The following is a 117,146-nucleotide window of genomic DNA, read 5'->3' as shown; positions in this document are numbered from 1 at the left end:
TCTCCTAAACAAGCATTTCTCAAGCATAATGGTTTTAAAGTTATTAAAATACAATTTTACCCTCATTAATCATTGAGAGTTTACTATATAATCACAATAATATTTTTGACCTAACCCTAAAGAATAACCTACATTAGAGAAAAAGTCTGGCAGCAAATCTCGTAACTTGAAAAGCAACTCTTTGATTTTTTTAAATCTTATAGCCAAATTTCTTGTGTATATTCATATATGATGCAAAAGTGCACGAAGATGTCTTGTTGTTTTTGTTGAAGATGATGGTTTTCATTATTTCTCAGTTGATATCATGCTTATAAGATGATTAAATTTGTTTTTCAAAATAAATATTTTAAATTATTTCATTAGCAACAAATTCTATATTTTTATATTTAATAATGTCTAATTTTGTAATTTTTACGTCTAAATGCTAACAACCGTACCAATCACATATCTATATTAACATTTTTGAAGTACATTTTGTGTTATGCCATTTTAGTTTTGTTTATTTAAAAAGTTATTTACAACATTAACTCCAAAATTTTTTCCAAAACTAACATTACTCCAGATTTTATTTCCTAAATATTTTACACTTCATTCCAATTAAAAAAATAACAGCAACCAATATGGAAATACAAACTATCATATATTTAACCATACATTATGTTGTGTTTTGAAGATATTCTATATCTGAATCCTTCGTATGCAAAGAAAACAACAATTTGATTCTCATTTTGTTTTCCAAAACCTGTAAGATTTGATTCTTAACTTAAGAAAAACTTCGATTGACATTTATTTAAATATTATAATTAACATATATAAACTTAATAAAAAATTTAATTATTACGAATATGTAAAATAAAAAAGTCTAAAATACTATATAATGTGGTTATATAGTAGATGAGTTATAAAAAAGACATGTTACAATTAATAAAATATTATTAAATTTTTGTTAATACGAGTTAAATCCTCATTTAATTATTTATCAACACTAATAATATTAGAATATTTGACATAAAATCAAGTTGATTTTACTAAGATTTTATAAAATAATTAATTCATTAGGAAAAATGTGACTTAATCACAGTGTATAAATTACTGATTATGTATTTAGATCTCTTATCTTTTGTTGTAATAATTAAAAATCAAAATAGAATCTCAAACACTAAACAAAACAAACTAAATAACAAACAAATGGTCATGAAGTGTATTGCAGGTTAAAAATAATATAAATATTTAGCCGCACAACAACCGGAAAATTTAGTTATTCCTATATTTACAAAACATTCAATATTTAACAAATAGATAAAATATAAAATATAAATTATAATAAAAATTATATGCCTACGGTATACCGCGAGTTAAAATCTAGTCATTATGTTAATATATAATAGCATATAGCTTATGCAGCATACTGCTCATGCTACATAATGCTAATGCTCTACTTAAAGTTGTTCCAATGAAGACCTAAAAAGTGTACATAATCAAACTTCTCATAATTCATTGCTAAATGCACATTTAGTAACTAATTCTGATTTGAAAAAAAACAAATTAAATAAGGTGACTCAAATCTCGGAAAATTTTCCAAAACCAAGTCATTCAAATCATACGAAAGGATGGAGATATCTCAAATTTATTCATATCGATTACAAAAGGTGGTAAATTTAATTTTAGTATCACCGCAAATATTTGTAATAACCCATGTTTTAACAATTAAATAGACAACCACAGTTTTTGGATTTGACTTAAATATGATAATAAAGATGTTTTTTTATTTAAAAGCAGTTATCTCGATTCATTATGACTTTTCATTTAATAATTTTTTACTAGAAATGAACCTTTTTACCATATTATTTTTTTTATTATAAGTTTTTATTTTTATGGTTGTGTTTTTTTAACTCACAATTATATCTCTATTATATTATTTAAGCAATTCTTTAAACAAATAATCCTACTTCATGCGGTATATTACATAAAATGCCGCTATATTTTAATACAAAATATACTAACAGAATCTAAAAAATTGTATAGTTGTAACCAAAAAATACTAACCCACTTAAATAACGCTTAAACAGAAAAAAAAACAAAACATTTTTATTAAATTAAAAATATATATACATTTGAACCGTATATAGATGTCGTAAAATAATAGTAGATATGTATCTGTGCTACCCCCTAACTATAATTTATAACTTCTACAAATTGGCATTGTTGGAGCAGTGACATTTCTCCCATATATATACGATTTATTTGACAAATATACATATATATATATATATATATATATATTTTCTATCATGTGACATTTCTTTGGAGATTATAAAACTTAACAGTCCAATGATATATTGACGCAGTGACATTTCTCTCATGTATAATTTTTCCATTGGAACTATTATTTCTAATCCAATTTTTAAAAACAAACGAAAACAAATATAATTTTTCACCTGTTCGTTTGACCATTATCCCACCAAATTCGTATGTCCAACGATTAATTCAAAATTTTAAAATGATTTTGCATCTTTTAAACATATCTTCAACAATCATACTAACTTCCTTAAAAGTAACTAACCTTGATTTTAGCAAATAGCTATTATTGAGATGCACAATTAAACGAGAAAATATTTTAGACCTGAATTATAAGCAAATGAATAAAGCACAGAATCTTCATAAAATCTTTCATATTTCTATCACAATAAATAAAAACTGCAATGCGCAACTAACAAAATTAAGAATTTATACAGGAAAACATACAAAATACATTGATTAAATGATTTTCAAATCATTTCTACACGAATATTCATTCTTAAAGTTCAGTATATTGTAATATTCCATATTATCTATGTCGGATGTTCTAACCTAAACCCACGACTATAGAGCGTATAGATATATATTCTCTCCCAGTGCCAACCCAAAAATTCATCTCACCTCATACTCATCTTACAAGCAAATAATATTTGATCTTTTGTTTCACTTTAAAGTTCAAAAAAAAAATGATTAGTGCGATGGCTCGACTTACCTTGCTGATGTAAAGTCATTCAAAAGCAGCTAGCGTGTTCATTGTTTAAGTCCTCAATACTTGAAAGCAATATACTACTCAATCTGGGGAGACATTTAAGATGGTGTTAGCTGACGAGAGGGTAAGATTAATACACATCATTTACTTTATTCAGTTTTCCATGAAGGTATATATATATATATATATATTTAATCATTTGTTGGTATTTGGAATTTATGTGGATCATATGCAGGTGTGAATATGCAGATATGCCTAGAGCTGCTTCAATGGCGTGTGATATGGACATAGTGCGTGACTTACTAACCAGGTCAAATTTTTACCAAACTTGAACAATTATAGAATCCAATTTTTCAATCTCATCCATTGAAATTTACAGAATACTGATGTGATTTGCTAAACTGTTGCAGTTCGAAAAATGATCTTAATTTAACTATTGTATGAGAGAATATATGGGTAAAGTTAAACATATACTTTTTTTTTTTTTTTTTTTTTGAACTAAGGGTAAAGTTAAACATAAGTGCAATCTTTTGTTCTTACACAAAAGAAATGTGTAAATCTAGAAATCTCTCTTAGATATTTATTCTCATTATCTCTTTTATACCTTGCACGGTATATGTGACAAAGGTCGTAGTTATGCCTAGAGATGTCAAACGGGCATGCCCGCGCCCAAATGGACTGACCATGATGATTCCGTCTTTTTTGCGATCCGCCGCGGACAGGTCCGCCACGGGCGGCGGGCGACGTATTAGTGCCCATACCTGCTCCGTTTAGCTTTGCGCACTAACGGGCATCTTCTTCTTCTTCACCAAGCTCTATACGACCGTATCTATGTCGTGAACAACAAATATACAACTATGTAACAACTATGGATTTGAATAATGTGATGTCCCAGAACATTGAGACTCTCTCTGCGGATTAACATCAACATAGCAAAAAAAGTAGAATCATAAACAACAAATGAAGATGTTTAAACTGAAATTTGAAGACAACGAGCACAAAAAAAAAGAGCACACATGCAGAGAGAGAGAGAGTGTGTGTATTGTGAATGTGGATGTAAATGATCATCGTGTGTGTGTGTTGTGTAGCTATACATAATGATAAAGCATGTTTTATAGCAAGATTTTAACATAACACAACGAGCTATACAACTTAATAACAAAGGACTGTGAAAGAATCAAATTATCGCTGTGTGTTGAAATCAAAGCGAGACAATTAAACCCAGCTACATATTCTTGAAACCACTTTAATATATGGGAATACAAATAAAACAAAAATCAGAAAAAAAAAAACATAACTTTAAAACTCAAAGAATTTGAAGACTACATGAGAAGCTACAAGCTTAGAGTTTAGGAGACTGAAAACATATATTCAAATTGATGACAACTACTCTATTGGCTGGAGATGAGAGTTGCTCGCTAATGTAAGCCATGGACCTTACATGGGTTCAAGCAATGAAGCAGATTTAATCAAATATGTCTAAAAACAAAAGAGCATCTGCATGGCAAAAAATGAGGCTATATAGGACATTAAAGAATAACATCTCACAGTAGTAACCCTCTATCATATTGTGAGTCACACCACTTGTCCCTGAAAATGATACCACGAAAAAAAATCATAAACCAGTTTGCTTGAAGAAGCTTTAGAGGAGACCAAACACATAAGTTACACCGAAGTTTCAAAGCTCAGTTCTTAAACTGAAGATATTTGGATTCATAATTCTCACCAAGTTCACAAATTTACAAATCCCAGATAAATGATGAAGAAAGCTCTTAACTTTGAAGCTGATTCAATTGAAAGCTAAAACTTTTTAAGGCAAAAAGATTCAAAACTGTACCGAGATTGATATGTCGTGAACAATCATTATGCCAATACCATTCAAGTTTAACAGAAGTCGAGACGGAGCTCTCGTCACCACCGCTTGTGAACTGACATGGATCTCCTCTGTTCTCCGTGAATTTCCTCCTCTCTCAAAGGCTAGCCGAGAACTCTTAAAGTGGAAGAAGATTAGAGACTAGTGACTCAAGCTTGGAATCGTCGCAAAGACCGAGTCTCATTAGCATTTGATCGAGCATCCTCCAATTCACTGTCTGATTTGGAGAATAACGAAGACGAAGATGAAAAACCTTCTATCGCTCTTCGGGTCGCCCGCAAACCCGCGACGAACATGACCACCAAAACCACAGACCAGACGGATCGAGTCCGCAAGATCCGCTAACTTTTTGGCTTCAAATACAAGGTCCATACCTACCTCGCAATGTTACTTAACGGGCTATGCCCGCGGGCTTAATGCCCAATTGACACCTCTAGTTATGCCCCAAAAACTCTGAGGAAGCTTGCAAAAGTGCAACAATTAAAAAAACTACATAAGTACAAAAGTAAAACATTGTGTGATGATCACAAACATAAATCAGCATAAACATATTTATATATTTTAGATGCCTTAGAAATGGACTATATGCAATGTTTTTAAAACCGGACCGGACCGGCGGTCGAACCACGTTAATCCGCGAACCGACAACATATATGGGTTGGGTTAATATCAAAACCCAAAGAAAATTGAACCGGTAAAAAAACCATATCAACCCGCCAAAAAAACCAAAAACTGGTGAACTATTAAACCGGATAAAACCGGGTTCTACTTTTTTTTGTATAATTAATTTAATTAATTACCTTTTCTAGTTTTTTTCTTAGCAAATTAGCAATATTAGAGTTTCTAGTTAACATTCTTATTTTCTTATTGCTTTTAGATTTGAATTTCTAAAATATTTTACTAGTACGGGTTATACTTTGAGTTTGTTACACTTTGAATTTATTACTTTTTAAGGTTTTTTAAAAACATTATGATTATTGAATTATTTTATTTGGTATATCCAATTATATCATAGTTGTAATCATTGAAAAAAAAATAGAAGACATATCCATACCTATTATTTATAAAAATTTTATCAAAATCAATTGAACCCAGTTGACCTCGGTCGAACCATATTGATTCATGACCCACAAGCTTTCCCGATTTAGTTATCGGTCCGGTTTTAAAAACATTGACTATATGAAATTACCTGAGAACGAGAACACAAGCATGAGTACAAGGAAATAAGAACATGATAACCTGGCCATGATCAATATAATATTACAACTAAACGAAGTCACCACTGTTCTGTAAAACTAGAGAGGCGATACGGAAAAGTTTGTTTTGTATACTGGTTGTTCCCGGTTACCTTTTTCCTTGTGAAGTATCATCTAACTCCAAAGCATTTATAATAAATAACTTGTTAACTATTGCAAAAAAACAGTCAACAAATCTTTGACTAAGAAAAAGAAAAAGAAAAAAATCTATGAATCTCTTATTAATATAATATTATTATTTTTAAGTATTAGAATTTTAGTATTAGAATTTTTTTTATTTTTTATTTTATTTTAAATAGTAAAGACACTAAATTTCTTATCAGTATTAATAATTTAGTGCAATTTAATAAAATAACTGTATATATATTTTTAATAATATCAAACCATATATATAGATATATATAAATTTTCAAATCTCAAATTTTTACCAAATCAATTTCAAATTATTATATTAACTTAAATAATATTAACTTAGTATGATTATATTTTAATAAATATTTCTATAATTTTTAAATTTATGCATAATGAAATTTGTTAGATATATATAATTTTATTTTATGATCTCTATAAAAATAATGACAATATATAAACTGTATAATTATGATGTAGTGTAATATTTGGATAACATCCAAACATTTAATAATCACTTTTATTCTTTATTTTAAAATTTAGATAAGCCTATTTCCTTTGTTTTAGATATTTTAATATGAATGATTCGAAATAATTTAAAAAAAAACAAACTAAGATGATAGGACAATCATAATTTTAAATCTTGAAAAAAACTTTTAAATATTATTAATCATGGAACATTATATGGATATTTCTTATTTTATAATTAATGTTAAAATCTTTTAATTATGTTAGCTATATGAATATTAGAGAGAAATAATTGTAAAGTTGTTTTGATATGGATATAAGCAATAACGTAAATTGTAATTCTTTTGAAAATGAGAATTTATTTCAAACATATACTTCAAAAATACTAGTTATGACCCGCGGTACATCGCATGATAAGTTTTTCTAAATTTTTTTTATTAATGTACTAACACCAATACTAATTTTGCTAATATATTCTTTTGTTAGTTTTAGTGATTTAATATATAAACCGTGGTATATCGCACAATAATTTTTGTTTACTACAATCTTAATGAAATTAGTTTGATTCGACATATTTTATATTAGTGTTGTTAAAACATTAAAATAAGGATTTAACCCGTATTGAAATATCATATTACTGATAGTTTATTTTTTAGTATTATCAATTCAATCATATAATGTCATATAACCCGTCATGTAATATAACTCATTTGTGTAATTTTGAAAATTTAATATGTTTATTAAATATTTATAATTTTAAACTTTTTATTAAGTTTAGATATATCAGTTATAAATTATAAACTTCTTAAATTTTATAATTTACTATATATGTATGTTGAACACACACTTTTATATTAATTGAGTAATATGTGTTTGTTTTTAAAAAATCAAATCACAATATATGCAAGAAAAATACCCATTTTTTTATTAACTTTATGTATTATATGATGATTTACTATATTTAAATTTAAAAAAAAAATAAAAAGAGATGATAGGAGAATAATTTTTTTAATCTGGAATAAATCTTCTAAATAACTATATTAATTATAGAACATTATAAATATATATATATATATATATATCAATATTTAAAATATTTTTATTGTGTTTGGTTATAAGGATAGTAGAGAAAGTTAACTAAACTTGTTTGGCTATGAATATAAGCATTCAATGTAAAAGCTTTCCAAAAAACATTTTTGAGCAAAAACTGCTGCAAAAATACTAGTATAGACTAGATTAGAACCCGCGGTACACCGCGGAACAATTTATAACTTAAACATTTAAATTATATGTTTTATTTGTCGGTTAAATATGTTACAATTATATAATAATAAATAATTTTCTGGTTTAAAGTTTAAACCATATAATACTGCAATATAATTTATTAATCAATTTGATTAGATATGTCTATTCTCGAATACTGATAGTGTTAACAAAATAATGAAATGATGTTTTACCCGTTTAACACCAAATTAATGATATTTAAATTTATATAAATATCGACAAAACCCGTCCCGCTATATAACTTCGTCCCGAGATATTTTAACTCGCACTATATAATCTTAATTTTTTATTATAAATATTAGATTAAGTTGATATGTTATTTATTAAGGTTGTGACCATTTACATTTTATAAGACTGACGCTTCTTATAAAGTTTAAATATTTATAATACTTGGAATTCTAAAAACGGTTCGGTATTTCTCATATTTGAAGTTTCGTAAAAGTTTAAATATATTATTAATATTTTAAAGGTCTTCTAATTTTTTTTATAAGTTGAAGTATTTATAATATATAAAATTTGTATTTGAAACTTCATAAACGTTTAAATATTATTAATATTTTTAACATTTTATAAAGTTTAACTTTCAAAAAAAAAATATTTATAATATTTATACTTTTATAAAATATAAATATTTATAATATTTAAATTTTTAAAAGTTTTAAATATTTATAATATTTAACTTTTTAAAAATCTCTTTTATAGTATGACTCTGAACTATTGTCCAACTTTTTTAGGCAATGTGGGATATTGCACCCGTATTTTTTTATTAATCTATTGAGTAATACATGTCCGTTTTAAAAAATTTGTATTACATCATATGCAAGAAAAAATCACAATTTTTATTAACTAAATATATTATAGAATAATTCATGATAATTTAAATAAAAATTCAAATAAAAATGAAAGGGAATCATATATTTAGGTTTGAATGAGGTAGAAAGATTTCCTTATTTTTTAAAATCTTACCTAAAATTAATTTTGAAATTTTTGGTAACTAATATTAAAGTTAATGCATTAAATGTAAAAACTTTCCAAAAAAGTATTTTTAACCAAAAACTGCTGCAAAAATACTAGTATAGATGTGTTCCACATACAAAAAAATTCTTAAAAGATTCTTTCAATTTCTCAAATAATAGTCGATTCTCACCCGCTTTTTCTAAAAAATTCCAGAGTCTAATATAGATTGGAACTTGGAAGTATCTTGATGTAATCCTCTCGCGGCTTCTCTACCCATCTTTCCAAAACCATACTCCAATCATCATAGGTCCAACTTCCAGCATCCAACACAACTTGTAAATCATTGTTTAAAAAAAAATATATACTTATCAACTCCTCATCCTCTTTAAAGCACTAAACCAATCACACTTCCTTCTATTTTAATATCTATACTAGGAGATATCCCGTGCTTAAAGCACGGATCAACATTTTAAAAAAAAATTATAATATAATAAGAAAAATTATTGTTATACTTCTTTTAAAAAGTTATTTTGAAATAAAATAAAAAAAAGAAAGATGATAGTAAAATCATTATTTGAAATCTTAATAAAATCTTCGAAATCTAGTTATTAAAAATAATTTTATTGTCTACTGATATAAAATCTTAGTTGAAATTCTGATTGGTTTATATTTTTAAAAAAAATATTAGTAATTTTCGTCCATAATTTTATTAGAGAGAGAAAATAATTCTTTAACTAATAATTCTTTTTTTTCTAACTAAAAAAAACTTAGCTGTTAATTTTTTTAATTTTTTTCAAGTACAAATTAGTTTTGATATGAATAGAATTTTTCTACTTTTCTAGATTTTTATTATTTGATCTGTCAGCGTTTTTTATTTTTAATTAATTATATTTGTTTAATTAATTAATTAATCTTAATTAAACTTTCTAATGGCAACAGAATATAATTTTTTACACATTTTAAGGTTAGTTTCATATTTGTACTTCCCAATTAATATAGTAGGATTAATATAGTAGGATAATATTCAGATTTAGTTATCTATTATTACCATATTTAATGTTTCAAAATGACTATATGTTTAATGCTTTGATATTTTTTACACTTTAAATTTGAATAAAAAATCATTTATATATTAAAATAGACTAGTGGAGTTATTTGGGAATAGAATAATAAAATTAAACATTATAAGATTTAATTGTGCCATGCACGGTTCTTACCTAGTTTTAAAAAAATGGAAGACACATCTATACTAAATAAAAGTATAAGCTATAAGCTCCTAAAGCTGTCCACTTTGGATTTAAACAATCAATCAAGATTCGACATGTCACTAATTATTTTTTTTACATCTCATTAGTTAACAATTTTAAATTTAAATATTTTCTATATAAAGATATTAATAAAAATGAAAAAATTATATAGAAAAAGAGAAATGTAAAATTTTGAGAAACAATATATGAAACTTACATTTGTATTCTTATTGTTAATCTTCTTATTTTTTAAATAAAAAAAGAATATTAACAAAAATATATTTGATTAACCCTACATGTTTTGATATAAATAATAACCGGAGGTATACCATTCGATCATATTTTTTATTTGGATTTATTTTTATTTTCGGGTTTGAAAAAGAAGGATCGCCCTTGATTTGATGTTATTTGAGTTAATTTTTGGAGTTGAAAAAAGAAGGATCGATGACAATCACAAATGTTTATATGGGTGAAAGTATCAATAAATAATTAAGTGCATATGGTAGCTCTGCTGATTTTCATGAATTGCAAAAATCTTACTAGAAAAAAAGGCAAAGATTTTAGTTTTGGAGTTTGCTCGGAATGATTAATTGCATATCTTGAATGATTTTTCAGTGGAATAAAATGAGGAATCGGACGAGGAAGAGAAAAAAAAAAGAAAATTATAACAAAAAAAGTAGACTATAAAAGTCATATATATAAAAGTAAGGTTTTGGTCTCTCCTTATTGGTTGATTTTCATTTAATGTTTCTAATTTTTTTTTATTTGCTTTCTAATTGCTTTAAACAATATTTAAGACCCAATAAACACAATACATTTAACTCACACATTAAAATAAAATTATAACTGAAAATAAAATAAATTATACATTAATCATATTCTACCACTCAGTTTTATTCAAACACAATAAATTACTATTGTAACTCCATAATTCTAAATGTAACTTCCATCATTTCTTATCATATAAGTAAGCATTCTCTCAATCTCTCATTCTCTCATATTGGCATTTTTTTACTATCTCATTTTCACATTCTCTCATTCTCTTCTACAATACCTCAAATCTTTTTTCATTTTTAATTTCTTAATTATGTTGTATGGGTTGTAAAAACAAATGAAATATCATTGTAAATTTTTAATGCTAAATTTTAATTTTAGAGACTACATGATATATATTTTACATTGTTCTTATTTTAAAAGATTCATCTCCATTATCTAATTTAGATTATTATCTTATAAGTAATCATTCTCTCCTCCTCTCCCACCAATATCAAATGTTGTTATATCTCATATGTGTTGTAAGAGTTTGATTCTATATTTTAATTTAGAAAGTATTATATATATATATATATATATATATATATATATTTTACATTTTTCTATTTTTTAAAGATTCATCTTCATTATCTAATTTGGATTACCATCTCATATTAACCATTCTCTCCTCCTCTCCCACCAATATCAAATGTTGTTATATCTCATATGTGTTGTAACTTGTAAGAGTTTGATTCTATATTTTAATTTAGAAAGTATTATATATATTTAACATTGTTTTCAAATTTTATTTTATTTATATAAAAATAAAATATTTCGTTTATATTTCTTGCCTTTCTAATCTATTCATATTTATTTTTTAAATTTGCATAGTTAAATTTAAATTCACATATGTTGGTTTTAACAAAAAAATCAACTTTATTTGAGAATTAGATGTTCCTATTCATTTTTAAACGATCAATGTGTAATATAATATATATAAACATTTTGTCTTGCAATCACAAGTTCCATTTCCATTGCTTAACTTCATGGTTAAACTATAATATATGTTGTCCTATTTGTAGGAACAACAACATACTTATTTAATATATTTATAAGAGCAGATGATTAATTGAAATAAACATTTCTCCAAATTTTATAATTCAATCAGTGTGAGTGTACTTATTACTTTGAAAACCTTTACATTGAAGTTCATAAAATCATATAAGAAAACTAAAATACTCTATCACTTCAAATTTGGAAGGAAACACTTGGTATTCCGTTTTAAAAAAGTCAAGACACATATAAAAATTTATTAATATCTAACTCACTTTAAAGGCATAAAAGGTCATTTAACTCAAAAGTAACTTCTATCCAATAATTCCATACATTCCTCCCACAAATAAAATATATATATATATATATATATATATGTTCAAGATTATATTTAAATATTACAGAATTTTTTAGTTAGCTAAACTTATAGTCACATATATACAATATATATACATAAGAATTTATATTACTTATTAACACCATAATTCGGCCTATTATTTGCTTAACTCAAAATTGGTTTTAAAGCCAACTAAAGAAAAACAGAAACGATCTTATTGATATTAGACCAAAACATGGGCATACAAACATAATCACTTACACGGAAGATAATTATTTTTAAAAAATCTAAAATACAATAAATGTGTTGGGAACAAGTCAATGATAAGATTGGATCCTCAAAAGCAAGAAACAACATCCTCATAATTCATAAAAAATAAACGCCACAATTGTATACATCTAAACGAAATGGTATAAACATATAGTGTATAAATACAAGTGACTGCGAAGTCCGTATATACCTAATTAAAACGAAATAATACAAAAGAGAAAACGAAAAAGACCAAAAAAAAACAAGAAAGTGCCAACTACACCACAACCCACGCGTTGCGTGGGGAAGCACCTAGTAACAATGACAACTATCATACAAAATGACAATGAAATTGACGAGAACAAATATTAAAAATAATGTTCAATTGAATATGAGAAACAAGATTGATTCATGACTTTTTTGATTAGATATGATTCTATACACAATAAATTTTGAAATGGTGTATTTGAAAAAAAAAAGTAATAGTAATTTAAAATTTCTATAAAATAATATTGCATAAATATCATCAGTCGTAGAGTTACAGAGGTTTCTTAAATGTGCAATGTAATACACAATGTACGTAGATTAAGGGGTCACCAGAAGCCGAGAAGTTACAGAAGTCAAACCGCGAGCAAGAACTTAATAGGTTCCCGGTTTAATTTCCAAGAATGATGATTTGGTCCGGAGCTTGGGAACGCTTCTCTCGGACGTTCTCTTCAAAACGTAATTTGCTCTCAGCTATTGCGTTTATCTTTGATCGAAAATAAAACCTCAGACTACACAAGTTTAGTTTATCTGATTTGAGGTGGAATTGTTTAGTAATCATCTCTGTAGTCCTGATTGTATCAGACAAACAAATCACGCACGATTCAACTTATGCATGGAGAAGGAATTTTTTTTTGGAAACCTTTTAATAGAATTGGAAGGTTTGGCTTAGGTGGGATATTATTAATGATCGGATTTAAATAGTTTATTAACAGATTTAGGGTGTGTTATTGGATTATAATTTATAAAGAATTTTGAAGATTTCAACAAAATCATCAAAAGTGAACAAGTAAAAGATCTTTAAAGATTGCTAGAGATTATTCTATAGTTTTGTTGATTAATTTTCTATAGTCTTGTAAAGTGTTCCAAACAATCTCTATATTTTTGTGATATTTTTCATAACTTTATTTTGTGAAGAAAGTGTGTAAAATTATGAACTAATAACATAATAATTGAATTCATTAACAATCTTAGATTCTTTTATTTTAATTGAATAACACAAAAAAATTATTGACTTAATGTATAAAAGTCTGAATCAAATAACCCAAATTTGTTAAGATTTTAAATGACTTTTTACAAATCACAAACTAATAACACTAAATTTAAACAGAGTTTAACAAAATTTTGATCTAATGACAATAGATTCTACATAAAAAATTTCCGATTTCTAATAACAATAGATTCTACATAACATCGATTTCTGCTTTCTTGAACACTGTTAATCAATCTTTAATTAAATATTTGCAACTTGATAACTTAAAACATATTTTTCAAGTAATTAACTTTAATCTGGATCCATAACTAACGTTGTTTAGAATCCATTCAAATTGAATTGGTGTTTTCTTCATCATAATTATTATGATGAAACATCCACAAGAATTAGTCTTGAATAACTTTTTGTGAAAATGTATGTAGATACAAGAAAATTCAAAAAAGGCATTTTTCTATAAGATTTTTTCTTGAATTGATGATTGGCCTTAGGACCTCGCAATTCTGCTCTACCCCATAATTAAGCCGAGGATGTATAGATTCCGTGATTATTGGAAAGATGAACGAAACGTAAGTTTTCCTTGGTTTGAAAACATTGTCAAACTCTCTTACGAGACAAGATCGAAACGACAACCACTTTGGAAAATGCTTACAATTATGATGTATTAACGCACCAAAGCTAGAAACTCTTTCCCTCAAGGTACATTTTACTTGTTTTTGTTGTGACGTGCACATCTAGTATACTGCCTTATAATTGTATATATGGTTCCTCTCCAGGGCATGCAAGTATGCAACTATATCTGCTATGACGGTGTCTGCATCAATGAGAATGTAGTGAAGGTGCTAGAGATTTATGGCTATAGAGGAGATGGTAATGCTATGAGAAAACTCAACCGTTTCTTGTGCCAGATGGCTTGTCCTCAAGTGATCAAAGTGGAAATCGATGCTGCAATAGATGATGACGACAAGAAACTGCAAATCGCCAACGACCTTCTTGCTCTTCCCAAATGCCAAATACAGTTTTTGTGAGAATATTATTATCTATTAACCAAATCGGCTGATATACTAATTATAAGTGGCTAATTCTTGTAAATAAAGACAAGAAAACACATGAAATTAAGTAATATATAGGTCCTCTTTGGTTCTTTGTTTTTGTTTGGCAATAATGTGCCCCGAAAAAACCCATATTTTGCGTTATTATTTGGAAGTGCATGATGCGTCTTAACTCTTTTCAGTCACACGTTCTCTTCGCAGTTCGCACTGTCGCTCACTCACTCACTCCACACACATTTCCAAGGAGATATATTGCTAAAAAAGAAACAAACGCAATTATATATGTTGCAGAAAAAATCGCTTTAATAATCGTCCACACATGTCTCTACCAGTTTCTGGTATGATTTTAACTTTTTCTTCAAGATCCTTATAGACAACACATAACCTCGCTTTCCCTACCTAAAACCCTTTTTATATCCCCCTTTTTTTTACATTTTGAACCTTGTGTATATGAATTTTGCAATTGGTCCTATTTAAGCTAGTGGTTTTCACTTCTTCTGTCGATATCCAGATATCCATTTAGCCTTTGCATCATGATTAATACCACAAAATGGTACTCTTAAACGTGACACCAACATATATATGAGACTCCATCTTTTCGAAAGTCATACGTATACATCGAGTTCAAAATACTATTTAGAACAATAATGATCCTGTTTTTTTTTTGAAAATTATAATGATCCTGTTACATCCACATTAATCTTGAGGTCCCATTGAAAAGCCCTACATTGGAATCCCTTGATGGATGTGATTGGTGCAAATGATCTTTATTGAACAATAAAGGAGTATATTCTTACCTAACAAGTTGATGCCTCGTTTGATGCCAAACTCTTCCCATAGACTTGTCCGTATGTGGCTGAGATGAACACAAACCTTCACAAACCATAGAAGATAGAACCACGAAAAAAACTCACTTGAAAGTGAAAGCTCAAACTTTTACTCAAATGACAAAAAAAAAAAAACAAAACAAAACAAAACAAAACCTTCAACTTCAATCCCATTTGTTTTTCTAAACGAAAGCCTTATTCATAATATATACATAATACATACACCAACAACCAAAGACTTACCCATTGGCCATGCATTTATCTCTACTGAAACCATAAAACACAAACTAAGAACATAGCTACTTATAATAACCATGAAGGCATGAACTATACTAAACTAAATAACCCTATCTTACAAGCAATCAACAACAACAAGTGGGTGCAGCAAAATTACCCTTACATAATATAGTTGCACACTACAATCACATGAGAACACTTCTAAAGATGCTATTCATGAGCATTCTCCGACTTTCTCCATTAGAGCAACCTTGAGCTGATCTTGCGTAAAGAACTCATTCCCCATTTTCACAGTCGCTTGTTGGATCATAAGATCATTCACTACGGATAAACTCGCGTGATTCACTTCCAAATCAAGTTCCTTGAGTGCTTCCATGAACTTAGCACCAGGATGATTCCTCTTACTGCATTGAACTCTTATCATCGCATCCCAACCAATGATCTTCACATCAACCTCCATCTCAACCGACACACCCGGTTCTTGATTCCGTTCTTTAACCGAACTTTTCCCATTTCCCGCCTCTTTGCTCATCCCATCAATCTGCTTCTGCAACTCTTCTTTATCAGACTCAGCCTTCAGCAGCTTCGACTTAAGCTCATTGATATACGAAATAGCGTCTCCTAAGAGAGAAGCTTTATCCATCTTAGAGACATTAGGAACCACAGCTCTCAAAGAGTAGAATCTCTGATTCAGCTTCTCTCTTCTCTGTCTCTCTGCTTCAACATGGTTCAAAGGCTCTTCTCTTCCATTAGCCGGTTTCCTCCCTCGTTTCCTCGGTTTCTTCTCCGGTTCAACCACAGTTCTGTTACTCTCAGCTTCTTTAACCACCGAAGCTTCAAGATCAGAGTGGTTCGAGTCCCCTGATTTCGCAGGCCGTGGTAGAACAGAAACAGAGGTGAATGAAAGCATTCCTTCTTCGTTATTCGAAACCGGAGACCTCTTCTTGTTACAACTATCTTCTCCCATAAACCGGCTTTGACCAGAGGAGAAGCCATTCTCAACCCCATTCTTGAAACTCACCATCTCACCGGATTTAGTAACTTGAAGTTTAGGGTTTTCAACAGAGCTTCCACCATTGCAAAGCTTCGAAATTTGTTGAGAATCAGAGTTAGAAGTTGAGTTGTTACCAGTATTGATGATCACCGGAGCTACAAGACCCAACTCAACTCCAGGTTCACTAATCCACATACCCGGATCATTCTCTCCTTGATCTGGATTCAAATTAAACGCCCAAGAACCAGATTCACAACCACCACCACCGTTGTTAAAGTTGAAAAAGGTGTCAACTTTATCAACAAGATCTGAGCTTTGATGTATAACCTCCGACGAACCAAGCTCAACGACGCCGTTCTCACATGGTACACACACCATTGTCTGTAACCCATAAATCTGACCTTGACGAGCTCTCTCACAACTCGATCCAGCTAACGCGTTAGACCCAGATAGCCAAATCGTGTTCGAACTCGAGAAAGCTTGTCCAGGTAAACCAGTACCGTAGACAAAGCTCTGTGTCATCGAAACCAAGAAGAACCATTCAGTATCTGTAACTTCTTCATCTCCTGCTTCATCAGAGCCACCATTGTTAACTACTTCTCCTCCTCCTCCGGAGATCAAAGCGTTGAGCTCTCTAACCACTCTCTTACGATGCTCTTGCTCAGCTGCACTAGCTGGGTTCGTTTTCTTCTTCCTAGATTTCTCTTCTTCTCCTTTGTAATAACCATCTCCCCAACCTAACAACGCCGTGTTGTTGTTGTTGTTGGTTAGTCCTACTCCTCCTACTCCTCCTCCTTCGACGTCTTCTCCGGCGAAATCGTAAGATAATTGCCAGAACACAGCGTAGGCCCAGCTCTCGTTTGCTCCTTCGATTAAAGCTTGGAGTCGTTGTTGGAGAGTATCTTCGTTGACCTGAGATAGGGCTGGAGGAGCAAGAGGAGGAGGAGGAAGTGGAGGAAACAGAGAAGAATGATCAGAGCCGCCGATGAAAGCTTCCATCACTGACGCATCGTCTTCGGTTGACCAGAGATTTGTTGGACCGTCTGTTGATTGGTCGAGATGGTAGTCGGTTAACTGAACACTCGTCGGAGACATAACACTCCGATGGGTAGACAGAGAGACAGAGAGATAACAAAGTGGTTCCTTTAGTTTGGTTTGAAAAAGGAATCTGTATATATTTATAACTTCAAAAAGAAAAAGAAAACTGTAAATAATTTGGTTTTCACTAAATATTACTGATTTCTTGAGGTGGTACTATTTTCAATGAGGCTCTAAATGGTTATTCAAGATAACATAAATTAAAGTAATAAATTTGTCTATATAGTAAGAGATTTTTTTTTTTCAACTAAAGAATTGTTTTGCAAGTGGGGTAAGTAAATGCTTATTACAGTAAAAAAAGATGATTCTATTCAGTATTTTGGATTATATACATCACTTGATTCTTGACCAGTTTTTTTTGTGGTAAAAATATATAATTTGATTGAGAATAAAAGACATTTTCAAAAAAAATATTTATTTCTTTCTTTAAAAACAATGGCTAATATATGAAGAGAGAATCATATCACATTGTTGATCAACCTTGTCCTTTTTCTATATAATGGTGATAATTACGGACAATTAAAGAATGAAAATGATTTATCACTTATAATAATTATCTTGTCTCCCTCAGTTTTAGTGTTGGTGTCAATGTATGCTTTTTTTTCTTGTGTATCATTTAATTTTTGCAATCAAATACTTCATCCGTTCCAAAATATACGATGTTTTAGTGAAAACACACATATTAAAAAATAGTTACTTTTAAAAAGTTTAATCAATCATAAACAAATCTGCATAATATAAAATATAAATTTAATCTAAAAGTTGCATAGGAAGTTGGAAACATCATATATTATAAAACAAAAATATTTCTCTTAACATCTTAAATTGTGAAATGGAAGGAATATCATTTTAATTCCTTGGAGGTTTTAACAATTTATATATATATATATATATAAGAAGTGAGTTGTTAGATTATTTGGTTCTTGTAGGCAAAACAAATATATAAGAAAGGGATTAAGGGAACACCAAGTAGTTCAATACACTTTTAATACACAAAATCTATAAGATTTAAGTCCAGTATTACTACTTAAACATTTCTCTTCTGTTATTTTTTGATAAAAAACATAGTTTTCTTGGCATCGTTGTTGAACACAACTTTTATGAATGATGAACAACAAGAAAAGACATTGATGATTTCGATATATCAAAAGGTGAAAGAGACGCGAGAGCATAAAGGCAAAAGTTTCCTTATTAAAAAGATAATTAGATTTTTTTCCTATTATTATGAAAATTATACGACCTCACAAAATATCACATTATGTCGGGTGGGTCTCTTGTTTTTTTTTGTGTTAATTGGTCAGATTTCATATATGCTTTCTTTTGTCAGTATGAGAGCAAATGCCCAAAAATGTTGGTCTCTCTGTGCATATCGGACGAAGCTAAGCTATATTGTGTTCTGTCGTACAGTGGTGACACATTTTGGAATCGCATAAAACAATGTTAAAGCTGGGCTTTACTACTTATAATGTGATAAAACTGGGCCGCAGAGTTTCTGTTTTCTTTTTTTTTTTGGCAAACTAAGATTTCACATTTGCAGACATGTATTAAACAAAATGTAAGATTTTAACGGTTTTATAGTTTCAAAGTTGTTATGCATAAGTTAAGAAAAGACTACTCAAAAGTTGAAATCACAAAATATCAAGAGATTATTAAGAAATATTGTTGGTAGTGACAAAGACTTAATAATGTCAAGTAGTTTAAAATATAGCTTTGAAGTGGGTTTGATAGGGAATATATATATGATGCACAATAAACCCGCATATATTCGAGACGCATAAGAAATTCATTGGTGAAGATTTGTTTTATAGTTTATATATGCTATGGTTTGTTTAGATTTTTCAAGATGGACTTGTCGACCAATTTATAAGGGTTGATGGATGATTCTTGAATATAATCCATGCTACAACATGTAACAAAATATTTTATATAAATTTTAAATTCTTAAAATGACTAAAAATTATATTAATATAGACACTATAATACATGTGGATTATTTTTATGGAAATTTAACAAGAAAAAATAAACATAAACATATTTATTTTGTAACGGAAAACAAGTTTCATCCCGTCCCTTCCCTCACACTCCAACATATAATAATAGTAAGGATTAGAAATCAGTTTCTGGTTGCCACTAATCGAGACGCAAATAACCAAATATATTCAACTTTATATGGGATGGAACAACATGTGGAAAACACACAACTGACACAAGGTTGTGTAATCAACAAACTATAGTAATAGTATGCTTATTTTTATTTTATTTTGCATTTTGGAGATGGCATTGATTTTATTTTTGTCTTAAAATCAGCAAGATACAATTACACTCTTTAACAAAAAAAAAAGATACAATTACATTTTATATATCTTCACTTCATGATATCGTATTGCTATTTCAGTTTAGGCATTTAAAAGCAAAAAGCAAAAAGATGTTACGACTTACGAAAGTTGTACATATTCTCATTGTATTTTAAAAACTTATTAATTTACTAAACGATGTTAACTCAGAAAATCAAAGAAAAAACATTACTCAGATAATTAAAGAAAAAAACTGTGTATTACAAATTAGTAACTACTAGTATATGATAAATGTAAAATATAAAAATAAATTATGTTTTTCAAATAAAAAAGTGTTAGAAACAAATCTTTGAATTGAGGTTGAAGAAAAGGTGAAAATGATGAAGCTTTCATCAGTTTACCAACACCATCCATGTTGTGTTGCTTCGGAAACGGAATTACGAACTACGTGTCGTTTTCTTAAAATATGCCACTCTCGTAAATTTTTAGAGTTATCGAAGGGTACTATCGTCCCTTTAGTCAGATCAAATGTTTCCATCAATGTTACTGGGTGGTTTCTTTTTTTTCGATTGACAGAAGAAGAAAGAGGAAATAAACCTAACAAAAAAAATATTTCAAATAGAATTAAAAAAGAAATCTTCATTTCTTTCGAATTCATCATTCGAGGGGAGAGGTGATCCATAGTTTCACCTCTTCACATTTTTTATTCTTCGTTGTAAAAAAAAAAAAAACTTCCAAATTTTAATCTACAATGGCTTCCTCTGTTGACAATCTTACCGACAAAAACATTGTTTTCAGAAAACTCAAATCAAAATCTGAGAACAAGGTAAAAATAAATCTATTATGAATTTGATTGTGTTTGTATCTTAGATCTGGGTGTTGTTTGACTAGATCTTCAATTTTGGTTTTTGAATTTGGGCAAAAATTTAGGTCTGTTTCGATTGTAGTGCGAAGAATCCGACTTGGGCATCCGTTACATATGGGATTTTTCTCTGTATCGATTGTTCAGCTACTCATCGTAATCTCGGTGTTCATATCAGTTTCGTCAGGTAATATAATCTTAATCTGATTCGATTCTTCAGGCATTGTTCTATCTCAGAGTTGTTTGATTTTAGCTTTTTTTTTTTTTTTTTTTTTAAAAAAGGCATTATAGTTCTAATACGTTGACTCGAGTGTGGTTGAACACAGTTTACGATTATGTTGTAGATAAATCTTCTCGGGTTTTTTTTTTTGTGTAGATCAACGAATTTAGATTCATGGAGCCCTGAGCAGCTCAGGACGATGATGTTTGGTGGCAACAACCGTGCTCAGGTGTTCTTTAAGCAACATGGATGGACTGATGGTGGCAAAATTGAGGCTAAGTACACTTCGAGAGCTGCTGATTTGTATAGGCAGATTCTTGCTAAAGAAGTTGCTAAAGCCATTGCTGAAGAAACTAGTTCTGGCTTACCTTCATCTCCTGTTGCTGCTGCTACTTCTCAGCTACCGGGAGCATCTAATGGGGTTTCTTCTTATTCTGTCAAGGAAGAGTTGCCTCCTCCTAAACATGAAGCTGTCAGTGCCACCTCTTCTCCTAAAGCTTCTAATACTGTTGTGCCTAGTACGTTTAAGAAACCTATTGGTGCTAAAAGGACAGGAAAAACTGGTGGTCTTGGTGCAAGGAAGCTTACTACTAAGGTCTGTCTTGGGTTGTTTTTTTTTGGAGTTATGACTTTTTATTTTCTCTTGTTTTTACATAAAAAGATTGGATTTGTTTTTTTTGGTAAAATGTAGCCAAAGGACAATCTTTATGAGCAGAAACCGGAAGAAGTTGCACCGGTTATTTCTGCTGTGTCTATAACTAATAACGGGGAAAGCAAATCATCAGCTGGTTCATCGTTTGCATCTCGGTTTGAGTACAATGACGACTTCCAATCTGGAGGACAAAGCGGTGGTGGTGGTGGTACTCAAGTGCTTAACCATGTTGCTCCACCAAAGTCTTCAGGCTTCTTTTCGGATTTTGGAATGGACAGTTCTTTCCCCAAGAAATCAAGCTCCAACTCGTCAAAATCTCAAGTAAAGTTGTGGTTTTAAGAAAGAAAAAATAGTAAATTGGTATATTCTGGTCATATGCTAAGCCATTTTTTTTTTCTCACTAGGTTGAAGAATCGGATGAAGCAAGAAAGAAGTTCACAAACGCAAAGTCCATTTCTTCAGCTCAGTACTTTGGGGATCAGAACAAAAATGCTGATATGGAATCAAAAGCTACTCTTCAGAAGTTTGCAGTAAGTACTAAGAAAATTTCCCCACAATTTCATAGGAACATCATTCTCATCTTATTGATTCTAATGCGATTGTCGTAATTTACAGGGCTCAGCATCTATCTCAAGCGCTGATTTTTACGGTCACGACCAAGATGATTCCAATATTGATATAACTGCTAGCGATCTCATTAATCGGCTTTCTTTCCAGGTACGAGATCCATACATACTTCCAAAACCCTTGTTCTTCCTCATATGTTAACCTGCTGATGAATGTTCGATTTCAAATGTTTGATCAGGCGCAACAAGATATCTCGTCGCTGGTGAACATAGCAGGCGAAACAAAGAAGAAGCTTGGAACTTTAGCTTCTGGTATCTTCAGTGATATTCAAGACAGAATGCTGTGAGAAAGAACACAAGCTCTCACATGTTTTTGATAATACAGAGAAAGAAAAAGTAAGAGAAAAAAAGCTTTGTCAGAAACTTCCAATGAGGTTCACGTTTCTCTGTTTTTTTATAGAGCTTCTTTTTTTTTTTGGGAATATTGAGACGTGGCTCTTGTTGTTACTTGTTATCAATCTACAATATGGATCTTATATTATATACACTGGAATATGTTATAGACTTTAATCCTTTGTTTGTTTGCAGAAACAGTGAATTTAAAATCAAATTGAATTGTCATGATACAGTGTGTTTTGAAAATATTAGTAGAATACAATGGTCATGATTTTGCACATTTATTAAGTGAATGTGAAAAATATTTCTTATTACTTTTTTGGGGTATAAAAAGAGAAAAATATCTCTTATTACTTTTTTTTTTTTTTTTTTTTTCAAATTAGTAAGATTACTTTCCCGTTTGATTCTATTGTTCTTATTCATTCATAAACATTGTTTTCCCTTATAAGAAGTAGATATCATACCAAATAGTTATTCACAAAAATATTTTGAATTAACAAAAGTTGAATCAAAAACATTGGATTATATAGAAAAAAACCGAATATTTAGGAGAATTATTTATAATTTAGATTATTTTTTAAAAATAATTAACATTATAAATCACAATGTTGACCACCGACACTAAGGGAAAAAACAAATTTACCGTATCTGGAAGCATATCTGTATCTATCACATAAACACACTTTACAGTTTTACGCCTCACGATTTGTCTTTTTTTTTTCTTTTTTTTTTTTCTTTTTTTTTTTTTGCAGAGAGAGAGAGAGATTTATAAAACCCTAAAAATCATGGCGATTCGATTTTCCCTCCCAATTCAAATCATCTCCTAGTCTCCTTCCTTCTTCCTCCGATCTTTCTCTAATCAAAGTTTGATAGTGTTGCACCGGAATTTCGACTTTTCATCTCCCAATTTCACGAAACCCTAATTTTTGGTAGAAATCGAACCCTTGAAGACGATGTTGGTGGCTAATTCCGACGTTTCTTCTTCGATTCTCTCTCGTACTCCGTTAATCCCCAACTCGATCGAAATCCCGTCGATTGATGCTGATGTTGTTAATGTTCAGTCATTAGCTCTTACGTCTCCCGATCGAGACCGTGATTCGCCTCCGACCTTCGATGAGTACACCTCTTCGTCTTCTTCCGACGAAACCCAATTCGTTCCTTCTCCGATCAATTTCGATTACGGTGAGTTCGGCAACGGGACTCAACGCATGCTAGAGTCTCAGGTTCGGATTGGGAGTAACTCGCAAACTCTTGACGATTTGGACGATGTTATCTGGGACGGGTCCTCGTCTGATGATCCCAGGGAGAATAGCCAACCTTGGACGCCTAATGTCTCTCCTGGCTTTGGAAGTGATGATGATGACAACTCTAAGAAGGAATGTAACGAGCCCTTGTTGTCTGGGTTCATGCAAAGACCTTTGAAGATCGATGAGCCCGTTACTGGTGTTGTATGTTCTTATTTTTTTTTATTTTTTTTCAATTGCTGCATTTGTTTTCAATTTTGATCTCTGATTACGAATTTGACATTTTGTTTAGGGTGCTGGGCTTTGGAACTTAGGCAACACTTGTTTCCTTAATTCGGTTTTGCAGTGTTTCACTCACACTGTGCCACTTATCGAGGGCCTTCGTTCATACAAATATCAAGATCCCTGTAACTGTAAGACGTAGTAGCTTTTTTATTTGTTTATGTTGCCTTTGTAATGAATAATGATCTTTTTGAATTTTTGTAGGTGGTAATGAGTTCTTCTGTGTTATAAGTGTTCTTCGAGCTCACATTGATTGTGCACTGAGGCCTGAGAGAATTCCAATGGCTCCGGATTATTTTCTTCACCATCTTAATTGTATCCTTTTTATTGAAATTGTTTCATTTCCGTCATTCACTTTATCAATTGTTTCTTTGGATGGCATAGTTTTCTTTTGGGATTCTCTGATTTTGTTTCTGAGATGCATTGATTTGTATCCTTAGCTGCCACAGATTTTTCGCCTGACTTCCAGCGTTATCAACAAGAAGATGCTCATGAGTTTCTGCAAGCATTTTTGGATAAGTTGGAGAGATGTTGTTTGGATCGAACAAGTTATCGCAGCTATGTCTCTTCTCAAGATGCTAACTTTGTTGACCAGGTCTTTGGCGGTCGTCTCATTAGTGGGGTAAGAAGTTCACTCAAACTATACATTTGGTCAAGTGTCAAAAGCTATTTTCAGTATTAGTTTCGGTTTATTTTCGGTAAACATGTGCGAATCTCTGGTCTCAGCTCCGTTGCTGCAACTGCAACTCCATCTCTGATACATTTGAAAAGTCTGTTGGGTTGAGTTTGGAAATTGAAGATATGGATACCCTGGAGAGTGCACTACAATCCTTTACCCGTGTGGAAAAACTTGACGAGCAATTGACATGTGAGAACTGTAATGAAAAAGTCTCAAAGGAGAAGCAACTCTTGCTTGATAAGCTTCCTCTAGTTGTCACATTTCATCTGAAGAGATTCAAGAATAATGGATTTTATATGGAGAAGATCTTCAAGCATGTCAAGATCCCATTGGAGTTAGACTTACAGCCATATATGAGGGATAACGAGGAAAACGATGTACGTGGAACTTGCAGTAAAATATCTTTTATCTCCCCTTTCATTTACTCAAAGTTTTTTGTATATGTCTGCACACTTTGAAACACACTTCCTTTATTTCTTCTTCTTCAGGTTCCTACAAAATACCATCTTTATGCTCTTGTGGAGCATCTCGGGTATTCAGTAACCTATGGACATTACTTGTCCTATGTGAGGTCTGCTCCCAAGATATGGCATCAATTTGATGACGTGAAGGTGATATTTTAAGTAAATCCCAGTTGATTTGGGTGGTTTAATGGATAGTTTCCATAAATGAACTTTTCCTTTTTGACAAACTTCGGCAGGTTACCAGAATCGATGAAGATAGTGTGCTGTCACAGGATTCATACATTCTTTTTTATGCACGAGAAGGAACTCCATGGTTTTCTAGCATCGCTGAACAGATGCAGCCATTGCTTCCATTGCTTGAAGCTAGTTTACCGAATTCTTCGCCAAAGTCTGTGCTTGATTCTTCTAACGGGGAGTGTTTATCAGAGATCAGTTATGAGAATGTCGATAAATCCAGCAAACCCTGCGACTCAGCGGGAGTGTCTAACCAACATGGCAAGGCAGAAGAAGATTTTGTATCCCTCTCTAACGAGCTAAACGAAGATGTGTTTCTATCAGCAGAGTCTTCTAGTGACGAGGATTCTTCTATGCCAGAGCTTATGGACCCGCTTGAGACTGATGATCCTTACGTTCCATGGAGTGACAAAGAACCCAATACTTGTTTAGCCATTGAAAGAGCTACCACTGGTGATGATTTTTTCCCTCTGCTGATGGTTGAAGATCAGGACTCATCCCAAAAACAGCAAGGTACTATTCTTTTATTACAGGAAGATATGTTTTCTTCGTATCAATGTTAACTTGGGGAGTCTACTACTTACTTGGTGTATGTGTATGTGTGTGTGTTTTGAGATTCTGCAGAAGGAACTTTTCGAATGCAGCTCAAGCGAATGGAAGAAACCGCAGAGAACCAAAAAAAGCCTTGGAAGCAGCCATTATTAATAAGTGACGTTGCAGTTTCCAAGGAAGAAGAATTTGTTAATGTAGACCCCATGAAGAAACCTTCACCTCGGGCTAGAGATTTGTTGGATCAAGCGGTTTCTACAACAACTGGTTCTCCACCCAAGAAATTAAAAACATCATGAGAGGGAGAGAGGTATCTTGTTGACTTTTCTTGATCGCTTATTAGCTTCTAGGTGTTCTAAAGATGGGGTAATGACTTTTGATTAGAGACTTAAATCAGGCTTAATTCGTTTTCGGTTTTGTGCATACTGCATAGTAGTAGTTATGCTACTCTGGTGTTGACTTGGTTTTTAATGATAAGAAGCAAGGATTCAGAATCTAGTAAAGTTTTAGATTTTGTTAATGGGTTTTTTTTATTGGTTCGTACCTGAAGTTAAAAAACATCAAGTTGGATCCTCTCGTATACCATTAGAGGACTATCTTTGGTTGAATTGGTAAAAGTTCGATCACTTGACTTCGACGAAAAAAAATAAATGCAAATGTGAAGAATCGATGATTCAACTGAAATGATAACCGACCGGTTTGATTCCGCTCATGTTGACCTCTAGTACAACTTAAACCGATTTACTTATCATGTTAATTAAGTACAGTTGTCAGTAAAAGTATTAAGATTAGTGCAGTATGAGTCGATGACATCATATACATTAAGAGTTAAAAATTTGAAGATTAGTGGAGTAGGCTAGGATAATGCACATGTGACATGTCTATATCTCTATTTTTTTTCTTTTTAAAATTGGACAGAAATATTCAAGTGTGTTATCGAATGTCCTCGAAGAAACTAATCTATGATTCTTTGAATATGATCTTCGACTGAGTCTACTCTTGTTTAGTTTTTATGGTTGATAAATTAGTATATAATTGCTAGAATATATAAAAAATGAATTAATGAAAGAAGAAGAAACAAAGGAAAAGGATGATAAGAAGAAGATGGTCCACTCCACCGGGTCAGATATGGCGTGCCGTGTCCAAAGAACTTCAATTTTGACTAAACAAACCCTTTCAATTTAATTTAATTTTTATTTTTAGTAATTTAGTTTTAACTTCAAGGAAAATAACTCGTGTTTATTATATAAGTTTACTTATAAAACGATTTTTCCTCTCATGAGTTAAACAAAAAGTTAACATGAATATTGAACACAAGTGTATGTAATCTGAACTAAAGTATGTAAGATATAGAGATCAAAATGTGATAAACGAAAATATGTTAATATTTTGTAACCAAAAAAAATGTAAAAAACGAAACACAAATTCAAGGATTGGGAAAATCAAAGTCAAGTGGCTGTCTTTTTTCAAAGTCAATGGACAATAAAAATTCATAAAAAGACTTCTGGTGGTGTTTCTATTTAAATGACTGCACAAATTTTCACAAAGATACTAACTTATCATCAAATAGTTTCAGTTTTTTTTCTATTAAAAATAAAAAGAAAAAAAATTGGCATCTTCCTTCATCTACCCATCTAATACCATCATGCATGACAAATGAATAAAAAAAGCTGTTATTTTCATATGACGTCTCTATAGAATTCATATTATATGTATCCTTTTAAAAAATTTATTTCCTTGTCGTCATTCCTTTATTTTATTATAGGCATTTCAACAAATTACATTATAGGGTTCATACATAGAGTAACAACCAAATGATTTATCAACAAATTCTATATCTGCATGAAACACGGAAGTCTCTAATTAACAACGCAGTGAGTAGACTCTTCTTATATAGATGAATTTTAATCAAATGAATTCCACGTTTTACCTAATCGGATTTAGAACAAAACAAAAATATGAGATAATCTAGAAGTGTTCGGCAAATTATGAATTTCATATTCGTGTAGCAAAACTAATTGTACATTCATTTCAGACGAGACATGACAACGATTCAATACAAAAGTTTGGTATAAACAATGGATTAAATTCTCTGTATATAGATGATTGTCTAATCAAAAGGACATAGTTCAAAATGCAATTTCACTTTCAAGTGATGCATATTGGAATAGTTAGTACTGACTTTGCTATGTTAATTTACCTAATTAAATTAGAACAACAACCAAACGCAAGCACTAATAATACTAAACAAAAAAGGGTGTCTTATTGTTATATATTAATCACCCATCTTTTGACCTAAGTTTCTGCATTAATTTCCTCTTTATTTAAGTATAATAATTAATAAGAAAAAAGTTATGAAACAAGTACACATGGATTAGGTTATTATGTCCAATTCATGAGCTTGTCTCCGCTTATTGCTCGCTTTAAAAGCTAATAACAAAATGGAATCTAATTATTATTGAGATCATCCATCTTCTTATTATATACAAACATACACCAATAATAAGAACAAAGTAAAGTGCGATTCACACTTGTTCCAACTCATTCTTATGCACACATATAATAGAATTACATGCGCGTGCATATACACACACATTCACATATTTTCATATATATATATATGCATATACACACACATTCACATAGTTTCATATATATATATATATAACAAAAAATTCTTACCGTATAAACCAAAATTTAGTTCGACAGTTTTGCCATTATATTTTCTTTTATTTTTCAGCAGTCAAGTTATTTGAAAACGTCACGTGTATATCATTTATGTTCAGAAAATTTTTGGGTTAGTTTTTGTATGGAGATGGGATAAATTATCTAACCTTAAATACATGAGATAACTTAGTGTATAATACATACACATATCTATAGCAATTTTCTAGTAATTCTTAAAATTTGAATAAGCAAAATAGGTAAAAAAATATATACAAAATAATAGAGAGACCACCTGATGCTTGATGGAAGAAACAAAGAAGAACAAGAACATATATAATGGGGGGATTCTAAAGGGATAGAGGATGAGATGTCAAAACTACAATAATGGAGCAAAGCAATAGTGTTCTCCACTTGGCTTAATATAATATCAAACACGAAAAACTTACACTTTCCTAACCAAAAATAATAATATACATATGCTAAAGATAAAAAAAAATTCCAATTTAATAACATAGGCAAAAATATTACTTTTATACATATAAATGCAATGTGTATATGTAAACCAACAACAATAATGTTGTGTTCTAAGGCTATATGTAATGGAAACAATAATATTAGCTATCTACTAATTTAAGATAGCTAGGTCCAAATAATAATAGAAATAAAATTTCAGTTATAAAAATTAAAAAGAGTTTATAACAAAATAAAAAGTTAGAAAAAAAGAATTATAAAATATAAATTTTGAGAATATAATTGAAGAGAAGAGGAAAGAGGTTTGGGTTGGTCGACTTTGCTAAGATAAGAGAGACTCACTCTCTCTCTTTTAAACCTTCTCTGCAAGAAATCTCTCTCTCTCTCTCTCTCTCTCTCTCTCTCTCTCTCTCTCTTTCTAGAAAAAAGTTGGAAGCTGACTCGAAAGAAGACTCTTTTTTTTCTTTTTCTTCTTCTTCGTGCAATTACGAAATGGCGATCGAGGATCAAGAGAACACCATCCGTGAATTCAAGCCTAAGAACAGGAGAATCATGGTACTACTTTTATAACAATACCCTTCCTTTTTAAAAAATTCTCTGTTTTTTTTTTTATTTTTTACTTCTTCTCTGTTCTTCAAATGTGTAATGGTTTCTCATTTATCCATTCTTTCTTCTGGGTTTGGGTTTTTTGATTGAATTTGAAACTCAAAAGTCTTGAAAATGGCGAAAAGTAGTAATCTTCGTCTGTTTGAATTCAAAATGGTTCTTCATTGAACTGCTCTGTTTCGTTTCGTGTACCTAACACACACAAAAAAAAAAAAAAAAGATTTGATTTTTATTTTATTTTTGAAGAATCAGAACAATGGCTCATTTTTATTCTCTCTCAAGCTCGATTCCGTTATTTAATTTTACTTTATTTGGTGTCACAATTTGGTACAATATGCTTTTTTCTATTAACCAAATTTTTATACTTTTAAACCCTCTCAAATCCAGTGAAATAGTGAAGCACGAATCTGGAACATTTCTGGGGTTTTTAATGCGATTCCTTTTTCATACAACTTTTTTAAAAATGGAACAGAATCAAATTTCAAACTTCTATCACAAGATCAATTCCAAAGAATATGAGTTTATGAAGTTTTTAATGGTGGTTTTGAGAGCTATGTCTAAATATTCTTTTGAGGTAATGATGGTTTATATTATAGTTTATCAATAATCTTTTTGTATTGGTTGGTGTAGGGAGCTGGTGGACCGGAGGAGGAAGACAACAGGTGGCCGCCATGGCTTAAACCTTTGCTTAAAGAGCAATTCTTTGTTCACTGCAAGTTTCATGGAGACTCTCATAAGAGTGAATGCAATATGTATTGCTTAGACTGCACCAATGGCCCTCTTTGCTCTCTTTGTCTTGCTCATCACAAAGATCATCGCACCATTCAGGTAAAAGGTCTTGATCTTGAATTGTTGTATGATACTTGTGTCTCTTGCGAGGTTTTGAGATCCTCTTGATTGGTTTTGGCAGATAAGGAGATCTTCTTATCATGATGTTATAAGGGTGAATGAGATACAAAAGTATCTTGATATAGCTGGGATCCAAACATATGTGATTAATAGTGCTAAAGTCGTCTTCTTGAATGAGAGGCCTCAGCCTAGGCCAGGGAAAGGTGTAACCAATACCTGCAAGGTTTGCTATCGTAGCCTCGTCGATGATAGCTTCCGCTTCTGCTCTCTTGGCTGCAAGGTACATTTCCAATACTTACCAACTTTTCATTTTTTATTGATTCACATAGAAAGAAACTTTGATTTATATGGTTGATACTTATTTCCCCCTCTTTACACGTTTCATACAGTTTCACCTAATATTTGCTTTGCATTTCTTGGTAAATTCAATTCCCATTTAACCGCAGGAAGAAAATAACAAAACTTTTGAAATTGGTCATCCTGAAATCTGATACTCTCTCCGTTTCAAAATATAGGAGGTTTTGATTAAAGCACGCAGATTAAGAAATGAACACTTTAAAAAAGTTTAACCAATCACAAACAAGACTTGCATAATATAAAGTATTAAACTAATCTAAAAGTTATATAGAAACTTGAAAACATCTTATATTATGAAACAAAAAAACTTCTTTAAACATCCTATATTATGAAACGGAGGGAGTATATGTTTTTACAGTTTCACCTAACTTTTCTTGTTTAATCGTCTTCTAGAAAAAGATCGAAGCATATCTTTCTTGGAATCATTTTCTGATAAAAGTTACTTTCTCTATGTTTTTGGGAAATGAAATAAAGATTGCTGGGACAACTAGAGGATTCCAAAAGGGTAGGGAGAACCTTCTGATGGAAACAGAGGATTCAAGTAGCAGCATTGGGATTGGGAAGAACATTACAAATCTCCAGAGTTTCAGCCCATCAACACCTCCACTTACTACATCTAGCAACTGCAGAATCGCCAAGCGTAGAAAGGGAATACCTCATCGATCACCGATGGGATAAGAACAGATAAAAAAACGAAGCTTTTGCCATTAAGCCAGTTTCTATAAGATTACACACAAAGGTAGCTAATACAGAGGCTTGTTGTCTCTTATCTGTTCTCATATACCAAAGAAATGGTCTTTTGCTTGTGTTAGCATTTAAAAAAAGGCATTAAGTTAGGTTTTGTCCTACTAATATGGGAAAAATATGTGAATATTGTATATTGTGATGCAAAAAGGGTAGAAAGGGAAATATAGGGGTTTTAGTGGAATAAAAAACAAAATTAGTTTTTGGTTTTTCATTTTATGCATGGTGTAAATTTGGTTTGGTTAGGTGCATACATGTATCTGGAATAATTTAATAAATAATGAGATTTCCTACCTTTGTTTATTTTTTTGCATTTTCAAGAAAATATTAGGCTGAACGATCATTTCAAGTGTTTGGACTTAAAAAGTTTGGAATAAAGATTTTGGCTCTACCAAATTAAATAACATATGGTCCCTTCCTTAGTAGAATAAATGGAGAGACTTTCAATATAATTGGTGTTGTGATAATAAATTTAAATTGTATTCGTTGTAAATTGGATATTATTTCTCATGGGACATTTTGTTGGAAAGCAATTTGGTAGGGAAGGTCTTATTTGCTTTCTCTTTTAACTTTTCTTGAGAAGGGAACCATTTGGGTATTTGGAATATATGTCCACTCTCAAGTCATCAATTAATAGTATACTTATATGGAACGAACCCAAATAAAAATGTTACTTCAAAACAAAAAAAAAATGATTAGTTTAAAGTTTATAATGTTTAATGGTGTAGTCTCGCTACAACCAATTAAATTCGGGAAAAATGTCATTTAAACCATCAAATTTCAAATTTTGACCATTTAAACCATCAAATTTCAAATTTTGACCATTTAAACTATGAACTTTGTTGTAATCTATTGAAAACATCAACTTTTGTTGATTAGCTTTTTTAATCATGAAGTTTCGTTGACCAAGCCAAAAAAAACATGAGGTTAAATCCGATAATTGATCTACTAACAGACGTTACTATGTCGTTAATCACTCCGTTACTGACAATACGACGTCATTTTAATGGAAGTTTTAATTTGAAAAAATGTCACTTAAACCATAAACTTTAAATATAGGCCATTTAAGTCATGAACTTGTAAATGTATGTCATTTAAACCATGAACTTTCAAATTTATGTCATTTGAACCATAATATATGAAAAATGTGATCAATCTTTCAAACTCTAATGTAGTGTCCTAAAACAAAATGATCAATTCTTCAAACTCTAGTGTAGTATCCTAATAAATGAAAAAGACTCAAGACAAATACAAAAAAAAAACACAAAATACATGACATTTTTCGAATTAAAACTTCCATTAAAACGACGTCGTTTTATCAGTAACGGAGTGATTAACGGCATAGTAACGTCTGTTAGTAGGTCAATTATCGGATTTAATGTCATGTATTTTTTGGCTTGGTTAACGAAATTTCATGTTTAAAAAAGCTAATCAGCAAAAATTGATGTTTTAAATGGCCTACAACAAAGTTCATGGTTTAAATGACCAAAATTTGAAAGTTCATGGTTTAAATGACATTTTTCCCAATTAAATTCGGAGAACAAAATACTTTAGCTAACACATCAAAAGAAAACCATATCAAGTTTAATCCAATTGTATGTGATATATGATTTAAACTCTCTAAAAAACCAAAAAGTATATAAAGACACAGAAACTTAAAACCTTTAAACTATAAGATGATGTTTGTATCCATTATATTTATACGTATGTATGTAAAAATTTCTCAAAGTGTAAATACAATAATATATGTTTCATACTTTCATATGCCCACCCCCACCCCCAAAAAAAAAAGATAATGTAAAGGAAACTAATCAGAGTAAGGGGAAGTAGGTTTAGAGATATGATCTAGTCCTTCCTTGAGTCCCAAGAACCAATCCACCACTTGAGAATGATCTTTTTAAGTCAACATGCTTCACTCTATCTCCACTTTCAAGATCATTATTTTCATCTTCTACTTCTCCGTCTCTGCTTATCCGCATAACAATATCCGCGGCCGAGAACCGACGTGGATGATGAGAGCTAATCGCAACACTAACCACTTCCCGATGATCAACAACGACTACATTGCCTTCATTGCTTGTAAACTGATCAAGATTCATCACCACAACACGATGATCGAGTTGTTGAGTGGTAGGGACGATGATCTTAGCCCGACAAAGCGGACAATTTGAGTGAGACTTGAGCCACCGATCAATACAAACTACGTGGAAAGTGTGGTTGCATTTAGGTAACAACCTTAAGTTCTCGTCTTCGTTAAACTCTCCAAGACATATTGAACAATCAGTACCGTTGATCTTGAACCCGTTTTGATGCTTCTTTAACTTGAAGAATCCTATCTTTTTAATGACAGCATCGTCTAAACCGGTGTTTGACGACTCTTGAGCGAAATGGTCGTCTTGGTCTTCATTTTCGGACGAGTTAACATCGAGAATGAGATCTGATCTTCCGGTTTCTGAGGCAGCTTCATTGTTGGTGTCGTTGGCGCAGTACTTTGAGACAAGAGTGTAGTAAGTTGCCATGAGAAAGGCAGTTATAAATATGCCAATAATGGCAATAACGAGAGGGGAGAGATTGGGGTTTGATGAAACGCCGTCGTTTAGGAGTTGTTCATAGGATACTGGTGGTGGAGAGAATTTGATGTAACTACACCATTGAGGGCAAAATGTGGAACACAAGCCTTGAGTACAATCTCTTGGATTTATATATTGAGTCCAAGCATTAGGATTTGAATCGGACTCCATGAAAGATGATTAAAAAAAAAAAAGAAGAAGAAGAGGAAATTAGATCCTTGAGGGACAAATCAAACAATGATCATTCTTATAATGTGATCATCCAAATCGTAGCATAAAGAAGGTACGAATTTTGTTTATATATGTGTTATGAGATGAGGTTTATAGATGTGGAAGGTACTAAATTTCATATCTTATAATATAGAATAGAGATGCTTGTGGTATATGAGAAGTTTTGCTTTGTTTCTTTGGGTATCCCCATACTTTTTTGTTCTTTTAATGTGACTTTAACTTTGTTCTTTAGCTTCTTTTTTTTTTTTTTCTTTTGATGATATAATTGGCTTGTTGACTAAGATATTGAATGTGGTACGTTAATATGGTTAGCTTTGATTTTGATGTCATATGTTTCTATTTGAAAGATCTGTAATAGTGTTGATTTAAAGTTTTAAACATTACATTAACATAAATAAAAAGTCCAACCTGCCCGAGTTTGACCAAAAGCTTCTTTGGTTTGGGCTGTTTGCAAAGCTGAGCATCGACCGCAATGGTGTAGTTTATAACTTCGGTTACTATCCTCATTGATAGTTTGATACATACCTTGAATTGATATGCAACAAGAAACAATTCCCCAAGAAAGTTCAAGTAAGCCCGAGTGTTTTAGTGACAACATTGGTCCAGTTACAGAAACGAATGGAGCAACAAAGAAGCTCTCAAACGCAAAGTCTATACCTTCTGCTCATTTTTTAGGGATCAGCAAATCTGCTTATCTTGAATCAAAAACTAAACTTGAGGAGTTATTGGTAAGTTGATCATGTCAAACACTTCTTGTGATATCCTTATGATGTTTGGTTTGATTTGATGATATGTCAACAGGTGATAAAAAGATTTCTGGTCGTCGTTGGTGAACAAGTCAGTCTTATCATCAATAATAAAAGTCACTCTGTAATGACAAAAAAAAACTCATCACGGCAAAAGTTTCATGCACAGAAGAAAAATTCAGACTTCACAAGACTGTCTTTCAACTTCTCTGCTCATAAGCCACACAATCAGATCTGAATCTACAACTAGTGTCAAGTTTACAAGATGTTGTGCGCTATTAATTTACCAGAACTTTAACCGGAAACCAGAGAAATGAACGGTTCCGATTATAGCAGATAAAGCAAAGGCATAAGCGGTTAGTATAAGAAGAGAAGAGAATGGAGAAGTAAAGATGGTATCTATAGTGAGGTTCACCATTCCTGTACCAAGGTTTGCCTGTAAACAACGGGAAATGTGAAATTCAGTTCAAAGAGGATCCAAGATAGATAAAGATTGTGAAGAAAACTAACTGATAAGAAGGGACTTACAAGCAGAAAGGTAGCTAATAGATTTTGGTCAATTGCTTCTTCAAGTGATGAAAGTTTGTTCATAGGTATATAACTAGACAGCATAAATATCCCCAGCGCCTGGACATAAAAGCAGAGACGAATCAAATCTCAAGTCACAAAGACAAAGTCTTCACCACTATGATCAATTCTGAACTATAAAGAGACCTGAAGATCTTGCGCGAGCACCCAAGTAACGTAAGGCATGTTGCACTGCAGAAGACAGAAATAGTTTCAATCAATATTGTCCTGTTTAATGCTTTTGAATTTTAAGTGAGTATCATTACCGTTCGACGAGAAATCCTCTCAACGTAGTTGTCAAGAAGTATAGTCACAATCCTGAGACAAACATACATATCTAAATACATATATGCCCATGAGTTTCTTATCATAATGAAATTGAATGTTCTATAGCAGCTTGCTTTTACCATAAGAGAAGAGAAACGAGAAAGACTCTAGCGACTGAGCTTGTGGTGCTTCGAACATTTGATTGTTTTGCGTAAAAGAGACGATAGCCTAAGTGAACGCCAAGAAGGTACATACCCCAGTAACCTGAATCAAAAGAGATTTAGATGCGGAAGAATCAAAAGAGCGTAGTAGTAAGTAAACCAAATCAAATCAAACCTTACCAAGAATGCTAAATACTCCTTCCTTGTTTTTGCTGATAATGTCACTTCCTCTTTCGTCAGAAAGCAAATATGTGTTCAGTCCACTAACCAACCAAGTTTCGTATCCTGAGAACCAATGGAAGTTGAAGAAGCTAGTTAGGTTTCACTATCTTGTAATTAAGAGAGAAAAGGAAGTAAAACTGGATTTGTACCTGCAAGAACAGCGAAACCTACGATTCCACAGTACTTAGCTGGTATGTTAACAAATGATGTGAGAATTGATATGGCTGCAAGTGTGAAAAAGAAATTCCAGTGTACTCCATATTCTGTTACGTGGACCTTCATATAGTTTAGAACCAACAATGGTTAGACTTTGTAAAGTGATAAGCATCAAGACATAATAAAGAAGAATCATGGAACGTTTATGTACCTGATAATCCACACCTGAAGTAGTCCAGAGTCGAATAAACCCGAGTAATAACAGTGGAGTGGTTGCTTTAATTCCAGTTATCCAGTTTCTGAAGCAATGCAAGTAAAAAAATTGGACCAAGTTTGCATAATGCTGAAGTAATAACAAAGCATTTCAAAAAAGGAAAACGGAGTGCCAAGGAGAATTACTCACCCTGATGACACGTCTCTAGCTTGCCGAGAAACAATAGCATTTGCTAAAACAAAAGAGCCGACCCCAAGATCCATCTGTTTGCATTTCAAATGGTAATATCAAGACAGATACAAAGTTACTAATCACAATAGGATGAACAAATCTCATATTAGTTTAGAGCCTAAAGGACTATGAGGTTTGACATTTCAAGCATACCAAGCTAGTACCGTAAGTCTCTGTCTTGGCGTACCTCCTTGGAAAGATAGTAAAGTCAACCCCCAAGATACACAAGCATGTAATAAGCATCTGCAATGAAAAACCCTTCAGATTATATGGAACGATAAAAGCAGAGTTGGCTTAAAGTAATACTAAAGTAGTGTTGTATACCAGAGCAACTCTATAAGAAGATACGCTTGCTCTAAACGAGAGAGCATGTTGTCCTCTCTGCAACCCTGAAGAAGATCTAGTTTTAAAAGCTTCAGTTAGCTTAAGTCAAAACCCGTAACTAACACATGTTTGGTTTGGAAAATAACGGAAATTGCCATGACTTACAAGTTCTACCTTTTGCCAGTCACACAAAGAATCAGAAACAACATAGACAGCAAGACTGTTCCATGATAGACCCATTCTGATAGAACCTGTAATCAGTTTGATGAATATAAAGAAAGCATCAAATGTGGCGATTGGCAGGTCAAAAATCTGCTCACAGAAAAGAGTTTGAAAGGAACATACAGTGAAAAACAGGAGCATGGGGAAGATAATGAAGATGAAGTCCAAGGATATGGCATAAGTATAAGCTTTCCAATTTCTGGAAACAACAATCTCATCGTCGTTTTTCTTCGATGAGACGGCTTTACCACCATTATCATCTATATAACAAACATGTAACATAACTCAACTTCAAAAAAGCACTATGCACTAACATCTTTAGACCTCAATGATGATTCCTCTTGCAAAAAAAGCAGACAACTTCCGAAATTCTATGAACAGATTTGTTTACTAAGAAGTTGAAATAGATTGAGATAACGAACCAATTTTGCAGTGAAGACCAATGGAGTAACGCAAAAGAACCAAGAGCTGAAACCAGAAACGTCAATCAATCATCAGAAACTGAGCAAAATCGAAGAAACTGGTCCAAAAGGAAATACACTTACAGGGACAATGGTCAATAGTGCTGCGATTTCCAGAATTGAAGATCCATCAAGATTGCTTACAAATCTGCACCAAAGTCAATTCCAACAAAAACCCAATAAACAGAGGAGGAATCACAAATTTTCAAAAATCGAGTAGAGAAAAAGAGAGAAGCTTTACTCTTCTTTGAGATGCTTGTTTGGATTCAGAGTCTGCTTTGGAAGAGAATCCATCACAAAAAAAATAAACTCAGAGAGATTAAAGATCAAAACTTTCGTCAGTCCCTTCCTCGTTGATCAAACTACTCTGTGAAGAAGAAGATTTTAATTTGGCTCGAATCACGAACCGTCCGGTTCAACTAATAGGTCCGGTTAGTGGGATTTTAATTTTGCTTTAATCACGAACCGTCCGGTTTAATTAATAGGTCCCGTCTGTTTCAATCAAGACTGTTATTCTATTTCATACACAAGTAAACATTACACTTTTCACTTCAACACTTGTGGTGTAAGAAGATGATGGTCAAGAATTCCCAACCGGAGTCAGCTTCATTTCGGCCTTGGCTTTCCTCGCTTCACCATAACACCCGGACATCCGTAAACCCGACAAAACCGCTCGTCTCGCTGATGTCGGAATCTTAATACCTTTATTGTAACACGACAATAGCAGCTTTGAAGCACAAACAAACCTCATGTCTTTACAGAGATTATGCACAACAGAAGTGTAACTATACTCATCTTTCACTTCCATCGACTCAAAATATCTCATCGCTCGATCCACGTGACCCGCTTTACACAATCCATCAACCAAACAATTACAAGTCACAAGATTCAATCCAATCCCCATCTCTCCCATACTTACAAAATGCTGCTCAGCTCTTCTCGTCTGTCCCGTCCTCAACAAACCATTGACTATGATCGTGTGCGTATACTCATCCGCTTTCATTCCTTTCCTCTCTATCTCTCCTAACAAATCATCAACCGCATCCAAATTCCCGTCTTTAAAATACAGATTCAACAATGTGTTGTACGAAACAATGTCATGTCTCCTACCTTTCCTAACTAGCTCTTGCATATACTCATACGCCTCTTTCGTTCTTCCTGTCTTAATCAAAGCGCTAACAACAGCGAAATACGCGTACCCGTCATAAGTATAACCTTCTCTCTTCATCTCTAAGAACAACTGAAGCCCTCTTCGAAACCTCCTAGTCTTGAAATATAACTTTAGTATCGTGGTGTATGTAACAGCATTCGGAGTGTAACCCGATCTCCTGAGCTCTGTTAGCATCCATTTCGCAGTACCGACCCTCCTGGCTTTACAAAGCCCGTTGATAAGAATGTTATAAGTCATGAGCTCAGGTTTAAACTTACTCTGCATCTCTTTAAAAAGCTCAAGAGCATTGTCTATATACCCACACTTGCATAGAGCATCAAGGAGAACATTGTATGTATCAGGACCAGGACTTAGCCCAGCGAGCTGAAGATCCTTATAAAGAACCCGAAACGCTTCTTCTTGTTTCCCTAGCTTAAAATAACAACACATCAAAGTATTGTAACTCCACAAATCAGGATATATACCCCACTCAAGCATTTCGTCGAACAGGTAGAGGACACGATCTAACATCAGCTGTCTAGCTGCTCCAGCGATTAAAGAGTTATACGTAGCGACGTCTGGTCTAATCCCAGCGTCTCTCATCCGACGAGTCACGTCGTAAGCTTCTTCTATACCAACGAATCGACAATACCCACTGATCAATGTGTTGTAAGTGACGACATCAGGGGGCACACCTAATCTGATTCCGTCAATGATTAAAGACTCGGCTTTCTCCAGTTTCCGAAACTTGCAGAGCGAATCAACGCAAATGTTTAATAGCCTCGTTGATAGTCCGGTGAAATTCACCAACCCACGAACCATTCTATCGGATTAATCCGAACAAACATAGAAGAATGGTAGAAGAAGAAGCAAGTTTTGCAGATGAATTCGTGACATTGAGATTGGAGAAAGTTTGATAATTTTAGATTCAGATCTCGGCGAAGGATGTGAAGATGGGCATCGGAAAAATCTGAAATTTGTTTTTCGTGCTTTCCAGCATCTGAGAGGGTTTTACAAGAACAGTATTCAACTTCCAAGTTTATTATATTGCATAACAAACCCCTATTGTTTTTGTTTTTGTCAAAGTAAGTACCAAAATTTAAATATTGCTACATCACATACACCAACAAATCCAAGACCTGCCTTTATATTGCAATAACCGCTAATTTGTATGTGAAATTCCAAAATTTATGCTAAACTATTGAAAGTAAACAAAATATTTATACTAAATTCCAATAAAAATATATTTGGTATATATTCAAACCAAAACAGAATTTCGCGATTAAACAGAAAATATATTTCTGTAATTTTGGTGGAAATTGTATAATGCTTTGAGAATGTGACAAATGATGTTCTATTCTTTTGACATGTCTTTTTTTATTAAAAAAAATATTAAGAGAGAAGCATATTTTTATTAGAATTAGTTGTATCATTACATATTAAACCTTGAATATTATTATTTTTCATATATAATGATATGTCAAGGTTCAACTTTAACAGTCTTCAATGCCAAGTTTGTATTATCTATTTTTGTTAGAATTAATTGTATCATTACATATTAAAATTCATTAAAAATCAAATACACCATTATTTATTTTCATTATATTTAATTATATCACTACATATTAAAAATATATAAGAAAGACATATTTTCTTACCATTTATTTGTGATATCTATCATCATTTAAAATACAAAATGAAGATTACTATTTGATACAAAAATAATTTTAAGATATAATTTCAATATTTTATATTTGACTGATTTTTTTTTTTTTTTTTACTTTTAGTGTTTATGGTTCATATATCCAATGAGAAATTCTACAAATGTCATTTGAATTCGTATTTTATCTCATCGACACCATAGAAGTCGAACATAAAATCAATCCATCAAAAGTTTTTAAGCTCACTTGACAGAGAACAAAACCAATATGGCAATCACGATTAGAAAAATAAAGCAAGAAAGGAAACGTAACTCGCATTCTAAACCATAACTCACTCATTCTTTTAGAATGTCTCCATTTCCTTGTTAAGATGCTAACAATACAAGTACCAATTATAAAAGGACAGTGCAAGTAATGTTCAGTTCTATTACGCGATCAAGTTTGTCAATTCATATATTTTCCCAATTTTCGTGTTGACTCCATTTTCCTTATCATCAATTTTGTATGGTTTTCTACCTGAGCCCCATTGTTTTGCATATCTTTCGTCTAGCTCTCATTCATCTAGGGTTAAACTTCTCAGAAGTGAAAGCCTACAACCTCTCTAGGAGATGTGACGACGTTAATGGTGCTTTCTACAAACCTGTGAAAGTGTCATTCCGAAGTTTTTGTAAATTAACCTCTCGTGCTTGCCTTTCTCTCCATCAAGCCAACGCTCATCCCAGGGGGAATATGACTAGCTGGAATGAGCTTGTGAGGAGTAGCTTGTGAGGAGTACTCACGGCATTTTTGTAGCCATGGTTGTGGGTATGATGAGTTTTATTTCCAAACCAAGCCTGATGCCAAGCTCGAGCAACACTCCGCCCATAATTGTGCCATTCATAGGACAAGAAGCAAAAACCGAATAGGACGGATGTTATGACACTTTGGATTTTTTGAGCATGGGTGCAAGGGCGTTTTTTTTCTTTCAATTAGCAAAAGAGAAACATTGGTAGGATGTTTTTTCGATATTCTTTTTCTCTTGGGTAGGTTAAGTGTTTTATGTATAGTCTTATCCTTTGTGAATAAAGATATGATTATTCCCCTTATTCTCGCCGTCACCATTACTGTGATTGGTCAAATCTATGCTATAAACTAGTTGTTGTTTGTTGAAAAAGAAAACTAATTGTTGTTTTTTTATATTTTTGAATAATTTAGAGAAATCTTTGTAATCTTCTTTTAAGTGTTCTACTCACAATATCAAAAGGTAAGGTGAAAGTGAAACTGGAAGGTAAGATTTTAGCACTAGAATCAATTAAAATATGAAATTACTAAAAGTAAAATGCAAGATTTAAAACTTAAGCTATCATAGTATCGTATAAGAGAGAAATAAATAGGAACTAGATATTCTTTCTCATTATTTTTTCTCCAAAAAATATTGTTGATAAATTTTAAGTATTTTGAGGTCGTTTGTCGTATATTAGAAAGATTTAGCAGCTTTCCTTGTTAAATCACTCACAAGTTGGTTTAACAACACAAAATAAAATGTCCGTTCTTATTATTAAACAAAATCACTAATAATACTAATTAGCATCTTCTCAAGTTAAATACTCTAACCTAAGATATTTATAACAAGAAGACAAAAAAACTTAACTAATTAAAAAAAAAAGTATATATATTCCTTTTCCTTCAATTTTCAGATTGTGTTTGACCGGAGACTTCACCAAACCGGCGATGATCATATCCTCTGTTTCTAACAAGTTCGGCGAACGTTACACAACTCTCTGTCTGGCTATGTCCTCTCGTGACCTTAATCTTAACATGTTCCGGTAATCTCAATGTATACTTATCTTCTTCCTCCGGTCTGTTTCTCACTATCGAGTGTCCCGTCGAATGCGATCTAGAGAACTTCTCCGGCAAATTTTGTTCCTTTTTAATGCTACTGCTCTGTCCTAATGACGGCCAAGTATCAATCAGTGTTGTTGTCTGATGATGACGACGAAGAACGTCTTCTTGGTCGTCGCTTGTTTCTTGAATCACATCGATGATCATCTCATCCACGGTAGGCTTTGGGTTCTCCGGTGGAGGAGGAGGATCAAGATCTCGGCGACAAACAGGGCAAGTTCTGTGAGATTCGAACCAGAGATCGATGCATTCTTGGTGGAAAACGTGGTAGCATGTTGTCAAGAGACGTAGCACGTGATCTCCGTCGAATTCAAGAAGACAAATGGCGCATTCGAGGCCGTATTTTTCTTCCCGGAGATCTTTAACGGATGAGTAAGGAAACGTGGGAAACGAGTTTATGATCCGAAGGTCGAGGCCGGGATTTACGGGTGGAGCTTCCGATGGCTGGAGGGGATTATCGGCGGATCCGGTGTCTCCACCGTGGTGGAGACGCCAAGCTTGTACCATTGTGTCGAGGAAACACTTACAGAAATAGAGAGTGAAGAAACCGATGAAGAAGAAGACGAGGAGGATTACGGTGAGGATCACCGTTAGAGGAAGTGTAACGTAATGTTGTGGCGGAGGTTGCGGTGGCAGAGGTGAAGGTATTACTGTCGACATTACGGTGGCCGGAGACTGATTATCTCCGCCGTGAGATTTCTCATATACCGAAATACCAAATTTAGAAAAAACAAGAAAGCTAGAGACAGAGAAATTCTTTTTTTTTTCCTAAGGTTATTTACGTTATATTGATATTTTAGAGTTCAGTTTTATTTGGTATAGTGTGTGGAAAATTGTGTGTTTGGTGTGAGAGAAAGAGTGTTAGGAAGTTTTGGTTACTAAAAATAAAAAGTGTGTTTTGGGTTTTGTTATGTTTGTTTGTTTTGTTTGCTCAATGCCATCATTGCCATGCATTTGAACGAGTCGTATGTGACATTTGTTCTACGCTAATCCACTTAGTCCTTAAAAATAGTAAGTTTTTTATATTTAAATCTTTGTTCTAGTCAGTTGTTAATATTTATAGACTATAAGTCACGTTATAACAAGCAAAATATAGGATTTTTGGTTCATGGCACGTTTCTCGGTTCATGGCTTTTCTTTCCTTGAGAAAAATTCTGTGTAACTTTAGTCAGCACAATAATGTTACTACGTAACTAAAGATCGCGGAAAAATTACAATCGCATGCACTGACGTTCAAGAACACACCATGCGTTGATATATACTATATATGTATTTATATGCTTCTAAGACCACCATTGTTTTGAGTCGTTTATAGAGTAAAAGTATATCTATAGAGTAGTAGAGATCTTGTCTTTTCTGAAATGCAAACACAGTTGTTAAAAATGTAAAATGTTGAAGCGTTAGAATTTTGACATTCGTTGGAAGGTTTCGTATGTCCAATTTAAAGTGTCTTTTTAGACATAAAATAGTCTGTTGGGTCAGGTTTCATCTGCCTTTGGTTCACACTGCCTGTCCAAACGTTATAGGCCGATGACCGATCATTCCAAACACAATCCGTTTCACTCCATAGCCGATTCTCTTGGTCATGTTTCTCCACTAGAAGTCCTATTTCTTCCTCTTTGAAGCTCGAATTCATCCAGTTGAATAAATGTCTTGATATCATCAATGGTGATCTCCTCCTCAGAAAATTGGAACTTAAGATCTTCATGGATTTAATTTGATCGAGAACCTTCAATGGTTGCGTGTTCGATCCCATTCTTTCTCCGACATTCCTTCCTAAGCCTATTTAATATTGTAAAGCCACTTCAGCTATGGAACTCAGATCACATTTTTTAAACAAACAAAACACACCAAAGTTTTTTTTAGTGACCATTGAAGGTTCTAGAGATACCAATATATTTACATTTTTTTTCTTGTAAAATCCGTAATCACTAATCTTTAATTTGACCTTTTGTTATTTAAGTATCCTTAATTAAGTCAAGTAGCTAGTGAGTTTACAAGTTGTATACATTTTCATCATTAGTAAAAGAACGTAACTTATAAGATTATGTTACCTGTAAAGCTTTAAAAATGTGATACAAAACGACAAAGCTAAATAAACATATTTTTAATAATACATATTGAGAAAAACCTTATCTTATCTTATCAAAAACAGAAATTTTTTACCAGTTGTAAACTTGTAATGGTAGTGAATCCAAATCTTCCAAATATCACAAATAATGACAAGAAAACGAAATGTCATTTTGCGTGATCGTGATATTGATCATCCACAATAATTAAAATATTGATACTATAGACATCCCAAGCTTATTAGACATGCAAAAGTGAAATATAGTAGTGATAAACTCTACAAGACTACAACAAATTTAATAATATTGACATGTGTAAATGTAACCTCTTTTTTTAGTACAAAATTATAATTTCGATACTAGAAGCGACCGCCAATGGTATTCACTAAAGTAGCCAATGGGTAAGGGTGTTTTCGTAGTTCTATAGATCTTAGACTCAACCCCCAAGTACACAGACTCACTGAATCCACCATCTCCTCCACGTGGCAACCATAGACCGGTTCGATCACGCTCTTCTCGTGCACATGTGTTGACTAAGCTCGTAGCTGATTCGTCCCACCTAGACGGTCATCAAATCGGACGGCTGAGATAATGCCAACTTTAAGTGTATCACACGAAACAGAGATATATAGCGCGCAAGAAAGTCAATAGATCCAACGGTGGAATATGAGATCAACGTCAAAGGATCGTACGGTAGAGATGAAGTTATAAATAGTATTAATTGGATTATTTATTATCATCACTCTCAGAGATCAAAGAAGAGGAAAGGAAGCTAGAAAAAATCGAAGTTGTGATGAAATCTCTACTGATGAGAACCGGTTCGATGCCGGTTCTTCATAACCGGTTTATTTCAGGTGGCTCGTCGCGGAAGAACATGACGACGACGACGACACCTATCATCTCCAGGAACAACTCCGTCGAGTCGTCATTATCCAGCTACGGCGAGAGATTCGCCGCCGGAGGAGGAAGGAAGATCTCCATCGAGGTTAAAGCTAACGTCGGGATTCGTAGGGTGTTATCGGAGAGTGATGTGATTAGATCCGAGAGAATGTCGAAGAGTGTTGGATCTAAGCCTTCGCCGGCGAAAATCCCGGAGGATGATGAGACGGAGGAGGAAGAAATTAGGTTTTCCGATGGTTGGGGATCGTTGATCTCCGGTGGTGGTGGTGGATCTGGTTTTAACGGCGGTTATGGAGGAGGAGGAGGCGGTTATGAAGATAAGAGCAAGATCGGTGATTATTATCGAAAGATGTTGAAATCGAATCCTAATAATTCGCTTCTTTTGATGAACTACGGCAAGTTTTTGTACGAGGTTAGTGATTTTGTGAATTGGTGATTTTAGGTTTTTTATTGTTATTTAAATTTGGGATTTGAATCTGTTCACAGGTGGAGAAAGATGCAGAGAGAGCTCAAGAGTACTATGGAAGAGCAATACTGGCGAGTCCAGGTGATGGTGAGGCTTTGTCAATGTATGGTAAGTTGATATGGGAAACGAGCAGGGATGAGAAGAGAGCTCAATGTTACTTTGATCAAGCTGTTAATGCTTCTCCTGATGATTGGTAAATATATACTTACTGGATTCTTGATTACTTTTACTGATCTCAGCTTTGGTTTCTTTACTTAAAGAATCTAAAAAGGTTTGTGATGGTTGTAACTTTGCAGTATGGTTTTGGGATCGTATGCACATTTCATGTGGGAGGCAGAGGATGGTGATGACGAAGAAGAACTGATGGCTGCATCACCACCAGCTATGGTTTCTGCAGTTTAGAATGAAACACAGAGACTAACACGAACAAGTGGATGAAGTAATGGAGTCTTGAGTTATATGTATCAAAGTATCTAAACCTTTTAGTGTATTTTCACTGTCTTTTTGCTAACTTTTGTTTTGGTTTAACTTACTACTATCTTGTAATAACCTCAAGAGTAATAAATATGTATGTGAAGGAAACACCAATGTAAGCTTATATAAGTTATAACAGAGAATAAACGAGCTTTTGTAAAGCATTGTATAAGTTTGTAGAATTGTGAAAACTTGAAGTGGATATAATTCGTTGATGATAGAAGAAAAGAGCAAGTCTTTTTATGATCATCACAATCAAAAGAAACTACTAAGAGAAACAAACTAAACAAGATTGAATTGAAACCTACTTAACAAGTCTCCCTCTCTCTCTATTTATCTAAAACAAAAGCTAAATTTAAGAGAACCGGTAAGGAGAAGAAGATGGGAGAGAGTAAGAAAGCTCAATCTACTTTATAGAGATAATTCTGATGGAGAGATGTGTGTCAAAAGGAACAGAGAGAAGCAAACCCGGTCAATCCGACCCATGGAACCATCTATTTATTGATGATTCTGGCCAGGCCCAGGCCAGAGCGGGTACATCGGCATAGGCATTTGCTGAAGCGATTGAGGTGTTGAGTTTCCAAATAGACCATGACTATTGTTGTTGTTGTTGTTGTTGTTGCTTCCACGGTGCAACGGGGAATTGCTTTCGTTTTCCTCTGACGACTCGCTCGAGTGTTGTTGTCCTTGAGATCCAGGGCTTCCCAGTCCACCACCACCACCACCACCACCAAAGCTCAACATATTGGCTGGTGCTGAAGCTGGCTCTGGAGTATTCTGAGCACGCCCTGCGCTTTGTTTCTGCTTCTTTCCATCTGGTACAAAGCTTCCGACAATGACCTATATAACAAACACGAATCAAAAGTCAGTATCTTGAACACTTTTGTGATTTTTTAACTCGAGCGTAAAAAAAAAAGGATAGGAATTTGAGTAACCTGGACTTGTGATCCAGCAACAAGCATTCCAGCAACAGTTCCACCCACAATCCGGCCATCTTGTCCAGCCAGCGACACACTCAAGTTACCACTTTTGGTCACAGTACCATTACTCTCAGAATTCAAGAAAGAACCTGACAGAGAAATGATTTCATATCGGCCCTGCAACAACAAACACATCCAAATACAAGATTAAATCCCATCTCCCTTGGATAACAACAGAGCTCAAATCATCAAGTAATGTACAAAGGACATGAGATGTTATACCTCAAACTTAACAATTCCACTAGGACTGGTAGATTGACGAAGCATCACATTAGATACAGCTCCTGTAGCTGAGAGAATACAGATTGCGCGTGGCCCTTGGTTCGTAAACGCCATTACCTTCATAGCTATGTCCTGGAATAGAATGAAAGATCATATCTTTAACCAAAGAAACAGGCAGAAACTTACTCAAAATCCATTCAAGCTTAAAGATTTGCTACACATTACCTCTCCAGTTTTGACTTCAATGACATGAGGTGTAAACCCAACTCCTCCTGTTCCTCCTGCTCACACACAGAGAGAGGCACAAAACCCATTAAGTAGAATTGTAAAGATTTGATCAGAGAAAAAGAGTAGATCGAGTGTTCCACAGTACCTAAAGCGTCGAGCTGCTTCTTACCGGAGCCAGGAGGACGTCCCCTGTTCCGTTTAGCAGGTGGATCGGAAGAGTTAGCATTAGCTCCTCCACTATCACCACCACCACCAGCTCCTCCTTCGTTTCCACCACCGTATGAATTAGAAGCTGAAGGAAGAGGCGAAGTAGGAGCCAAACCAAGAGCAATGTTATTCCCACCACCACCACCATCAGCAGCGTACTTCCTAGGTCTTCCTCGTTTCTTCTTGACCTGTTGTTGCTGCTCGATCCCAAATCTCATCGAATGCTGTTGAGCCGCGGCAACAGAGGACGGCGATCCGTCGAATCCAAGAACTTCAAGAGTCTTCTGATCCATCTGTTGATGTGGCTGAGGATGATGGTAATGATGCTGATGCTGAGGATGATGCTGTTGAGGAGGATGAGGTTGATGCGATGGGATAGCACCGAAAGGTATTCTCTGATGCATAGCTTGAGATGTAGAGGTGTGACCCATTAAAGCTGCGGCGGCGGCGGCGTTAGGGTTTCGATTGTAGGAATTGTGGTTACTCATTAACATCCCTGGCGGTGGTTGTTGTTGTTGTTGTAGATGTTGCTGTTGTTGTTGTTGCTGTTGCTGGTGGTGGTGGATTTCTCTGGAATCCATTGGCGAAGAAAGACTCAAGATTTGTGGTTTTTTCTCAGAGACCCAACTTTTTTTTTTTGGTTCTGTTTTACGAATGCCGAGAAAAGAGACGAGAAAGTGCAGGTTTTTGAGTTTTAAGCGAAAGCGTGTGAGCTAGCTAACAACTCTCTCTCTCATCTCTTCTTGAGTTCTTTCTTCACCATCAGAGAGAGAGAAGAGGGGACGATCTAGTTAGTGTCTAATTTAATTATTTTTTTTAATTTTTAAAAAGTGAATTATTAATATTAAGTTCTTGAGGAAACACATCTTTAGTTTAGGGTTTCAGTTTACAGTAGATTTAATTGGAAAATAATCTAAAGATATGATTTAGTTAGGGTTTTGTTAAAATGTGAATGAGTGTGTGTGTGAATAGAGAATTTAAAGAGGATCGAGAATGAGTTATTTATTTTAAATGAGTATGTTCAGTCCATTTATTATACTTTTTTTTCTAGTTGTAATGTAATGTACTCTTTTGGATTTGGTGTTCTCCTTTAACTTCAGTTCTGTTTTAATAAATGTTCTTATTTTTTTTCAATTTTGTTTTGGGCTTTATTTTCACATAATATTCATTGTTGCATTGAATGAACCGAGTTCGGTACTATATTGGAAGAGAAAGAAATCAAACCGGGATGAAAAACATTGAATTTTAAATGTTAGGAGGGTTTTTTACTAGTTTGGTCCAATAAGTTTAAAGTCTTAAGAGGGAAACCAAAATTACAATACTAGAAAGAAAAAAATTAACAAAAAGCCTATCAAAATTTTAAAATAAAAACAAATGCACAAGAATTAATAAGAGAATAATATAGGATCTACAATAAATTATTGTATGTAACTAGAGATTTTGGGTTTGACTGTAGTGTGTGTTTGGGAAATCCAAATCAACATGAGGTTTGTACTTTGATGTGTCAGATTTTTTTCTTAAGTATAAGTATATCCTCAGATCTTAAAAATAAAAAACAATCACTACTTTGAAAATGACAGCAGCTTATTTTGACCATTTTGTCCTTCTCTTGCCTCATCTTTTTAAGAAAATCTATCTATTATTCGGAATAATGTGATAGATTCCCAAATTAATTGTGACAAATATTGAGCTTACTAATTTTTAAATGCTATGCCACATAGATAGAAAAAAAGACCCATTGCAGTTGGAATATAATGTAGCAAAATTATATTATTTGATATAACCCAACTTTAGAAACAAAAATCGAAAATTTTAAGACAATATATACAAAACTGATATTAACAAAAGTGTAAATATCCAATTTATTTTTGTGTCTAAAGGAAATGTACAAGTATAAAAAAAAATGTATTAAGTATTTTAAAAAAAGATGGCTAGATACACGAAGTATTAGAGAATACATGAACACACATGTCAAATATACTATTGTATACTCAACTAGACGAAGTATATGTATTGCATGACCACATGCATAAACTACATGATGTTATGCAATCAACATCATATACATATAATCCAGTACACCGGTCAACTGACTCCAGCGAGGACGACGTTGACTCCGGCGTTGAGCAACACTAAAAAAAAATATTCTAAATTAAAATAATAAAAAATAATAAATTATTATACTAAATTATTTATGGTTTTTTATGATTAAAAGACATATTCTATTCAATATAGAAATATTTTTTATATATCTCTAATATATTCATTCTTATAATTAGTTACTTTTTATTTTTCACGCTAAAGTAAATAGTTTAATAAAAATCATTTATAATTATCTTCAAGATATAAAATCATTTAGATATTGAATAGTTAAAAGATATTAGATATTACAATATTGAATAGATATTAGATATGAAAAACAAATTTAATTCAATATCTAAATATTTTTTATTTATTTCCTAAATATATCCTAAATGTAAAATAGAGAACTCAAACCTTAAAAAAAAATTCTAAAAATTAATTTAACATATTGTAATTGTGTAAAAGAGGGTAAAAATGAAAATGTTTATATGTTAAAAGTAAATATTGTGAATTTTTTGTTGTTGTTTATATGTTATTTTGAGTATGTAAATTTTAAAGTAAAGAGTGTAAAATTTTGTATAACATTTACCATGTAAAATTTAGAGTAAAGAGTCATATACTCAATATTTTGCATATGATTTTCTAATGAAAGTAGTTGAATTTGATTTTATTGATTTTGTAGTATTTAAATAATCTGATTATGAGATATATATATATATATATCTTGAAAATAATTATAATTTGTTTTTATATCTTGAAAATAATTATAAATGATTTTATATCTTGTAGATAATTATAAATGAATTTTATATCTTGAAAATAATTATAAATGATTTTTATTAAACTATTTATTTTAGCTTGAAAAATAAAAAGAAACTAATTATAAGAATGAATATATTAGAGATATATAAAAAATATTTTGATATTGAATAGAATATTTCTTTTAGTCATGAAAACCTATAAATGATTTAGTATAATAATTTATTATTTTTTTATTTTAATTTAGATTTTTTTTTGTTAGTGTTGGTCAACGCCGGAGTCAACGTCGGTCTTCGCCGGAGTCAGTTGACCGGTGTACTGGCATATATGTCTATGATGTTGACCGCATAACATCATATAGTTTATGCATGTGATCATATAATACATATACTTCGTGTACTTGAATATAAAATAATATACTTGGCATGTGTGACTATGTATTCATCAATACTTCTTCGTGTAGCTTACCATCTTTTTTCCTTTTATTAACTTATCTGTGGGTTAACAAAATTCACCAAACCAATGGTGCCTTCTTCTTTGTTCTGTTCTTTACCAAGTTTCCAAAAACAAACCAAATCCACTCGAAACTGCAAAACTCGAATTGATCTTGGACAAGACCAGTTATCCAAATGGAGTTTCATGTCACTTGAACCATCCGTTAGTTAAAATAATTTTAAAAGCATTAATTCCGTGGTCTCTGTCTCAACCTCTTTCTAGTTTCAGGTACCAATATGTTCACATCATCGGGTTTACGTGTCCGGTTTCTTAAGGTACGCGCATGGCGTAAACTTTTGATAACATGTGCTTTTTTTTATTGCTTGTTTGTCTACTAAAGTCGATCACTTTAGTCGATAGCTAGACAACAAAAAAAAGTTTTGTGCTTTCTGCTCACTACTGAATCATTGATTATCCCCCAAAACCAAATACAGATCACATCTTTGAATTGAGTATGGGAGAAGATTGGGTTATAGAACACAGTTGAATGGGTTCGTTACTTAGTCAAAGCTGGTTTTTATGAAATCAGGTGCTAAATTCTTTTCAGTATGACATTTAAAATTGGAAAAAAGATGGCTAGCTATGTGAATACATAGTCACACATATTAAGTATACTATTGTATACTCAACTACACGAAGTATATGTATTACATAGCCAATGGAAGAACTATATGACGTCATGTGCTCAACATCATAAACATACAATCTAGTACACTGATTGATTAATTCCGGTGAAGACCGGTGTTGACTCCGGCGTTGATCAAAAAATAATTCTAAAATTAAAAATAAAACCTAAAAAATTACTATATTTAATCATTTATGGTTTTTATTAATTAAAAAATATTATATTCAATATCTAAATATTTTTTATATATTTTTAATGTATTCATTCTTGGAGGATTTTCAAAAATACCTCTTTTCCTATGTCATTTTTCAAAAATACTCTTTTATGTTGTCCATTTTCAAAAATACTATATATAAAATAACTAAATTCTGAGCCTTAAACTCCAAATACTAAATCCTAACTCCTCAAAACTATATCATAAATGTAAAATAGAGAATCCAAACCTTAGAAAAAAATTCTAAAAATTAAATTAACATTCTTATACTTAATTAATTTTCAATTTTAAAGCTAAACTAATAGTTAAATAAAAATCACTGATAATTATTTTCAAGATATAATATAAAGGCATTTGCAAAAATACTCTTATTCTATACCCTTTTGCAAACATACCCTTATTCTATACCCTTTTGCAAACATACCCTTATCAAATATATTTTTTTGTATCTTTATCTTTTATATATTAAAAGTAAATATTGTGAATTTTGTTGTTGTTGTTTATATGTTATTTTGAGTATGTAAATTTTAAAGTAAAGAGTATCTAAAATTTTGTATAACATTTACCATGCAAAATTTAGAGTAAAGAGTCATAATACTCAATCTTTTGCATATTATTTTCTAATGAAAGTAGTTGAATTTGATTTTATTGATTTTGTAGTATTTAAATAATCTGATTATCAGATATATATATATATATATATGAAAATAATTATAAATGATTTTTCTATATTGAAAATAATTTTAAATGATTTTTTTTTATTTTGAAAATAATTATAAATGATTTTTATTTAACTATTTACTTTAGCTTGAAAAATAAAAGTAACTAATTATAAGAATGAATATAGAGATATATAAAAAATATTTGGATATTGAATAGAATGTCTTTTAATCATGAAAAACCATAATTGATTTAGTATAATAATTTATTATTTAAAATTTAAAAAATTTTAAAAAATATTTATTAATTTTTTTTTTCAGTGTTTGTCAACGCGGGAGTCAACGTTGGAATCAGTCAACCGATGTACTGGATTATATGTTTATGATGTTGACCGCATAACGCCATATAGTTCATGCTTGTGGTCATGTAGTACATATAGTTCGTATAGTTGATTATACAATAGTATACTTGGCATGTGTGACCATGCATTCTCTGATAGTTCATGTAGCTAGACATCTTTTTTTCCTATTATTTATAAACAAAGACCCTATATCTTCGCCAACCAACAGCACCTGTAACACTTGTAATGTTGCATTTGTAACATGTTCAAAATCAGCCAATGGGTGTTCTTATTTCATTAAGCTAACACAATTAATCCATCATACCTGAATCCCTCAAATCTAAACAGAAGCAACATTTATTATTTTTTGGAATAGCGTCTAAGCTGGTGAACTTTTCTTAATGGGCTTAATTCTTACTAATTTAGCCCAAATAGTGAAGTTCCCATGTATTTTTATTTTCGTTTGAAGATTTGTTTGGATCCTTTGTCGGAAGGTCCGATTGGGGAAAAAGCATTGGAGGAGAAGGAGAAGTTAAGGTCTAAAGAAAGCAAAATTTAAAAGCTTTCTGGGAGAGCAAGTTTGTTCCTCTATTAGTGACGGATTGATTTGTACAAGAGAGAGTTTTAAGTTTTAGAATATGGGTTTTTTTAAGAAGTTGGCTGGTGTGTTTGGATTTGGCCAGGAAGTGTTGAAAGATGACGATGATGATAGAGGAATTGATGATTCCGGTGACGTTAATCAGCCGAGATTTCGTGAAACTGGACTACCAAGGAAAGGATTTGGAGTTCCGGTTCAAGTTGCTGTTGAAAGGTCCAATCTTGCTCCTCTTCTTCAGCCTTGCGCCGCCGCAGACGGTGGTATTCAGGTTTGAACATTCTCAGTTCTGTTGTAACTCTTGCTAAATTAGTCGTTGCATTGCTTTATCTGAGTGTCTTCGATTCTAGATTTACAAAATTGATCGAAATTTGTCTCTTTCTTACTTTAGCATTGTTACTCAGAACCCCAAAAAACCCAATTGAGCTTTTGAGATAAGAATCCTTCACTTGCTATTGAAGTAGAAGCAAAACTATAATAATCCTAGCCGCTAAACATGTTCACATTTGACTATTCTATGACATTAGACAACGACTCGGTATCGCTTCTGTTTTTATTGTTACTTACTCTTATGGTTTGCTGTAACTTGATTTCTAATGTCAGATTGTCTAAGCTGTTTTTGGCCACTCTATTAGTAGTTATTAGTGAAGTTTTCTTAGTTAAAGAGCTAGCTTGTGTTGTTCTTCGATATTGTTTATGTCACTCACTTATATTATTTATAGCTCTCTCTTGACTATATCAGGGACTAAGATGGTATACGAAACGGCTAAGGGTTGATGAAGATGGAGATGTTGCAGATGAGTTTTTGGAAGAGGGCCCAGAGAAACCGACAAACGCAGAAGATGATGATCATAACTGTATTAAGACTATGCCAAGACTCCAAATTAAACGCAAAACGAAACCTGCAAAAGTAACAAGACTAGTTGTGTCTTCTGATGGGAAACTCCAGCAGTGTATTGAACATCAAGGGAGGTTATTTATAGTATGAATGATTTTGAAACACATAGAGAGGTTAGGACAGGTTTCTCTGTTTCATCGGAAACATGGGATTGAATGTGTAAAGAGGGAAAGCAAATAGAGTTGCAGACATATTGGCGAGAAAGGGCAATGATCAGTTATCTCTGTTTGTGTCTTTGAACTATATTCCAGTTTGGCTTATCGAGTCTGTAAAAACTGGTTTGATTCATCTATTACTATGAACCATATTAATCGTATCTACTATACATACTATTTGAAAAGAGAGTTTGGCAACAACATTTGCACAGGCCTTAGTACAAACGCGCCAAAGGTTCCATGGACCGTGGTAACAGCAATGGTATCCTTTGTTTCCATTTGATATCCATATGAATCCGGTGCATAAAGAGAGATCATGGAGTTGTATGAAACTATATGAATCATTTTGGTTTTTGTTTCATCAGCATTTCAAAATATTGGTCTCAAAACAATATTATATAAGTAAACATGTTGTGAAAGTTATTGAATGAGGAGAGATTTTTCTTTTTGATTCTTAAGCCCAAGTTTCTATTTTTGATCCTACTAATTTCATTTTCTATCAACCATCCTTTTCCTGCCACGTGTGGAGATCTCACATGCGCCACGTGGGAAACACACGAGAAATATGAAATCTCAAAAAACCCAACAACACGGGAACAGCTGTTCTGTTGCATCGAAAGATCTATTACCTCTACACATAAACACTACAAAGAGATTTCGTATTTTATTTTAACTTCTTGGATTTTTCTGATAGTTTAATTAATATTAAAACCAAAAACTCGATGTTAAAAAAAAAAATTGTCCGTACATAAATTAGTTCTTTTATATATATATATGATTAAACGATGTTCAAAGTGTTTTGACTTTTGTGATTAAGAATATCCCCAGAATATTATTTTTGATTTATCAGATTACGGCGATAAACGGAGTTAAAATTTATTTTAAAAAAAAAGATAAACAGAGTTAAAATCCATAATGTAAAATTAGTATTTTCAAATTTATGAAAAGTATTCGTAGTTTAAACACTTAAACTAAACCAGCCACATAGAGACGAAGAAAAATAATCTTTCTTTGAAAATAAATTTATAAATCAATCTCCAACAAATCCATTTAAATGAGCTGTGTATCAAACCAGAACTCTCAACCCGTGTCATCATTAATATTGTTCACGTTTTTATTTTCCTTTTGTCAGAAGATTACGGTTTGAGCTATATATTTCGTGAACGTTCGATTTTTAACTAATATTTCCTCATACCAAAGCTGAAAGAACTATATTATTTAGTGTTTCTTTTCTGTTTTGTTTAACTATATCGTACTATGATATATTAAGACTTCAACTGATCTTACCAAGTGAACGTGGCAAGAATTAATCCTCACAGTGTAAAACAAATATATCATCTATAATATTTCTGACAGTTCGAGATCTCTGGCTTATTTAAAAGAAAAAAAAAATATTGTATCGTAGCATTCAATGATTTTTGTTTTGTCGTTCGAAGAAGTCAATTTTCATGGCGGTTTCATATTTAGGGGTTAACGTGGCTTTTAATTCATATATAATGTGAATTTAAACACAATTTATGAAAATAAATTGTCCCCATGCTAAAAAGAGAAGGTATACATGTGTTATGTGTCAACGTTGGTACGACTTTGAAGGATCCAAAAGGTCAACTTTAGCTGAGAGTTGAGACAGTGAAACTTGTTTTTGACTTTCTTACATGTATCTCCACAAGACCACAACTATACAACATTTTTCTACAAAAACATTTATGACAAAACAAGAAAAAACAAATACTATGTGCTTTAAATTGTTTTTGTTTGTTTGTGTGAATGTTAACGCTAAATTGTATTGAAAAAGATATGTATAACCTCTTTTTATTGTGTTATTGAAAATAGAAAATCAAGTAACGGATGACATATCTGATCTCTTTTTAGCCTAACACAATACCTTATATATGCTTGGTCCGTCCATAACTAAGTATCAATTCTTGCCTACATAATCAGATTCATAGTTTTTATTTTATTTTGTTAGATTGATGTAACTAAAAGTGTATGTACCCACTTGTGAATTCTTTAATCTACGAGGACGTACAATGTATAGGTCTAAAATCTAGTGTTTGGAACTATCTATTTAACAATAGTCCTTAACAATATTAGTACTAATTGGGTGACACATGCATATAATTATACAAATGGTTATCTCTAAGGATACTAATTGGATCTATAAGTTTATAACGAATAACATTATGGAACGTATGTTAGTTTCATATCTTTTTCAATAACTTTTGACTTATTTTTTTCGGTCTTGTGAAGTCAAGAGAAAAAAGTACTCTTTAATTTAATATTAACATCAATAATTGCAAGTCATGTGAAACCCATCAATCTAATCTTTCCTCACTGGCCAAAAGAGAACATTATATTTTGTATCTATCATATAAGTATTTATGTAAAAGGAAATGTTCATATAGACGTAAAATAGAACATCACGAATTTTGTATATTTATATTTCCCCAACGGCTAACCTTGTCAAAAACATTGATCGGACTGTCAGGAACAAGTTACTATCGCTGCAGACTCATGGCTCCAAGCACCATGACGGCTTGTGTATGTGGTTGGGCTCTCGCCTATAAAGAGTCCTTCTGCTCTGTTTTTCCCACTTGCTCTGTTTTTTCAAAGTTAAACAGCTTATTTAGTTGAAGGACGCATCTAATGTAAAACAGGTTTTTTTTTGGTTTGAATATAATTTAACGTTCATTCAAAAAAAAAAAAAAAGAATTTTGTATATTTACTGAGAATTCTAAATACAAATTATACTAACAGTAAAATAATAATATTGAAATCATAAAATCTCTTCGAAAGAATAACATTACGTGAGATATATTAAAATAATCATTAAGCGAAACCATTAAAAAAAAATAAAGTCTTTTCATTTATCTTTAAAATGACAAAATATCAAATTTACACCCTTAATATAATCGCCATTTTGTAAGTCACACGACACGTAATTTTTTTTAATTACCAATCGAACCTAAAAGAGTTTCTCGTAGTTCAACCAACACAATCACACGTATTATACGTATAACTTGTTTTCCTCTGGTCGGCTATATAGTTAAAGCATCGCATACGCAAACCATAGATCCATCACTCTATATATACATATACTACATATATATACACACAAAGAGCTATATATAGAGAATACACTAACAACACATTCTATTCTTGTATACTCTTATTACAAAACAAGGACAGAGAGAACTAATTTCTCTCCCTCATCAAAATGTCCAACAAGGTTCACGTAGGGAGCGTTGATATGGAGGAAGGTTTGAGCAAGACGAAGTGGATGGTTCTAGAACCTTCTCAGAAGATCAAAAAGATTCCGAAAAGGCTTTGGAGGGTCGGAAAAGATGATCCGAGGAGAGTGATACATGCCCTTAAAGTAGGTCTTTCCTTGACACTTGTCTCTTTGTTATATCTTATGGAGCCTCTCTTCAAAGGCATTGGAAACAATGCTATTTGGGCCGTCATGACCGTTGTCGTCGTCCTCGAGTTCTCTGCCGGTAAATTTAACAAAATATTTCATTATATATACACATTCAATTTAAAATCAAACATATATAGTAATGTAATTAGTTTGTTAAAAATAACATTTTGTTTAACTTCTTGAGTCTTTAATTAGGTGCAACGTTGTGCAAAGGGCTTAACAGAGGATTAGGGACACTAATCGCGGGATCTTTGGCATTTTTCATTGAGTTTGTAGCAAATGATTCCGGAAAAGTCCTTCGAGCTATCTTCATTGGCACTGCTGTTTTTATCATTGGTATGCAAAGTTTCCAAAAAACATATACCCGTTTAATGCCTTTCTTGTTTTCCAAATTGGAGTCTCTAACCATAAAATAATCTCTTAATTTATAGAGACATCTCTATTCAAAATCTATATGATAAAAATAAATTTACTTACTAATTTATGTTCTCAATGTAATGTTACAGGGGCGGTTGCAACTTATATAAGATTTATACCATACATAAAGAAGAATTACGATTACGGTGTTGTGATATTTCTCTTGACGTTCAATCTTATAACGGTGTCAAGCTACCGAGTAGATAGTGTGATAACCATAGCACATGATAGATTCTACACTATAGCCGTTGGTTGCGGAATCTGTCTTTTCATGAGCCTTCTTGTTTTTCCGATTTGGTCTGGTGAAGATCTACACAAAACCACCGTCGGTAAACTCCAAGGCCTCTCTCGCTCTATAGAAGGTAAGTAATTCCCGAAAATATAACATTTTATAGTGTTTCTCCATCAAATTATTAAGAGATCTAGTAAAATAACATAGTTGATATATTTTTAACATTCTTATAATTATATGTGTGTAGCATGTGTGAATGAGTACTTTGAGGAGAAAGAGACAGAGAAAGAAACATCAGATTCAAAAGACAGAATCTACGAAGGGTATCAAGCTGTTTTGGATTCTAAATCCACTGATGAAACACTTGTAAGTATTTTTATATATATGTGATTCTCAAATATTTCAAAGACATTTTTGTTGTTGTTAAAGATATAAATATACGAAACTAAAAATGATAATTCAGGCATTATATGCAAACTGGGAGCCAAGACACAGTCTACGTTGTCATAGATTCCCATGTCGACAATATGTTAAAGTTGGAGCTGTGCTTCGTCAATTTGGTTACACTGTTGTTGCTCTTCACGGTTGCTTACAAACTGAGATTCAAGTAAGGCTAATTACATTAATAACAATGTAATATTTTTGTTGGTATGAACTTATAACTTAAAAACTAAATTTCGCTGTATTTGTTAAAATTATGTTTTCAAGACTCCAAGATCTGTTCGCGCGCTTTTTAAAGATCCTTGTGTGAGGCTAGCCGGAGAAGTATGCAAAGCTTTGACGGAACTCGCAGATAGCATCTCCAACCACCGTCACTGTTCACCGGAGATTCTCTCCGATCATCTCCACGTGGCACTCCAGGATCTTAACTCCGCCATCAAGTCTCAGCCTAAACTCTTCCTCGGCTCTAACCTTCATCGCCACAACAATAAACAACAACACGCCAATAATAACAAACACCTAAACGGTACCGTTTCGCAGCGCAACATCAGCAACATTGGAAAAGATCTAAACGGCGACGTTTCTCGTAACGAAACCGGTACGCGTAGTAAAATTACAGAAACCGGTTTACGCCATGGCCAAAACGGAGCCGTTTCACTCTCGAGCTTTAGAACCGACACGTCAGCTTTAATGGAGTACCGGAGATCGTTCAAGAACAGCTCCGAGATGGCGGCGGCGGCGGGAGAGAGGAGGATGTTACGGCCGCAGCTGAGCAAAATCGCGGTGTTAACGAGCCTCGAATTCTCGGAGGCTTTGCCGTTCGCGGCGTTTGCGTCGTTGCTGGTGGAGATGGTGGCGAGGCTTGATAATGTGATTGAAGAAGTCGAGGAACTGGGAAGGATCGCAAGTTTTAAGGAGTACGATAACATGAGAGATCCGACGGCTGAAGATGTCCGATGCGAAAAACCGGCGAATGTAACGATCAGTGTCAGCGCCGCGGAATAAAGTAACGATGGCGATTTATTTTATTTAGTGTTTTTATAGATTAGATTAAACCGATCGTTATAAAGGGATCGATTCGATCCGGTTTGGTATGATTCGGTTTTCAGAATTTACTAATAAGAAAATTATTATTTTCAAGTTGTTTCTTTTAATTTCAGTTTCTTGAATAAAAACAATTTTGTGAACTTGAGAGGTCTCTGTTTAAGACAAAAAAGGCAACCTCATAAAACCGGTTCTGGTCTGTCAATTTTAATTATGGAATTAAGTGTATTTAAAAAAAATGAAGGGCCCAACCGGGTTCGAACCGGTGACCTATTGATCTGCAGTCAATTGCTCTACCACTGAGCTATGGACCCAATTTGACATAATCCTAAACTGTTAGATATATTTATATATACTAAAGAGTGTTTCATAAATCATTTATTATAATAAATATTTTCAAAAATGAGTTTGTCCGCAATATTGGAGGGCTCGTATTCGAAAGGAAAAATGAACGCCAGCTACGTCAAATATAAGCCAACACATCGCCACACATACAAACAATATAAATATCCAACAAAAAAAAAAAAAAACAATATAAATATTTTATTAACTATACAAATTATTGTCATTACATACAAACATACATAAACAAACATGAGTTATGTGTACAACACCATAACCATCTAATTTTGATATCTTCTTTGCCGAAATCCAGTGTTGACCGGTATTGACTGGCGTTAACCGATGTTGACTGGCGTTGATCCAATTTTTTTTCATAAACAACAAAAATTAACAAAATAATTACATAAATTTACTAAAAAGATTATATAATAAAATTTTACTACAAAATAGTATAACAAATATACATTTTCCTTTTGTAAATTCAAAAGTTAGTTTTTAATTTTATATCATATTATATTTATTTTATACAAAAGGGAAATGTATATTTGTTATATATATCATATTATATTTTTTATATACAAAGGAAAATGTATATTTGTTATAATACTTTGTAGTAAAATATTATTATATACAAAGATTTCCTTTTTTATATAACAAATATAATATGGTATATAACAACTGATGATACATATAATCATTTCTTAAAATCTTTTGGCTTAAAAATGTTCATAGACTTTTTATAATTGAGTCTAATTTGTTATATTGTTTTTTTTGTCAAAGTATATTGCATCTTGCTATATTTTTAAACTTCGATTTATCATTATTTCTTATATAAAAATATTTAATAGCATGCTATATAATAAAATATAATAGGGTATACAAATGATATGGACAAAAGACTTTTTACGATAATTGCAAAAGTTAATAATGGACATTGACCTACACATTCTAATATTATACATTCTATCAATATTAAAATACTTAACATATTTAATTAAGTCGATTAAATTATGATTATGTAAAAAATCAAGTTATGATACAATATACCGCGGATTAAATTCTAAAATTAAAAATCAAAATACGATTATACAATTTTTACTTTAATCGTAACAAACAAATGCAACTTGTATTTTTCGTTAATTACAAAAAAGTTTGTTCCGCGTTATAATGCGGATTAAAATCTAGTGTTTTAATATTTTTGAATCCTCAAAATCGAAAAAAAAAAAAAAAAACTAAAGGACATCATCACAAAGAGAGAAATAAAAATATGATTCTGTACCTAAAAAATAATAATATGAATGGTGTGTTTTGAGTTGCATAAAATGAAAAAAAACACAACAAAACTCAGTGCCTGTGAAAATGAACAAACTCAAGTACAAGAGGAATAACAGTAAGAACTGCAAAGAGCTAATCATCAAAACTACTTGAGCTTCGGTTTGATGAGTTCGATGCCTCCCATGAAAGGCCTAAGAGGCTCAGGGATCACCACGGATCCATCTTCTTGCTGGTAATTCTCCAGCAAACACACCATCATCCTCGGGACCGCACACGCCGTTGCGTTTAGAGTGTGCACAAACTTAGTAGCTGGAAGGTTCGCTTTGCCTTTCTTAGGACCCGTCTGAAGTGGTTCAGATGGGCGGTATCGTATTCCCAATCTCCGGCTTTGGTAATCCGTGCAGTTCGATGCGCTTGATATCTAGTTCATAAGTTAGAACAGTAAGCTCAGAGGCGAAACTAAGATGTTGTCCGACACAAAATATTTAAGAGTTTGTTTAATTACCTCGCCAAATCGTCCAAAACCAGGCATCCATGCTTCAATATCAAACTTACGGTAAGCTGGAGCGCCTAAATCCGCTGTGGCCATATCCAGTGTTCTGCAAAGATATAGTTAGATTTCCGGAAGACAAAAAACTGTGGTGAGAAAAGATCAGGTTCGAAATGTAGTTTCTTACTTGAAGTGTAATCCTAGAGAAGTGAACAAATCCTCTTCAATCTGAATGAGTTCGTGGTGGAAGAATTCACTATCTTCAGGTCGGCATATGACGAACATCTCTGCTTTGCTGAACTGATGAACGCGGTAAAGACCTCTGCAAGAATTGAGAGTGTTTTAAGTAAGACCTATATGTATATAGAAAAAGCAAAAGAACATACACATGCTCTTCATAGAACAAACACTTTATTCTAACTTACTTGGTGGCGGCGCCAGCTGCACCTGCTTCAGTACGGAAGCAATGAGAGAATGCTATATATTTTAAAGGTAATGTTGATTCAAGAAGAATAGAGTCCATGTGGATTCCTCCTAAGGGGATTTCAGCGGTACCAATGAGACATTGGTCAGTTCCATCTATAGATTAAACCTATACAGAAGAATTGAAACATCATTGGCAAAAAAACACAACAAACAAAAAGGTTTACTTGTCAAACAGAGTAAACACACAAGTGATGACACCTGAGTATTATCTCCACGAGGTTGGAAACCGCATTTCTCAACGATAGAAGATCTCACGATTTCAGGGGTGGTCAGGGGAGTATAACCCTTCTTCATGACTTGTGATAATGTCCAATTAAGAAGGGCCATCTCCAATAAAACTGCTTCATTCTTCAAATAGAAAAATTTCGAACCACTAACCTGCAAGAGTGTACATAAACAAGGAAGTTACGTCAAATCCTCTCCTTGATTATTTATACCGAAAAAATTTGGTCATCAATCTATTGCTTTATAGAAGGAGATAATCATTCACCCACTGAACTGAACTCTACTAATTTGAACAGAAAATATTCGGTCTAAATACAATTGCCAAAATAACAGCTGTTCCCATTTCTGCAATAATATACTGAGAAAAAGGATGATCAATATGTTGTAATGAAGAATAGTTGGCTATTGATGACATATTTTCCCAATAGCTAAGCAGATGTCAACCGTGATCCATCAACCTATAAAGTGTGCTTTGGTATCTATGAATAAGAAATAGAGTATACCTCTGCAGCAGAGTCAAAATCAATGAGATCAAGATCCTTCCCAAGCTGAAGATGATCCTTGATTGGAAAACTAAACTTACGTCGACAACCAACCTACAAAGAAATTTACGAATGGTTTTTAGAAAGACCTTTCACAGCAAAAATAGCCGAAGTAAATGTAGCAGTTCAGGTTCAGGGAGGTATGACCAAACTAACTACCTCCTTTCTAACTGCCGATGAATCCTCTCCTCCAACAGGAACATGAGGGTGAGTCATATTGGGTATAGACTGTGCTACATGTTGCAGCTCATCTTTAAGCTTCACGAGGTCTTCTTCCAGAGACACAAGACTTTCCTTGAGAGTTTTACCTGAGGGCGAAAAGACTCTGTTATATCTTCTAGTAAAGAAGACAGACTAGACTGACAAACAAAATGGATTCCTCATATTTACCTTCTACTACTAGTCTCTCACGTTCAGATGGCTCCAGCTTCCCTTTCATCTTCTTTGCAACGTTGTTTCTTTCCTCACGAAGCCTCTCAACTTCCTGCTATCTGCAATATCGTTGATTAGCTGATGAAAAAAAGAAAAGAAATTTCAATTCAATCTCTCAAATCTAGCCAGAGACTAAAACTAGTCTTTGTCACCATGATTATCCTACCCAGGAACTAACAAAACCAACAAGAGCAGCTGACTTGACATGTTTCCAATACTAAGAATCCCAAATTCGAATAGAGCTAATTCCTAACACGGTAGAGTAGAAGAAGAAGATTAGATATAACCTACCTTTTGGAGATTGACCATGTTCTCGTAAAGCTCAAGGACAGCATCCAAATTAGCATTGGAGTTCCTGTTCTTGATGTTGATTTCGACTGCTTCCTTATTATCCCTTATCCATTTGAAATCAATCGACGCCTTCCACTGAGGCTGAGTGGCCGGAATATCTTGTACGGCGGCGGAAGCGGAGAAGGCTCTGACTAAGAGAGGCTTACTACGTGGTTGAAGATGGGGGGAAAACAAACCTGGCTTGAGGAAGAGGCGAGAAGAGAATGTGGAGACGACGGTTACAGGAACCGCCGCGGCGAGTCTCAGTCTGTGTAAACCCATCGCCGGAGACGACGATTTTAGATTATACGGATTGATACTTAAACGTTGTCGTGTTTTTGATCTGTGAGTACCCTACCGACAGTTATTAAATGAAGAAACAATAATAATAGTAATAAAAAAGAGACATAGCCATTAGAGTAAATCTATGAACAAAAAAGGCAAACGAATTGTGTACAATAATAAGAAGTTCAGAAACAGGATTGATCATAGAAGACATGAGTGCTAAATCTATGTCTAAAGAAACAGAGCAGCCATTATGACTTAAAGAGTGTGCAAATCTATAAACAAAAGCTTTATGAATAGTATAGCTTAACTTCAGATACTGGAGTACATCCACACAGTTTTTTGCTCATTCAAGTTTATAAAAGATTGTATAAGAACTCAAAAATAAAGAATAACTCTCTTTATTAATCTCAAAGGAAACTTACTCAAAACCTTTAAGAACTTTCTCAAACTCTCAAACACAATCTCTCAAAACTCTCTTAAAAAAACTTCATAAGTTGTGCTATACCTTAGCACCTCCTTATATATAAACTATATTTCTAAAACACTTTTGGAAAACTAACTTTAGATAACTCTTAAAGAAAGTAAAACTAACAAATTTGATATGAATATTTAGATCCTCCTAAATATACTTAGCTTGATCTCCAAGCTACTTCAAGCTTATAACAACATTTTCTCCCTTAAGCTTGAAGTCTTCTTTCGACACTTCTCTAACTCTAATAAGATCTCTCATCTCTTTAAACTTAATCCTCCCAAGTGCTTTAGTCAAAATGTCGGCCTTTTGCTCATTGCTCGGGACATTTTCAACTTCAATTTGATTATTCTCCACACACTCTCGTATAAAATGAAATCTCCGATGGATGTGTTTGCTCCGTCCGTGAAAAACTGGGTTCTTGGTAAGAGCAATAGCAGACTTGTTATCAACTCGTACCATAACCTCTGCACACACATCCCCAATGATCTCTGCAAGAAGCTCTTGTAGCCAAATGGCATGTTTGACGGCCTCGGTAGCTGCCATGGATTCAGCTTCGCATGAAGATAGTGCCACGACTTGTTGCTTTTGTGAGTTTCAAGTGATCAGACATTCTTTGAGGTAAAAAATATGTCCACTCGTACTCTTTCCATCATCTTTATCCACACAATGGCCACTATCACTATAGCCTACCAAACCTAGCTTAGCTCCTTGCCTAAAATAAAGACCAAGACGGAGCGTACCTCGGAGATATCTCAAGACCATCTTAAGCGCCACCCCATGTGATTCCCTAGGTTCGTGCATGTACCTACTTAACACACCCACACTAAAAGAGAGATCAGGCTGAGTATGAAGTAGGTATCGAAGACACCCGATTTTCCTCCTGTAATCCTTCTCATCAATACGACCCTTTGTTTCAGCTTTCGACAACTCCAAACCCGAGATCATTGGAGTACAAACCGCATTACACTCGCTCATTCCAGCTTCTTCCAAGATCTTCATTACATAACGTTCTTGGATTAACATAATCCCATTGCTTCCTTGAAAAACCTCAATACCAAGATAATATGTGAGTTTGCCTAAGTCACTCATCTCAAATTTTTCAGCCATACCTTTCTTGAACTCATGTATGAACCTTCAATTCGAGCCCGTGACAAGCAGATCATCAACGTAAACAGCTACAACAAGAAGACTTTGCTCCACATGCTTTCTGTACAATGATGGCTCTTTAGAACATCTTTCAAAGTTTAATTCTCTGAGAATTGAGTTTAACTTTGTGTTCCATGCCCGAGGAGCTTGTCTTAATCCATAGAGAGCTTTGTGTAGTTTATACACTTTTCTTTCACTTCCTTTTGTTACAAAACCCTCGGGTTGGCTCACATAAACATCCTCTTTCAATTCTCCATGTAAGAAAGCAGTTTTTACATCAAGGTGATGCACTTCCCATTTGTTTGTTGCGGCTAAGGCGAGAATGAGTCAGATTGTTTCGATGCGAGCAACCGGAGCAAATACTTCATCAAAATCTACTCCATGTCTTTGTACATAGCTTTTTGCAACTAGTCTGGCTTTGTACTTGTTTATGGATCCATCAGAGTTGCGTTTAATTTTAAACACCCACTTCACTCCGATTGATTTCACGCCGTTAGGAGGATCAACTAAGGTCTAGGTTCTGTTCTTGATTATCGATGAGAATTTACTCTTCACATGCATCTCTCTATTCTTTAAATTCATTTGCTTCTTTGAAATCCAGGGCTCATCGTTAATGGACAGTAGGAGATGTTCAACATCAATTTCTGCCAAAAGTATGTAATCGCTTAAATAACCTGGTCTTGTGCATTGTCTTGTGGATCGACGTAACACCAGTTCGGATATCTGGTTTTCTGGTTCAGGATAGCTTGAATCGAGTGGAATTGGTTCAGGCAGCAGGTCTTCTTCCTCAATGTCTTCTTCTTCATTGCCTGCTCTGTTTTCTTCTTCATTGTTTGCTCTGTTTTCTTATGTTCTTTCATTGTTATCTCTGATTCCATTGTTCCCAAATTCTCCAAAGCTGATTGTGAACTCCCCTGGTTCTTCACGAGTCTCAGAATTTGTTGTGTTCCAATTCCATCTTTTATTTTCGTCGAAGAACACGTCTCTACTCACCATGATTTACGAGCTGTTGGGTCTAAGAGTCGGTAACCCTTCAAACCAGGCTCTGTTCCGAGATATACAAGCGGTTTTGACCTATCATCCAGTTTTTTCAGGTGTGGTGCTTCAATCTTTGCATACCCCACACATCCAAAGACTCTTAGATGTTATACATTCGGTTTTCTTCCTTTAAGCGCTTCATAGGGTGTTTGATTGTTCAAGGATCTTGTTCCTACTCTGTTTATGAGATAGGTTGAATGTCTAACTGCTTCCCCCATAAGTAATTAGGCATGCTCATGTGTTTTAAGATGCTTCTTGTCATCTCCAACTAAGTTCTATTCTTTCTCTCAACAACTTCGTTCTGTTGTGGTGTATATGGAGCAGTTAGATGTCTAAAAATTCCTTCTTTCTCGAAAAATAGTTGAAATTCTTGAGACATAAATTCTCCTCTTCGGTCGGTTCTTAGCGTCTTGATGTTGGTTCCGCTTTCTGGTTCAACCAAATTTTTGAAGTGTTTAAATTTTTCAAACGCTTCGCTTTTCTCCTTCAAAAGTATTGTCCACATATAACAGGAGTGGTCATCTACTAGCACAAATATGTATCTCATCTGTGCAGCTGTTGAAGGTGAGATAGGTCCACAAAGGTCACCGCGGATGAGTTCCAAGGCTTGGGATGCGTGATAAGATGTTGCCGTAGGGAAAGCTTGTCTTGTTTGTTTCCCAAGTAAACAAGATACACATGTTTCGTTTCTTATCGGCACACTAGAAATTCTGATGACTTAATCTTTGGCCACCATTGATTTCATGGTCTCAAAGTTGATGTGTCCCAAGCGAGCATGCTTGATCCACTTATCGTTTTGATTTGAAGACACCTCTTTTTCTCGATTTCCACAGCAACCTTGTACAGCCTATTACGAGATCGCTTAGCCTTTACTAGTAGATTTCCTTCACGATCATGAATTGTTAGATGTTCTTCTCTCATCCTAACATCACACCCTGACTAAGTAGCTTGACCTAAGCTTATGATATTGATTTTGAGATCCGGTATGTAATAGACATCTGCTAGTAGTTTTTTTTCTCCGCCTTTGGTTATGAACAAAATTGAACCCTTCCCTTTGATGTAAACTCGAGAATCATCACCAATTTTAACTTTTCCTGTGATTGACTCATTAAGTTTTGAAAACCAAGCTCGATTTCCTGTCATGTGGTTACTAGCACCATTGTCTAGATACCAATCTTTGTCTGAACTAGATTCAAACTCAGTCGGCTTCACATTCTTCTTGTTAAGGTACACTATCTCGTGCATCATGAGAGATTCAGCTTCTTGAGTGTCTTCACCAGCATTGTCTTGTGTCTCTTGAAGCTTAATCAACTTAAGTAATCGATATGGGCATTCAAATGCGTAGTGTCCTTCCTTATCACATCTGTAACATGTGATTTTTGATTTATCCCTCTGTTGGTATCCGAACCTTCCTCTTCCTCTTCCGCGGCCTCGCCATTGACCTCGACCTCTGCCTCCGTCTTGAGATGGTGGCGTGTAGCAGTTAGCGTACATGAGTTTGCTCTGATCTTCTTGTGAATCTTCTTTATCGTAGACTCTTTCTTCATAGGTTTTAATCTTCCTACTATGTCTTTAAAGCTTGTTGTCTTAAGGTCAAGAACCTGTTCAAGAGATGCGATGATATGGATGTATTTCTTTCGTGGCAAGCTCTTGAGAAACTTCTTAACTATATTTAATTCTTCAATTTCTTCACCCAACGAAGCTGACTTTGTCGAAATTTCAGAGATTTTCCCAACAAAGTCATCGATTGAGTCACTTTCTTTCATCTTCAGCCTATCGAACTCAGCCATGAGGGTTTGTAATCTTGCTTCTCTTACTCGTTCAGCACCAAGATACCTTGCTTTGATTGCATCCCACACAGCTTTTGCATTCACCTGTTTACCGACTTGGAGTATCAATGCCTCGGGTATGGATTGGAATAGAAGGGCTCGAGTTAGATCATTCTTTCTTTCATCATCAGAACCAGGATTAATGGTGTCCCAGACTTTGTGTACCCGAAGCGTAGCCTCCATTCTCATAGCACAAACGGTGTAGTTCGTATTGCTCAGCATCAGACATTGAATCGATGAAGGACCTCCTACCTTCGGTGGATTAGTTGTTGGGACCAATTCGCTCATGGTTTCTTGTTGAATCGATTTCTTCTCCAACGTTTACTTTTTTGAAGATCGAACCTAAAGCTCTGATACCAAATCTAGTTTATAAAAGATTGTAGAAGAACTCAAAAATAAAGAATAACTCTCTTTATTAATCTCAAAGGAAACTTACTCAAAACCTTTAAGAACTCTCTCAAACTCTCAAACACAATCTCTCAAAACTCTCTTAAAGAAAACTCATAAGTTTGTGCTACACCTTAGCACCTCCTTATATATAAACTATATTTCCAAAAACACTTTTGGAAAACTAACTTTAGATAACTCTTAAAGAAAGTAAAACTAACAAATTTGATATGTATATTTAGATCCTCCTAAATATATTTAGCTTGATCTCCAAGCTACTTCAAGCTTATAACAACACTCATAAGTCATAATCCATTCTAGTATACAAAATAAAAAACACATCTAAAGCAGTAAAAATTTACCCATCCTCCAAATTGAAAATAACAAGGTAAATAATTATTAGTATGAAACAAGCAAAGGTTGTGTAGCATAATATAAGTACAGAACAAGAACAAAAAGCAGAGATACAAGTTTCAGATTAGAATTCCACAACATTCATTCAACACATCATCTAGTCTGTTCTTGGTACACTATTTTCAGTTCCGTATTCACAACTTTATCATATTCAAAGCAAAGGTGAAACCTTTAGATCACCAAGCAAGTAACTTTATCGAACTAAAATAAAAAATTCAGATTCGAATAAGCAAAGGAAGCAATAAAGGTGGGTTACCATAATGTCCATGTGAAGCCGATTGGCACCCAAATCGACCATTCACTTAGCCTCCGCCGCAAGATTAGCAAAATCCGATGACAACATCGACGAAGAGATCTTCGGCGACACCATCTTTCCTGATTTCAACGACGATTATATATAATTTAGTGTTTTTTATAGATTATATTAACCCGATCGGTATAAAAGGATCATTCGATCCGGTTTGGTATGGTTCGGTTTATACTAAATAAAATTAGAAACTATAAGCTCCTAAATCTGTTCACCTAAGATTTTAAACAACGAATAGTAATTAGACATATTATTTATTAATATTTTTTACAATTTTCTTAATTTTCTATATTAATCTTTTTTTAAACGACCAAACGAAATCAGACATATCAATATTTAATATTTTTGAAATTATGGTAAATTTCTATATTAAAATACTTATAGATAAGTATATGTACAACGTCTCACATCGGCTAAAAAAATTTAGACAATGACTGAAAACTATTATAATAAGACTAATATGTTTGTAACTAAGAATAAGATGGAAGCTTGATTTATCAAGAGTCCTAATTTATTTATTTTTAGTTTATTTTAGCAAATTATTTTTTATAATTTTTTATTATTTATAATTTTTTATTATTTATAATTTTTTAAAATTTTAATTTTTTTTAATTATTTATAATATTTTAAAATTTTTTAAATTATGATAGGTTATTGCCTTCATAGAAAGTTTAAAGTATTATAAATATTCAAACTTTTTAAAAAATTTTGAAATTTTTATAAATACCTCCATAGAAAGTTAAAATATTCTAAATATTTAAACTCTATACAAAGTTGACGTATCATTAATATTTAACTTTTAAAAAAGGAAAATTATTATAAATATTTAAGCTACTTCTAAAGTTTAAAATATTATAAATATTTAAACTCTATTAAAAATTTAAAAATTATTTAATAATGTATATTTAATTATTTAATATTTTAAAAATATCTTACTTATCTTCGTTTCTGCTTTATATCTCTTATTTTTGATAGAGTTTAGAGTTAAGAGTTGAGACTTGAGACAGTGAAACTTGTTTTGGACTTTCTTACATGTATCTCCACAAGACCACAAACTATACAACATTTTTCTACAAAAACATTTATGACAAAACAAGAAAAACAAATATTATGTGCTTTAAATTGTTTTTGTTTGTTTGTGTGAATGTTTACGCTAAATTGTAATTGAAAAAGAAATGTATAATCTCTTTTTATTGTGTTATTGAAAATAGTTTATCAAGTAATTAACGGATTACATATCTGATATCTTTTTAGCCTAACACAATACCTTAAGCTTGGTCCGTCCATAACTAATTCTCAATTCTTGCCTACATAATCAGATTCATAGTTTCTACATAATCAGATGTAACTAAAAGTGTATGTACCCACTTGTGAATTCTTTAATCTACGAGGACGTACAACGTATACGTCTAAGATCTAGTGTTTGAAAATATCTATTTAACAATAGGTCCTTAACAATATTAGTACTAATTGGGTGACACATGCATATAATTATACAAATGGTTATCTCTAAGGATACTAATTGGATCTATAAGTTTATAACGAATAACATTATGGAACGTATGTTAGTTTCATATCTTTTTTGACTTATTTTTTTCGGTCTTGTGAAGTCGAGAGAAAAAAGTTCTCTATAATTTAATATTAACATCAATAATTGCAAGTCATGTGAAGCCCATCGATCTAATCTTTCCTCACTGGCCAAAAGAGAACATTATTTTTTTGTATCTATCATAAGTAGTTAATTATGTAAAAGCAAATGTCATATAGACGTAAAATAGAACATCACGAATTTTGTATATTTACTAAGAATTTTGAATACAAATTATACTAACAGTAAAATAATAACATTGAAATCATAAAAATCTCTTCGAAAGAATAACATTACGTGAGATATATTAAAATAATCATTAAGCGAAACAATTAATATAATCGCCATTTTGTAACTCACACGACACGTAATTTTTTTAATTACCAGTCGAACCTAAAAGAGATTCTTGTAGTCTAACCAACACAATCACACGTATTATAAAACTTGTTTTCCTCTGGCCGGCTATATAGTTAATGCATTGCATACGCAAACCATAGATCCATCACTCTATATATATATACATATACATAGTATATATATACACACAAAAAGCTATATATATATAGAGAATACACTAACAACACATTCTATTCTTATTACAAAACAAGGAGAGAGAGAACCAATTTCTCTCCCTCATCAAAATGTCCAACAAGGTTCACGTAGGGAGCGTTGAGATGGAGGAAGGTTTGAGCAAGACGAAGTGGATGGTTCTAGGACCTTCTGAGAATTAAGTTGTTTCTTAATTTTAATTATGGAATTAAATGTACTAAAAAAAAAGAAGGGCCCAACCGGGTTCGAACCTGTTACCTATTGATCTGCAATCAATTACTCTACCACTGAGCTATGTACCCAACTTAACATAATTCTAATTTTTTAGGTATATATATTAAAACTGTTTCAGAAATCATTTATTGTAATAAATATTTTTCAAAAATGAGTTTGTCTGGAATATTGGAGGGCTCGTAACCTAGTAAGAATAATAATAATCAGACGAAAAAAAGAGTCATATGAACAAAATTATTAACATTTGCAATTATGGTAAATATTTTTTTGTCTTCTTCTAAATCATTTTGTAAATTAATTAACAATCTCGTCTACAAAGAGTAGAATCTCTCAGTGTTGACAAAAAAAAAAAAAAAAAAAGTAGAATCTCGGCAACGTAACGTTCATATGGAGCTAGGCTTGTTGAGCGCAATTTTCTTCATCCGCAAGTCCACTATTGTCTCATCCCTTATTAAATTTTACATTTCTACTCTTATCAATTTCTTAATCCTTGGATACAAAATATTATTAACCTTCCTCGAGTGTTGACCCTATATTACATGAACTAGATTAGGACCCGCGGTATATCGTGGGGCAAAATTATTTATAACTAAAATATTTAAATTATAAGTTGTATTTGTTGGTTAAATATGTTATAATTATATAATAATTGTTAAATAAACCATATAATACCGTAATATAATTTATTTTTTACATAATATTTATTTAATTAATTTAATTAAATATGTCTAATCTCTGATACTGATAATGTTAACAAAATAATGAAATGATGTTTTACCTATCTAACACTGAATTAATGATATTTTTTTAATTTATATAAATATCGATAAAACATGTCCCACTATATAACCCCGTCCCGAGATATTTTAGCTCACACTATATCATCTTAATTTTTAATATTTATTGTGTATCTACGGTATAATATTTATCATATTTAACTTTTTAAAAGTTTTAAATATTTTTCATATTTAACCTTTTAAAAATCTTTAAAATAAAGAACTGGAATAAACCAAATAAAATTTTTTAAATTTTGAATGCATGATAAATCAAGGTTTCTACTCATTTGTATTAAGAATCATTTTGGTATCTTTTATAATATGACTCTAAACCATTGCCCAATTTTTTTTAGACGATGTGGGATATTGTACCAATATTTTTTTATTCATCTATTGAGTAATATATGTCCGTTTTAAAATTTTTGTATTACATCATATGCAGAAAAAATCATAATTTTTATTAACTAAATTTATTATATAATAATTTAAATATAAATTTAAATAGAAATGAAAGGGAATCATATATTTATATTTGAATGAGGTAGAAAGATTTCCTTATTTTTTTAAATCTTACCTATAATTAATTTTGAAGTTTTGGTAACTAATATTAAAGTCAATGCATTAAATGTAAAAACTTTCCAAAAAGTATTTTTGAGCAAAAACTGCTGCAAAAATACTAATATAGATTGTGTGCTGCCAAGTACCAACTAATTAGGGTGAGCAAAGATATTATAGTACATTGTTAATAAACCAAAGAAAACCAAACATGCATGGTTATATCAGGTTATCAATTGAGTAATACGTTCCTATGTAATAAAACCAAACATATTAAAAAAAAAAGAAGTAAAAGTGACGATTTGAAGCTTACATTTCCTCGTAACGCTTTTAACCGTATAGTATATTTATACGATTGTGAAGTCCAGCTCTATCCCTTTTTTATTTTGTATAAGATGATGAGCAATAGCTAGCTCTAGGGAGGTCATTGACGTGATATTATTACTACATACGTCATACGATATTTGGCTTGTAAGTTGTAACCAAGAGAGGTAAAAGGCACATGGAAAAAAAGTTGACCAGTTTTTAATAATGATTGTTGTTTTAATACTCTAAGAAACCATCAAAAAAATGATATGGTTAATCTAGGGTTTAGAGTTGTTTCTAGAGAAAAAAAGAGAAGAGATCAAGATGCCAGAGTTTGAAGATGTTGTACTAGCTCTAGCTGTTGTGGTTTTTGTAGCGCTGGTGGTTGCATACATGAACGGGTTTATCAATTTGGTACAACTGGTTTGTTACCTAATCGGCATCTACGGTCCATTCATGTGAGGTGCATGTGATCCATCCAAGGCATAGGTTATAATCAATGTTCAAGAAAGCATTAGCCGTTAAATAGGCGGTGATCTAATGTCTAGTGTCTAGAATGCCTAATCAGAATTTAGGCGGTTTTAGACGGTTTAGGCGTTTACACTATAAACTAATATATATTTGATATTATATACATAATTATACAAAATATGTATAAGAGTAATAATGATATTATATCAAAAACAAAACAATAGATAAAAATATTATTTCAATTCATTTTAAATAACATATTAAATATTTATAAAAATAAATCTTATAAATTTTAAATTTGTACAATTAAAATTTTAAAATACATTAAAATGATGATACTACAATTTTAGGCGGTCAAAGCGGTCGTGGTGCTATATACATCGTAAGCTCATCTGAAATATTCTTGTAAATTAAAAAAATAATGATATATAGGCGGTGCTATATACATCGTTAATACATCTTTAACAAATGAGAAAATTAAATATACTCTTTTCGCTTTTGGGCTTTGATACATCTTTAAACAAATTGCTGCGTCACTTTTACCCCTTTATACATAGTTTCCGATCATCTTTCATCTTTACATCTTTATGGATTTTTAAACCCAAATATTTACATAACTTTTGAAATATGAATTGGTCCCAAAACTATTGCTTTTATAAAAAAAATTGGGATTTTAAATGAAAATGATTGTTATCACTTCCACAAAAGTTGATCAAAGGTTATATTTTGGTCCAATTAATGACTGAGAGAAATAATGAAATATGCATATATCATACATTCATACCAAAGGCATCCGAACATAAAAAAAATTAAGACTGTAAAATAACGTTAAATAATCCTATTAAAAATACAAATAAGAAATTTATAATACGGAATCTTTATATTAGCAAACAACAATTAAAAAAAAACTACGATAATTAATTTTTCAAAATAAAATAGTGATAAACGCTCACAACTAGTTCTTTTTCCAAGACAACAACGTTAAAAGGAGTTTTTGTCCTAAGAAAGACCCAACATTGCTTTGTTGTACCTAAAAATGGTTTGAGTAATCAAATGAAGCGGTTTGGTCATATTCATAATTTGTCCATGTTTGCTGATCAATGTAATTGTCCACATTAAAATAAGAAGAGCTCGCCGGAAATTCCACGTGGCTGTTTGCCGTGTTGACCGGAATATTGTAGTTGGGAAAGTACTCGGAAGCAACCTCCTGAATCTTAAGATAATCCTATCATTATAGATCACAAAACCAAAAACACAAATCAGCCCACTATATTAGTATTTAGTGTATACAAAACTATTTTGGTTTAGATAATAGATGGTACCTTAGACGAATCAAGGATGAAATCAGGAGAAACCCAAATGCTAGAAGAGTCGTTTGTAGTAGCAGAAGGCTTGAACGATTGGAACTGTGACGCTTCATCGCGACAAGGAGAAGTTGCAAGGCTAGAGTAACCCGAACCAATATCTTGTTCGCTTTTATTTTTCAAACTTTTTGAATTGGTCTTGAGTTCATTCTTCTTAGTTACGCGACATATCACAAAAGGTCCCTGAAAGTTAAACATATATATGGTTTTGTAGGTTTCTTTCCATTAATTAGTTGAAATGAGAATATTATGAAGTTGGATAAACAAGAAAAAAAAAAACTATAATTTCTTACCTTGCAATTTAGTGATTTTTGTGAAAGATCATCATCGCATAAACGATATTCATGCATAAACCAATTAGTTCCGTCTCCTAATGGGGCACGACCTTCATAGAAAACTAAGGTCTTCCGGTATCCAATTATAACACGCGAGGATTTACAAGTTATTTTCCGGTCTTTACCGGTTGCTTTCCAATAACCCGCCTTTGTAGCTCTATTGGTTCGAAAACCGTTTGGATACTTTTTGTCTTTTGGGCAGAAAAAAAACCATTCCAAATCCCTATTGGGAAGAAAGGATTTATCTAAAAATAAAACAAAGATAAAAAAAATTAAACAAGTTATCTACAATTAAAACATTAAAACGTAATTATATGACTTATGGTAATCAAAACACTGTTTTTATCATTATACGTACCTGGTAACTCCCAAGGATCAAATTTGTATAACTCGATAACAGGAATGACTTCGAGCTCAATCTCAAGGCGTTCTACTTTTCTACTCAAGTAGTAGCCTATGAGCTCTTCGTCAGTTGGATGAAATCTAAATCCCGGAGGTAAAGATGAACTTCCCATTTGCATAATTCACACTTGTTGCTTGCAACACAAGAGAGTTGTCTGGAGGGAGATCAAATAATTAACTAAGTACCGAGGCTAACTCTATTGACTGTTTGGAAAATCCAAAAATAGAAACTTTTTTCGACACTCAATTTGTTCTCAAGAATAAGCTGCAACTCACGTTGATTGCATCTTTTTTGTGACAAGATCATTGTCTGAAAGAGATCGTATGATAACAAAACGAAGCAAAATAAAACAAAATGTTTAACCCGTAAAATAAAAACAATAGACACCAAATGAAGGTAATAATAATTTGGAAATAACGAGGAGTAAGCAGAATTGTTGTGGGTCAAAAAAACTCAGAAAAGGGTTTTCTGACTTTGAACCGGAGACTTAACTATATAAGAAACAAAAAAAAGTGATTAGTGAGTAGTTTAATTAGGAGAGTGCTTAAGAGAAGAGAAGGTTGGTAGAGTGTTGAATGGTTGTGAGGTGATTGATATTTATAGCACAAAGGTTTGCGAAACTATGTGGGGAAGATTAATTAATAATATGTCAAATATGTTATAGTATCATGAAGCAACTTAATATTTAGAGGGGAAAACTATATAATACTATAATTTGTATAGTGCCGTTTAATATTGAGAAGAAAAAAATAACTGAGACACACCGAAAGCGGATAAAGACATTGCTTGTCCTAAAGAGTTCCCAAAATTCCAAAAGAATATGGACCTACCTGGTCTCAAAGCTAATATAGACTTGTTCACACTTCACACATCAAAACTTGTATAATTTATCCAAAGCTTATTTTTCGATAAGCTTATATGTGCATGTCAACCTTGTATACTGTATATCGTAGAAATGATATAAACCTTAATTCTGTTTCGTTTTATTTTCATTTCTTTGATATAACGGGAAATATTTTAGTTTTAGGTAAAAAAAATACTCGGTTCTAATTCCTTTTTTTTTTTTTTTTTCGTTTTTCATTCTATATTGTAAAAATTTTCTTGATTATTTTGAAGGGGTACTGTAAGTAATTATGTTCGTCCTTGTCAGCATGAGTAAGACAAAATCGCTTTTTATTAGTGTAACCACACTTTCGACTTTTATAAGACAGAGGATTAGAAGAGATAACACAACTTTGACGTAAAGAAATTTTTGTTTATTGTTTCCTTTTTACCGGAAATATGTTATTGTTTAAGATGTAAAGTTGTAGTTTAAAGTTAAGTTCCCATTTGTGTAAGACCCAATAACTGAAATATTCAAGAAAAACACACAAAAGGAAAATTTTGGGAGGGAGAAAAAAACGAATGACTTCACGAGATGGAAATCTAAGGTTAGTTCTATATACACGAAGAAAAGTGCACCATGTAATTTATACGATAGCTAGAATATTCCCCGATACTTTAGGAACGGTCACCGTGACCCCTAACAGTATACTAAAGAGAAAATAATGGAGAAAAGAGAAAGCGAAGAAGACAAAGGCAACAAAAATGAAGAAAAAGGGATAAAATAAAAGCATGAAAATATCTACGTCATATGGTAGGAAAAACAAAAAAGTAAGCCTACGAAATACGAATAACGGATCTTCTATGTTGACTACACTATGTCACTATGTAGGAACAAATATTATCTATATCAAAAAGTACCATACATGTTTGAATATGTTTGGTTACTAATGTCCGGGATTAAATTCATATCAGTAGTTAAATTTGCATTATACAAAATTTTGCAGTTTCTAAATCCTAGATGTAAATATAACACAAATGCTAAATAGAATAACTCTCTTATTAATCTTAAAGAAAATACTCAAAACCTTATAGAATAACTCTCTTATTAATCTTAAAGAAAATACTCAAAACCTTAAGTTCTAAAACTCATAAGTTGTGCTACAAGCTAGCACCTCTTTTTATAGATAAAACACAAAACCAAAACCCAATTGGATAACTTTTAAAATATAATTTAGATCCTCCTAAATATAATTGACCTTATCTCATGTATATTTAAATTTTCCTAAACACACAAAGCCTTATCTCTTAGATGCTTGTACTACAAGCTTACAACAACATTCTTCCCCCTAAGCTTGTGACCATCTTCACTTACATCAATCACTCCCATTAGAGTTCTCATCTCTTTAAACTTCATTCTCCCAAGAGCCTTAGTCAGAATATCAGCCTTCTGCCACTCCCAGGAACATGCTCAACACTCACCAGCTCTTTCTCGACACACTCACGAATAAAGTGAAAACAAATGTGGATGTGCTTGCTACGACCGTGGAACACAAGGTTCTTGGTCAGTGCAATCGTTGACCTGTTGTCAACCCGGATAATCACCCTCTCACTCTTCTCACCAGTTACTTCTTCAAGGAGTTCCTGCAGCCATATCGCTTGTTTGGCAGCTTCAGTAGTGGCTATAAACTCTGCCTCACAAGAAAATAGAGCTACAATCTCTTGTTTTTGTGAACACCAAGTAATTAGTGAATCACCAAAGTAAAACATATGCCTTGTGGTACTTTTACCATCGTCCACGTCCACACTGTATGAGCTATCACTGTAACCTACAAAGGACGCCTTGTTCGTACGTTCGTAGAATAGACCAAAAGAACATGTCCCTCGAAGGTACCTGAGAACCTGCTTCAAACTTTCTCCATGCGACTCTTTAGGCTCCTGCATGAACTTGCTTAAAATTCCAACACTGTAAGCAAGATCCGGTCGTGTGTGCAGCAGGTATCGGAGACACCCTATGCTTCTGCGATACTCGAGTCCTACAACGGCTTTCTCACCTTGTGACTTAGACAGCTTTAAGTTCATATCCATCAGAACTTGTGTAGAATTGCATTCACTCATCCCAGTCTCTTCCAAGATTCTAAGCGCATACCTCTCTTGTTTCAGGACAATCCCCGTTTCCAACTATTTCACCTCAATCCTAAGATAGTATGTGAGTAATCCGAGATCACTCATCTCAAATTTAGCAGCCATCTTCTGTTTAAACTCGCAAATTAAAGACTGAGAGGAGCCTGTAACAAGCAAATCATCTACATAAACAGCCACTATAAGAAGTTTTCCATCTCTATTGTTAAAGTATAGTGAAGGTTCCTTTGAGCACCTTCGAAACTTCATTTATGTGAGAGTCATATGCAGCTTTGCATTCCATGCTCTAGGAGCTTGCTTTAAGCCATAGAGAGCCTTATGCAGCTTGTATACTTTCCTCTCACTTCCCTTGACCACAAAACCATCTGGTTGTCCAACAAACACTTCCTCCTTCAGCTCACCGTTCAGAAAGGCTGTCTTAATATCCAAATGGTGTATCTCCCAACCGTATGAAGCTGAGTGACTTATGATGAATCTAACTGTCTCCATGCGAGCTACAGGTGCAAAAACCTCATCATAGTCAATCCCATACCATTGAACATATCCTTTTGTTACCAATCTAGCCTTGTACTTGTTTATGCTTCCATCTGAGTTTCTTTTTATCTTTAACACCCACTACAACCCAATCGGCTTAACACTAGATGGTAAATCAACTAGACTCCAAGTTCTGTTCTTCTCAATTGATGCAAGTTCATCTTCACACGCCATTATCCGTACTTCTGACTTAAACGCTTCATTGAAATCCCATGGTTCTTCGTTAATAGACAGCAAAAGACGCTCCAACTCTTCATCCTCAGTGACATAATCATCCAGATACTTTGGTTTTGCTCGAAGTCTAGCAGGTCTATTCACCGATGACTGCTGCTGTTCCTCATTACCATCATTATCTTCTTCACCATTATCCTCTTTTTCACCAAGAACATTGTCAGACTTTATTTCTGGAATTCTTGGGTTACCATCCTCTTCTTCTGTTGCGTGCTCGATCAGTCGAACACCCCTGTTCCCAAAAGAACCTGCTGAGCTAGAAAAACTCAGAGAACTACTGAGTTCCTCGGTTTCGATCCTTTTCCAGCTCCATCCTCTGTTTTCATCAAAACGGACATCTCGACTCACAACAATACGGTTACTCGATGGATCGAGCAAACAATAGGCTTTTGAGCCTGGCTCAGTTCCCAGATGCACTAAGACTCTCGTCCTATCATCCAATTTTTTCCTTCCCACTGCTTCTGATCTTGCGAATGCGATATAACCAAACGTCTTGAGGTGATCAAGATTTGGTTTCGTTCCTCTCAGCATATCATAAGGAGTCTTCTCTGCAAGAGACCTGGTTACAATTCTGTTGATCAAATACGTCGAGTGCCTCACAGCTTCACCCCACAAATAATTTGGCAACTCCATATGTTTTAAGATGCTTCTCGACATTTCCCTGAGTGTTCTGTTTCTCCTTTCAACAACCCCGTTTTGTTAAGGAGAATATGGAGCTGTCAACTGTCTCATGATTCCATTCTTCTCACAATAAGAGTAGAAGTCAGCTGAGGTAAACTCCCCTCCTCTATCAGTTCTGAGTGTTTTGATCACACACTTTGTTTCTTGCTCAGCAATCACTTTAAACTTCTTGAACTTATCAAGTGCTTCACTCTTTTCTATCATAAGAACCGTCCACATATAACGCGAGTAGTCATCTACAATCACGAAGACATATCTTTTTTGGGCTGGTGTTGCAGGTGTGATTGGTCCACATAGATCACCGTGTATCAATTCGAGAGGATGTGTAGCTCTGTAGGATGTCGCACGTGGGAATGGATCCCTGGTTTGTTTTCCAAGCAAACATGACACACATGTTTGTCTTTCTACTTTGATGTTAGGTATGCCAATTACCAAATCTTTGTCAACCATCAGCTTCATCGTATCAGTATTGACATGCCCCAGTGATGTTCATATAATTCACCATGTTTTACCTTAATATATTCACATCTTTTGCATGATTTATTAGCACATTTAGCCATTATTGAGTAGCTTTAGGACTGTTTATGCATTAGAGTAGAATTGCATTGCATTTGCATAGTTTCTTGCATAAACAGGTGAATTTGGATTCTAAGGAGCATGGAAGGATGTTGAGAAGGATTTGAGATATCAAAGTGAAGAAGATCAAGGAGTTAGAGCAGAAGAAACCAAGTTCGGAAGTCCACTCGACGGTGTGCGGAGAAGGACTCGACCGGCTGGAAGAAGCAGAAGAAGAGGCCACTCAACCAAGCACTCGACCGAGCACCTAGTCGAGTTGACCGATGACCCTCCATTTTGTCTTCTAGCTACTTTTAGGGCTTTCCCCTCTCCCCTATATAAAGACTTGTACCCTGCAGCCACAAAGAGAGCCACTTTTAGATAAAATATGTAAACCTAGTATTTACCCCTTTTGGGTATTATCTACTTTTTGCATTTTTCCTTAGATTTTCTAGCCACTTTTGTATTTGTCTCAAGAAATATTTGATACTTGTTGGTTCCATAACTTTCTAAATATTGAGAATTTGGGTTTGATTTCTTCTTCAATATTGTAGATCTTTATCTTATCTTTCTAATCATGCAAGTTTCATTGATTTCTGGGTTTATTATTTTGTTCATCATGTTTAGTGATTGTGAGTAGTGGCTTAGGATCTTAAGGATGGATTAGGCTGGGTAAAGGTTATGGTTGTTTAGATTGGTCAAACTTGATTGTTATATATCTCTTCTAGATTAGTTATGCTCTATGCTATTCTTATACTGAGAGGGTAAGGGTAGATCTTAAGCTTCTTATCATCACACCAATGTCTAAGTTGTTAGATAAGGCTAATACTAGAGATTATCATCAAGCATGCTAATAGATTAGATGTTTACTATGATTTTTGACATTGATGATCTGGTTGTTTAATGCTTGCTTTGATATGTAATAGCTAGTGAGAACTAGGTTTAAGAAGTATATAGGCTTGATTGTTATTGTCATGAGAATGGATTAACATGTATTAGAAGATCATTGTCTAGAGATAGCTCATTGTTAATTGAGGTTTGTTGACCAATTTAGATAACCATAGCTTGAGTCCAGCCCATGAATCCATCCTTAAGACCTTTCTTTGTTTATTGATTTTCCTATTTGAGTATTGTTAATTGCTTGATGTTTGCTCTGTTTTCATTATTTGCTCTGTTTCTGTTCATTCGCTTGTCAACTTGACCACCCACTTGACCGCACATCCGATCGAGTGCCTGTCGAGCTCATCCCAGAGTTCTTGTTTATGTTTTGCATCATATTTGTGTCATTTCCTGTTTCATTTATGTTGCATCAATTTCATTACTTGTCTAATCCTGTTTCATTACTTGTCTTGCATTAGTATCATTACTGCTTTGTTTTATTGTTTACTTTGCATTTAATATCCTGTCTTAGTAGCTTTACATTCTGCATTTTATAATCATCATTAGGTTGTTAGTAAAAATCATTCATCATATTTGGCTTGACTTAGATAAGTATTCATATCATGATTGCTTGCATCAGACTCATTATGGTTTGACATCCTTTAGGCTACAACTACATAAGGGTAATTGAAACACCTTGCATCCATCATTCATCATCTCTATCATCATCCATCACCACACTAAAGAGCAAGTTTCACCCAGTCTCGCATGCCAAGTAGAGGATTGGCTTGTAAAGACTAGTTGCAGACACTTAATGTTCTCTACTTCCAATAGAACTTTGTATAAACGATTTTTGGACCTCCCTGTCGTGACAAGTAGTTTACCAAACTTGTCATAGAGCATTAACTTGTCTTCTTTCATCCGTATCTCACACCCTGCTTCCGTGGCTTGGCCTAGACTCACAATGTTACTTTTCAAATCCGGTATGTAGTAGACATTGTGCAGCACTCTCTTCTCACCATTCTCAAATACGAACCGTATGGAGCCTTTTCCTTTGATATCAACCCGATAATCATCTCCAAATCTCACCTTACCTGTCACTTCCTCACACAGATCATTAAAGAAACTTTTAACACCACTCATATGGTTACTTGCTCCATTATCCAAGTACCATATGTTAGTGTTGTCAGTTCTAGTCTCAAAACTGTTTGGTTTCACTTTATCTTCTTGGAGATACACTACTTCGTTCATCATCAGCTCATCAGCAATGTGTGTCTCCTCGTCCTTTTTCTCAACTATCTCCTGCAGTTTGAGTAACCTATCAGGGCAGTCCGAGGCATAGTGGCCTTATTTATCACACCGAAAACAGGTGATATGTGACAAGTCCTGTTCTTTATCTCTGTCCTTTTGTTGGAAGCTAAACCTACCGCGTCCTCCTCTACCTCTGGAAGAGCGACATCCTCGTCCCCGACCTCTGTACCTTCCAAAAGAATTTGAATTAACAAACATGAGCTTGCCTTGATCATCATCCTGTTCTAACTCTTCTTCACCAATTCTCTCTTCATAAGCCTTAAGCCGACCTACGATTTTTTCAAAACTTGTCTTATTCAAGTCAAGTACCTGCTCGAGAGAAGCCACAATATGAATGAACTTTCTACGAGGAAGACTTGACAGGAATTTCTTGACGATCATAGGTTCTGACTTGATGCTGATTTTGTTGAAATTGCAGACAGTTTCTCAACAAATTCATCAATCCTCTCAGTTTCTTTCATCTTCAACCGGTCGAAATCAGCCATAAAAGTTTGAAGTCTTGCCTCTTTAAATATGTCCGCTCCTATATGCCTTGATCTTATAGCTTCCCATATTTCTTTAGCAGTCTCTAAAGCTCCAATCTGGAGAGTAAGAGCTTCAGGGATAGATGTATGATTAGAGCGATTGCCAGATCGTTCTTCATCTCATCAATGTTTCCTTTTTTGATCACGTCCCATGATTTGTGAACTCTGAGCAGGATCCTCATCTTCATCAACCATACGGTGTAGTTGCTCGATTTCAACATAGGACACTTTATGGAGGAAGATTCTCCATCTATCATTGGTAACGATCCTGAGGTCGATGATGAACTTGTCTTTTCTTCTTGACTTGTCGTCAAGCTTTTGTCTTCTCCTCCTCCTTCCATCAAAGCTTTTACGTCTTCTCCTGCCATTGATTAAGCTCTGATACCATGTGTAGAAACCGAAAATATAACACAAGTGCTTAATAAGAATAACTCTCTTATTAATCTTAAGGAAAATACTCAAAACCTTAAGCTCTAAAACTCATAAGTTGTGCCACAAGCTAGCACCTCCTTTTATAGAGAAAACACAAAACCAAAACCCAATTGGATAACTCCCAAAATATAATTTAGATCCACCTAAATATAATTGACCTTATCTCATGTATATTTAGATTCTCCTAAACAAACAAGACCTTATCTCTTAGATGCTTGTACTACAAGCTTACAACAACAGTAGCTACCAAAACTAATAAGATAAATATCATAGATATGATCAAAATACGCCAACCCACCACAATAGTCAGCGTGTTTTTATTTTTGCCAACAAGTGTATTTTTCTAGTCCACGAATCCGAAAAAAGTATATATGTATATATTTTAAATCATCTATATGCAAAACTATATTTGTTGATTTGTTGTTCATTGTCAACTTAGTTAATCTTCTTTTTTTTTTGGTTGGTTTTAATGTTAACTTAGTTAATCTTATCAATGGAACAACTATTGCTTTCACTAAAACAGTTATACATAGGTTTTTTTTTTCACTTGTTCAATCTGAAAAAATATATTCAAAGTTTTTTCTCTATTATTGTATAGAAAAATATTAAATTAGTATTGAAGAAAAACATATATTGACAAAAGTGAGGAATGGTAAAACTGTTATTTATCCGCACCTCTACCAGTGTAAATAGTTCGTCACTCACAAAAGAAAAGTTTTTCAGAGTTACGAAACTAAAGTTTAGAAAATAAGGAGATCCCACAATGAACTTAATAAACTTCATCTAAAAATTAATAAATTCTCTGTATTTAGAGTTTGGTTCATTCCTCAAAACTCATGGAGAAAAGGACATGGGTTAAAGGAAGTGAGTTGTAAAATCATACCAAGCAATAGTCAGTTTCTTATAACAAATAAAATATTTTTTTTTGTTTCTACTACTTTATTAAATAATCGATGTGGACAAATCTGTTAAATCTATAATGCATGCGTACATATGTGTGAGTTTGCGCATGTTCAATTGTGTCAATAAATGTTGGTCATCATGTAGCACATTGTCTTACTTGGATGTGACATATTTGTTTTCCCGCATGAACTAAACGTGAAGGATTACATATAGCAAATTAGACTAACAGAGCAACAATACAATGTAGTACGTTCCATTATAAATAAATGAAAATGTACTAAAAAAAGGTAATATTCTAGGAGAACAAATCGGGACTTTAGATTTTCAGTTTGCAATTAACATTTTGAATTTTGAATTAGGTATATTAAAATGGAATAAAACCGTTTGAAGTTGAAATATTTAAGATATAAGATTATTTTAGCCATTTTTTAGAATAAAAAGAGATAATAATTCTTACTGATTTGGATTACAAAAGTATTACATATAAAAAAAATATTAAGAAGCATGGCTAATTAATCATCAAGCATTAAACTATTACATATCCAAAAGTTTTAATGTCGACCCTTTAGACAGACTTAAGGTTTTACTGTATGTGTCTTTTCTGCACAAACTGCATCCTAGAAGAAGTATTAGAGAGTAATTCCACTATGAAAACATACTTACTATTCATTATATAGTTTATATGGAAACGAACTTGTATATCTTTAAGTATGGCATAACATCATTTACCATCTTTTTCCCTGCTATTCCATCCATCACCCTTGAGGAATTGTTTCAGCTGTTACAATCTTGAGCCGTTTTAGGACATTGAAGCCATCAGGCGCCAACAAATGTGATATTGAATCCGGTGTTATTGCTGATATTTCTAAACTTTACCGGTACAAGAAATTTTTTATTCGAATTTTGGCTGAGGTTATTATTTTCTCTGACTTTATTTTCCTATGTTCCCATTGTTCTAAAGATATGTCATCGCTATCTCTGTTGTTAGTTACTCACATATGCTTAACTGGAATTTCTTGGCAGATGCTTAATCCTGATGTACTCTTCAAACTAATCAAGCATCTTGAAACACCGATGCTTACATATATACGGACGAATACTCTAAAGGTTATCTTGGTTATGCATTGATGAAGTGTTTAGAAATTTATGAGGTTATGCAATGTCCTGATGAGTCTTGTTTTGCTTCAAGATTCAGAGAAGCTCTCTGGCTACACTGTAGTTTGTATATCACTATGTAGGAACAAATATTATATATATCAAAAAGTATTATATATGTTTGAATATGTTTGGTTACTAATGTCCAAGGTTAAATTCATATCATTAGTCAAATTTGCATTATACAAAATTTTGCAGTTTAATTTCTAAATCCTACATGTATGTAACTAACAAAACTAATAAGATAAAATATGGTAGATATGATTAAAATATGCACACCCACCACAATGGTCAGCGTGTTCTTGTTTTTGCCCAACAAGTATATTTTTCTATTCCACGATTCTGACAAAAAGTATACATGTATATATTTAAAATCATCTATATGCAAAACTATAGATATTTGTTGATTTGTTGATCATCGTCAACTTAGTTAATTTTTTTGTTGTTGTTGGTTTTAATGTAAACTTAGCTAATCTTATCATGTGGAACGACGACTATTGCTTTCACTATAACAATTATACATAGGTTTTGTTCTCACTTGTTCAATATGAAAAATATATTCAAAGTTATTGTACTATTTTGCTTGCAGCTATATGTATTATTTATTAAAAAAATATTAAATTAGCATTAGAGAAAAACATATATAGACAAAAGTGAGGGATGGTAAAACTGTTATTTATCCGCACCCCAACCAGTGTAATAGTTCGTCAGTGACAAAATAAAAGGTTTTAAGAATTACGAAACTAAAAGGAGTCAGTTGTAAAATCATACCAAGCAATATAGTCAATTTCATATAACAAATAAATTTATATTGTTTCAACTACTTTATAAAATAATCACTACAAGAAAATAGTCATCTTACAACATTAAACATTGTTGCAATAAGTCAAGTATATTATTGCAAACATGATATTACAATAAATATCTATTGTTGCTATATGAATGTTGCAAATTCGTATTTGTTACAAAATTATTGCAAAAATTGCAATTAATTGATTTCTTGCATATATATCCTATTAATGCAATAATATTTTTGTAATAAATTTGTTGTATAATTGTAAGTATATTGGCAACTATGATTTGTTACAAATTGTTGCCATTCAACATTTGTAGCAAATATCATTAAAAATTTACAGTAAATTAATTTATTGCTATAATTGTTGCATTTTTGCAATAAAATTTATGCATTAAATTATAACGTTTTGTGCAACTATAAATTTTACGGGATATAAGGAAAATGAGATGATATTGAATATCTCTCGTGAAGGGAGGAGTGCCGAGTAAGGTAATGATGGTTTAATTGGAGGGAGTTTACGGGAGAGCGAAGGAGGTTTTAAAGGAGTTTTTAAAGAGAAACGGGCCACCAGTATTAAGCCCGTTGGGAAGAATGGGCCTAGATTGAAAAAGAACAACAATTCCAGGCCAGTTCGGAGGTTGATTTTTGGTCCACTTCGTGGCGATTTGGAATTGTTAGTGTCGGGGAAACGTCCCCGAATGGAAACCGAATTTGTCAGCCGGGACGAAGAGGTGTCTATGGCTGTTATGGTGGACAAGGGAGTGACGGAGAAGGTGCCGAGTGATCGGGATGCTGTCATGGATAATGGTCAGTCGATTACTTTGGTGGCTTCACAGAATCGTGAGCTCGACAGGCTTGTTCCGCCGGCAGGAGGGGCGGAGGTTGTCGGAGCATAACAGATTGCCCGGTGGTTTGTGGGTGTATATTTTTATTCATAATCATGAATTGCTTAATGTGGAATTGCCGGAGGGGGCAAATAAATCAAATTTTAGACGTTCGATTCGTTATATTTTGAAGAAATTCAATACTGATGTGTTAGCGGTGTTAGAAACACCTGCCGGAGGTGACAGGTCAAAGTGTATTTGCTAGGGGTTGGGGTTTGAGAATGCGTTTTGAGTAGATGCAGTGGGACAGAGTGGAGGTTTGTGGTTGCTCTGGCGGAATGGGATTGGAGACTTGACCATAATGGAGTCTACAGAACAATTCATTCATGCTAAGGTGGTGAATTGGTTGGAAATGTTACACATGATTGCAGTTTATGCGGCTCCCTCTGTTAGTCGGCGAAGTGGGTTGTGGGATCAGTTGAGTGGTGTGGTTAAGGGGATTGGAGAACCATTAGTTATCGGGGGTGACTTCTATACAATTGTTCGGGTGGAGGAAATAACGGGTGGGAATGGTCGTTTTTCTCCGGACTCTCTTGCGTTTGGCGAATGGATTCATCGCCTGTCTCTTATTGATATGGGTTTTAAGGGGCAGAAGTTTACTTGGAAGCGAGGACGTGTGAGGGATAATTTTATTACCAAAAAGGTTAGATTGTGTGTTTTGTTGTGGACATGCTAGGCTGAAATGGCAAGAGGCGGTTGTAACACATTTGCCGTTCTTATCCTCAGATCATGCTCCTCTATATGTTTAGTTGAGTCCTACGGTTGTCAGAGATCCTAGTCAAAGGCCATTTCGATTTGAAGCTGCGTGGCTTACTAATCCTAGTTTCAATGAATTATTGGCTTCCTCTTGGAGCCTGGATGTGTCGACTTGATACGCCCAAATTCAAGGATCACTCAGCCGGATTAGAAAGGATAGAAACTCGCCAAGGTGCAAGGTGCAACAAGGGAGATTTGATGGATTGAGGGGTCGCACAGCAGTTGCGGAAGGCTGCTGATATTCCCAACTCCAATCGCTGCTAGATATGACACACTAGTCCAGCAAGAGGAGACTGTTACTTGGATATTACACACCAAGAAACAAAGAAATGTTAAAGACAAAGAACAAAGAGATAAACTCTTAAAATGAAAAGGAAATTGATTGATCATTCTCAAATGAGATTACATGAGTTTATATAGTGATAAGAAACTTGGTAACAAAGCCAAGTATTGATTATTCTTGAAACTAAAAAAAATAAAGATAGTAAGTTGAATGAAGATTCAACTCTTGATGCATGTTTCTCTTCCAAAGGTGTCCTTCCCAAGGTGAGTAGAACTCCATTTTCGTCATCCTTCTTTGACCACAAAATTAAGTGATTATTTTGGGCTTTCTTGGGCTTGTTTTAGGCTCAAAGTGGGTTGGACATGATAGATATCATCCCCAATATAATTTTTCATGCTCTCTTTGGCCATAAACTCTTGAATAAGCCCATTTAGTGCATTTCTTAGCTTCTTAGTTTTTGGTCTAGTCATAGGTCCTTCAGGTACAAGCAATGGTTCCTCAGCTACAAGATCCTCTGGTTCAAGCTCAGCTACATATTCCTCAGGTTCAAGCTCAGCTACTAGTTCATCCTCCTTAGCTCCATCCATGATCACATCATACCCTCCTCTTGAAAAGGATTTGACCTCAAATCTGGATCATCTGCAACAAAAGGAACTAAATCAGAAACATTAAAGCTTGAACTCACATTGTACTTACCTTGAAGATCAAGTTGGTAGACATTGTCATTGATCTTTCTTTTCATTTCGCATTTGAATCCATCATCCTTTTTGATGACTTCTGTAAGTGGTGCAGCTATAGTGCTAAAGTCCTTCACAAAGTGCCAATGGAATCCAGCTAGTCCATGAAAGCTCCTTATTTTCCAACGGTCTTAGGGCTTGGCTATACTCTTATAGCTTTAACTTTCTCCTCATCAACCTTAATGCCATCTGCACTAACAACAAAACCTAGAAAGACAAGGTTATCCGTACAAAAGTGCATTTCTTGAGATTGGCAAACAACTTTTCCTTCCTAAGAATGGTTAGAACCGCTTTTAGATGCTGATCATGTTAATCCAGATTCTTGTTATAGACTAAGATATCATCAAGTAAACTACAACAAAGATTCCAATGAATTTTCTCAAAACATGGTTCATTAACCTCATAAAAGTATTGGGTGCGTTTGTTAGCCCAAAAGGCATAACCAACCATTCATACAACCCATGCTTAGTTTTGAATGTCGGCTTCCATTCATCACCTTCTTTCATGCGAATTTGGTGATAACCACTTTTCAAATCTATTTTTGAGAAAACAGAAGAACCATGCAATTCATCTAGCATGCCATCAAGCCTAGGGATCATATGCCTATACTTTACCGTAATGTTGTTGATGGCACGACAGTCTACACACATGCGCCATGAGCCATCCTTATTAGGCACAAGGAGAACAAGTACAGAACATGGGCTTAGGCTCTCCCTGATGTAACCTTTTTCAAGAAGTTCTCCAATCTGCTTTTGAAGTTCCTTTGTTTCAAATGGATTGGTTCGATAAGCCGGCCGGTGATGACGCACCTGGGAATTTGGTGTTCTATACCTCTTATTGGCGGCAAACCGTTAGGGTTCTCTTCTGGAAAGATATTTGAGAATTCCAGCAAAACATCTATCAAATCACTCGGGAGCTCCGGTGCAAGGTCAGAAAATGCTATTAGTGTTTTATTATACACAAGCAAAAGCAATGGCTATTGAGAGTACACAGATTTTCTTACTTGACTCTCTTTGACAAAGAAGTTGAAGTTCTTAGGAGATACCTCAGGTTTTGCTAGTTTAATTTCTTTGTCCCGGCTTTTCTTCAACTGGACCTGGTCTTGATGGACCTCCAACGGAGTTAAAAGAACCAGAGTGATCTTCTTTCCTTTATGCTCAAAGGAATGCCGGTTGGTGTAGCCATCATGTATCGCCCTCATGTCAAACTGCCAAGGTCGTCCTAGAAGAATATGGCTTGCATCCATGGGAAGGACATTGCACAGTATCTCATCTTCATATCGTTTGATGGTAATAGGAACCGTGACTTGCTCCTTGACATATTGTTCGCCCGTTTCATTCAACCATTCCAGTTTAAAAGGCCGCGGATGAGGTCTAGTCTCAAGTCCAAGCTTCCTAACAAGAGTATCACTAGCAACGTTAGTACAGCTTCCACCGTCAATGATCAAAGAACAAACTTTATCTTGAACTAAACATCTAGTATGAAAGAGATTCTCCCTTTGTTCTCGGTCATTGGACTTAGGCTGAACGCTCAATGATCTCCTAGTGACCAGAAGTGTCCCTTGAGTTGGATATTCAAACTGTTCTTCCTCTTCGTCAAAAATTGGACCGAGATCTTCCTCTTTTTCTTTATCGTCCTCAGACTCCACTTCACCGTTTTCTAGAAGGATCATTACCTTTTGATTCGGACATTTGCTGGCATAATGTCCAAGTCCTTGACATTTGAAACAACGAATATCCCTTGCCCGATTGTTGGTCTCGACTGCCTTTCCATTATCAAAACGAGCAGGAGCATTAGTCTAAAAAACTGAATTTGATGGGGTTGGAGACTTACCTTTATCTTGATAACTTGGTTTTGGAGCAAAGGAAAGTTTAGAGAAAACCTTCCTCTTGGTTTGTTGTTCGATTAGAACCGCCTTGTGCAACATTTCCTCCAAGACTTCATATTCTTGAAGCTCCATTCTGTCTTGAATGTCCCGGTTAAGGCCTGCAAGGAATCTGGCCATGGTAGCTTCTAAGGTTTCATCTACATCCGCCTTGATCATTAAGCTTTCCATTTCCTGGAAATAGTCCTTCACAGATTTGGTTCTTTGAAGCAATCGTCTAAGTTTTTGGTGGAGATCTCGGTGGTAATGAACCGACACAAACCGTTTCCTCATCAATGTAGTGAGCTCATCACATGAAGCTATTGGTCTTCCACCTGTCCTTCTCCTGTGAGTCAAACCTTGATCATACCAGTTAATAGCATAGCCTATAAACTCAGTTGCTGCTAACCTAACCTTCTTGAGTTTAGAAAAGTTTTGACAATCGAACATTAACTCCATTTTCCTTTCCCATTGTAGGTAAACATCCGGATCATTTTTACCTTCAAAGGTTGGAATTTTAAGTTTTAAACCACCTAAATTGTCATTTCTTGTACCAAAAGGATTAACATCACCTTGATCACAGTTTCTATGATTTCGTCTAGGTCGGTTGATGGATCGATAATCTTCTTCATGGAACTCCTCTTCTTCAATTTCCTCCTCTGACTGGTAAGTCCTCCTTAAACGTTCTCTCCTGGATGCGGGTCTAGAACGGGTTTGTTGGCTGTTCTGAATCTCGTCGAGCCTTTCGTGCAGTTCTTCTAGACCTGTTTTCATAAGCTTAGTAATAGTGTCATTCAATGCCCTCATTTGCAAGTTAGATAGCCCGATGACAGAATTTCCTGGCCGATCTCTTTCTCCATCACTTTCCATGGTTTCCTGAAAACTTAACACCAAAAGTTAGCAAAAAATCCTCACACACAAAAGTGTTTCTCTCAATTTTGGTAGGTCATTCAAGAGCTTTCTCTCTAAGTTCTAAGAGAACAAATCCAAGCAACCCAATGGAATTCCCAAGCAACAAGGGAAGAAGGAAGATAGAAAGACAAGAGGATTTTGAAATCTGTTTTAACCACTCCAAGGCTGGATTTCTCCTCAGCCAGCAGGATTTCTCTTCCACCACCTAGCCAAATGTAACTCTTTTTTTTTTTTTTTTAATATTAGGATTTTTTTTCTCTCTATTTTTTGTTTTTTTTTTGAAAATAGAGATGGTCTAGGTAAGGAGATGGCCCAGATTTAAGATAGAAAGAAGAAGAATAATTTAGAAATGGAAAATGAGAAGATTAACAGACAGATACCGGTTGAGTGGCTCTGATACCACTTGATACACCCAAATTCGAGGATCACTCAGCCGGATTAGAAAAGATAGAAACTCGCCAAGGTGCAAGGTGCAACAAGGGAGATTTGATGGATTGAGGGGTCGCACAGCAGTTGTGGAAGGCTGCTGATATTCCCAACTCCAATCGCTGCTAGATATGACACACTAGTCCAGCAAGAGGAGACTGTTACTTGGATATTACACACCAAGAAACAAAGAAATGTTCTAGACAAAGAACAAAGAGATAAACTCTTAAAATGAAAAGGAAATTGATTGATCATTCTCAAATGAGATTACATGAGTTTATATAGTGATAAGAAACTTGGTAACAAAGCTAAGTATTGATTATTCTTGAAACGAAAAGATAATAAAGATAGTAAGTTGAATGAAGATTCAACTCTTGGTGCATGTTTCTCTTCCCAAGGTGTTCTTTCCAATGTGAGTTGAACTCCATTTTCGTCTTCCTTCTTTGACCACAAAATTAAGTGATTATTTTGGGCTTTCTTGGGCTTGTTTTAGGCTCAAAGTGGGCTGGACTTGATAGATATCATCCCCAATATAATTTTCCATGCTCTCTTTGGCCATAAACTCTTGAATAAGCCCATTTAGTGCATTTCTTAGCTTTTGGTCTAGTCATAGGTCCTTCAGGTACAAGCAATGGTTCCTCAGCTACAAGATCCTCTGGTTCAAGCTCAGCTACATATTTCTCAGGTTCAAGCTCAGCTACTAGTTCATCCTCCTTAGCTTCATCCATGATCACATCACGACTCCTAAGGCATTGAATGATCTGCGTATAAAGCTCCAGGTATGGAACAAAGAAGTATTTGGTGATGTTCAACGCCGTAAGGACAAAATTTTGAAGAAGATAAAGGATGTTCAGGATTTATTAGAAGGGGTGCAGACTGATGATTTGCTTTAGAAGGAGGATGCTCAAATCAAGGAGCTTGACGTGGTGCTTGAGTAGGAGGATCTCATTTGGTTTCAAAAATCTCGTGAGAAGTGGATAGCATTGGGGGATCGTAATACTACGTTTTTTTATACTTCGACTATCATTTGAAGACGGAAGAATAGAATAGAGATGCTGCGAGATGATGTTGGGAGATGGATTGATGATGTATCGGAGTTAGAGCGGATGGAAATTGAATTCTACTGGCGGCTCTATTCTATGGATGATGTTGATGAGTGTGTGGAGAAACCTGATCCTACTGGCTTTCCCTTGTTAAGTGTTGCGGAGTTAGCAGACTTGCTGAAGCCTATTTCGAGTATGGAAGTTGAGAACGCGGTGAGAAGCATGGGACAGTTTAAGGCTCCGGGACCAGATGACTTTCAACTTGTGTTCTATCAAGACTGGTGGTGGAATGTTGGCGAATCTGCAACAAAGTTTGTGATGCAATTCTTTTAGACCGGAGTGTTACCACTTGGGATGAATGATGCGATGTTAACTCTAATAGCTAAGGTGAGTAAGTCGGAGGCCATGACACAGTTTCGACCAATCAGCCTTTGTAATGTCTTGTTTAAAATGATCATGAAGACTATGGTGATGCGGTTAAAAAGGTGATGCCTAATCTAATTGGTCCAGCATAGGCTAGCTTTATTTCGGGGAAATTAACTGTGGATAATATTGTGATTGTCCAAGAGGCAGTTCATTCTATGAGACGGAAGAAGGGTAGAAAGGATTGGATGTTGTTAAAACTTGATTTGGAGAAAGCCTATGATAGGATTAGGTGGGATTTTCTTGAGGACACCCTAAATGCAGCCAAATTGCCATAAATGTGGGTCAGGTGGATTATGAAGTGTGTGACAGGGCCTACCATGACTTTGTTGTGGGATGGGGAACAAACATAATCATTTACACCGTTGAGGGGACTTCGCCAAGGGGATCCACTGTCGCCATATCTCTTTGTTCTTTGTCTTGAGAGATTATGTCATCAAATTGAGAGAGTGGTTGGTGTCGGGGAGTGGAAACCGATTAGTATCTCGCGAGGAGGACCAAAGCTGTCTCATGTCTGTTTTGCTGATGACCTGATCTTGTTTGCAGAGGCTTCGGTGAATCAGATTAGTGTGATAAGACGAGTATTGGAGAATTTTTGTGTTGCGTCGGGCCAAAAAGTTAGCTTGGAGAAGTCGAAAATTTATTTTTCTGAGAATGTCCATGGAGACTTGAAGCGGATGATTAGTTACGCTAGTGGCATTAAAGCTACAACGGATTTGGGGAAGTATTTGGGAATGTCTGTTCTTCAGAAGAGGATAAACAAGGACACCTTTGGAGAGGTATTGGAACGAGTTTCTTCCCATCTCGTGGGTTGGAAAGGGCGATCTCTGAGTATGGCAGGAAGTTTGACTTTGACTAAAGCTGTAATCTCATCGATCCCAGTTCACTCTATGAGTTCTATTACGTTACCGAAGTCGATTCTGGATTCGCTAGACAAGATTTTGAGAGTGTTTCTATGGGTACAACTCCTGAGAAGAGGAAACAATATTTGTTGTCATGGAAACAAGTTTGTAAAACTAAGGCTTCAGGTGGTTTGGGGATCCGGTCTGCTAGGATGATGAATACAACGTTATTGGCTAAGTTGGGGTGGTGGTTGTTAAATGATTCAGGGAGTTTATGGGCTGAGGTGCTGCATAGTAAATACAAAGTGAAGGGCGTGCATGATCTCTCTTGGCTTGTGCCTAAGGGCACTTGGTCCTCCACCTGGCGTAGTATGGGGTTGGGTTTACGAGAAGCAGTGATCCCGGGTTTGCGTTTGATATTGGGTGATGGCCGGACAATTCTTTTTTGGCAGGATAAATGGTTGTTACATACTTTGCTTTGTGAATGTTTGATAGAACCTCTACCGGTTAAAGCTGCTTCAGTAAAGGTGTCGGAGGTGTGGAGGAATGGGCAAGGTTGGATGTTGAATAAGATATCTCCATATGTACTTGAGCATGTCAGGTTGAGACTGTACTCTGTAGTCTTGGACAATGTTACTGATGTGAAAGATCGAATTTCTTGGGGTGAGAGTCTTGATGGGAAGTTTACAGTTCGGTTTGCTTACAGTTTGTTAACTCGAGATGCTACACCTCGACCGGATCTTAGTAACTGTTTGATCATGTTTGGACGGTGATTGCTCCGGAACGAGTGAAGGTTTTTTTGTGGCTTGGATTTAATCAAGTGATTATGACTAATATGGAGAGGAAACACAGACATCTCTGTGATGATGGTTTATGTCAGGTCTGTAAAGGAGGGGAGGAGACGATTCTCCATGTGTTACATGATTGTCCTGCTATGTCTAGAGTGTGGAGCCGCATTATTTCGCGACGACGCCGTGATACATTTTTTACTCAATCATAGATTGAATGGGTGTATGATAATCTCCGGGACAATGTGGTAGTGGGTGAGTATATGTGGTCCACACTATTTGTGATGGCCATTTGGTGGGGATGGAAGTGGCGTTGTGGTAATGTGTTTGATACGAATGGTAAGTGCAGGGAGCATGAATTTTATTAAAGATTTGGCTAAGGAGGTGTTCCAGGCTCATGAGCGGTCACAATCACAGGGGAAGGTTGTTGCACGGGTGGAGAGGTTAGTTTCGTGGGTCAAACCGACAGGGAATTGGTTGAAGTTAAACACAGATGGAGCGTCTCAAGGAAATCCTGGTGTTGCTGTGGCAGGAGGTGTTTTGCGAAACGCGGATGGGGTGTGGTGCATCGGGTTTGGCTTACACATTGGGATGTGTTCTGCTCCTTTGGCGGAATTGTGAGGTGTTTACTATGGCTTACATATTGCTTGGGAGTATCGTGCGACTTGTGTGGAGCTGGAGGTGGATTCAGCGGTAGTGGTTGGGTTTCTTCAGACAGGGATTGATGATTCGCATCCTTTGTCTTTCCTAGTACGACTGTGCTATGGCTTTATCTTGAGGGACTGGATAGTCCGTATTTCTCATGTGTATAGGGAAGCTAACAGTCTTGCTGATGGGTTAGCCAACTATGCATTTTCATTACCGCTTGGTTATCATTCTTTATTGTTTGTCCCGATGTTGTTCGGTATGTGATGTTAGAGGATGTTAATGGGTCTTCGATCCCTCGTAATGTTCGTTTGTAATATTTCATTACTTAATAAAACATAGGAGACATTGACTCCTATTTTACACCAAAAAAAAAATAAGAATAAATAAATTTTCATAAATGAATGCTACACAAAATAAAAAACAATTATTGTTACTAATTTTTTAGTATTATTTGTCCTTGTTGTCGCATACATTTTATGACATGATTGGTGTTCATTGTGCAACGATAGTTTTAATAACAATATTTTGCTATATTTTTTTGTTCAGCACATGATTTATTAAATTACAGCTTTTTATTTAATATCTTTATATAAATTATATTATAAATTTTAAGAATAAATTAGCAAACGAAATAACTAAATTTCATTAATTATAAACTTGAAACAGAAAAAAGAATCAACTTGGTTTGCGGATTGTATATCAATTAGAAGAATACCATTCATGCTTAAGAAGGTAAGCTTTAGAAATATATGCTTATTATCTTTTCTTAATTACATAGTGAAACAACCCGACCCGTTTTTTTAAAAATAATAATAGCAATTACAATATATAATTAAGCATCTCATATTACTTAATTAAACTGACCTAAACCACAATACAACATTAAACCAGCAATAACCAATACACACAGCAGAAACATACCAATAATATAAAACCGATATAATTTCAATACAATAATATTTATAACCATTCCATCCAACAACCTAACATGCTTCTAATCAAGGTTCCAACATAAACAACATAACCAACAACACACAAACGAGACCCTACATCATCCTCCTCCTCATCGCCCTAATTCCACGTCACAACCTGCACACCACAAACAACAATTGAGATGCGTAAGTATTATCATAAATACTTAGTGAGGCAATCCTCTCATCTACTGGGCTATACACACAAGCAACTGAGATCCAATGTTTAACAAACAACAAATAAACACAACCAACCAGGAAAACACATGCAACACACAAGTTGGTGTCGACCGACACCAAAGTGGTGTTGATCGAAACTAGGCCTAGAATGGTGTCGACCGACACCCACTTGGTGTCGACCGACACCGACCCCGCAGACACGTTCTGCTTGAAGCCGATCAACGAATCTCTGTTTCCAAACATCTCCAATCCGTCCCAAACTCACCCAAAAGCTTCAAGAATCTATAAGAACCATAACACAACCACCACAAGCAAAAACAACACCACAAAACACAACAAATCAAGCACACAAAGGATTTTCATACTTAGATAAGCCATAGTCATGCACTCACCTCTTTTGCAGGAAGTTTCTGACCCAAACTGACGAATCCAACACCCTAGAAGGCTTCCCCTTCGTTTCTAGCACCAGATCTCCACTCCACAGGAACAGATCTCACCAATCTAGCTTAGAATCTCCAAAATCCCTCAAGAACACTCTCTCTTCTCTCTTTTTTTCTTTAGAAACGGCCAAGAAAACTCTTTCCACGACCTAGGTCGAGTTTCCTCTACAAATATGTCGGTTTGACACTTCAATCGAACAAGACCAAACCAAAACGATGAATTAAAATAATCTGGTCGAAACAAAATTGATGGTGTCGATCGACACTCCTCTTGGTGTCGATCGACACTCCTTCCCCAAATCCCCAATTTGGTTCGCGGGTGTTACAATTCTCCCTGTCTAACAAAAGATTCATCCTCGAATCTGAACACACCGCCAGTCATCCGCAAAACTCATCAAATCACCGTCGTAATGGTTCGCACCATCCAACCATCCGGTCTACCGCAACCAGTACACCACTGGTCCACACAATCCTGACCCCACCGGTCAGCAAAGTCCTGACCCCACTGGTCAATCCAAACCCCACTCTCCCAATCATCACAACTCTGGTCCCCCCGACCATCATATACCTGACCCTCCCTGTCAACACACAGAAACCCCGGGATTGACCCCCCATCAACCCCGAGATACGCATCTGATAACAACATGAAATCCAAGATTGAACCCCCATCGATCCCCTAAATCCTCATCCGATCAAAATAGGAAAACTTGAGTTTGAACCCCATCAATCTCCTAAATCCGCACCCGATCACAATAAGAAATCTTAGATTGAACCCCCATCAATCTTCTAAATCCACATCCAATTACCATTCTTATCTCCACGTCCTTGACACTTTTGCTGCCAACTCATCTGATTTTAGGTCGCAACCTTCAAGCCATACCGATCACACTCTCATTCCCCCGTCTTTGAGCCATACTGTCTCACCCTCAGGTCGTCACCCTCAAGATCTCGGTACCAGGAGAACCCCCATATCTTCATGAAAACCCCCATCTCCTCGGGAGAACCCCCATCTCCTCTGCCACCCTCAGGACTGCAGTCCCTCGATCTATCGGTATCTAGAGAAACTTCGTCCTCTCAGGAGAACCCCCATCTCCTCATGAGTTGTTCAGGACCCCCCGTCCCTATAGCAAACAGTCATAACATCTATAAGCATTTCTCCAACCAGGACCACCCCCGTGATCCGCGTAGAACATCTCGATTTCCTACTAATACCATATTCTCTCCCAGAATATCATCACTACCATGGCTACTAACGCTGAGCACGAGACGGGTACCCTTGAATTTTTCGATACCCTTTACCCAACCCAACTCTTACAGATAATAGAAAAAAATTACTCGTACTCGACCCTTAAATAACGGGTACCCGCAAAAATGGGTATCCGGTAAAAAACAGATGACCCTTTAAATACCCGACCCCTTAACGGGTACCCGGCAAAAAAACCGCCAATAACCGCAAAAAGAATAAGTCATAGATGTATGCAACATATAGTTTCAAAAATTATAAAATTACAAACTTAAAAAATAAAAGCTTATAATACCCGATACTCGTCCCGTACTCACGAGTAATATAATTATAAAACCCTTCACTCGACCCTAAGGTTACGGGTACCCTTTTTTCGGGATGGGTACGAGCTGAGTAACAGGCCAAATATGGGTAACAGGTATTAGTGACCAGGCTGAATGGCCACCCCCAGACCTCACTCTAAACATCCCAAACACTTCGGTGTTTACAAACACCCTCTCCAAAAATAGACAAGTTCTAACTAGTCATAGAACTTTCTATTTGTTTGCAAACACACTTTCCATATAAAGGCAAGCTTTAACTATCCATAAAACTTCCTATTTTTTAGAACCCGCATATTCTCTTAACACTGTGACATCACCAATCAAAACAAAAATCTTTGAGAACTGATCATCTCATCTGCGACCACTCTGCAGGTCAACCTCTAAGTATTTCCGCCACTCCGGCATTTCACATCCCCTTTCCCAAAATAGAGAAGTTATAACTATTCATAGAACTTTCCATTTTTAGAAACGTTTTATTTATGGCAACTTTCCAATTTTAGAAATCTCGCACAAATTTCCTTTTCTACAAGACACACAAGTCAAAACAAAATCCAAGAGAACTCCAATTGCAAAACATTCAATCCCACAAATCACAGCCAACGGTATTTCCCGATACCGGCGTGATCCACCATTTTACAATAACTTTTCAATAGCCAACTGCACCTCCCGTACAGAAGCTAAAAACACTACACAACTAACAACACAAAAAGTAACTTACCGTGGAATCTCATTGAAGCCTCGAAGAGGATGATACTAGGACTCCATACCACATGCAAATTGACTAACTACTCATAATCAATTTCCATCTCACAACATCATGCATCAAGCAACAGGAAAATAATTCACCCAATTAAATTCCTAAACCGCTCTAAACCATCCTAGAACCGTAAAGGCTCTGATACCAAACTGAAACAATCCGATCCATTTTTTTAAAAAATAATAATAACAATTACAATATATAATTAAGCATCTCATACTACTTAATTAAACCGACCTAAACCATAATACAACATTAAACCAACAATAACCAATACACACAACGGAAACATACCAATAATACAAAACGGATATAACATCAATACAATAATATTCCTAATCATTCTATCCAACAACCTAACATGCTTCTAACCAAGGTTCCAACATAAACAACATAACCAACAACACACAAACGAGACCCTAGATCATCCTCCTCCTTATCTCTCTGATTCCACGTCACAACCTGCACACCACAATACTTAGTGATTAAAGGTCAATTAAACCCAATGTGTACTCCACCACGATCTAGTGGTATCGTTGTAGCACTTCAGGATCGAATCCACAGAGACAAAGTGATGCACTATGAAATTGTATAAATTCGAATATAGCTAAAGCAAAGAGAAAGTTTGTGTTTCAAGTAATAAATTTAAAACAGAAAATCAAGTAAGGGTTTTGAATTCAAAGAAAGATATTGGACGTAGGGAATCAGTTAGGGGATACAACCACAAATTTAGATGATAGATTGGGAAAGCATTAGACACCGTTCTTGAACTCAAATCTCAATTATAAAGCTAACCTACTTCTGCAGTGTTAACTAACTATGCAAGGAGATAATTAGACCCTAAACTTCCGTTTGAATCTAGCTAAGCAAGCAAGCATTAAAGTTCAAGTTTGATTCGTTCACAAGGTGCCTCAACTTCAACTTCCATTGGCTAAGGCCCACCTTGCTCACCTATGTTTCTTTCAAGTAACTGAACAACACTTTCGGTGCCACGATTAATTGAACCTAAGATCTTAATCTAGGTGATCAGTCTAGCTTAAGCATTAAGAACAACAATAGATGAAGAACAATAGATGAAGAACAATAAGATCAATCCCAAATCTAACAACCTAAGTTTACAGAATCATAAACCTTTTTTTGAAACCCGAATCCCAATAGTAAAACTACTCAAACATAGAAGTAAAAGAACAGCAAATCAAGGAGAAGAAAACATGATTGGATTGGAAAGAGAAATAAAAGGGTTCATAATTCTTCTCCAAAGTGTTAGAGAGGATTAGAGATCTTCTCCCAAAGCTTACAAGTACTCAAAAGCTGCGTAGAATAAAAGTTGTCTTTTTAGAGGTCGAGTCTCATGCTTAAATAGTAAAATAAAACCCTAAAAGTCGGTTTAAAACATAAAAGGAAAAGTTGCTTCGGGTACGGGACTGGTCGATCCCAAATGAGGATCAACCGATCTCGGATGCTTTTCTGCGTTTGCTTCAAATGCTAACTTGTTCGATCGGTCTTCAACCAATTTAGCTCCAAATGCATGCTTTCATCCCCAAAACACTGAATTTCCTTCCAAAGTAGCCTAGAACCTGTACAAACGAGTTATATTACATGGCGGGTTATATGACATTGCAGAATTGAATTGATAATACTAAAAAATAAACTATCAGTAATATGATATTTCAATATGGGTTAAATCCTCATTTTAATGTTTTAACAACACCAATATAATATGTCGAATCAAACTTATTTAAGATTGTAGTAAACAAAAATTATTGTGCGGTATACCACGGTTTATATATTAAATCACTAAAACTAACAAAAGAGTAGATTAGCAAAATTAGTATTAAAATATTATATTAACAAAAAAAATTAAAAAAAACTTACCCCGAGGTAAACCGCGGGTCATAATCTAGTTAAATAAATTAAAACAGAACTCCAATATTGGTAGCCCAAACCGGAAGATAAGAGTTTACAAAAGAAGTTTCAGAAATTAACGATCTTGAAGAACGTGCAAGACAATCTGCCCTAACATCGGACTCACGAGGGATCCTGGTCAAGGGAAGGAAGAGAAGTAGGATCTGAGCAATGAGAAATCTTCCAACATATTCGAGAAGGCGGGCCAATCATCACGTATCTGCACCATCGCGTATCTGCTCTGCACAATTCGTCTCGAAGGCTTGACAGTCAACCCCAGCCGCCAACAGAGCCTCCATAGCCCAGGTCAGAGCTTGTAGCTCCGCGTGTAAGGGGGTAGGTCCACTTCGAAGACTTTTTGCTCCCAGGAGAAGCGTCGAATCTTCACCATTACAGTACCACCAACCCAACTCCTGAAAAGGATCCGAGTCTTTTCAGGAACCGTCAACCTGACAGCGTAGAGAAGAAAACCTATCCTCTAAAAGTGGCGGAGGCTGCAAATATATCCCCGAACAAGCTTTGGCCTCCTCCTATAGTATTTTATCATTAGCCGCCTGATTTAAAATATCACTCGGAAGAAAACCTATCCTCCAAAACCTGGAATACCTTTTTATTCCTATCTTTCCAGACTGATCATAGAAAAAAAAAATCATATAAATTGAACATAATAAAATCATATAAATTTATTACCTTTTTATTACTACAACATATTCTTAATATTCCAAAAAAAAAAGTATATACACATAAAAATATACACTAACATACTATATAGGCATATACCTCTATTTAATTATAGAAAACAAAACTAAATGTTTTAAAATTTTATATTCTATCTAATAACAAATTTAATGTAATTAGGTTATAAACTTTATAAAACGTAAGAAGAAGAAAAACATTCTAAACAAAATTATAAATTAATTAGACAAAATTTAATTAATTGGAAATTTAAAAAACTAAATAAATTATAAATATTATTTAAAATAAATTAATTTATAATTTAGTCCCGCGGTGTACCACGGTTGAAAACCTAGTTAAATGAAAAGATAGCAATACAGAGATTTCCACTGTTTTCTGCATTTTGTTATTTTGCTTAATGAACCTTACTAGTTACTATCTAGCAGGACCGATACTATACCGATGTGAACATCAGAACATGTAGGGGTTCCATATACTTTATAAATAATTGAATTTTCCTATTTTTCATAAATAAAACTTGGTGAAATCGTTTTCCATATACCTTAACTTATGTTCTAATTAAGCACCAATTGAACCGTTTAGGTTAAATCTTTTTTACTTCTTACGTGTGACATGTATATATTGGATATTAAATTAACTAAAATATTGAGTATTAAATTAGCTAAAATAGGAAAATTATTTTCTATAATAGTCCCCTATACAATTATTTTCTATCTCCACCATTAACTACTAGCCATAACACAAAGAATGAGCACATAAATTATAATCAACCGAATAATCTTATATTTACCTTAATGTTAATATGCAACAAATATATTTCATCTAGTAATTAACTAACTATTGAGTTTAAAACACGCCAATATATATATTTTTTTTATATAGATATAAGTTTTATATAATATGTTGCAATAGAATTATTAAATGTTGTATCTACAGTGACAAATGTGTCATATATATTGTCACATATATTTACTATAATGTTCTTGTAAAATCGTTACAGTTCATAATCGTTGAATATTTCTTATAAATTTTGCAAGACATTTTCGTAAAAATGTTGCTAATTTGTGACAGAAAATTGCAACATAATTTTTTGTCGCTATTTTACAATAAACTTGTCGTAAAATTGTAATGTGCAGTCATTATTACAAAATTATAGCAAAATTTGTTACAAAATTTTCACAAATATAATCATTACAAAAATTATGTGCACAAATCTGTTAAATCTATCATACATGCTTACATATGTGTGAGTTTGCGCATGTTCAATTGTGTCAATATATATTGGTCATCATGCAGCACATTGTCCACACTAAGCGTACGTGAGTTGTTTTTAGATGCGAGTTTCCGAGAAGAAATTACTGAGCAATTGAACATAATAAAATCATATAAATTGATCTTTTAGTTTTTGGGTATGCATGCACCTAAGATTCCAGCACAAAACATTATTTTTAATCATATATAAGATGACATGATAAGAATGTTTGGAAATGAAACGATCAAAGGCGTTTATGAGTTTAGAAGGACAGCACCTCTAATTTACATTTTTGCTGTTTTAAAATTTTGAGTTCAAATTTTTTACTCATCATAACGGAAAAGGAAAATACACTGCCTCATCTTCTTCCTCGTGATATCGGATCTGTAAACCCTAAATTAAGTCTGGCTTTTCATTTTCTTGGCATCTATACATCGTTTTACTTTGTTATTCTTGTAGATTTAGTACTCATATGATAGATCTACAAAAAAAAACATGGTTAGAACTTTAAAACCCTCAATTTTCTTTTTTAAATTCCCGATTTTCTGGCCGATTGTGTTGAAATCGCAGTGGAAGGGAGCCGCCGAGCGTATAACCGGCGATTACACGGCCGCCTAGGCCGATTTTTAAAACAGGGAATACATAAAGGCATACATATATTAATTAAACATGTATTATCTTGTACTAAAAAAATCACTAATCTCATATATATGTGCATATGTGTGTTTTTGTATAGGCTTGTAGCTAAAATTTCATCATATATAAGATATAAAAACCATAATTCTAACTTTAAGTGAATTATTTTACAGAAGTAATTACGGTGTCAATAAAAAATCTATACTAATAAAAAGTATAAGCTATAAGCTCCTAAAGGCGTCCACATAAGATTTAAAACCTCCAATTGTGATTAGACTTGTCACTAATTAACATTTTTTAAAATCTCCAGAATTTATACACTTTTCAAGATTAAAAAAATATTAAAAAACCACCAAGAGTAATTAGCATCTCACTAATTAACAATTTTAAAGGCGTCCACCTAAGCTTTAAAACCACCAATAGTGATTAGCCACCTCACTAATTAACATTTTTAAAAATCTCTAGAATTTATATATTATTTAGATTTTTAAAGAAACAGAAAAATTAAAAAAACCACCAATAGTGATTAGCCACTGTTTATGGATTACAGAATTATCTATATAAAAAAATATTTGTAAATTTCTCCAAAATTTATATATTATTTAGATTTTTAAAGAAAAAGAAGAAATTAAAAACCACCAATAGTGATTAGCCACCTCACTAATTAACAATTTTAAAAAATTTCCAGAATTTATATATTATTTAGATTCTTAAAGAAAAAGTAAAATCAATGGAAACAAAATCTATATAATAAAATATTTGTAAATTTAAGGTTGAAAAAGTTTAATCTATACTAATAAAAAGTAGGAGGTATAAGCTCCTAAGGCCGTCCACCTAGGATTTTAAACAACCAATAGAAATTTGACATATCACTTATAAACATTTTATACGATTTCCAGAATTTTCTATATTAAGAATTATTTTAAACAACCTATCATGATTTGACATGTCATTCATTAACATTTTTTAAATTTACAGAATTATTTAGAAAAAGAAAAATTTTAAATTTATAGAAATCAAAAGCACAATATCCCACATCGGCTAGAAATTTTTAAGACAATGGTTCAGAACCACTATAAATAAGATTAATATGCTTCCAACAACGAATGAGCAGGAAAGCTTGATTTATCAGGCGTCCAAGTTTAAAAGTTTTATTTGGTTTGATCTGGTTTTTTATTTGATCAAATTAAAACTTTCAACAGTTTCAAAAAATATTATAATATTTAAAAAATTTAAAAGTTTACATATTATAAATATTGAAACTTTTAAAAGTTTTAAGCGTTTAAAAAAAATTTAAATATTATAAGTTTTAAATTTTAAAAGTTTAAAATATTATAAATATTGAAAATTTTTAAAAGGTTCAAATTTTATATTTTGAAACCTTTTAAAAGTATAAATTTAATAAATATTGATGCAAAACATAAATTATCTTATTTATCTACATTTGTGCTTTTTATTTCTTATTAGCTGTAAAACATATTTTTGTGTATGATTTTATAGATGAGTTTATTTTTGGGTCTAAGGAAGAAGGATTGACATCGCAAGACCTTAATTTAATGTTTGAGTCAAATTTTGAGGTTTAAAGAAGAAAGATGGATGACAAACACACATGTTTTATTAGCTATACATAGGCATGACCAGGGTTACGGTTGTCACGGTTAAAGTTTATTAACCATCGTTTATGGTTAGAAATTTTTGTAACCTTAACCAGAACCGTTTAACAAACGGTTAAACGGTTACGTTTATATACGGTTACGGTTCAAGCGGTTACTGTTATATACGGTTACGGTTATTTGATAATATGATACGGTTGATATTATTTGATGATATAATATAATTGATATTATTTATTTATAATTAATATGTTCTTATAGTGTACTCATATTTCTCTATATCATATGATTCATATTAAATAAATAATTATTAGTATGTTGAAAAAAAAAATTATTAGTATATTTTATTATGTTTTTAAAATATTATAAACCAAATAAGGATTTTGGTTTGAGAAGTTTCTAAAAGCGTGGATCTAAAACCAAATAAGTATATAGATAAAATTGTCAATAATTAGGTGCATGTGTTGACTATGCTGGTAATCATGAATTTCACAAATTTTACGAGAAAATAAATGATTTTGTTTTTAGAGTTTGATGGGTTAACTAGTTGTAATAAATGATTTTGTTTTTAGAGTTTGATGGGTTAACTAGTTGTATGGTAGTCTAAAAAAAGGTTTCACTGATCGGATCCTCCCAGTCAAAAACAGAATTTTTAAATCAACCTAAAAGATAAGAAGATGAAAGAATAAATTACCTCGGATTCTCCCACGCGAGCCCAAAACTTCCTGCGCTTCTCAGCCTCTTCTTCTTCTTGCTTCTCATAGTCGTCTTCTTCACTCATCGTCACGAGATTTCACAACTTTTCTCGGCTGATTAGGTTTTCCCTCTATTCTCAACTTTGCTCGGCTGATAATTCAAGTTTAAGCCCTTTATACTTTATGGACCTCAGTTTCCATAAGATAAGTATGTTATTACTTGTCAATCATAAAATATCTTATTATATAAAGTTTGATGTCAAAATTACTCATTAACTAGATCGTGACATGTGTCAAATATATTGATTAGATGTTGACACGTGTCAAAAAAAGAATTTTTTTATAAGCGTAGTATGACAGTTAATTATATTTACAGAATTTTATATATTTATCTTTTAATGTTTTAAAAAACAATCAAAAAGGAAAACTAACAAAATCAATATATTTTCTATTGTATGCTAATTATATTATAGTTGTGTTCTCAATAAAATTTGACATGTGTAAGCAAAAAATTAATTTATTAAGCATGTATATTAATAAATAAATAAAAAATCGTGACATGTGTCAAATATATTGATTAGATGTTGACACGTATCAAAAAAACACTCTCTTTTTTTATAAACGACAGCTAATTATATTTACATAATTTTCATGTTTATATTTAAAAATTTTTTTCTAAATCAAAAAAAAAGAAAACTAACAAAATCAATATATTTTCCATTGTATACTAATTATATTATAGCTGTGTTCTTAATAAAATTTGACATGTGTAAGCAAAAACTTAATTTATTTGATGCGAATGTCTCAATATCTTTATATATGTTTTTATTTTATAAATTTCACTCATTTAAAATTGATTAAGACATGAGGTAAAATTAGTACTTATGAGATAAAAACATAACATATATATATATATATATATATATCTTAATTAATGCTGATTCAGATTTTTGCGAATTATATTTTGTTAATTTTTATTTGTATTTTCAATTCTTACCAAGATATAGATTTGATATGATGTAATAATTGTGTTTGATAGAAAATATTTATTTTTATGCATTAAGATAAAATGTGTAATTAAACTTAAAATATGATTTATTATGATGGTATATATATATATATATATGGTACTCTCTGTCCTATAAGAGTTTTTGTGTAAAAGCACAAAAATTAATAAACAATAATAATTATGTCATTTATAAAACTTCAACCAATAGGAAAATTTATTGCATACTTCAAATAGTCAGAAATTGTTATAGTAAAAAAAATTGTACATCGAAATTTGAGAAAATATTATAAAATAGAGCAAAAAAGCCTTAAAACTCTTATATAATGAAATTGGGAGAGTATTAAAATGAAATATAAGAGGTTCATATTCAATATTAAAATGTTACAAGATAAAATCTAAAACATGTATATTACTACTTAATTATTCTTAATAATTTTTTTAAAATTTTACCCGCGTAATAACATGGGTCTTATCTAGTATGTACTAAAGAACCAAATACAATAACCAAAGTAAACCAATACTACTACTCATATTCCAATAGAAACTAAAGCCACGATCGTGCATGAAGTCTTGAAGCAAACTCCACTAGCTCATGTGTAGCATTCAGTGCAAACAGTTCATCATCATAGTCTCGGCTATGTCGTTGTAGAAAAAGTTGGAGGTAAACACGCTGTTTCAACACCAGCTCATAACACTCCAACCAACAATTACTAACTCCACAATCACTTTCTGGACATAAACAACATAACAAATAGGGAACACTAGGGAAAAAGGCATACTCCCCCACTTAAAACTGCATGTAAACTTCTCGCTTGACAAAGAGGTATAAGTGCTGAACCATTGAAGCAATTTCATTGACATGGAAATCAGTCGATGAACCATCATAAAAGAGGAGCCAACACTCGCAGTCCTCCAGAGTTTATTAACATCTTCACATAAATTTCATAAACCAGTGACTCATCTCCATAGAGGTCTAAAAGAATTCTGATGCTTAAAGCTACTTTCTGAAACTGTACACACGTCATGAAGTGGTGAATTACTCAACGAAGAGTCTGAATCTTCCTAACGAAATCTTGTCATCTCTCTAAGAACACGTCCACATTCCAAGTTGGATCAACTAAATCTTGTTATATAAAATTGTATATGTCAAATGGTTAACTAAATATAAGTATCGTTATACAATTATTTGAAAGAGAAAAATATTATGAAAAGGCTCGTATACATAGACAAGTAAAACTGTAAAAGACTTTTGGTTAGATTTTACATAACAAGAACAAAAAATCAAACCCCCCCCCCCCCCCCCCCCCCCGCCAAATAAAATATTCCAATGTAATAAAAAATAAATCACACAAATTAGTGTAGAAAATTATTAATCTTTTTGCAGAGACACCTAGCTAGACTCAAAAAGAAGGTTCAGGATGAACAGCAGAAGCAGCGGCGTTATTAACGTGAAGAGCTCTTTGAAGTTTCCGGTGATCAAAAACTTCAACTCCGACGTTAAATATCGAAGTCACTGGCCGGTGATCGGACATCCTTATCTCCGATCTCTTGTAACACTCTTGTCTTATTCCTTTTCCTAGCCATAATATTCTATCACACCTGGTAATACCACACAGACACCAAACTCTTTGAGAATCACATAAGTTTTGTAACCATTAAAATGTTCTAATTTTTTTTTAGTCACTTACCATGCAGGAGCTCTCTTCTTCTCTCCTTCTCTCAAGTTTTCTCCGGCGTAACGATCCGAATCGAATTCGTATTTGTAGGTCGGAGGGAATTTAATCGCTCCTTCTCTCCATCCATCAAAAACATGCCCTCTCCTTAATTCTCTTATCAACTGTTAAGTTAAATTGAATGTTTTGTGTTATTAGCTTAAAAAAGTAGACTATAATATGAAGACAAACTTAACAAAGTAATATCCAAACTAAACCGAACCTGATCACTGTTCTTGAGCTCATCCCATCGTTTCTGTGCCACAAGCTTTCTTACTTCACCGTCTGGCATATTAAGTCGGTAGTTCAAATCTCCGAACCAGAATACTTGACTGTTGAAAATTTCCGACATAAAAACCAAATTAGTAAAATAAAAAACGTTAAATGCTTTGTGTTTTGTAATCTTGACTATTTGCTTACTCGTGACATGGAATCGTTCTTGGTTGATCGGTGTCAAGAACCGAGGCGAAACGAGTCCGACGTATGATTTCGTAGACGTCAGCATTACGGCGTTGCTCAGCACCGTCTTTGTGGCCAGAAGTTAAGTGTGAACACACAAAACACATTCGTGATTGATATAATGTCATGCTAATCGACACTGACCCCTGCAAACATATCAAATATATTAAGCAAGTGCTAGAATGCATGCTTTTATATTGGCAGGGTTACTTGGAAAGGAAGTTAGAGATAGGTTTTTTAGTTTTACCTTGTTTCCCATGTAACCCATCAAGCCAACTCCGACCGGTGAGACTTTCAAGTTGTTAACATGTCTTCTTAACCGCCGTCGGATCCAAACCGATACATAGATCCCAACCATCTGCTTACTTACTATCCTTACGTACTTTTGACTATCTTTCACTTTCCGACACTCCTCCACCAAATCTTCAGGCAATCCGTAACTATTTCTGATCTTGTCGCCTTCCTCTTCGTCATCATCGGAAGACGAATCTCCGTCTGATGAATCATCAGACATGGTTTTCGCAGCTTCTTCCGCTTCGGACGAAGAGGAAGAATTATTATCATTCTCTTCTTTTAGAATTAGATCATTCCAACTCAACTTTAACGTTTCAAAGCTCCGTGACCGTTTCAAGTGTCTTGCTTCCGAAGCAAACCTACTAACTCCTGTTGGATTCTCCGGTAGCTTAAACCCTAGCATCGCGTTGCTGCTAAACACCCTCCTTAGCTTCCCTTCTGATCCTACTATCTGAGGGTTGCCATCTAAAGCTAGTTCCGGCCAGTCCATGTTAGAATTCCGCTCTGGTTCAAGACTCGGTAAAGCCGTTGCAGCATCGATGAACTCGTTTGTAGCCAAGTCAAGCGAGTGGTCCGCAACGAGATTCTCCACCATGACATCAGCGATAATGGAGTTTGCTTGTTGTGCTAAGATAGGAGACGACGGCGCACTGTGAGATCTATGAAGAACGTTGTTGGTGCAGTTTGGTGGTTGATCATAAACTGATTCTTTATGGGATTTGTTCAGCGTTCTACGTATTATCGATTCCCATTTTGGAATTGGACCTCTGTCTTCTGCTCCAAAAACGTTCCCAGCGTTTAAAGGAACCACTTCTTGAAACCTATTATAAATTTTACATCAGTAAAGACTTATAAAATTCATCAAAAACAGAGGAAAAATACTCTGTTTTTGAGAATCAAGAAAATAAAATAAGAGCTACGTGACTTTTTTTAACTTACCCGATGATGTAAATATCTGAAGGGTTGTCAGTAGAGAGCCAATCATCAATCTCGAGTTCATCGGAAGGACGTTTTCCGGCGACGTTCCACGAAGCCACCGTCACTCTATAATTCACCATACGTACATAAATAAAGTCAAGAGATATTTTCACCGGGATAAAAAGAGATGTAATTACAGAAATAGCCTTACTTGATATCCTTTGTGTTAATGTATTGAGCTCTCAAAGTCTCCGATTTGCCTCGCCGGTGTTTCCTCTGGTAACCACCCCTCACACCACCACCACTATCTAGAGGATTTCAAAAAAATAATAAAATAAAACCAGAAAAACGAAATATTAGAATTCGTCTGTTATTTTCATTTCTGAATAGTCGATATTATTTTATATAATTTTATAAATGAAAACAAGAAACTTGCCTGAAATATTACTGCCGTGATCAGCTTCGCTTCCTCGACGACTATTAATATGGCTATCTTCATCATCAGTCGCACAGTGAACATTAGGGACGTCTTTGACCGAACATACTGTAAATAGGACCCAACAAAATTTACATTTAATAAAGATATAAAAGAAAAGTATATACCAAATCTGACCAAAAATTTAAAGATAAACAATAAGATAAGGCTTACCATCGTCTTCGCTCTCAGGCTCTGTATCAATTTCGTCTTCGCTGAAGTCGTACACTTTAGGTTTTATGTTCAACCACTTATTCATAACAATCGAAGGCCAAAACTTCTGTTTTTTTTTAACATAAAAAGAAAAAACGAAAATATCAGTTAGAGAATTAAAGAAACACATAAGAAAATAGAGAAGAGAATCTTGATCTTGTGTACCTCAGGACGTTTCCCACGTCTTGTTTTCATCTTCTCAGATCTCAGGTAAAGAGATTTAAGATTTGTGTTCTTTGTGGGAGGAGAATTTTTGAATAGAGGGAAAATGTCAGAGTTCTTGATATTTATAATAGTGACAGAGTCACAGAGAGTTAGAAGAAGAGATAACAAGAACAAGAAGAAAAGACACAAGAAAAAAAAAAAAGGTGAAGAGTAATACAAACAAGAAGACGTGTGAAGGTAAAGGCAAAAGAGAAAAATAAAAGAAAAGGTGTAATGATGAAAATTCTCTGATATTTTTTTTTTTTGTTAGGTTCGTTCTCGAAGTAAAGCTATGGCTGTCATTTAACAGCCTTCGTTAGCCCCCCCCTGAAAGAACCAAACTCCAACTTGTGCGATCCACTTTTTTCAATTTTATTTTGTTTACAATTTTTGATTTATTATTTGGGGACGACATATTAAAGAAAACTATAAAGACTGTCAGATTTAATTCCTTCTTTCTCACACGTGTTTTCGGTTGTTTGGCTATATTCGAACCGACCTGTGGTTATCTCTATTCGAACCGACCTGGTTAATCTATATACGAAGTTACGAACCGACCAGATCTTTGGTTTAATGTTTCTTTGAGTCTATTTAGAATTTTGAAGGTAGTGGTACGTAATTTAATCGGAAGAATCTGACTGAGTTACACTGGTTTTATTAAACCAACAAAAACAAACTAAAACTCAGAAGAAAAAACCAAAAACTCACCAAATCCGATTCAACCAACGCTGCTATCTGGATAATATGTAATAAACTGATCTTTTTTGGTATATAAAAAAGTCAAAATGTCACTTTCGTAGAAAACAAATACAACGTTTAATTTTCTCAATAGGAGTCTTCCTTCTTCTAGCTCCAGCTAATATTTTCAGCCATACAGTCGGCGTTAGAGATAGATTATTTATTTGACTAATGTTTTTTTATTAAATAAATATTAGACGATACCTATGAATAATGAATTGGAAGAACCATAAGAAAACAACGAAAAAAATCAAGAACATACGCTTTATCCCCACTTTAGAAAAGTTTTATAAATGTCTATATATGTTTCAAAACTCAATATTCGAAAGACTAAATTTTATCGCCAATTTCCAGAACAGGTGAATTAGATGGATATCTACTCTACAAATTAAATAATATCGGAAAAATATCCAGTCCAATATTGTATGGTGGATTACAAAACTATGTATAAATATGTTAATTTCCGACAGCATAGTTTCTATTTCTTTTTTTTTTCTTTTTTTTTTTTTTTTGTGCAAAGTTTCTATTTTCTTTAATCAAGAAAATATCTAATTAATCACTGAAAATTAGTGTCACTTTATTTATTATTATTTTTTTTTTTTGCAAACTTCGCATCCTGAAAATTAGTGTCACTAAGTATTATAACTATATAAAACAAATTGACGCGTTACAATTGATGCCCATGCAATGCAATTTGCGAATATGAGACGTAAGGAGAGTCACTACGAAAGTTTCGGTTGACCCTACTCAATTAAATTAGTTTGATTCATCAAATTGTGAATATTTTTAATCTATTTAATCACGTTAGTTAATTAAATTAGTGGACCTTAAATCAAAAAGTGGACGCGACGACACTGGTTGACCATAAATATTTAATGGGATAATTTTTTCTAACCATAAATTCTAAATTTGATCAGTGGGAAAATATATATAAATAATTTTACTTATCATCAACGAGTGCGACGGTATAACTAATATTTGGATAGATTAATTCTTAGTTCAACTGCTGTCTCAGGTTTACGTTAAATTACTTCTTATTATCATTATGCTGTTTTAGTTTACTTAAAGATCGTTAATTTGTTCTTTCTTGTTTTATATATTATCATCCATTAGTATCAATAAACTTAGACAGCAAAGATTACCACTTCCCTAAATATCACGTCCATAGATATTTTAAGAAAGAGGGTAACTATTACAAAAGCTAACCTTTAACTAAACATGCAAGAAACAAAATTACGAAAAACCGAATAAAACCAAAAAAATATAAATCATTATAAAATGAATAGTTTACTTTAAATTTGATTAAGTCGGTCAGTCGAAAACATTCAAAATGTGGAGTTTTCTATCGTGATCATTAACATAATAATATGAAGTAACTATAGTATATTTTAATTTACCAAATCCAACACAAATATTAGATACGATTGGTAGGCCGGTATAAAGGTACATATGGACCACATACCTGTACGCGCACCCATATATAAGGAAACAATTATTCCGATCCCTAATTAATTTTCAGTATATGATTAACAAACTTGGAAAATTATTGAATTAATTGTTATTAAACAGATTGAACAGAATCATGCAGTAAGAAAGTTTTATAGTAACGTGTAGACAACATATAAAAAGGTTTTATTACGCTGTCGATGTCATTTGCATTCTTTATCGTGCCAATAGTATATCAACACGCAATTTATGCGAATAATCCACTTTGTATTTTTATTAATTTTTGTTTCATTTTCAAACATAGTTTTCAATGGACTGAAGTCATAACTACTCACACAAATCATTTTCTCCAACCACCAAGCTACAAATTAGACAAGAGTTCATTGGAACTTTTTTTTACAATATAATAGCTCATTGAAGTAAGTCGATTGGACAGACCAATTATTAAAAGTTTAAAACTAATCAAAGTTCTACCTAGGTTTGATTCATATGTTAAGGTTGAGAGATTTGATATTGATTGAGATGTTTGTTTGTTCAAAAAAAAAAAAAAAAAGATATTGATTGATATGTTTAAATTTAGTGATATGTTCATGGCAATTCAATTTAGTATGC

The 117,146-nt window shown here is 33.6% G+C and overlaps 14 protein-coding genes, 2 non-coding genes and 4 pseudogenes across 21 annotated transcripts; 7 read left to right on the top strand and 13 right to left on the bottom strand.

Moving 5' to 3' along the window:
* Window positions 1-15,920: 15,920 nt before the first annotated feature.
* LOC104727945 (transcription factor MYC4) lies at window positions 15,921-18,504 on the bottom strand. The gene has a single exon (XM_087474713.1). It carries the CDS (start codon window positions 18,071-18,073, stop codon window positions 16,199-16,201), a length of 1,875 nt encoding a protein of 624 aa, XP_087330839.1. The 5' UTR covers window positions 18,074-18,504; the 3' UTR covers window positions 15,921-16,198.
* A 2,337-nt stretch (window positions 18,505-20,841) lies between these two features.
* Window positions 20,842-23,294, top strand: LOC104723294 (putative ADP-ribosylation factor GTPase-activating protein AGD8). Its single transcript, XM_010441629.3, has 7 exons — window positions 20,842-21,196; window positions 21,301-21,419; window positions 21,609-22,047; window positions 22,144-22,425; window positions 22,509-22,634; window positions 22,720-22,821; window positions 22,910-23,294. The coding sequence occupies exons 1-7, from the start codon at window positions 21,122-21,124 to the stop codon at window positions 23,015-23,017; spliced, it is 1,251 nt and encodes a 416-aa protein (XP_010439931.2). The 5' UTR covers window positions 20,842-21,121; the 3' UTR covers window positions 23,018-23,294.
* A 445-nt stretch (window positions 23,295-23,739) lies between these two features.
* LOC104723293 (ubiquitin carboxyl-terminal hydrolase 20-like) lies at window positions 23,740-27,014 on the top strand. Of its 2 annotated transcripts, none has more exons than XM_010441626.3 (8): window positions 23,740-24,514; window positions 24,603-24,723; window positions 24,797-24,907; window positions 25,042-25,214; window positions 25,319-25,648; window positions 25,760-25,882; window positions 25,972-26,482; window positions 26,585-27,014. In XM_010441626.3, exons 1-8 carry the CDS (start codon window positions 24,020-24,022, stop codon window positions 26,815-26,817), a joined length of 2,097 nt encoding a protein of 698 aa, XP_010439928.2. In that variant the 5' UTR covers window positions 23,740-24,019; the 3' UTR covers window positions 26,818-27,014. The 2 variants fall into 2 exon arrangements, with proteins under 2 accessions (XP_010439928.2, XP_010439929.2); XM_010441627.3 differs by having other exon boundaries at window positions 23,753-24,514; window positions 26,594-27,014.
* Window positions 27,015-29,755: 2,741 nt separating this feature from the next.
* On the top strand, window positions 29,756-32,515 carry LOC104723292 (protein RGF1 INDUCIBLE TRANSCRIPTION FACTOR 1). Its single transcript, XM_010441625.3, has 4 exons — window positions 29,756-30,211; window positions 30,893-31,090; window positions 31,173-31,391; window positions 31,943-32,515. Exons 1-4 carry the CDS (start codon window positions 30,149-30,151, stop codon window positions 32,144-32,146), a joined length of 684 nt encoding a protein of 227 aa, XP_010439927.1. The 5' UTR covers window positions 29,756-30,148; the 3' UTR covers window positions 32,147-32,515.
* Window positions 32,516-33,867: 1,352 nt separating this feature from the next.
* On the bottom strand, window positions 33,868-35,131 carry LOC104723291 (putative RING-H2 finger protein ATL53 pseudogene; annotated as a pseudogene). Its single transcript, XR_015571994.1, has one exon. The product of XR_015571994.1 is annotated as a putative RING-H2 finger protein ATL53 pseudogene (transcript).
* A 756-nt stretch (window positions 35,132-35,887) lies between these two features.
* Window positions 35,888-40,732, bottom strand: LOC104723288 (uncharacterized protein At4g17910). Of its 2 annotated transcripts, none has more exons than XM_010441622.2 (16): window positions 38,826-40,732; window positions 38,669-38,732; window positions 38,546-38,591; window positions 38,247-38,383; window positions 38,076-38,152; window positions 37,902-37,977; window positions 37,731-37,820; window positions 37,536-37,609; window positions 37,344-37,431; window positions 37,126-37,252; window positions 36,935-37,039; window positions 36,734-36,857; window positions 36,593-36,644; window positions 36,474-36,518; window positions 36,288-36,386; window positions 35,888-36,195 (listed from the first exon to the last, which is right to left on the bottom strand). In XM_010441622.2, the coding sequence occupies exons 1-16, from the start codon at window positions 38,876-38,878 to the stop codon at window positions 36,043-36,045; spliced, it is 1,410 nt and encodes a 469-aa protein (XP_010439924.1). In that variant the 5' UTR covers window positions 38,879-40,732; the 3' UTR covers window positions 35,888-36,042. The 2 variants fall into 2 exon arrangements, with proteins under 2 accessions (XP_010439924.1, XP_087330507.1); XM_087474381.1 differs by having other exon boundaries at window positions 38,067-38,152; window positions 38,826-39,024.
* LOC104723289 (putative pentatricopeptide repeat-containing protein At4g17915) lies at window positions 39,032-40,556 on the bottom strand. Its single transcript, XM_010441623.3, has one exon. The coding sequence runs from the start codon at window positions 40,554-40,556 to the stop codon at window positions 39,165-39,167; it is 1,392 nt and encodes a 463-aa protein (XP_010439925.1). The 3' UTR covers window positions 39,032-39,164.
* A 2,165-nt stretch (window positions 40,733-42,897) lies between the features above and the next one.
* LOC104723287 (RING-H2 finger protein ATL29 pseudogene) lies at window positions 42,898-44,147 on the bottom strand (annotated as a pseudogene). The gene has a single exon (XR_015572856.1). The product of XR_015572856.1 is annotated as an RING-H2 finger protein ATL29 pseudogene (transcript).
* Window positions 44,148-45,592: 1,445 nt separating this feature from the next.
* LOC104723286 (uncharacterized) lies at window positions 45,593-47,346 on the top strand. Its single transcript, XM_010441620.3, has 3 exons — window positions 45,593-46,657; window positions 46,732-46,904; window positions 47,008-47,346. Exons 1-3 carry the CDS (start codon window positions 46,139-46,141, stop codon window positions 47,111-47,113), a joined length of 798 nt encoding a protein of 265 aa, XP_010439922.1. The 5' UTR covers window positions 45,593-46,138; the 3' UTR covers window positions 47,114-47,346.
* Window positions 47,347-47,367: 21 nt separating this feature from the next.
* Window positions 47,368-49,826, bottom strand: LOC104723285 (AT-hook motif nuclear-localized protein 13). The gene is made up of 5 exons (XM_010441619.3): window positions 48,761-49,826; window positions 48,613-48,668; window positions 48,388-48,519; window positions 48,121-48,282; window positions 47,368-48,025 (listed from the first exon to the last, which is right to left on the bottom strand). Exons 1-5 carry the CDS (start codon window positions 49,401-49,403, stop codon window positions 47,684-47,686), a joined length of 1,335 nt encoding a protein of 444 aa, XP_010439921.1. The 5' UTR covers window positions 49,404-49,826; the 3' UTR covers window positions 47,368-47,683.
* Window positions 49,827-54,245: 4,419 nt separating this feature from the next.
* Window positions 54,246-55,830, top strand: LOC104723284 (uncharacterized). The gene is made up of 2 exons (XM_010441618.3): window positions 54,246-54,863; window positions 55,335-55,830. The coding sequence occupies exons 1-2, from the start codon at window positions 54,636-54,638 to the stop codon at window positions 55,578-55,580; spliced, it is 474 nt and encodes a 157-aa protein (XP_010439920.1). The 5' UTR covers window positions 54,246-54,635; the 3' UTR covers window positions 55,581-55,830.
* Window positions 55,831-58,241: 2,411 nt separating this feature from the next.
* Window positions 58,242-61,296, top strand: LOC104723283 (aluminum-activated malate transporter 12). The gene is made up of 6 exons (XM_010441617.3): window positions 58,242-59,142; window positions 59,262-59,402; window positions 59,573-59,845; window positions 59,963-60,081; window positions 60,179-60,322; window positions 60,424-61,296. Exons 1-6 carry the CDS (start codon window positions 58,863-58,865, stop codon window positions 61,159-61,161), a joined length of 1,695 nt encoding a protein of 564 aa, XP_010439919.2. The 5' UTR covers window positions 58,242-58,862; the 3' UTR covers window positions 61,162-61,296.
* Window positions 61,297-61,442: 146 nt separating this feature from the next.
* On the bottom strand, window positions 61,443-61,514 carry TRNAC-GCA (transfer RNA cysteine (anticodon GCA)). The gene has a single exon. It is a non-coding gene; the product is annotated as a tRNA-Cys (tRNA).
* Window positions 61,515-62,977: 1,463 nt separating this feature from the next.
* Window positions 62,978-65,714, bottom strand: LOC104723282 (serine--tRNA ligase, chloroplastic/mitochondrial-like; annotated as a pseudogene). The gene is made up of 9 exons (XR_015570961.1): window positions 65,284-65,714; window positions 64,951-65,044; window positions 64,720-64,868; window positions 64,522-64,614; window positions 63,992-64,171; window positions 63,733-63,899; window positions 63,495-63,629; window positions 63,324-63,416; window positions 62,978-63,214 (listed from the first exon to the last, which is right to left on the bottom strand). The product of XR_015570961.1 is annotated as a serine--tRNA ligase, chloroplastic/mitochondrial-like (transcript).
* Window positions 65,715-73,570: 7,856 nt separating this feature from the next.
* On the bottom strand, window positions 73,571-73,642 carry TRNAC-GCA (transfer RNA cysteine (anticodon GCA)). Its single transcript has one exon. It is a non-coding gene; the product is annotated as a tRNA-Cys (tRNA).
* A 2,792-nt stretch (window positions 73,643-76,434) lies between these two features.
* LOC104723281 (NAC domain-containing protein 71-like) lies at window positions 76,435-78,459 on the bottom strand. Its single transcript, XM_010441615.2, has 4 exons — window positions 77,740-78,459; window positions 77,340-77,626; window positions 77,005-77,229; window positions 76,435-76,907 (listed from the first exon to the last, which is right to left on the bottom strand). The coding sequence occupies exons 1-4, from the start codon at window positions 77,900-77,902 to the stop codon at window positions 76,713-76,715; spliced, it is 870 nt and encodes a 289-aa protein (XP_010439917.2). The 5' UTR covers window positions 77,903-78,459; the 3' UTR covers window positions 76,435-76,712.
* Window positions 78,460-80,040: 1,581 nt separating this feature from the next.
* On the bottom strand, window positions 80,041-80,724 carry LOC147933911 (secreted RxLR effector protein 161 pseudogene; annotated as a pseudogene).
* Window positions 80,725-89,934: 9,210 nt separating this feature from the next.
* Window positions 89,935-90,505, top strand: LOC147933910 (uncharacterized). The gene is made up of 2 exons (XM_087472382.1): window positions 89,935-90,276; window positions 90,383-90,505. Exons 1-2 carry the CDS (start codon window positions 89,935-89,937, stop codon window positions 90,503-90,505), a joined length of 465 nt encoding a protein of 154 aa, XP_087328508.1.
* Window positions 90,506-91,296: 791 nt separating this feature from the next.
* Window positions 91,297-93,369, bottom strand: LOC147933909 (uncharacterized). The gene is made up of 5 exons (XM_087472381.1): window positions 92,413-93,369; window positions 92,024-92,218; window positions 91,558-91,680; window positions 91,358-91,480; window positions 91,297-91,311 (listed from the first exon to the last, which is right to left on the bottom strand). Exons 1-5 carry the CDS (start codon window positions 93,079-93,081, stop codon window positions 91,297-91,299), a joined length of 1,125 nt encoding a protein of 374 aa, XP_087328507.1. The 5' UTR covers window positions 93,082-93,369.
* Window positions 93,370-111,260: 17,891 nt separating this feature from the next.
* LOC104723280 (type I inositol polyphosphate 5-phosphatase 2) lies at window positions 111,261-114,747 on the bottom strand. Its single transcript, XM_087474380.1, has 10 exons — window positions 114,312-114,747; window positions 114,108-114,213; window positions 113,895-114,002; window positions 113,670-113,766; window positions 113,480-113,584; window positions 112,494-113,361; window positions 112,208-112,392; window positions 112,011-112,119; window positions 111,764-111,912; window positions 111,261-111,674 (listed from the first exon to the last, which is right to left on the bottom strand). Exons 1-10 carry the CDS (start codon window positions 114,339-114,341, stop codon window positions 111,476-111,478), a joined length of 1,956 nt encoding a protein of 651 aa, XP_087330506.1. The 5' UTR covers window positions 114,342-114,747; the 3' UTR covers window positions 111,261-111,475.
* Window positions 114,748-117,146: the final 2,399 nt, after the last annotated feature.

Source organism: Camelina sativa, chromosome 11 (genome assembly GCF_030686135.1).
Source record: "Camelina sativa cultivar CO46 ecotype springtype chromosome 11, ASM3068613v1".
In the NCBI taxonomy this organism is placed as follows: domain Eukaryota; kingdom Viridiplantae; phylum Streptophyta; class Magnoliopsida; order Brassicales; family Brassicaceae; genus Camelina; species Camelina sativa.
Note: the sequence above shows the minus strand (reverse complement) of the source record. Positions and strands in the feature narration are given on the sequence as shown.

What these genes read in the sequence shown, in the direction of transcription:
- LOC104723281 (XM_010441615.2), bottom strand. Translation starts at nt 77,902, where the DNA reads ATGCAAATGGGAAGTTCATCTTTACCTCCGGGATTTAGATTTCATCCA. An exon ending in TGATCCTTGGGAGTTACCAG is followed by an intron (nt 77,627 to 77,739) that starts GTACGTATAATG and finishes TTTTATTTTTAG; the next exon opens with ATAAATCCTTTCTTCCCAAT. An exon ending in TCATCCTTGATTCGTCTAAG is followed by an intron (nt 76,908 to 77,004) that starts GTACCATCTATT and finishes CTATAATGATAG; the next exon opens with GATTATCTTAAGATTCAGGA.
- LOC104723293 (XM_010441626.3), top strand. Translation starts at nt 24,020, where the DNA reads ATGTTGGTGGCTAATTCCGACGTTTCTTCTTCGATTCTCTCTCGTACT. An exon ending in TTTTCTTCACCATCTTAATT is followed by an intron (nt 24,908 to 25,041) that starts GTATCCTTTTTA and finishes TAGCTGCCACAG; the next exon opens with ATTTTTCGCCTGACTTCCAG. An exon ending in GCGGTCGTCTCATTAGTGGG is followed by an intron (nt 25,215 to 25,318) that starts GTAAGAAGTTCA and finishes CTCTGGTCTCAG; the next exon opens with CTCCGTTGCTGCAACTGCAA.
- LOC147933910 (XM_087472382.1), top strand. Translation starts at nt 89,935, where the DNA reads ATGGAGTCTACAGAACAATTCATTCATGCTAAGGTGGTGAATTGGTTG. An exon ending in ATAATTTTATTACCAAAAAG is followed by an intron (nt 90,277 to 90,382) that starts GTTAGATTGTGT and finishes CTATATGTTTAG; the next exon opens with TTGAGTCCTACGGTTGTCAG.
- LOC104723289 (XM_010441623.3), bottom strand. Translation starts at nt 40,556, where the DNA reads ATGGTTCGTGGGTTGGTGAATTTCACCGGACTATCAACGAGGCTATTA.
- LOC104723294 (XM_010441629.3), top strand. Translation starts at nt 21,122, where the DNA reads ATGGCTTCCTCTGTTGACAATCTTACCGACAAAAACATTGTTTTCAGA. An exon ending in AATCAAAATCTGAGAACAAG is followed by an intron (nt 21,197 to 21,300) that starts GTAAAAATAAAT and finishes GCAAAAATTTAG; the next exon opens with GTCTGTTTCGATTGTAGTGC. An exon ending in CTACTCTTCAGAAGTTTGCA is followed by an intron (nt 22,635 to 22,719) that starts GTAAGTACTAAG and finishes CGTAATTTACAG; the next exon opens with GGCTCAGCATCTATCTCAAG.
- LOC104723292 (XM_010441625.3), top strand. Translation starts at nt 30,149, where the DNA reads ATGGCGATCGAGGATCAAGAGAACACCATCCGTGAATTCAAGCCTAAG. An exon ending in CTAAGAACAGGAGAATCATG is followed by an intron (nt 30,212 to 30,892) that starts GTACTACTTTTA and finishes TGGTTGGTGTAG; the next exon opens with GGAGCTGGTGGACCGGAGGA. An exon ending in AAGATCATCGCACCATTCAG is followed by an intron (nt 31,091 to 31,172) that starts GTAAAAGGTCTT and finishes TGGTTTTGGCAG; the next exon opens with ATAAGGAGATCTTCTTATCA.
- LOC104723285 (XM_010441619.3), bottom strand. Translation starts at nt 49,403, where the DNA reads ATGGATTCCAGAGAAATCCACCACCACCAGCAACAGCAACAACAACAA. An exon ending in GAAGCAGCTCGACGCTTTAG is followed by an intron (nt 48,669 to 48,760) that starts GTACTGTGGAAC and finishes GTGTGTGAGCAG; the next exon opens with GAGGAACAGGAGGAGTTGGG. An exon ending in TTGAAGTCAAAACTGGAGAG is followed by an intron (nt 48,520 to 48,612) that starts GTAATGTGTAGC and finishes ATTCTATTCCAG; the next exon opens with GACATAGCTATGAAGGTAAT.
- LOC104723288 (XM_010441622.2), bottom strand. Translation starts at nt 38,878, where the DNA reads ATGGATTCTCTTCCAAAGCAGACTCTGAATCCAAACAAGCATCTCAAA. An exon ending in AGACTTACGGTACTAGCTTG is followed by an intron (nt 37,610 to 37,730) that starts GTATGCTTGAAA and finishes AAATGCAAACAG; the next exon opens with ATGGATCTTGGGGTCGGCTC. An exon ending in CTCGTTTCTCTTCTCTTATG is followed by an intron (nt 36,645 to 36,733) that starts GTAAAAGCAAGC and finishes TGTTTGTCTCAG; the next exon opens with GATTGTGACTATACTTCTTG.
- LOC104727945 (XM_087474713.1), bottom strand. Translation starts at nt 18,073, where the DNA reads ATGTCTCCGACGAGTGTTCAGTTAACCGACTACCATCTCGACCAATCA.
- LOC104723283 (XM_010441617.3), top strand. Translation starts at nt 58,863, where the DNA reads ATGTCCAACAAGGTTCACGTAGGGAGCGTTGATATGGAGGAAGGTTTG. An exon ending in CGTCCTCGAGTTCTCTGCCG is followed by an intron (nt 59,143 to 59,261) that starts GTAAATTTAACA and finishes GTCTTTAATTAG; the next exon opens with GTGCAACGTTGTGCAAAGGG. An exon ending in GCTTACAAACTGAGATTCAA is followed by an intron (nt 60,323 to 60,423) that starts GTAAGGCTAATT and finishes TATGTTTTCAAG; the next exon opens with ACTCCAAGATCTGTTCGCGC.
- LOC147933909 (XM_087472381.1), bottom strand. Translation starts at nt 93,081, where the DNA reads ATGATCCTTCTAGAAAACGGTGAAGTGGAGTCTGAGGACGATAAAGAA. An exon ending in TCTTTGTCAAAGAGAGTCAA is followed by an intron (nt 92,219 to 92,412) that starts GTAAGAAAATCT and finishes CCAAATTCCCAG; the next exon opens with GTGCGTCATCACCGGCCGGC. An exon ending in GTGCCATCAACAACATTACG is followed by an intron (nt 91,681 to 92,023) that starts GTAAAGTATAGG and finishes AACCATTCTTAG; the next exon opens with GAAGGAAAAGTTGTTTGCCA.
- LOC104723286 (XM_010441620.3), top strand. Translation starts at nt 46,139, where the DNA reads ATGAAATCTCTACTGATGAGAACCGGTTCGATGCCGGTTCTTCATAAC. An exon ending in ACGGCAAGTTTTTGTACGAG is followed by an intron (nt 46,658 to 46,731) that starts GTTAGTGATTTT and finishes ATCTGTTCACAG; the next exon opens with GTGGAGAAAGATGCAGAGAG. An exon ending in AATGCTTCTCCTGATGATTG is followed by an intron (nt 46,905 to 47,007) that starts GTAAATATATAC and finishes GTAACTTTGCAG; the next exon opens with TATGGTTTTGGGATCGTATG.
- LOC104723284 (XM_010441618.3), top strand. Translation starts at nt 54,636, where the DNA reads ATGGGTTTTTTTAAGAAGTTGGCTGGTGTGTTTGGATTTGGCCAGGAA. An exon ending in CCGCAGACGGTGGTATTCAG is followed by an intron (nt 54,864 to 55,334) that starts GTTTGAACATTC and finishes TGACTATATCAG; the next exon opens with GGACTAAGATGGTATACGAA.
- LOC104723280 (XM_087474380.1), bottom strand. Translation starts at nt 114,341, where the DNA reads ATGAAAACAAGACGTGGGAAACGTCCTGAG. An exon ending in GCCTGAGAGCGAAGACGATG is followed by an intron (nt 114,003 to 114,107) that starts GTAAGCCTTATC and finishes TCCTATTTACAG; the next exon opens with TATGTTCGGTCAAAGACGTC. An exon ending in AAGAAGAGAGCTCCTGCATG is followed by an intron (nt 111,675 to 111,763) that starts GTAAGTGACTAA and finishes TGGTATTACCAG; the next exon opens with GTGTGATAGAATATTATGGC.